Raw genomic sequence first — 144,179 nt, forward strand, 5'->3', positions numbered from 1 at the left:
AGGCAAGTCTTATAATTGGATCACAACATGAGGGCAGCAGTATGGTTGCCTTTTCCTGGCTGCTTACCAGCTAGGCAGCCTGATGCATGTGCTGATGCCTACCCCAGGGGCAGGACTTCAAACTTCTCCTTCATGAGCTTCTGGGGGCTCCTGCCTTGGCAGGGTATGACCCTGGGGTGACACAGAGAGCAGCACCAAGTTGTAACTCTAGGCAGGGGAGGGAATTGGTCACGGCTGCAGCGAGGCTGCACCAGGCAGCACAGGCTGGTAGGAGAGCAGAGAACCAGGATGTGAGGGCAGAGGCTGGCCCTGAAGAGCTCAGGAGTGGCCTGGGATGATGGGCTGTGGAACACAATCTGGACCTGGAGAACCCCTTACTGGAAATATCTGCCCTGGGGCTAGCTACAGGAATGGGCCTGGAGAAGGAATGCACTAGCCTTCAGGAGGAACAGAAAAAGAATCTGGAACAGCCTGGCACATATAGAAGGACCCCTCCACAACATCCCACCCTACACATCAAGAAAAGAAAAAAAACCATGAGGACAGCAACACCACATGCCCTGTTCATAACACTGAGACTTTTCCTATACTTTTCATGCATTTATTTTATTTGAATAGTTTAATCTAGGAAGGCTGGGAACCCTTGAGGGCTGGTGCCTTCCCCAGTTGATGGCTCAGTCCTGGTCTGGTCAGCCCCCAAAACACCCTCCAAGGTGACCATGCCGTGTCAGTCTCTTATTAGCTGGAGAGGTATAGAGGCTATTTGTCCTCCTCTGGCCCATAGCAGAGCTTTCACTGCCCTGGCTGGAAGTGAAGGGCTGAAGCACAGCCTCCCTTACTTCCTTCTGAGTCTCTTTGTACTCTGCAGGCATGGCAATCACAGCAAAGGGGGTCTTCTAATTGTCTGCAGCTAACTTAGACCCCTCTCTACTGGCTGTGGAGGAGGTGTTGGGGAGCTCACTGGCACTGGGTCTTGCAGCACTGCTGAAGGAGGCTGGGATGGGAATGAGACTCTCCTCAGGAGGCAGCAGAGCCAGGGACACATGCAGGTTACTCCCTTGCTCCTGATGGCACAGGTACCCTGCCAGCCCAGCAGATGATAGCTGCTGCACAAATATCACCATGGCAAAGATCTTCACCTTGTTATGGACACAGGAGGAGTGTTGGGTAGCTCTGGAAGCTGTTCATCCAGTTCAAGGCCTGGAGGTTGCCCACAGGATGCCTGGGTATCCTTTCCGAAGCCCACCATTAGGGTGCTTCTTTTCCTTTTCCTCTTCTCTCCAATATAATATTTGTCAGCTTAGAGGAAAACACCCCAACTATGGTCTTAGGCCGCGTACTGTGGCTTATGCCCCAAGGACAAGAACATTTTGCCTAGACTATCAAGCTTGCAAAGTTCTTCTGAATCCTTAAGAAAATTTATTTCTTTTCATTCCTTCAGGCCTGGAGGCACCTGCTCTCTCAGCTGTGAAGGCACCACATGGTATTTGTGCTATGTGGAGGAGTGGCACCTGATCATTTTCCTACTGAGCAGTGTTCAGCACAAGGTATGCAACAAACTCAACCTGCCCCAGGAAACAAACATAGGTCTTAGGCAGCCTACTTTTGGTTTTTGGTTTTGTTTCTTTTTTTGGGGTAGGGAGGAGGGGAGGACACATTAAAAAAAAGAAACTTAAGATCTAGACATCTTCCTCTTCAATAAGGCAGAGTGGTATGTGTATTGTAGGAGGTGATTCTATGATTCTACCTACAATAATTTAAAAGGTATCTGGAGGGAAATTAAAGTCTGTAGTCTTCTAGTTTCCTGAAAAATTTCACTGGCAGTGAAAAATCTAATATACAAATAGAATCTGTTCACTGAACAGCTACACTCTCCAGGTGCACACAGAATGATCCTCATACTCATCTCATAAGTATTTACATGACCTATAAAAATATTTCTAGATTCACTCTCAATTCCAGTAGCATCTTAGAATACTTTCTGCAAAATTTCTTAACCCATATAGTGCCTTGTAGCATAGTGGTTAGCAGTGGGAATTCTTGACAACTCTAATAAATATAAATAAAATTTACTTCTCATCAGAAGAGCATAAAGAGATTTATCCAGAATTTTTTTCTGAAGACATTTTGACACTCATGAATCTCACTTAAGGAATGCCCAAACTCATACATTATACTATAGTTTCACCAGTGGAGAGCCAGGCCAATTATAATATGGGAATTCTAAGAGGTAGGGGGGAGGGAGGGAAGGAAGAACAGAAATGAAATAATACTCCTTTAAGTTTTTAAAAAGCATGGCTACCTTGTACAGCTCCTAGCACACCTGTAGGAAGCTGACCAACTTCCTTGGCTTCAGAGCTGCAGAGTCCGTTTGTGGGCCCTGAAAATATAATACTGTGTTTTTCAGTGCTAGGGCGTTGTCTTAATTTGACAAGGAAGTGAGTTTTCTCAGGAAGTTGGGGTCAAACTAATCAGTGGTCAGATTTGAATATTAACACCTGGTGTGACCACTGAAGACATTGGACACGCCTCTGAGAACACAGGGGGGTAAAAGCAGAGAACGCCCAGGGGAACTCTCGCTTTTGTCCCAGTCAGGAAGAGTGCAGACCTGCCCTGCCCAGCCACAGGCTGGTGGGCGAGGGGAAGCCATGCGGCCTAGGAGAGGTAGGCCAGGGGGTGAAGGGACTGGAACCAGGCCGGATGGAAGGGTGGAGAGAAATTGAGATGTCTTTGTTCTCCCCCTCCCCAGAGTGGGAGAGAGAGAGAGAGAGACAGAGAGCCTGTTCCACCTGGAAATTTGGTATCATGTGCCGGCAGTACGGAGTTGGAGTACTGGGCAGTCAAGATTTCAGACTTTTAACCCCTTCTTGGATAATGAAAGCTTTGTGAAACATTAATCCTCCTTGATCTGAAAGAGAAGAGAGACAGCCTGGGACCTGAGATGTTAGAAGAAGAAATCTAGGTGGGAAGAGATGGTGGAGTGGCTTTTGGCTGGACTTTTCATGTATAGCCATAGACTGAACCAACTTGTCCTGCAACAGAGACTGCATTTTTAGGGGGATGCAATGGTTAGAGCCAAGAGAGTGGCCTATTTCAGTAAGTGATTGCATGTGCAGGAGTGGGTGAGAGTGACCTGCTGCCATGATGCCAAGAGAATGACAGCAATGAAGAGAGAAAAGTTGAGGAGGGTGTGGTGGTGCCCTCAGTCTTCAAGGAAGAAGGAGATCTCTGTTCTTGAGACCCTTGGCCCCAGGGGAGGAGAAAATGGGGGGGGACTGTTATCCCAAAATGAGAAACTATTGTTCTTTTGGTCCTTGGCAAAGCATCCTTAAAAGGAACCCTGTGAGCAGTCTCAGTCCATGCACAGTGGTGAGAGCACTGTACATGGAAGGAGGATGTCATGATGGCAGATTTTCTTCAGGCAGTGCTATGTGTGACATGGAAAAAAAAGAGGTCTCAACTGTGTTTCCTGTGGGGGTCTGTGGTGCAAGAGAGACTCCTCTCTCCCTTGATGGACTGAGAATTGATTATCTGAGGGGTGGTAACTTGATTGAGGGTCCAAGTTTTGCCTCACTGTGTTTTGTTGGAAATTGGGTGGGGGGAGGAGGAGTGTTTTGCAAGGTTTTTGTTCTGAATTTTGTGTATGTCTTTTATTATAGTTGTAGATTAATAAAGTTCTTTATTTTTAAGCTCGAGCCTGCTCTTCTCTGTTTCTGGTCGCATCTCACAGCATTCATTTGGGGAAGGTGTATTTTCATGCAGGCACTGGCATTGCACCAGTGCCAAACCATGACAGACGTCCATAAGTCTAGGTCCTCATAAACAAAAGTTTTTTTCCTGGAACTGCTGTCAGGAAACTAGGTAAAACAAATTCTATCAAAGCTGTTTATTACAAATCAAGCACTTATATGTAAAAAAAAATTATCTTTGTATTATTAGTTTTAAAGTGAATTAAAAGAGCTTTACAGACACAGCTGGGGATGGAAAGCCTATGGAAGCTTAAGTTTCAGACTATCCTGGTATCTTCAAAAGAGATCAGTATTGAATATATAGCTGTATCAGTATTGAATATATAGCTGTCAGACAACTTGCTTTGTATAACTGTAGCATTGCTGGACATGATCTGGCTGTTGTTTATTCCCTATATTTTTTTTTTTTTTAGTTGTTAGAGTTCAAAACAAACACAGATAAACTAAAAAAGTTTATTTACCTGTATTTTTCCTTTAATTCTTAGCAATCACACCAAAACAAAAGTAAAATCAACTAAACAAAAACATTGATTTTAATATCCACAAAGTGTCTGTTCACACCTCATAAATAGGGTGGAAAGAATAAGAACAGCCAGTCCTATAATTATTAAACACAGCAATCACACTGTTTAACTTATTAAAATATATATTCCAGATGTGCTCAAAATAAATTAAACACTAATTAAACGTAGTTAAAGTATGTCAACATGCCGTTCTAATCTAGCTTTCTCATAATACTTCACATACTGAGATACTGGGATGCATTTTCACTTTTGTACAGCCTGTCAATTCCATCTTAAGGCTTTTTTGTTTCTGCTGTGAATATCATCCACAGCTTCAGTTCAGTACCATCTGCTATACACCTTAGGACTCCCAAACAACAGTTTTTCCCTTCAAAACAGCAATCGTTTGGAGTAATAAAATCCCCTACTGTGTTGGTATAATTTGGGAGGCATCACACAATCACAAATTTTATTTAATGTTTCTCAATCAACTATTTTACCTACTTTTTTCCCTTCATTTTTATTAGCATTTTGATCATGCTAGATAGAATTGGTCTCTTTTTGCCTGCTGATTCAAAAGTGATAAAACGTGCCGGAGAGACAGCATGTTAAATTTTCTGTGCTGTGATACTGTCTTGCTCAGAGATTTATGAAGAATTGTCACCTTTCTGGAAACCCTTATCATCAGTTCTCCAGTTCTTAAAGACAAGAAAAGAGATAAGAGCAAATTCCAGTGCTGAGGTGGCAAGTGGTTTGAAGACAATTGAGTGAAGACAATTGAGTGAAGACAAAGGGATTTTTTTTTTTTAATATCCTTTGAAACAATTTTTCAAATGTTTCAAATACTCAGTCCTGATCTGTCTGACAGGAAATTATCTGTTTTAGAAATTTTCCTTAAGGCTGAAAAAAGCCTTTAACAACTCTGTAGAACCTTCTAAATTTAAAAAAAAAAAAAAAAAAAAAAAAAAAAAAAAAAAAAAAAAAAATAGCATAGTTGCATTTTCAAAATGCTTCCAAGAGCATATCATGGCTCTGCGCTGAGGTAGTACTACACCTTGTGGCTCCAGAGTCTCAGAAGCTGAGATGTATGTGTGGTACGGGTACATAAGTATTACCAAAACAAGTCAGTTTGCACCAGAAACATCTACCAGCACAGACCTTCATATGATAAGCAGGGTAAACCAGCCTGTAAAGTTAAACTAGACTGTGAAAGGACTAATTCCAGAATCCAAGCTAGCTTCACTAACTCTTGTTTTTTCTACAGTCTGCACTGAAACCCATCCACAGACAGACTAAGTGCTTGGGAGCTTTGCTTAGTTTTCATTAGTACCCAAAGCATATCATCGAGTTTTGTAACTGTGTGCATACTGAGTTTTTCCTGTTCCACAGTTCAGCATCACAGAGCACAAGTACTCACAAGACTAGACTAGATTGCTGCATAATTAGGAGTGTTGCCATCACAGGGCACTTCAAATATCCCTCGTACACATAACATTTAATTTTCTTTAGTTTGCTTATTGATGCAGGAAATTATTAAAGCAAAAATTAAATGAAAATTGACTCCAGCTTTGCTAAAATGTAAGTAGTTTCTCAACTGTTTAGTCAATTCCTGACTGAAAATACACTGTACTTTCTGTGTATTGCAAAAAGAGAAGGGCATAACAAGATTATGAATTAAGGCGTTGTTTGAGGAGATATGAATAGCTAAGCTGACCTCGTCTGCTTGAAAATAACCAGAACAGTGCTTATGGTCCAGGAAACTTATTTACAAAAAGCCAACAGTAATCAAGAGTGTTTGGATACAACACACATAAAATTAGATAGCACAATGTACATCAGGCTGAGGCTTTTTTTTTTTTTTCAGCTATCATAGAGAAATGCAGTTTGCCTGAAAAAGCCAATAAAAAAAAAATTCCAGGAACCACAGAACACTTACTAAAACCTACAATAAGGTCTAACAGCTAGTATGAGATGAGAAATAAAATTATTTCTGCTTGAAATGATTGCTCTAATCATGGTACATAAATAGCAAGGATATTCTTCTCTATTTATTTTTCTCTTTTTCTTTTTTTTTTTTTTTTTTTTGGTTGGTTGGCTGGTTAGTTGTTTGTTAGTTTCATTGATGCATTGGTTAGTTGCCTGATTTGTTGTTACACAACAAGTTTGCTGTAACACAGAATTAAGAATTTTGTACTTAATCATGAACTATACCATAGTTCACATACAGGTTCATAGGTCTGTGCAAGAATTCTACGCTTATAGGATCACAGAATGGTTTGGGTTGGAAAGAACCTTAAAGATCATTTGGTTCTAACTTCCCTGCTGTGAGCAGGGACACCTTTCACTAGACCAGGTTGCTCAAAGCCTCATCCAACCTCGCCTTCAACACTTCCAGGAATGAAGTATACACAACTTTGACAGCAGTGATGAAAAGTTAAGAAGTGTTTAGATACCATGACTTTTCAAAGCCAATTTCCCTTCAGCAGTGAGTTTTTTTACCAAGCTTCAGCACTTAGCAGTCCACCATTTAATTTGAAGATTTTTGAGAAAGCAAGTTACTACCAAGTGCTTTTGAAATTAGTTGCAGCATGGTCGTCTTGGGCAATTTCATAGTCATCTGTGGCTGTTAACATGACTTGTTCTTTATCTTTCACTTCTTATTCCAAGGCATTAGTATGTATCCTATGTGGCTTCAGTAGTTCATTCTTTTCATGTCATGAGTTAATTTTTTTTTTTCTGAGAATAAATACTTCTTGTTTAACCTTCTGATATTACTATTAAATGAACACATAGCAGGAGATAGCAGAGAAATAAGAAACTATATGTTAGAATCAACAGCAAAAAAAAAATCTCCTTGATAACTGCAGTCAAAAGCATTCAGAATACAAGCTGGGAAGGCAATTATACAGAAGACATTTTGGTCTTCTTTGTGCAAAAAATGAACTTTGTTAAGTCTCTGTGTTACACTGTTGTAACTTGAATTATTTCATAACCCAGTAAGATTTGTCTGGTTCCGCAGAAACCTTATAAAAATGCATCTTACTTTCAGCCACAGTGCCAGAAAGAAGCATGAGATACTTCAGCTCCATGACTTTGTAACTATATTTACACCATAATTTTTTTGTACATGTATTAGACACTAAGTAGACCGTAAACAGGGACTATACAATATGTCACTTTAAAGCAATAGACAAACTTATTACCTGTATATCTTCCCTGGAAGATATAATGTTCTCATACTTAGCATCTGAAGGCCACTGTTTAAAGCAAAGAACATATTAAAATCAATTTTTATTTACCCGACTTTGAAAATTAATTAATCTTTTAATCTCTATAAATTGAAACGCTATATTTTAGGTGATGGTTCTCTCTGACATCAGAATTCACAAGCACACTTGCAAATGCAAAACAAGTACAAAGAGAATCCTGCACACAATAAGGCAAATCATCATGCTGATAAAGCCCCAGTGTCATCATCACAGCAATGGAGAACATAGGAGCTGGTGACACATGATAAAGAAAATTACATAGAAGAATTTGAAGAACAGGTGGAATACAAACAATCAAACAAAAAAACACTAACTGAAACCAAAACAAAACAATCTAGCTGAACTTGTAATTATATTTAATGCTCAAAAACATAAATTTCCTTCTTCAATTTCTTTTTTACCAATTTAAAAATATGGAAATTTTTTCTAAAAAGAAGGCCACCTATGGAGTAACTAATTTATATTACGGATGAATTCTACTGAAAAAGTGATAATTAAAACAGGAAACATTTCTTTTGTGTCAGCTTCAGAATAAATGTAAACTGTTCTCTCATATGCCTTTGGTTAGCCTTTTGAAAATGGAAAAAGTAGGGAGAAAAAAATCTTACTAATTGCAAACAAGTCTCTCTGCTCAATTAAAATTTAAACTAAGTGGAATAATTGTACATATGGCATGCATAACAACAGCAATAACATCCTGTTCAATTCACTGCAATGGAAATCTTTTCCTGCTGTTAATGGTATATAATGTCACCAAATTTGAAAAACTGAATTAAATAAAAAGCGAAAATACGATTCCTTAAAAATCCTTACAGAATGAAAAAACAAGTACCTGACAGGACCTCAGGAAATATGTTTATGACTGTAAGATGGCCAAAGGTTTAGCAAAGGATGACATTCATTGCATAGACCTGTTTCCTGGTGCATGCAACAACGTTTCCCAACAGAGGGGATGGAAGATGTGATTGCAGCAACACCGTATTTTTAAGCTTCATAAACTCAAGACCCCAACACAGTAGGAAAGAACTATAAATTTTGAGTCACATAAGATTAATGTCGTGATCTCTATGATTAAAAGAGAAATTATTCAAAAAGAGCTGTTAGTGAGACCCTGACACCAAACTTTTTTGTGATCATTGCTGACTGGCTAGAAAAAATTCTGTAATTCTGCCACAGATTAATATAATATTTTTGATTATTTGGAGCATCGGTACCAGTATCAAAATTTTCAGTCTATTTTGCATACACAGACATTCCATTTCCCAACAAAAAGCCCTCAGCTCCTTGTCAATTAGAATGTTATGAAATGATACTGCAAAATTTATGACCATCATCATCAACAGACATCTTATTCCTCAGTATGGCTAGCTGACTTCTGTGTCATATGTCATTAGGCCTGAGCATTACAGTATTTTCTTTCTTGATGTCCATTCTCATTAATTTCTTTGAGCTGTACATAATACAGGTAGATAGAAACTGCTGATAATCTTTATCTTTTAAACAAGGTTTTTACTGATCTAAAAGTAACCCAATTGCATTTTTAATAGAAAAAAAAAAAACCAAGACACTGTTCCATCTAAAAGAAAAAATGGCAAAAATTATCATAAATTGTCTTTAGTCAGTGTTAGATGGGCAACAAAAAACTGCCAGTTTTACCATACTTTGATGGATTGGGGAAAGAATAAACCATTTACATGGCCTTTTTAAATCAGATTTTTCCAGTAGTTTTCACAATGTGAAACACATTTCTAATAACATCAAAATTGAAGATTTCAGCTTCTATAAAAAGATTTTATAATAATTCATAGATAGCTTGCATCCAGCCTTCAGTTGGTTGGTTTCATAGAATTGATTTTCTTATTGATAATTTAATTTTAATTCTATAGATAAAAATCTGTTGAAAATTATTTCCTTTTATTCTAATGACTTCTCTTTTTTTTAGTTTGGTTTCAGATTTTTGTTTGAGGCTTTTGATATACAAACCAGCTGCATTCTTCAAATGCACAACATGATCTTCTAGATCAGTGGACTGAACAAGAAAGAAAGGGAAGGAAGGGCTTATAGGGAAGGACACACTAATTCATCACCCAGTCAGTCTTCATTGATTAGTTTACTGTCAAGTCTTTATTTCTTCTACCTCTTCCAAAATAGTGATTTCTTCTTGAAGATAAGTTGCATTTAATTTTCTGAGGCAAAGAAAGACATAGTAGACATGGAAACAAAAAGTTATGTCCTTTAGGGGAATGATAGTCCAATGTCTACCTCAAGTTAACATGAAAACATCTGATAGACACATCATGGTTATTCAGAAATAGCAATCTAATAATTAGGCAAATCAAACCTTTCTCAGTCAGAGTGCAGGGATTTACATAACTGAGAAATAAACATACAATTACGGGTCAGTGGTGGCACAGCATCAAGGTACATGAGAGGAAATATCTCAATATCACTGTATTTATACCAAAAAACATGGAGTAATTGAGGGCAATAGATGTAGCATATTAAGCCTAAGTCTACAGAAATATGAAACCCATGAAAAATCTCATTCTATGTACCAAAATAAAGTACAAGTCCTCAGCTGCTAAAAACCTTCACTGATTGAAATGGAGCTACACCCATTTCAATAGCTAGAAACAGAGCACTGGTAGAATAAGTCAATGTGTCTTGCAATCAAGATAAAGACATGGAACCAAGATAAAAGTTCTTAGAGAATTACAGCCTTTCCCACCCCCACTTCCCCGCCATTTCCTCAGCAGAATAAATATTGTTTGGAACAGGATTACCCCTAGTGTAATGAAGACTTGATCAATTCCCTACCAATACTGAAGGTGCAAGTGGAGCAGCAGTCTCACAAGCTCTCTGTTTATGCTGCACACCAGCACCCACAGACTTAGTGGCAGATGCTTGGGCAAAACCTTTTTGCCTAAAGATGGGACTAAATTGTGTTTTCTGGTGTAATCTTCCTCCAGTTACAAGGGGTAACTGCCTGGCCTATTTAGTTTAATTTTAAATTTCACAAATGCATAAAGAGAATGTTTGAAGGTTTAAATAATGTTTTTACCTTTTTTAAATTTCATTAAGAGGAAATAGGGAAAAAATGCCTGTAATAGGAAAAATAAACCTGTCACATTTTTCCCAACATTATTTAAAAGACTAAAGACTTTGTTAGAGCCCTCACAACAGACTATGAGCTAGTTTTCAGGTAACTACTAAAAGATTATTTAAATTTCTATGCATCTCTTCAGACCCTGAAAGTTTGGACTTCTATTCCTGTTTGGGATTTTCAGATTTGTCTTTTCTTCAAGCAAGAACTTCACTATGGTTTTTCAGTTCAATTATCCTACTTCCTAAATTATTTAGCTTCCTGCCAAACATTGTTTATACCTCTCTCTTTTTTCTCATGCTGGAATCAATGCCATCAATCCCTTGAGTGTTAATCAAGAGAAGGGAATTAATGAAGTCGCATAATCTTGTCCCATGTCACAGACATTTCTTAAACCATATAGTAAAAAGAAAGAAAAGCATGCTAGACTCAAGAAACCAGATTAAAAAAACACACATATAGTCTGTATTTGTTTGCTGGAACAGGGAGCTGGAAGAACATGGAAAGATTTCCCTGAGTAAAAGATGGCTATTAAGCTTTGGTGGAACCTCATACATTATATCACAGAAGACGTAGGAATTCCCAGATTGAGAAAAATAGCTTTGTCCTTACCTTTAGCATTTGTTACGATTCTGTTGAAATTTCATCCATATACTTAGCCAAAAGAGCTCCGTCCTTTAATTCATCTATTTGCTTGATTGATTGTTTGTTTTTCAAAAGCTTAAATGAACCCACAGAATTATGTCTGTTTAGGTGGCTGAAATATATTTAAAGCCAATAATATTATCACATCAATAATGAATGCACATATTGGGTTTTTTGCTGTGTGAAATTTGTTTCCTACCTGTTGGGTTACAAGAAATTTTCTTCAAAATCTTTGTTTTCCTCTGTCCAGTTTTACATTGAATTTTTATTTCACAAGCAGTTAGAAAAACACAGCGCAAAAGCATCACAGAAACAACAGCTGTGTAAAAAATTCAACTAAAATGTGTGTGTTCTCATTGGTCAGTATGAAACATATACTTCATAATTATAAGCTACTGGTTATAATAAAAATATATCAAAATATTTCTGCTATATCAAAATATTTCTGTAAGGCAGACTCAAAAAATATAACAAATATAAAACAAAGGAATTACTCAAAGTGTAGGATTAAAACAGAGAATGTGTACCACGCAACATATTAATTAGGCTTTATATCAGTACTGATTTTGAAAGGAATGTATTTTCTCTTTTTAATTGGAAATAGATTTGTTTTTAAGTAAACAGAAGAATTTAAATACAAGAAAGATATTTTTATGCCTGTGATATTCAGTGACTTTTCATTGGCCTTATACTTGTGTTTTCTGCTTCATGTTTATCCTACTTAATCTTACTAAGTTGAATGTTCCTGCAGTAAATTTAGCAGAAGCTATTATTTATTGTAGCAGAAACTATAAATTAAATCTATTTCCACTCTTATCTGAAAGATCATATAAAATGTGGTCACTTGTTTTCCAAGATGGTTTGAAAACAAAATATAATCCAGAACTGAGTCAAAAAAATTCTTCTCCTTAGGTACATGCGGTGATCCTGGAAAACTGCAGTTCATATATCCATAAAATCAGGGATTTGTTAAGGTTAAGTTTGGAAAAGATCTCTGAGATCATTAAGTTCAACTGTTTAACTAACCTCTTTGTGGTCATCACTAAACCATGTCCCAAACTACCAGACCCACACACCTTTTGAACACTCCAAGGGACAGTGATTCCACCAGTACCCTGGACATTCTGTTCTATAGTTTGAACATCATTTCCGTGAAGAAATTTTTCCTGATATCAAACCTAAAATTCCTCTGGTGCAATTTGAAGCTGCTTCTTCTCATTGTGTCACTCTATTACTTGGGAGAAGAGGTGGACCCCCATCTGGCTACAATCTCCTTTTAGGTATCTGTAGAAAGCAGTAAGGTCTTCCTTGTCCCTTCTTTCCTCCAGGCTCAACAATCCCAGGTCCTTCAACTGCTCCTCATGTTGCCAGGTGAAGAATTGCTTGCCCCTAGTGGGCTAATACAATGATAATTTTGCAAAAATCATTAGTCCATGGAACTGCACAATCAAATGTTACGATAAACATTAAAAAAGGAGAGGAATAAGAATTTACACTTCATTGATCTCAGGACTCACAAAATAGTGAACTAGACCAGACATGTTAACTTCTCTCCTAATTTGTAAAAATAACACCAGTTCATCATGTGGTCAGACACAACTGTGAGGTGGCTGACCACCAGAGATCACCAACAACACCTTCAAGACAGAAGAAGCTATGTGCTGATGGAAAGGAATATATGTTAATGGCTTTGGGAAAATTATTGTCACATATATCTCGGAAAACCTATGAATAGGTATGTGAAATATAGTATGCAAACAGGAGCTTTTTCCATACTCAGCACATAAAACAGGTGGAGCTATCCTCTGTGTATCTGGTGTCACAATGAAGAATGTCCTGCTCCCAAAATATAAAAAAATTATAATCTTAGGGAGTTTGCTTTTTTGCTGGTTTTTTTTGCAACACTCATAGAATCTGTGTTCCCTATCCTTCCCCAGCTTTGATGACATTCTTCAAACTTCCTCCAGGACCTCAAAGTCTTTCTTGTAGTGAGGGGTCAAAAACTGAATACAAGTACACCACTGCCGAGTACAGAGAAAGGATCCCTTCCTAGTTGTGCTTGACACACTATTCCTAATATTCGCACTAACAATGGCAACATAGAAACATGACTTTACTTCCACGCTAATTAAAAGCTGTAAATATTTTTCTTATCTTGCTTTTCATATTGCTGTAGATTTTGCACACCTCCTTAATAAGTACATGGCATCAGTGACAGTACTAGGCTGCTGGACAAAAGGAAAGATAAAACCTCTACAGCTCTAAAAGTAGTAGCAATCAAGATCTTGACAATAACACATGGCAAAGACAGTGAAAGTACTGGAAATTAACACTAAAAGTCGATTTTAAATTTCACCTTGTAAGTTTTTTAATTAAAAGGGCAAGCTAATTTTTTACTTCCTGGTGGCTCTTCCTGGCTAAATCTTTTAGGAAAATATGTGTGGTTGAGGTTTACTGTGCTTAAACAAGCTTACATTATTCAAACAGGTGGTGTTATAAGGTGAATTAGAATCCATAGTTTAGCAACAAATTTCCATTTCCTATTTGGTGACAACTCCCAGCAAAATAATGATACTGATCTTAACAAAACACTTGATTATCTTGCTTCAAAACATATTTCTGTAACAAACTGATTAATTTCTGAGAAGTGAAAGCTTCACTGTATGTGCTTTTTATTTTTCTGTACAAAAGGAATAAAGAATTCCAGTATTCAACTGACTAATCAAATTCACTCTGAAATGTAAAGAGTTCATAAAATTAATGTTTCTGATATTTATATTTAAAATTGTACTCGATTTGACCAGGATGAAATTTAATTTCTACACAGCAGCCTTTTGGGTGCTATGGTCTGCGTTCATGACCAGAACACTGTTGGTAGCACACCTGTGTTTTGTTTATTGCTGAACAGTTCATGCTTGCACAGCATTAAGGCTTTCTCTCTTCTCCCTTCTCCCCCTGTGAACAGACTGAGAGTGGAGGGCACATAGCCAAAGAGCTGACCAGATCTGGCCAATGCATTATCTCCTACCACATGACATCTTGCTCAGCAGTGAAAGTTCAGGGAGACGAGGAAGGGAGGGATCTTTGTTGTTCTGGTATTTATCCTTCCAAACAACCATTATGCTTTTGCCCTGCTTCTCAAGGAGCAACATCTTCTGGGGAGTGGCAGACACTCCTCATTTTCCTTTCCATGCAGCTTTTACTTTTTTTATTAAAATGTTGTTGCCTCTATCTATGAGTCTTCCCACCTTCTTTCTTTTTTGTCCACATTCTGCAAATGTGAGTGAAGAGCTAGGTGGATGTTGCTGGGGCAACTTGCTACACTCACTCTATGATTTAACATGATTTTTTGCACTATCCATTCACTTTAATTTTTCCTCTCTACTGCTTATCTTCTCTGATTAACGTATTCACTGGAAAATCTTTACTTTTTTTACCTTTCTTCCCCCTTCCCCTTCATATTTCCCTGTGGAAAAGTATGTTTGAACATTTTAAAAATACAAGGATAATTCAATGAGACAAATGAAACAACTATGTGTGTCTCTGATGACACACAAAACTAAGATTCCTAAACAAAGATGTTTAATTTTCATAGAACCATAGAGCATGCTGAGTTGCTACAAATCCTAGCCCTGCACAGAACCCCACAAAAGTCACACCATGTGCTCAGGAGCATAGTCCAAATGCTTCTTGAAATCTGTCAGGCTTGGTGCTGGGACCACTTCCCTGGGGGGGCTTGTCCCAGTGCACAAACACCTTCTGGGTGACAAACCTTCTCCTGATATCCAACCTAAACCTCCTCTAACTCAGCTTCATGCAGTTTCCTTGAGTCTTGACACTGGTCAGTATATTCTGAGGGTGGGATAAGGCATATGTTTAAGGTTTGAGAAATATTTAAGAATATCCATATAGCTATCCCTTCAGAATCTTATAAACAAGCACAAGGACTTACCTTTGAATCTAATTCAAAATTTCCAAAAATATAATCTGATTTTAAGGTGGAATATTTCATGATGGCAACACAGTAAACATGAAGAATATTTTAAGAGACATTGCAGAAGTGTCCAATGTGCTTTTGCATAAAAAATTTCCTGATGCAAAAAGAGTTTCTTCAAAATGAAGCACATTCATTTTGCTTCATTGGAAATAAGCAAATGAAGTACTTGTGGAAAAATGAAATCATAATATGGAGACGCCCTAAAAGTTCTGTGCAGTAAGAAATTGGTTAAAATATGAACCATGTGACTTCCCCTTGAGCATTTCTAATATGATGACAAGAATCAAGATTTGTCAGCAAGCAACATGATGAAAAATCTCTGTGGGCATCCATAGAAAACCAGCGCATTTTTTGTACATGCTTGAGTATGTGACAAAACTCTAATATTTCTTCATACACCAGTGCTTGAAGCATGGATGTAGTTCAGCATGCTGCATGCCATTTTATTCACCAACATAAAATAAATAAAAAAAGACAAGGAAGAACAAAATATTTTTTTTTTAAAGGGGGTGGTGGCTGCTACTCAAAGTAAAAAGACAGAGTAGACATCCTAGAATCAATGCAAATACCATGGAGAGAAAACTCCAGATCTTACAGAGTATATGAGAATTGTTTAAGAATGAAAAATATTGCTGACGGTATTCATTAGAGTATTATGTATAAGGACAGGGAAAAAAATCTATTTTAGGGCAATCTTGGTACAGAACAAAACAAGTACTGACTAAACAAAAATAAAAAGGGAGAAGGAAGATTCTAATTGTCAGAATACAAGGCTTGACAGCAACTTTTGGGAGCTCTAATAACATGAACTTGGGAAAAGGAAAATGATGTTATGGTATTTCCCATTCCACTTGGCAAAGAAAACATGGATTCATACATTTTTAAAAAAGTTATATCTATCAGAAGGCAGGTTGATGGAGCAACTTTTACAATAAGACATATGAGTCTTCCCACAAGAACAACAAATGTAATTTAAAACATTTTACTTAGAGGTTAGCATAAGATAATTTTGTAATATAAAACTAAAAGACTGGACAATTTTAAAATAATTATGAGTAGCCAACTCAACACTCAGTTAAGACCAGCCAATCAAGTCAAGAAATGTAGTGAAGAATGCAGTGGTTGAATTACAAACTTCGTTGGCACATTCTCTTAATGACTTGTAAGCTTGGTATGACATCTTAGAGGACTTTTTGTTAAGTACAAAGTACAAAACTTTTGTTAGTTTTTTGTTAAGTACAAAGTACAAAAATCACTGGCATGTGGCATTAACACCTATGCTGGTATACAAAATAATGAAAATAAAAATACTTCTGTCATGGTTTGACATGGAAGTGAATTTTCCCAGGAAGTTGTGGTCAAACCAATCAGTGCTCGGGGTTGAATATTGACATTTGGACTGACCACTGAAGGCATGGACACACCTCTGAGACCACAGGGGGTTAAAAGCAAAAACTCGCAGGGGAACTGTCCCTTTGGTTCCAGTCAGTGTGGAGTGCAGACTCTCCCCTGCCCAGCCTCAGGTTGGGTGGGGCAGGGGCAGCCACGCGGCCCAGGCTGAGGTAGGCCAGGGGTGGAGGGACTGGAGCCAGGTGGGGCCCCTGTGCATGGAAGGGTGGAGAGAAACGAAGATGCCTTTGTTCCCCCCCTCCAGAGGGAAAGAGACAGAGAGTCTGACGGCACCTGGAATTTGCTGGCAGAGGAGAAGGAGAAGGGGGCGGGGGAGGTGCCCAGCGTGGGAGTTGAAGTTCTGGGCAGAGATTTCAGCCGTCCGGGGAGTCTGAACTTTTAACCCTTTCCTGGGAAATGAGGGCTTTGTAAAATATTACTCCTCCTCGATTTGTAGTGGAAGAGAGACAGTCTGGAACCTGAGATGTTAGAAGAAGAAATATTTAGGTAGGAGGAGATGATGAAGTAGCTTTTGGCTGGACTTTTCTTGTTAGCCATAGACTGAACCAAATTCTCCTGCAATAGAAACTGCATTTTTAGGGGGATGCAATGGTGAGCCAAGAGACCTGCTTCAGCAACTACCATCACAGGAATGGAGAGAACAGAGAAAAGCTGAGGAGGGTGTGGTGATGCCCCTCTGTCTTCAGGAAGAAGATGGTCTCTGTTCTCTCAGCCCCAGGGGAGGAAGGAAATGGGGGGGTCTGTGGTCCCAAAATGAGAAGCTGAACTGTGGTTTCTTTTGGTCAGTGGCAAAGCATCCTTAAAGGAGCCCTATAAGCAGTCTGTCCATGCATGGTGGTGAGAGCACTGTGACACAGAAAGGAGAGTGTCACACTGGCAGATTTTCCCCGGCCGGTTGCCATGTGTGACATGGAAACACAGGAGGTGGCAACTGTGTTTCCTGGGGGTCTATGGTACAAGAGAGACTTCTCTCTCCCTTGATGGACTGAGTATTGATTATCTGAATGGTGGGAACTTGATCAGGAATCCCGAGTGGTGTCTCGCTGTAGTTTGTTGGAAATTGTTGGAGGGGAGGAGGAATGTTTTGGAAGGTTTTCATCCAGGATTTAGTGTGTGTGTCTTTTATAGTAGTAGTAGTTTAATAAAGTTGGTTTTTTTTTCCTTTGTTATTAAGCTTGAGCCTGCTCTGCTCTGTTCCTGATCACATCTCACAGCACTTATTTGGAAAGGTGTATTTTCATGGGTGTACTGGCATTGCACCAGCATCAAACCTTGACAACTTCCAATATCCAGTTAAAGAAGAAAACAGCAAGTGCTGACTTCAGATAAATAGAGCACTTGTTCTGCTACTGTCTATCCAGCTATATCAATCTAAATTCTATGGCTGCTTTCTTTTGATATCTTCAGAGTTTTTCACCAGATATATTATTAATATCAAATTATAACTTCTTTTATGAGAAAGAACTACATTTTCAACATCAAAAATGGCAAGAAAATTGTAGTTTTCTAAAACAGCTAAAAATCCGCTGAAGATATCTGTAAACTTCGGGAGAAAAAAAGAAAGAAAATAGATATGGTCTAAAAAGTGTGGTTGAAACAAGAAAAATATTAACGTAAGTTTTTTAATTGTCAAGAAAAACAATAAAATAACCTTGTGAAATTTATACATCCATTACATAATTCAAGCTATACTTCCTATATGACATTAAAGCTGCGGTATTAGTCACATGGTACTACTCTCTCTTTTTCCTATCACATGATAATTTCTGCAGATCTCTCCATGTAGTTAGTGTGGGAGAGGATAGCCCACATTTCTGAAAACAAATCTCACCTCTCAAGCTGAATCAACAAGTTTCAGAAACCTCACAGAAAAAAAAGTTACTAAGAATGGTGCTTCAAGTATTCCAATGAAAGTTGGCTTCACTGAGACAGAGTGAGACACTATAGGAGTGAGAAAACACAGATGCCAATTTGTGGGACAGCACGTTTTGTAAGATAATTTGGCTAGAAATCAGTAACAGAGTACTTATATTATGAGTTACAGTCACTACAAGCCCAAGTAGTACATGATATCCACAGGATATTAACAGCTTTTGAATCTAAAGACATTGTCCCATAGAAATGGAGGAGACAGTTGTAGGAAATGTGCAAGCTGGAGACAAGGGAAACATCTGTGCAGCTCCAGAACTATTCAAAAAGCTGCATGCAATAGAATGATGATGATACTGTAAATTCAGATTTACTTCTTATTTTTGTCATTTTATGTAAGGATTCTGGAAGTAGGGGAAAGACCTACAGTGCACTTGATAGTCTTATCCACAGTGCTGGAAGTTTCATCTAGATACCTTAAACTTTTTTATTATGCCAAATAATCCCCTTCAATCAATTTCATTGCTACGGTGTACTCACTACTTTAGTCTTCTCCCTTCAATTCTACTCAAACACCTGATTAAAAAAGAAAAATAATGTGAACATAAAATTCATGCTATTTTCTTTAACCAAACTGATCAGGACAGACACTAAAATGCAGGGACGTGTCTAGCCTAAGGCTTGTTGCTGCAAGAGAAATTAATGTATATGAGTGCATGTAATGTCCTGAAAATTTCTACCCCAACATCAAAAGTCAAAGCAGATAATGGGAGAGCTTTTCCCTTGGAAAAATGCCACTGATTTCCAAAGTAATAATAAGATGGAATCAATCACTCCAATGCTGGGTAGCCTCCCTTCTAATAAGCCTTTCTACATCTAATGTATGGCAAGCCTTTCATATTAAAGTGTTAGATATTACAATAATCTTCAGAAGCACTAAAACTGGGGAGCAAAATCTTTATATTCTGAAGTATCCTTATGAAACGTGATTCCTAATAATTTGATCAAAGTCTCTCTAAAGTGATTGTGAAATGGTTCTAACAGAAATGTATAACACATCTATTTGTGCCTCAAGGCCATAATAACACCAATCCCGAGGATAAGGCAAACAGCAATACATATAGCATTTGTGCTGGACAAGCCAGTTTCAGCAGCTGCATGCCAATCCTAGGCATGCATCTTTTCTCCATCCAGGCAAGGAAAGAGCATTAAATGCCAATGAACCAAGGTGCTCTCCATAGCTATGGGTATTCTCAGTTCAGTCAGAGAGAAAGAGAGAGATTTCTGCCAGGCTGCACCTGGGAAACAGTTGGAAAGGAATGTAAATAATTCACTATCTCTCTTGTTGTTCACATTGTTTATAGATATGTTCTGCTACCGTGCGTCATTCAGAGCGTACCAATGGTGTGAGATGTTTTTACTTTAAGACCACTGAAATTAGTCTGCACGATGTTCTCTATAAATAGGGCGGTGTATTCAAAATAAATCAGTTCTCTTTCACCTTCTGAATTGGAGTAATTCTGTACCCGTCCTGCCTCAACGGCAACATACAGCTTGCCTGTTCATTTTGCAGAACCATAACAAGCAGGGTTAAATAGGAGTATTTAAGATTACTGGATGGGTGGGAGCTGTGCTTTGTGAATGTGAGAATTTGTGTGGGAACAGTTAGCCAGATTCCCCCAGGGTTTAGAAGATCAAGGTATAGAGTAAGAGTAGGGAGAAGGGGCTGGAGGCTGTTACCTGTCTCTCATATTTGAGAGCATCTGTCAGCTCCAGCTACTCGAGCCAATTCTTTGTTCATACCGCTTGTGGTGCCAAAAATATGTCACATTAAGAATCTCAACCAGACCAGAAAGCAAGTCTCCCCTGCTCTTAGCTGCCATTTCCTCAGCACTCTGCTGTCAGACAGAAGACATATGAGGAGGTAGCTTTCTTGTCACCACAAAAATCTTCCAGATACACCACTTGTCTTGCTATCTGCCCTTATAGAAAGCCTCTATGGTTCCCCATGTGCCTCACAAACTAGGAGCAGTTTGCATCTGGCTGAGTTGGAAATGGCCTTGCACTTACCTTCAGACTTCTCACTCCACGTCTATATGTGTGACATGGCTACAATAGTATATTTCCTACCCACATAACAAAAGACAGCAGAACAATACTAAGCCATGGCAGTTTCTAGCAACAGGTGTAATTCTTATGCTTTCTACCTACAAGTACAACCTCTCTAAAATGAAAATGAAAATTTCTTTCCCATAAACAAAGGACCAGAGAGATTCAGAAAAAATTACCTTCCTGCTTCCCACAGTGTAGTACTTCTTAATATATAGATTTTTTGAAAGAGAGATGGCTAATGTGTATCTTGAAGTGACACAGATGAGGAGCAGCTAAATCTTCTGGGCTAGAAATCTTTCTAAAACTTCAGAAAGCCAAGCTCATACAAGTTTGGAGGCATACTTTTTTTATAGACCACTGGTAAATGATAAATTAATAAAAGTCTTTCATGCTGAATTTAGAGCTATGTGGACTAGAGCAGACAACATATGGTCTGTTTTACATGAAAGAGACAATCTCTGTGACTGTGAAATGCTGCACTTTGTTTACCATCCCTCTCAAAACCAAAATAACTCCTACAGCCTCTACTCTCTCTGCATTACAGGATTTCTGCTAGCCGGTCAGTCCTTGCTTTTTGCCAACAGATGCTGAAATTTTACCTGCAGGAATAGACAGATAAAGCTAAATACCAGTTAGTTGTCTGTACAATGCTTTTTGCCAGTTATTGTTGTATCTGGACACAGGCTTCCAGAATGCCCCTTTTGGTCAGAATGAAGACAAAAAGTAGGTTCTTAAATACAAATGTGTTTTAAAGCTGCATAATAGATAAGTAATAAAGTATTAAGGGTGAAATGTAGATTGAGACATGATGAAAAGTTAAAACAAGGAAAAATCATACCTGATAAAGGTGTTTGATAAGAAGTAACCTTAACAGTAATAGTGAACACAATTTCAAATTATACAGTACTAACCTAGTCTTCCTTAATCTGTTGATTTTGTTCCATTATTTTTTGGTTTAGTTTCATTAAAACTACCTCTATTTGCAGTTTAGATAAGAAATGTGCTCATGCTTCAAAAGACCTACATAAGACATGAATCTGGAGAGAATCAATTTTTAAATAGCAATTTGACAAGATAGCCAGAGCAGTTATAGGGAGGAAGAAGTGCATAACCCACAAATGAGAGTACCTTTGAAATTAAAAAGCTTCTTGAGGTGTTCTAGTACAGTCTGAAAATCCTTCAGACGTGGAAGAACAGATCTGTTTATTTTATATATTGCAACATTAATGGAGAGTGAATAGAAGTCACAATACATTTTGAAATTAAAAGGTATTCCTGGCTGAAGATGTAAATTTCTGATACTTTCCAAAACTCCTCTCTCATGTACCATGCAACTATTCTCTCTCTAATATTTACAGCCACCTAAAATAAGAACTGACCAAAAAACAAATTAAAACTTTGAAGCTTCAGGTCTATGCAGCAATATAAATTAAAACCTTTCCAGAACTCTCAAGTCTACAATCATGGCTCTCAGACAATAGAAGACTACTCATTTAATTCAGAAACACCTAGAGAAATCTGTTTTGTAACATTTTAGGACTTTGTCTTTTCTAAAGCCTCAAGCCTTACTCCATTCACACAATTTATTCTGGTAATACCTTATATTGTCTCCTAGAAATTTAGTAAATTAAATAGGAGAAAAATGCCATGAAACTGGAAGGTCTTAAGAAAACCTGAGTCTTGCACTTTGGATTGCAGTAACACATTGAACCATATTTTAAAGTGCATATACATCAGTGTTTCCTTCCAATCATCTGACCTTGATGCTGTACAAATAATTAAAGCCTTAAATTTATTTTTTAAAAATGTTGAGAACACAATAATAGTCACCAGTTTTCCCTTTAAATAATCTATATGGCTTGTTTGAATTAAAAATTCCAATGGAAAACTTGCCCAGGAATGTTTATCTCTCTCCAAAATAAGTATTGGAATGATCAATGAATTCTCAGTCAGTGGTTAATATGCTTTAGGTTTTCTTTGTTTCTGATATTTTTTATGTCTATATGATTTCAAATAAAAGAAAGAAATATATTATAAAGAATTCACTGGGAGCTTTTGAGGAAGGAAATTGAAATCATCAGCCACATATGAAAAGTGTTGAAATTAGTAACTGCACAAAGCACAAGGAATGGACTGCAATTCCCAGAAGACTGCATGTAAAATGCAATACTTAAGTATCGCAAATATGGCTAACAGGTTTTTTCCAGAGTTCATTCCTATTCCAGTACTACAGAGGTGCCACTTACAACTGTTATTCTGATAGTTCACAGCAGCATTTCCCATGTGTATCTGCTACATTGATTTTAAATGGATCAGAAAATGTGAGGAGCCAACAACTGCATAACCTACAATGGATAACCTACAACTTCTTCACAAGCTGGTTGCTAATGAGGCAAGGCTGTAGTTTGGTGAACATTTATTTCAGTGGAAATGCTTTACTAAACCTCTTTGTGATAGTAGAAACAGTCAAACAGACAATTTACCAGAATTAAAACACCAAAAAAATTTAATCCACATGAGTTCCCTGAGGGGACTGAAAGCAGTATGAAGAACAAATTATGCTAACACAACACTAGAAAAAGATATTACTGTCAAAGTAATACTGACCAAGATACCTTACTGGTGACTTCAGAGATTTCATCTGAAACTCTTCTCACCTCCACTTGGTATTGTATATTTAAAACAGTTTTACTTATTGACCTGAGCTTCTCAGAGCTACTCATATTTCTCATTTGATTTTAAACACAGAAAAATCCACTTTTATTTTTTTCAACATCAAAAACAAAACACCTCTAACAAAACTGTAGCATCCAAGGACACCAATCCAATTGTTTACTTAGTGAAAAAGTATCTACGTTTAGTAAAGCCTTGTATACTAAAGACAAAAAAAGGAGTACCATAAAACAGAGGATATTTACTGTCTTTCCACAGTTCTGGGTTAATAGCAAATGAGATGTAGTCCCAAAATCCTACTAACAGGTTATCCAGGCCTTCTTTAAGGGCAATTCTTCCTGCACCTGGGGACGAACAACCCCAAATGTCAGACTAGGGGTACAGATAGACAAAGCAGTTCTGCAGAGAAGAACCTGGTGGGTTACAGGCTGTCCATAAGCCATCAGTGCTCTTGTGCCCAAGAAGGTCAATGGTATCCTGGGTTACATCAGGAAGAGTATGGCCAGCAGGTTGAGGGTGGTGATGGTGTCCCTCCACTTGGCCCTAGTGAGGCCACATCTGCAGTGCTGTTATTTTCCAGCTGGGCAGCTCCCAGCAGGCTGGGATGCCCTGTGTTATTCCTCCTCAAGTGCAGAGCTTTACACTTCTTCTCACTGAACTTCTTGAGCTTCCAGTCAGCCCATTTCTAGAGGTTTTTCGAGGATGAGAGCACAATCCCTGAATGGCAGCACAGCACATCAACTACTCCTGCCAATTTTATGTCATTTGCTGAAGGTACACTCTGTCCTATCATCATAATAATAATTAGTTACTAATTAATTACTAATTAAGATATTAAACAGGCTCAGATGCAATACTGTCATCGGGGATCACCAATTGACATTGGCCTCAAATTAGACTTTGAGCAACTGACCACCACACTCTGGGTCTGGCCACCATTCCACTAGACCAGGCATTTCAATGTGAAAGCTTATATAGCTGGCCAGGCATGAACTCTTCCTGATGAAGCCACACAAACAGCTTCCTATGATGTTCTTGTCAGTTTGCCTAGAAAAAGTTTCCAGGGACTAAAGTGACATTTGCCTTCTGCCACTATTCAGGCATTTCTCCCAGGCACCATGACCAATCATTTCAAGGCATTGTTATTGCAGGGAAGTCTTGACATCTTTCCTCAATTATTCTGAAGCAAAAGCTCTGAGAATTTTGGCTTAATAAAAATATATTCTTCAGCTAGTCCAAAGGGGAAAAGGAACCCTGGGATATATTATGAGCAGAAACTTTTCTATAGGAAGACTTTCTAACAAATACAAGGCATACTTATAGCATAAAAGCAGATATTTTATTTTTTATCCATATCAAGGTGTCATCAAAGATCACTTCAATGCAATTAAAATGTTATTGCTTTCTTTATATTTTCATTCCTGAACCATGAAGTACCATGATATGCCAACATGTTCTTTGACAGACAGCTTCCTTAGCTATAGAGAAAGTAAACTTGGCAATACAGACCTCTTTAAAATGTAAAAACAAAACCATACTTACTTTTTTTTGTTGTTGTTAGTAAAGGCTTAATCTCCTTTAGTTGCTTGGTTTTATCAAGTGTTGCCAGTAGTGATTCCTGAAGTGACCAATATGTGAACTGAACTCACTTTCTCTGAAGGCCATCAGAGCAAATGGATGACCTGGCATACTTCTCTGGGGCCAGGGCAGCACCACAAGCTTGGGATCAACTTATTTTCGAATATTTATCTTGACAGAAAGTTGTATAGATACCACAGCTGAAATATCATTACAGTTTTGAAATCAGCAAACATTGAATAAGAATGAAACACTGAAAAAGATTTTATCAATTTAGAGCTCTACAGTATAACAAATTGGCTTTTGCAAATGTATTTTTTTATGTCATTACATAATACACAGGCTCAAAGGCTGACTGCTACAAATTGTCTGAACCTATGTAACAAAGGAAAAAGAAAATGCAATGTTGTATATGTAAATTTGAACTCAAATATTGCTCTTGTATAGACTAAAACTGATTTTCAGTTCTCTGAGATGATAGTCTTCTTTATAGATCTATTCACCAGAATTTGACCAGCTAATTTAATTACTTTATAAATGCCACTGTTGATTATAGGAAAAGGCTGGAAGTATTAATGAGAAATAGAAACTCTGAACAAAAAGTTCACGCCGAAGCAATATGTTTAAGATACAATTGCATTTTAGATATAAAAAGCATCTTTACTAAGATTTTGCTGAACCTTGAGTAGTTATGTTGAAGCTGGCAAGAAAACAGAAAGTTCCAGGGAGTAGTAAGAGACAGTAATGATCCTTTCATATTAATGACAGTCAGCAGATAATGAAAACACCATGCAAATCATCTATTTACACTCAGAAATACCAGAGCTGTTAATGGACCTGTGAAGTGAAGAAGGGAGCAAGCAGTAGTAGAGAATGTAGTCACAGCTGGAATCAGCCAAAGTAGCAGATTCAGCTATTGAAAAGAGATGAAGAGACACTCCTCCTGAATTGCTCAGTGTATAATAGTTACTCTAGAAGTACAGAACCAGAGTTATGCTGAGTTACAGTTCTATTTATGAGGACCAGTTCAAATGAGGTTGCAAAATCAGGAGAAAAACCGTTATTTTCCCACCTCCTCCTATCCGTTATGAAGCAGGAGCTAATGTGTGCAGAAAGTGACACCAAGAAAGCATGAACATTGTTAGTAATTGCTGATTTCTCACTGAGAGTTGCTGAAGTACCAATTTGCCATCTGTACCTCTCTAGAGAGGTTTGCTGTCTACTGGGGGCTCACATTCCCAAAGTCACAAAGAGGCTGGTAGTAAAACCAGAGGACTACCATGCACTCCTACTCTTCCACACAGAGCCAAATTAGACTGCCACAAGGAGTTTGAAAAATATCAAAAGGGATTTCACATCCTTCAGAAAGATGTTGAAAGGATCAGAACCCTTGGGTATGAATGGGTAGTGTTCTCCTCTATACCCCTAGCTGGAGACTGGGGATCCAGAAAGAAGATGAACGGATCAAGAGAATGGTTGACTGCATGGCTGGTGCCATGCTCAGGGTTTTGTCTTCTATGGTCTAGGATGAACCCTTGAGAAACAGCTGACCGTCAGTGGGGCTCACCTGATAGGATAAGATGAGCATGTTCTGGGAAGCAAACTGTCTGGACTGTCTGGCAGAGCTTTAAACCATAATCAACAAGGGAAACTGATCTATTTCCAAGTGTCAGAGAGGAACAAGGAAACAACAACACTTCCAGGAAACAGCAAGGAAATACCTGTAAATCATCAGCAAGAAATTAGGGAAGGATTCTCCCAAAAGGTGAAGAGATCTCCAGCACAGAAGGGACTATATATATATGTAGGTCAGAAAATAAATTCCAAGAAGAGTGTTCATGCTTTCTTGGTGTTACTTTCTGCACACATTAGCTCCTGCTTCATAACGGATAGGAGGAGGTGGGAAAATAACGGTTTTTCTCCTGATTTTGCAACCTCATTTGAACTGGTCCTCATAAATAGAACTGTAACTCAGCATAACTCTGGTTCTGTACTTCTAGAGTAACTACTATACACTGAGCAATTCAGGAGGAGTGTCTCTTCATCTCTTTTCAATAGCTGAATCTGCTACTTTGGCTGATTCCAGCTGTGACTACATTCTCTACTACTGCTTGCTCCCTTCTTCACTTCACAGGTCCATTAACAGCTCTGGTATTTCTGAGTGTAAATAGATGATTTGCATGGTGTTTTCATTATCTGCTGACTAGTATCAACAGATATGGAGAAGGATGTAATACTGAAAAAGCTCTTTGCTTCAATCTTCTCCCACCACCAGACATCCCATGTCTCTTAAGTCCCCAAACATCTAGGTGGGATGGGGGAGTGAGTTCTCTCCCACTGTCAATGAAAAGCAGGCTTGAGATCACTTGATGAAGCTGAATAATCACAAGTTTACAGGACATGATGACATGCATCCAGGGTCCTAAGTGGTGATGTTGTTGCCAAGCACTTCTCCATCATATTTGAAGGGTCATAGTGATTAGGTGAAATCTCCAGGGCTTGGAAAAAAGGAAACATCACTCCTATTTTTAAAAATGGGAGAAAAGAAGACACAGAGAACTGCAGACTGGGGAGTCTCACTTCTGTACCTGGGAAGATCATGCAGCAGATCCTCCTAGAAAATGTTTTAAGGCACATAAAAGACAAGGAAGTGATCTGAGGCAGCCAGCACAGGGACTGCCAGTAGCAGAGAGGGGTTGGATGAGCTGGGCTGACCCTGCAAACTCCACGCCCCCTCCCTCAAGCCCAACTAAACAGCTTCTGGCCCCAGCTGAACCAAGGCCCCACAATAATGTGGGTAGTATGGAATTAAGCAGTCCCAGAAACTACATCCCTTTTTTACTATAACCACAGCACTAAGGGCAAGTTTTACCTGACCAAACCGGTGGCCTTTTGTGATGGAGTGACTGTAGTGGTTGACAAGCAAAGACTGACCATCGTCATCTATCTAGACTTCTGTATGGCCTCTGACACTGCTCCACACAATATCCTTATCTCCAAAATGAAGACCAATTGTCTTCGAATTGGACATAGATTTGCAGGGTGGACTGCTTGGTAGGTAAGGATTTGCTGGACAGACACATCCAGTGAATTGAAGTCAATGTCCAAGTGGAGCTAATGACTAACGACATTCCTCAGGGCTCTGTGCTGGGACCAGTGCTCTTCAATATCTGTCTCAATTACACAGACAGTGAGATCAAGTTCTCCCTCAGCAAGTTTGCAGACGAAACAAAGCTGAGTGGAATTCTTGATACACATGAAGAATGAGATACCATCCAGGAGGACTTGGACTATCTTGAGAAGTGTGCCCGTGAAAACCTCATGAGATTCAACAGGGCTAAGTGCAAGGTGATGCACCTGGGTCAGGGCAATCCGAGATGTGAACACAGATGGAGAAGCACGGATGGATTGCTCTCTCGTTGAGAGCAATCCTGATGAGGACTTGGGAATCGTTGTGAATTAAATCCTGGACATGACTAAATAGTGAGAACTCACACCCTAGAAAAAACAGCTGTGTCCTGATCTGCATCAAAACCAGCATGTCCAACAGGTTGGAGGAGATTATTTTCTCCTTCTGCCCTGTCCTTGTGAGACCCCACATAGAGTGCTGCATCCAGCTCTGGGATCTTCAGCACAACAAAGATGTAGACCTGTTGGGAGGGCCATAAACACAAGCAGAGGGTTGTCTTCTGTGGAGACAGACTGAGACAGCTGGGCTTGTGCAGCCTGGAGAACAAACGCCTTAGGTGACATCTTATGGCAGACTTGCACTACCTTAACAGGACTTAAAAAAAAAGAGGGAAAGCTATTTTTTATGCAATCTGATAGCTTTAGGTTAAATTGGGGAGCCATTTTAAAATTTATATTAGAATTAAATTAAACATTAGAAGAAATTCTTTGCTCAGAGTGTGATGAGTCACTGGAACAGAGAAATTGTGGATGCCCAGCTCCAAAAGTGTCCAGTGCCAGGTTGGATAGAGCTTTAAGCAACCAGGCCAAGTGGAAGTTGTTCCTACCCATGACAGGGAGAGGTGAAACTAGGTGATCTACAAGGTCTTTTCCAACACAAACCATTCTATGAAATCTTCCACAAACCAGGACCTAGAGCCTACCTCATCAAGAAAAGGCCATTCCATTTTTCATTTTGCATGGTGCTTCCTTTGCAGAAAGTAAACACAGTAAATCAGTTCTGATGTTTCATAAATGTTCAAGAGGGAAAAAAAAAAAAAGAATATATTGTACAGTGTTAACTGTAAACTAAGCCAGTATCTGATGGGAGACTATATTATTCCTAGACATTCATTAATTAAATATGAGGTTATTTGCTATTCTTGTAAGTTTGTCTTCCTGGCTATCCTTAGAAACAAGGCCACAATACAGAATAAGGAAAAGGAGCAAAATTAAATATGATTTTCTGATTTACTTTTGCACATTGAGCCCATGAGTATTCTACAAGACACATTTCAATTCCTCTGAAAGCAGATTCCTGCTTTGAAATAGCAGTTACCTGTAAAGTAGAACAAAGTGTTGAGTTTTAGGAGGTGTTTGGCAGCTGTAGAAAATGCAGTGTGGAAAAAAAGCACATTATTTTCCTTAAGGTATCTAAGTACCTGATATCAGAAGCTTGTAAATAACATAAATTGCCATGGTACACAAAATTCCTGTCATTCATAAAATTATTCACTTTCAAAAATTGAAGAAGTATTAAACATACCAATAACAGAATTTTCTTTGGTAGTGTTGTTTCCTAATAAAAGATAATAGTTTAAATTATAATTGCTGGTAAAACAGGTAAAAAAGCAATACAATTAGATCTAATTCAAAATTAGATACCTTTTGAGATGCATATTTTTTTACTACAGTGGAGGACTCTAATAAAGTTATATTTAACATCATATGATAAACATGTAAAGGACATAGAAGTATGACTCAAATGGAATTATGCTGAAATTAGGTATTTCAGTAACAGCTGGCAGCTGGCATTATTACTGCATGTCTTAGGTGTAATGGAGACTGTCACACACCATCTTCCCCTTAAAACAGGTATTTTTTAAATTCTGTTAAAAACAGTGACCAAAAAAAAAAAAAATCCTATTCTATGGATAACATTTGAGGAAGTGATGTTCTACAAGAGCTAGGAATAAAAGGTCTCACCCTGTGGAGGACTTGGGGATACTAATGAATGTAGAATAGACCGTGAGCTAGTTATGTGTTCTTGCAGCCCAGAAAACCAGCCCTATGTTGCAACAAAAGGAGCAAGGCCAGCCAGTCAAGGGAGGTGAGTCTCTGCTCTCCTGTGACTGCACCTGAAGTACTGCATCATTTTCAGCACAAGAAAGATATAGCCCATTTAGAGTAGATCCAGAGGAGGGCTACAAAAGTCATTGAAACACCTCTTCTTTGAGGAAAGAGCTGGAGTACCTCTCCTTTGAGGAAAGGCTGAGAGAGTCGAGGTTGTTCAGCTTGGAGAAAAGGAGTCTTATTGCAGCTATTCAATATGAATAGGCTTATGAGAACATTGGAGAAAGACATTTTTAACGGGATTTCGAGTGACAGGACAAAGGATAGGTTTCAGTAAGAAACTGAAATAGGGTAGATTTAGTTTTAGATTGGATCTAAGGAAGAAATTATTTTTGACAAGCTTGGTGACTCACTGGGTGTTGTGGGTGCCCCATCAGGGGAAATATTCATGGTCAGCTTGGACGGGGCTTTGAAAACCTGATCTAATGAAAGATGTCCCTGTCTATGAGGGAGTGATTGGGATAGATGATCTTTGAATGGCCCTTCCAATTGAAATCGATCTGTGATTCCATGAAAATTGGATTGAAAGGTGTCTGAAGTTAAATTGGAGAACACTATTTGGACCCATGACTTGATTGTTACAGATTTTTTTTAGGAACATGTTAACCTGAACTTAAAAATTGCTGGTGATTGAGAATTCATGTTTTATAAGTAATCCCATTGTTACTTTTAAGGAAAAACAGACCTTTTGTTTCTCATTCAGATACGTGAATTCAAGTTTTAGTCTTCTGCCTTATGTTTGCCTGCTGTATTAAAAAATCCTGCTTCTAGACAGGAATGATCTTGCATTTATAAACATTGACAAGCAAATGGACTTATGAACAATGCTGTTCAATGAACTTAAAAATGCATGGATTTTATTTATGCTAATTTTTTGTTTCTGTCTCCAAATTATTTGTAGCGCTTTTATCTGTGAACACAGAAAATTTTTGAGTAAGATTAGCAGCAATGCTAAGGACTAATACGACGTGTCTGTTCATGTACTTTCTGTTTGTGTATCCAATACTGCTAATAGTAGAATTTGCACTGGGACTTTCATTTTGTTAACTGAGTTTGCATCTCTAGTTTTTTATTTACAACTCCATTCTACAATTACAGCCTTTGTGATTTACTTTCCATAATTTTCAGTGGATCATATTAGACTATGACAGAATTCTATAAATAGAATTTCAAATAGAAATGGAATTGAAATATAATTTCTATATCAGAACAGATTTCTCTCAGATGTTTATTACATCAATATCAATACTTAATCAAATAAATTTATAATTTCAATAAAATAAAGTTTGGTAGGATAGTTTCACATAGCCTAATTTCTCTAAGCCCACTTTGACACTATTTTATCCTATTTCAACTTCTTCATATTAATAAAAAATTTTTCTTTTATTATTCTGCTTCAGACCAATGTCAATTTTTCTTATTTTTTTAAATTTCCCCCTGGATCAGAACTTGCTTAAAATCAGCATTAACACCTGGAGACGAATTTGTGTGAGCTTCACTTTGATAGTAATATAACTCCAGAAAACTGTAAGTGGAATAAATAACACATCTACTCTTGGAAATGTTTTTTACTTTTAAAATATTGAATGCTAGAATGTTGAAAAGAAAACATCTAAAGTTCTTTTTCTATACAGAAGCCTGAGGAGCTTATCCTTTGTTGCTTTGTGTTTTAAATATGGCTACTTAAGTGACATTCTACTGAACAATACTGAAAATAGCTCATCCATAACAAAAAAACAAAGATGTAAATATTATCTCACCTAACTGCAGTCATAAGTTTAGGACCATTTAAATTCCATAATTTGAGTCTAATTTCAGTCTCAATTCTCAAAGTCTCAAGTTTTTTAGATTAAAAAGATTGCTTTATTAAACAAAAAGTACATATAAATCTAGGTTTCTGAAACTCTATATATACTTAAATAATTGTATATAAACAAATTATTAAATAGCAAGCAAAATAATGTTTCACCAGCAGACTCATTCTTACACTACTTGGAAAATTCCAACAAATATCCACAAAATCCTGTGATCTGAAACCATTAACATAAGACCTGTATCATCATTTTGCTGATAGTATTAGCTGACACCACTTAGTGCCTTAAAACCTTACTTAGTATACTGCTATACTATAAGACTGCTTAGCACAGAAATTTCAATCACACAATCACTTGAATTTGCAAACAGATTAGAGCTTAAAATATGCTTGAATAAAAGGAGAAGTGCTACAGTTTCTAGATGGAAAGTTGTTGAAACTTATCTAAACTGAAAATTCCAAGAACAATTTTCTCACAGAACAGAATGTAAATGCAAACTATGGATGTGTTCTCATTTGGATATTGTAAATACCTAAATGTGTGTTTGGTCTTAAGAAAACAACAGATCACATTGATTTTCTAAATCAGTCTATCCCCTTTTATAAAATCAAATCTCTTCCTAAGATCACGTTTTGCATTTTGCTGCTTCAGCTACAACATACAATGTCTTCATTCTTCAGCTATGCCTGTGTATACTTAATTACAGTGGATGTTTACTTTCAGCAGGTCTACATGCAAATTAGTGGCTGTTGCTGTGAACTTAAAAATAAACATGTTGACTTAAAATGTGAAACAGCATCTTATGAAAGTTCTGCCGCTCCTTGTTTTATCTGTAGTTGCTTGAAAAGACTACAGAAACAAATAAATAATTCAATATGATTTTGATGTCATTCTGGCCGTCAATATTTTCATGTCTTTACTATTCAGGTGGATTAAAAGAGAGTTATATAGATATTCAGTAGAGTTCTAGAGATTTTTAATCTTCAGAGCTGGAGACTGAGCATTACTTTTGTAGTGTAGGAAGGAGTAGACTCTGTAAAAAGAGAAAAAATAAATAAATCTCAGACTTTAGCTGTAATCCAGCACAAATAAATGAAGCCCTTAGCTAGAAACACCTGGTTTTGGTCTTGTTTCAAAGGTACTCTGCAAATTATCTCTGTTTCTCAGATCTTCTGCCGGTTCATATTTTATGGAAGATACTCCTTCTACAGTCTGTTTTTCAAAAGCAGGTATTGGCATTATCTATAGCACAAAAATTCAGAAGCAGAAAATACAAAAGTGATTCATGATCCAAACTCTTCATAAAAAGCAGGGAAGTAAGTCCTGTCTAGGAAGGAAGAAAACTGTATCCCTGAGCTGCTTTGCCCCAGAAGAGCATAAACTTGGCCTATTCTCAATAGGGTCAAATGCAGGTTTCAGGCAGCCTGTCAGATGTCCACGTTTCCTAAGACTGTAGATACAACTCCATCACTACATATTTTACATCTGTCTCTGAAGCCAATTATGACCTCAGTTTTTTCCTCCACTGCTTTCTTCTCTCAGTTTTAACCACTGCTGTTACCGTTATCAGAATCCAGCACTTTTATAGCAGACTTCAGTTTAGAAATAGACAGAATAAATATTCATATGCACAACTTACAGATGTTAAGGAACAGAAGTTTAGCATAAGAACAGAAAAAGTATTATGAAGTCACACCCTTCCTTTATATTTCTCTTTTAACAGGTTCTGTAGGACCACTATATAGACCCTTAAATTAAATGCAAGGAATGAAAATCTACTGTAAGATTCATTCCACAAAAGGCATTTCTACACACAAACTATTAAAGGAATTAAAATGAACCTATGGCGTATTCTGTGTCACATGAAACTTTCCCCTTTTTTCCTAAGAAATCTTATTAAAGGACACTCAAGTGAGCGAGGATTTCTCAATGATGATAAATATAAAACAGAACAGCAACATGAAGAAATATATAAAGTTTCAGGTGCTATGTAATAAAGATGAAAGCAGGTATTTTACTATAATTGTATAGTGGTTAAATAGTTAGTACCTTGAAGCAGATAATATTGTCAAAGAATATTCTACCAATACAACGAGGCTTTCATATATATACTGTCCTTGTTGAGGAGGAGAAGCACTTCTTCAGGAATTCAAAATCACTAATACTTATCCCAAGAGAAGTAAGTAAATCTAGAGAATGAGAATGTTCTTTGTGTACACCATCAATCAATTGAGGTTAAGGCATATACCAACACAATTAATTTTGTATACCTTTGTTCAATATCAAGGGTATTAATTCAAGTCCAAACTTTTAACAAAGCAGATTTGGCATTTTACTATTAGTCTTATTTAATACAATAAAAGACAACTAGAGTTTAAGGGTCTATTGGTTGTCCTCTTAAAAATGAATGGTCACAATATATATCTGCATTTATGTTCAAGATAGCAGAAAGCTTACTGCAAATTTACACATACCCCTTTCCCTTAGGTCTTCAATGTATGCTTTCATAAACTCTTTCTCAACTTGCTCACGTTCGCGTTCATTTTCTATAATTTCTTCAGTGTCTTCACATACAATCGTTTCTACCGGACTGTCCTTGAGACTTACAAATCTAGGCAGAGATTAACACAAAAACATATGTAAAGGCAGCTGAACAACACTGGCCATAATGAATGACAGTTTAGAAATTACTACCAGAGCTAGAAGCAGAAATGTAAAGAACATTAGCTCAGTTTTGCACTATGCCATAGTTAGGATACATCTATTATAGAAATACAGATTTCAAAAGGACCTTTCTCTATAATCCACCTTCCATATAAAAAATGATCAGGTTTATCTTCTTTTCATCTATCTACATAAATCATTCTTCATAATAACAGGTATAGTTATTTATTACAGAGCTTCTGACTGACTACACTGTAATTTCCCCATCTGTTAATGAGCAATATGAACTTCATCCTAACAGTATTGCCTAGCAATCTAGAATTTTACCACAATCATTTAGCTGCAATATGTGCTTCCATTTTTTGGTTATTGCATTACTTGTCTTTTACAATACATGAGAGGACATGCATTATTTTGTAATTGAAAATATTGTAAAGGTAAACTTTGCAGGTGAAAAACTAAGTGGTTACATAAACAACTTATATCACATGCAAATAAGTGCATAGCATTCTGAAAATCTCCGATTTTTGCTCCAAGAAGGAAAAAAATTTAAGTGCTGTTACTTTTAAAAGAACAAATGTTCCAACAAATTATGGCTTTCTAAAATTTTGATGAATCGCTGTAAGTTTGTGATCAGCTTGTGACTTGTTGGCCCAGGTACCCACCAAACACCTCTCTCTGCCCCTCTCTTCAACTAGGCAGGAGAGAATAGCAAATGGAAAAATGGTAAATAAACTTAATGAGAAAAGTAAAACCTATGCATAGAAGAAAAGCAAAGCAAAGAAAAAAAAAAATTACTCTCTAAATCACTCTCTCTTTTCAAAAGGTAATGTCTAGCCACTTCCTGGGAAGCAGAGACTCAATATATGTAGCTGGTTTCTTTGGAAGACAAAAACTTCAATAACCCATGATGCACCACCCCTCTCATTTCTTTTAGCTTTACATGCGGAGCATGACAATATATGGTATGAAACATCCTTTTGGCCAATTGGAGTCAACTGTTCTGGCTGGTGTCCCCAACTGTCCGTGCTGTGTCCCCTCCCAGCCTCCAGCTCACCCTCAGCCTAAGATGCTTTCTTAGGGGACAGCCTAAGATGGAGAGACAGCCTTGATGCTGTGCCACCACTGTTAAACAACTGCTAAAAGCACTGATGTGTTATTAATACCTTTCTAGCTGCCAGTGCAAGGAATAGCTCTAAGAGAGGAGGGTAATTCCATCCACAGCTTATTCCACTCTGAAGCAGACCCAGTATAGAGTCTGAAATGCTTCCATAATCAAAAACATGAACATTGCCTGCAGAAATGCAATATCTCTGTAACTGCAGACTACAATTTAGGTCTTTTAGTCTTATCCTGCATGCAGCAGTAAGGTGGTATTTTACAGCAAACTACCAAACCAATGTGACCTTACCTAACATTTTCCTAGCCATGTCTCCCTCCCCCAGCAAGATGCTTTTGTCATCACTGAGCTTATCAGCAGCTAGATTGCAGGCTACTGGTCCCACCCTGAAGCATGGTTTTGCAACTCCAGAATTAGAGATGCTATGGCCCAGTCTACCCAGGAATAGCAGTTTAGACATAGAGATGCACAATGTGGGTAACTGTAGATGAAAATCATAAAGCTGCAGATCCTCTGTAATTTCCAATCTTTTTAATGCCTCCTTTACCACTCTGATATAAATTGGGTCAGAATTTGTAGAAATATGCTGGTGAAAGCGTTTCTTCTGGGTGTATCTTACCTTATCTTCTTAAGAATATTTCCCTTTCTCTCTCACTTTTACTTACTTTAAACCTGTGGTTGACTCACAGATGGCTGTGGGTATCTCAACCAGGTCATCACCACTGACAACTAGCAAACTGAGCTTTGGCATATTGACAAGAGCTCGTGGAAGATAAGTCAACTTGTTTTTCTGTAGAAGAAGTGTCTGCAATTCATCTAACCTGTAAAGATGTCAAAGATAGAGATGACGTAAAATATTTATTTGAAATAGGAACATCTAGCCAAGATAGTAATACTGACTTGATCTTGTGTATAATAGGAGCAATTGCATGCAACATCTTTGTCTTAAAAAGTCACTCAAACACTACTTTCACAAAATTTCATCAACTTTAATGGAAATCTTCAGTACTGGGTCAGCATTATAGTATTAATAGCATACCACTGACAAGTAATCAGAAGCATGCTCAAGACAAAAGGTTACCAAATTTACTGTGTTTTCATACAGAAAATGTGGACAGAACATGATATAAAGCTTCACCATCTGCATCCTGCAACTAATGAAAGATACAGGCCACCAGACTACCCATATGCTGGTTTCTATGAATCAGGTATGTCTGTGGTAGGCAGTACATCTCCAGCTATTGTTTTTCATTAATAATTAATACTGCGGGGAGCAAGAGAAAGACCAGCTCCTCGTCGAAAGGTTCTTGCAAGTTGTCCCAATGAAATCAATTTAATGACAGTGTTTTGTGGAGGAACTTTTGTTTTATTTCCCCTGGCTTTCCCTAATGCAATAGAAATTTGTGTCTGTGCCTTTATTCCTTGTATTAGGTAGAAGACAAAGAGCATAGCAAATTGATGAAACAAATTTGTTTTATTTGACTGGAAGGGTCCCTTCCTAAAACACTGTTGGCAGGCTATGCTTGTCAGGCCCATGCGGTTTGTTTGAATTCAGGTAAAAATATTAAGTAAGGCTTCAGTTTACTGTCAACTCATCTTTATTAATCACAGACTATTGTAATGGTATTACAGACAATGATAATTCACAGAGGTTCTTTGACACCACAGGCATTGAAATAATGAGTCTGAGTGAGAGTATTAGTTTACTGATGTGGGGGTTATCCTGACATTTTTTAGTCTTCTAAATGCACATGAGCCCAAAGTCAAACAAAGAAAACCTTATTTTTTGTTGTCTGATTATTATATTATAGCATCAAATCTGGCAACTCAGTACAAAATGGAGAAGATAAAATGTAGAAAGGGAATAATTTGAAGCTAAGGGAATATAGATTACAGGGGGAAAAGGTTCTATAAGTTGAGAAGGTATCCTTCCCTAAAGGAAAAACATCCTCTTAGGAACTCTTTGAAGTTAGTTAAATCTCTGGTCAGATTCTCTGGGAAAAGATGGCAAGCTTATGTTGTTTGTTGTGAATTACTAGCACAAGTTGAGACCAGTGCTGCTGTCAGAATAATCTGTGGTTACACCATGTCCCAGAAAAGTCTTTTTGCCCAGCAAAAAAGGCCTTGCAAAAGTTAGGAGTGAATGAGTTTTCTGTGAAGTTTATTCTGCCTCAGGGATTTCTATTCCCAGATAAATAAATAATCTTGAATGTTTTTTTAATAAACTTTACTTAATATGTTTGGGTTTTTTCACTTAAGGGTAGGTAAAGTTTCATAAACCAAGTTGCCACAGCACTCTAGAGTAAATAGTTAAGCTCACGGATAAGAAAAGTGCTTTCTTAGGCTAGCAAGTCCCATTAAAGGGATCAGAATGATTTTTTAAAAACTAGTTCAAAGTGGTTATCTAAACTGGGAGAGTGAGTATATGTGCACACATTCGTATTTACTTCAGAGTAGAAGGGGAGGATTGTCAATGGGGTTTTTGAATTTTACCAATATTTTTCTTCTTTACTAACAAAGTTTATCAGGCTCTTTGAGTAACTCAAATATGCTTTAGTTCACTTTCTCCTCCCCATCTACCCTCCAGAGAGTTACTGCTGCCAATTCCATATGGTGAGTTCCCTGTGCTGGAACTGGAGCAGAGTATATCCAGTGAACTTCTCAAAAAAAACAATATCTAGATAAAATTACAAATTATTATGAAAGCAGCAAAAAATACGTTTTGTTAACTGACTGCCATCAATGAGCTAGTAAAATTAGATTTTGTTCTCAGACCCAGTCCATCAATAACAGAAATATTAGCATGCAAAAATACCTGATACATTTCCAAATATGACTTTCCATCAACAGTATCCCTTGGAAGCTTTTTACTTTCTAAATTTACTTAAGAGTTCCTATATCTGTCATTGAATTAAAACATAAACTACCTGTCTATATCTTCTGGGAGATCTTTCAGGCTGTTGCTGCTAATATCCAACCACTGCAAATTAGACATTCGGAGTACACAAATTGGAATAGAATGGAACTTGTTTGCTGACACATCCACAAATGTGAGTTGTTTCAGGTTACTTAGCTAGAACGAAATGGTGCTTTATTTTAGTTACTTTTTGCAAATACAAGAAGACATTTCATTCATCAACCATTTTTATTTCTCTTAAAGCACTTAGAAAGATAAAAATTCTTTTTTTTTTACTCAACCATTTTCCAGCCTTGTCTCTTAGTCATCATTTTATAAAGAAAGCAATTCAGAAATCCCTACCCCCCAAATTGTTCATCACCTTTCTTACAGCATCAGGGGACTGGATGAAATTTTTATTCTTTAAAACCCTACAGGTTTAGATGACAAATCTGGAACCAGAAAATTAGTAGGTTCTGAGGTAACAAAAGATAATTTTTATAACTAATAGGTTACCATTCTCAAAATCAGAGATTTGATAACCCTATCAAAATTACAAAGATTTCCTTCACTATAACTCTACTGTGCACTGAGAGTGTATTACTAGCACATTATTAGAAAATGAAACTATCAATTTTAGCCAACGGATAATTAGGTCAAATATTTTTCAAAGATCTTTAAAAACACATCTTCCATACTGTGAACTAAATATACAATAAAGTACACTAGATATTTTTATTGAAATAATTTTCAAATGAATTCTATTTTTACTTAATAAACACTAAATACAATTAAGATTAAGTACAAATGTAAAATATACCTGTTAAAGAAATTAATGTGTTGAATAGAGTTCTCTGTGTAGTGAGTCAATTATACACTCTACCAATGTTCATAAAACCATGCAGCCAGCTAAAGCGAATGTCAAAAGAGTATAAATGTTAACCAAAAAAGTATTATAGAATAGAAATTGTATTTCTGAAGTTCTAATCATCAGTCACCATCACAATTCAACTCTACAGATCATGATACAGAAAAAAAGTAGCAAAAAAATTTTCTTGGCCTTTACCTGAAGGTACCTTAGAATATAGAAATAAAACCTCAAACCAAACACATTTACCACTTCCAAGGCAAGCAGAACACATGCAAAAGATAAAATATGAAAAAAATTATAAACTAATAAAATACATTATGAATCCTTGACAATTATTTTTTAATTATTAAGAATTAAGACCTGCAGGGTTTTTTTACATTTTCTATCCCAGCTCCTTTTTATTGCAATACTGCCAGACTTTCATCTTAATTTGACCTTTGCTATTTAAAGTCCTCATGTTCAGAGCATGGTGCTGTGACAGAGCTAGTTTCTTTAGGGACATTTTGATGGTGGATTTTTTGTTGTTGTTGTTGTTTTTTTTTTGTGTGTGTGGTTTTTTTTGTTTTTGTTTTTTGGTTTTGTCCTGCTTTTTGATTTTGGGTTTGTTGTTTTGGATTTTTTGGGGGGTTTTTTGTTTGTTTGTTTGTTTTTGTGGGTTTTTGTGGGGGTTTTTTGTTGTTTGTTTGTTTGTTTTGTAGTGTTGGGGTTTTTGTTGTTGTTGGGGTTTTTTTTGAGGGATGTAGGTTTCTTGTTTGGTTTGGGGTTTTGTGGGTTTTATTTGCTTGCTGTTTCTTTTTTCTAGTTATAGCCTCATAAGCTGCAGAATCTTATCATCTTGAGAAATATTTTCAGGGAGGTTTATTGAAGCTATCCTATTACAAATTACTACACAATGAAGTTTATCTTTCAAAAACATAATAGAGGTTCAGAGTTCCTGTAGTCAAAGGTATAATTTCAAAATCTCCCCCCCACTGTCTTAAAACAGTCATGGGTGAGTCATCACCATGGATATGTCTCACCACAGATTCAAAGTAGGCAAACACATTTTATTGTGACACTTTTAACTTTCCAACAATTTGTCATTTTGGAGACTGACTAAAAGCAATGAATACTCCATCATATTCTGTAAATTTTCCAGATACTGAATCTATTTTCCAGAAAAACAGAAAGCACAGCAACTCTTCTAGAATGTAGGAAAAGGACAGTATGGAAAATAACTGGTACCATCTTTATACTGCAATAACTTTGTGATTTCAAATTATTATCACAATTTCAAATCCCAAGCAAATATTTAAAGTTTCTCTAAATTCAGAATAATTTACTAAAATTGCTGATACATGTATTTCAACAAACTCTGCTCCCAAAAATTTTGCAGGTACAGAATTAAAATCATATCCCACAAGTTTAAATGCCACCCAAAATATTCTCGAACCATCCCCAAAGAAGAAAAGCGACAACCTCTAAATACAGAGTAGCAGATACATGTTAAAATATACTTTCTTTACTGTTCACTCAAGTTCCTAAACACTTTACTTTTACATACAGTCACCTGTCACACTGAAACAACTTGGTAACATTAAGATTAGATGGTAAATTTATATTTCTTCAACTAGTCTTCCTGAAAGTGCTTTATGGAATTAAATATTACAAGCTATCTTAATATAGCAGTATTACTTTTTTTAAGAAATATAGCTGTTTCTTCCATTTTTCAAATAGTATGGTATATTGATTGGTTTAATACTTTAATACTTGGTTAGATTAAAATATACATTTTCAGGAACTTGTATTCCCATAAAAATGTACAAACAAAACAAAAGACCATCTACTCTATCAACACAAATTTTGGTTCAGCATGCCACAGAACATTTCAAGCCAGGTTATATTGTGTAACCTGCAGGCCCTCAGTACTTGTACAATATTTAACAAAGCTGTCCATTTTCTAGAGTGTGTTGAAACCTAATGGAGTTTTTAATTTAATATCTTCATTATATGCTACCAACAAATGCCTTTGATAGATGATGCATTGGAAATTATGGTAGCTGTATATTATATTTTCTGAAGAAAACTTTGTATTTTATTTCTTTTTAAAGGACTGATGGATTTTTGCACCTTTTGCAACATGTTATCTTCAAACAAGAATGGGTCTCATATAATTTTTAAGTTATCATTCATTTTTGCTTGACATTGATTTTTACTATTTTCCTTTATGATGCAACTTTGAATCAATCACTATATAGCTTTATGCAAGTTCCATTTAAAAAAAATAGCCATATTTAATAGTCTAGATACCTGGGCAGACTTATTGCATTACTTATGTTTAATCATTCTTGTCATTTTTCTTTGACAAACTGCACCATTTATCTTCATAATTTTGTTCATAGACTTACTCCAGATAACATTGTAGAGGTCCACTGCTTCTTTTTTCTCTGGCAGTTAAACCTCCAGTTGAAAGAAGAACATGTCCTGGACTGAACTATTATTTGATTAATGGGTGTGGTTTTATTTTTCTTCTGCTTTTTTGCTGTGAAAGGGATTTGCATATAAAGGTTGCATGTTTATTTACCATGAATTGCCTACTACTTAGCATCAACACATTAAAAGGTGCAATGTTGTGTTAAAATACCATATTTTTCAGTGACATGTAAATAACAGAAACTGCAACCCATCAAAGTCAATACATGATAAGACATGCAAAGGATTAACCTAAATAGAAATGTCTATCCGTGCATTACAAATGCTCTTTTGCCTAGAAATTTCAGAAGTGATGTCAGAGAAAATTTGTACCACTCCAGTAGTATAAACTATCACATATATTGTTTCCCATAGATTGACACATTATTAACCTGCTGAACACAGTGGGATATGTATGAAAAAGAAACACCCTAGGAGCAGACTGCATAGTTGTCCACTTAGATATTGTGACTTCAAACCAAGTGCCTATCTTTTCTTTCATTGAACTGTAAGTGTAACCTCTTCTATAATTTCACTGACATTCATGGATAAAAGCAACAATTACAGAAACCTAGTACAAGAATCTTTAGAGGCAGAATATACCTTTCATGAAGATATAGTTGTATATTTATAGCCCAGTTCACCATAAGACTGCTAAATTGGACTCTTGATGGGGCAAAGGCGTTCAACAGTCAATCCAATGGCTTAGAAACAGAGTACTAATTTCATGTGTTTTGTGACAAAACCCTCTGAAGCCTAAAAACAGATGAAATCAAACATTTCATTTGGTAGTATCTTGTGCAGTGCCTTAAAGAGCACAGTTATCTGTCTCAAACACTGCTAAGGCCACTGTTAAGGAGAAGGACTTTGCCACGAGATGAGATAAGCACAGAACAGAGTGATAGGACGGCACTAACTCCAGGCCTTGTGGAGGTGAGATTGGGCTAGTACATCCTGGACAACCCAGAAAAAAATTCACACTGCAGTAAACTCTGTAAAGAAGCAGCTGATCAAGTGCTTATCACCAAAGCTCACCCCAAGCTATGGTATGGATAGCATCCATAATCACCGAAGCTCCTCTGAAAAGACCTCTATTGATACCTGGAATTTGGAAAGTAAATTAAGCCACCACATCAGGAGCTTGAGATAAAATAAAGGTCGTGCTATTGTCTGAGTGTTATCTCATGGGAGAGGTTAATAAAGCTTCGGGAGAAGAATCTATCACTGATACTGAGCACAAAGAATGCAGAATTTATGGGCCTCAAGGAAAGCCAACTCAGTAACTGTGCTGAAATCATCTCCATCTGGATAAAAGGTAATTCCTGCAGGGGAAGATCATGAGCACCGACTCACAACCTACCAACCCAAGAAACCCACCAACTCAAAAGGAGATAAAAACTAAGGACATGGTCTTACTATGATTGGAAGTTAGGTTATCACATGACCAATAGAATAAGAGAACAGTGTAGCCAATGATCATTAATTCCTTTGTTTTCTAAAATGTATAAATAGTGAAGAGTTTTGAAAGACATCAAGAACACCACCACCAAGAAGCCCAGGGTGATTAAGGGCCAGGGGGACACTGCTGGATTCAAGAGTGGCAAATATCTTCTACTTTATATCTCTCTTTCCCCTCTGCCTTTTCTACTTCTTTCTTTCTACCTCATACTTATTGTTAAATAAAATCTGTGTTGTTGACTTCAGCATATGCTGTTGTTTGCACCTTAATTAGGGCAGAGGCATTTCTCACTGATTGGATCATGACATCTTGGTAAGCTATACCCAAGAAATATAAGTGAAAGACAGTCTTCACTGTGATGGCATCATTCTGATTTTGAGTGCTAAAATCCTAAACCTTTTCTAGAGCTAATCCACCCATAGACATTGTTGTCCTTATGCCAAACCATTTACTTGGAAGCTTAACATTGTCCCCTTTCACTGTTCATCATTTCATCATCCAAACAGCTAAAGTTTAGTGTCTAATGGGGTAAATACAGCTATGATAATGTTAGTTAGAATCTTAGCTAATCTTCTTAGAATTAGAAGTTCATAGAAAGAGACTTCACTTGTTATTAAAGTAGGTTTTTTGTATGCACAAATCTTTCATTAGATCTACAGAAAAATGAGGAAATTAGTTTTATGCAATATTCAGAAAATACATGCAATACATGCAACACATAAGATGTCCACAAAAGTATCAGGTATTGATCAATCACAGGTGATTGAAGAATCACATAGTAATAAGGGCAGGACTATCATCACACAGTTAAAAATCTCTATTAATGTGAATTATGTTTTTAAGTATAGGAGCTGTTCCAAGCCAACATAAGAGTCACATGTATGAAATTAAGTTCCCAATTAAGGATTTCCTGAGTTAAAGCCAAAACAAATCTTCTGTCTCAAAAAATAAAATTATGTTGATTACTTATGTTAAATTTTCATAGCTTTGATGCTGCAGCTACACAGTCTGCATATATTATTTGCCATCATAAACTTTGCCATCATAAAATCATCTCATATTCAAATTTCCAGAACTTGTAAATTAAGGACACACTTTAGAAAGGAAAACTAGGCTCGACCAAAGGTCAATTAAAGATTTTTCATTAACTTAAATAGCTCCAGTAGCTCAATTTGGGAGTGTACTCTTCATGTTTCAATTAAAGTCATTAGAGGAGGAAGAACAGTAATGCCAGTAGTATATGGACATTAAATGACCTATCCATTTGGATAGGTCATTTGGAGACAAAGTGTCTTTGAACATACCAAAAGACTCTTTAAAGATATATTCTGTTCCTTCACCAAGAGATTATCAATATTGCTTACTCTTACAACAGAATAGAGAGAAAGCCAAAAACATTTTTTCATTTCTGCTTCAAGGTGCATAGCAATTGAAGAAATACTATTCAGATGGTGCCATCTTAATTATGATTCAAGCATGTACAACGATTCTGGTTTGCCATGACAACACAATGCACCCTGGGAAGTTACCCTTCTGGTTCAAAAAATCGAGTATGCTCAATTTAGCTCATTCTGAAACCCAGAATAAATCACTATTTTCCAAAATGAGATATGGGAAAAACATCCAAAAGATATGGAAATTTTATTCTGTAGCAACTTTAAAATATATTATAAACAAAGTTGACAGCTCAAATAAAGAATTATAGTACATTAGCTATAAATAATTATATAAATACAGAATATAAATATTCTATGGATAAATAATTATATAAATAAAGAATTATAATACGTTTTGTTTTACATTGATAAAATAGAAAACATTCACTTCAAAAGAAAAGATTCTCAAGGATGTTTGAAGAGGTAATATAAGCATAAGAGAACTGAGTAATGATGCAATATTGAAAGACGGAAAATAAATAATTAGGAAAATTGTGAGAGAAAATCATAGAGATAAAACTAATAATGTGGTTCTGTAGTTCTAATTTTGTTACAATCACCCCATTTTGATGATTGATGATGAAATCGTTTCACCTTATATATACTGGGGCTGAGCAACTACAACAATCTGTGTTCTACACGAGATTGAGCAGAGATAGCCTAACAAGCTTGGAAAAAAGATTTTCACAAAATGTCAGCCAGAAATCAGCTTGCTAATAAATTAAGTGGAAGACATAATGTTATGGCAAAAAAGATACTTCTACCTCAGCAGCAGAGGTCAAAAGATTTGCAATTTGTGAGCCACATTTATGATACCAAGAATAAGCATCTCTGTGGTTTTTTTGCTTTGCAAACAGAAATGGTGGAAATTCTTTTGTCATGGCACAGAGTAACTTCACCAAAATCACAAGATTCCTGCCATTCACAAGTGCTGAGAACTACAGCAGCTGTGAACAACTGTCTACCAACAGGAGAACCCTGCAACTTGGATCTGGATTTGTCTTCTTGAAGCAGGTGTGAAATTCACAATGAAGATAAGACTACTTTGCACGCTGTGACGTATCTTATCTGGAATTAGACCATGTGTAGTACAGCATATTGTTGTAAAATATCCATTATAAAAATCATTTTTCTTTTCACTCCACAGATTACATGTGTAAGACACTGATAGTATACAAACCTACAATTGAGGACACTGTCAACAATTCAACACAACAGGTCACTGCTTTGTGGCTTGACAGGATTACAGCAAATTTTCTCTTCCTCCTCTTCCTTCCTTTCTTATAGTGCTGCTAGACACACATGGGTTTTTTATTTACTTTCCTTCAGGTAGTGACAAAACTAACAGGAAAATTTTGACTATCTCTCTTCCCAAAGGATTCAGTTCTCCCTATTTTATAACTGTTATTCTTAGGAAGTTTATGTTGTGCTTTGACATAAACATGCAAAAACAAATTGAAAATAAAGCTAATATTAGTACAATAATCAGATATGCAAGAGGTCTTTTTCTGACTTGGACAAGAAAGCTAAGGAATGGCAAATATGTAGTGTGTACAGTGAGCAGGTTTTTGTACAAATAGATATGTGGCTACTTTCTAAGAACTTGTTGGTGCAATTAAGAGCACGAGGCTGTGAATTCTTACAGTTTTTAGTGCTGCATTGCTACTTTGCACCACTCCATCCAGTTTGTGACCGAGTAACCTTAGGGCATGCATTGAATTATGTTGTTCTTATTAGGTGTCTGATAAATATAAAAAATAATACTTATTCATATACATACTTTAGAAAGCTTGCAATGAAGCTGGACTTTCAAAATGCACTTTAGAGATAGAATTCGCCTAATGTGAAATTTACAGATGTGACACAAGTTCTGGAGAGCAGTCCTCTAGTAATACTACTCTGCCATGTAGTCTTTGGTAGGAATGATAACATAGCAAGCCTACAAACATCATCTGCTTTTTACTGGAAAGTCTGGAAATTATCTTTTTCTTGGGTTTTTTGGTTGGTTGGTTGATTGGTTGATTGGTTTTTTCCTATTATACGCTAATGAAGCATTTGCTGAAATGGTTTATAAACACAAACAGCTGCCTGCAAAGAATATATCTGGCCAGGTCTTCAGTGTAGCCAAGAGGATCTTGTATTTCTGGGAAGCTGCTAAGTCTAAATTATATCAAGACCTCTTCCATTAGCTCAGAGTACCTCAGGAAGATATAGGCATGAATGCAGCTGAAGGCTTGTTCCATAAGCCCCTTGGATTGCTAAATATTGTCCTGTGTCTCTTAAACAAGAAAAAAATGGCTAACAAAATCAGTCATCTGGCCTGTCCCAGCATAGCTGTTCAGAAGACAAATTGTGTAGAATCAGGTTTCATGGTACTGAAACAGTATAACCTCAGATACATTTTACACTTTTATTTCTGCGCCCTATATCATCATAAGTAGCTTACACACAGAAATTTAATACTCAATTCCCTCTAGATTGTGTCCAAGCTACTTATCTTTGTTTAGCTACATATTGCTGCTAGAGGCATATACAGCCCCAGTAATTTTTTAATAATAAAACAAAAAACTTTGACATATTTGTGTATATCATGTGCAATATCAGATAATATTTTCTGTGACCATGACATTTTACAAATACCTATATAATGCTTTGAGCATATAAAAGCATGAATATAACAAAAGAAAGTATGACTGCTGAGCAAACACATAGGAGTAACATTTATTATTAACAGCATGCATCTGAAACTGTCAAGATTTTCACAACTGAAAATAAAATCTAATACCAAGAAGCAAAAGCTAATGCAAGAACATTTATTAAACTGACTGAAACTTGGGAAAAGATGGAAAAAATAAAAAAGTAACTTCATTAAAGACTTGCACTCACTATGCATTAGTGATCAAAAGAGCAAATAAATTGTTGGATATATATGTAATGTGATATACAATAATTAATCCCAAATTACTTCCCACTAAGTAAAACAACACTACACACAAAACACCATAATTCCCAATTTTTCACTAGGTAAATTATAGTAATATATGGGATTTGGAGATGAACAATAAATAATAACAGAATGAAAATACTTTGTTATTTTCTTTAAATTTTCAGTTTGCAGTAGTTCTGAAAGACCTAAATCAAGATTAGGAAAAACTGTAAAGGTTAGAATAACTGAGTGAGAAATTGGTAATTCATGATATATTTTTCCTTGACAATGTTCCTCACAAGAGCAACATAACCAAAAAGCATTGCACCTCTCAATGAAATGAAATCTCTACACAATTGCATTCTAGAATTTGCAACAACATGTTTTGAAATTATTTTGCAGAATTCTGATGAAAATGACATTTAGATAAATAATGAAAACCTCTATTTCTATATCACAGTCCAAAGAAGCACAGTTCAAATTGTTTCAAGCTCAGAATATAGCAGTTCTTGTAAGATAATACTGCTTATTGAGATTTCAAATGTCATAACATCTAAAAGTTTAATTTTTAGTGAAGCAAATCTGCAATTTAGGGTTTATTATTCTACTGATATCATCATTACCAGAGCACAAAAAACTGGAAATAAATCTCAGTGATGCAAAGCTCTAAAAAACACACAGAATAATTGTCTATTGTACTATTTCAATACCATAATAGTGACTACAAACAAATGGGAAAAAAAGTGAAAAGAAACACAGTGGCAGGAAGTCACTTACCAAGGTGAAAAAGTACATCACAGAAAGTGTAACACAGGTTTCCTGATTTCTAGTCTTAAGATGCTGAGGACCACTCCAAGTATGTAGTATAACAAGTATATCAAGACCTTAATTATGGCAATGAAATTAATTGAGATTTAAAATTACCTATATTTTTAAAACCTTCTCATTTCTTTCCTTTTTTGAAAAATGTAGTTCAACATTCTTCAGTTCTGAAGCATCAGATTAGGTCCTCTAATCTCAATAACTTTTGTTGCCTCTAACCACTATTTAAAAGAGCATTTTATAACTGAGAATGAAAAATATTTCAGCTATATTAAAGACAGTTTGAAGTAGCCTGGCCTCTCCTTAAACCAACTCTCTTCACTGAAAGGAGTGTATTCAAAGACAAACCACAAGAGCAGAAAAGAAAATAAAATCATGAAATAGTGATGCCCACATGTGATCCAGACACTTGTAGCCCCTCTGCTACCACTGTCACACCCTTCAGTCATAACTTTCAACTGACCACATCTGTAGTGCAAGATGAAATGAAATAAAAGCCTCAAGACTACATGGCAGCTAGCAGATGACATGACTGAAGCTAGGAGTCAGTGGCAGCTAGCCCTCAGCAGCCGTCTGTGGTGCATACACTCCCCAGTCATATAGCCATATAATCATGTATCGTGTAACCAGGCACAGTCTGGAGAAGTTCTGTCACATTTTCTACACACAGGCAAGTACTGGCCACATATACCCAACATCCACACTGCACGTGTAAACTGGCACGTGGAATATCAAATTTTGAGTCACAGAATCTGGCAAACCAAGGCTATCAGTATCACTTTGGACTAGTCCAGACAGAAACAGTTTGATGTGGCTACAGGAATGTAGATGATGGGGAATCCAATAGAACACATGTCAAAATTAGATTTAAAAAAAAAAAATAAAAAGGTTGATTTTGCAAAGTAAAAGATAAGAGAATTCTGGAAATCTTATTCTTACAACACTGTGTTTTAACCTTTCCATGACCTCTATAACATTTGCTTTTATTATATATAAAATTACACATCTCCTTCTAAATCCCATCAGTAGTAAACAACTATATGACAAGACAAAATAGTGAATTAGATGGATAATCTAAACAGCAAGTGGAGAAACGTCTCCATTTCTTGTATTTGTTCTGAGCTTTATAGTAATTCATTTCTTAACCTCAATTCATCCTACTTTGTACTACAGTTTAGAAGTCCAGGCTCGTGAGTTGGCATCTCTTCAATAAGTAAAGCAGGAACCACTGGGACATATCTTTCTTTGAATTCCCTCACAAATTCAACATCTCCTCCACTTCATATTGGGTATAATTCTATGCTCTTTTGTCCAGGACTAGTAAGGCAGAGGTCTTACCTGAGCTCTATATGAGATAAAAAATCCTGGCATGATGTCTAATTTCAACTGATCAGGCTATCTCTGTCTTCATATCTTTCACATTGATCAATGATGACTAAAAATGACAACCTTACCAGGTGTTTTTTACAATTGTGAAGAGTTGATCAATCATGTAACTACCTGTAATTAGTTAACAACTGATATATACCCAGTAATAAATTAAACACATTAATTTCAATTATACTCTCAAACTTTATTTTTCTTGAGGAATAAGTAATACCTCTCATTGCCTGCAATTTATGGAAAAATAAATAGCATGCTTTTCTCTCCCTTCAGCTATGACTCTGTTTTGATTCTCATCAATACATGTATGTTGGCATGAGAAACATTTTTCTGCAAGACAAAACATGCAAGTCTGGTAGTGCTATGTATTTGTTCTGCTCTCTGCTTCTATTCAGTAGCTATATAAAATCTGCCTCAGATTATCTCACAGATGAATGGAGGATATATTATTAGAATTTTGAAAGCCTATTTTGCTTTTAAAGAGATTTGGAACTGTTTTGAGAGAAAGCAGAGCTGGAACAGTACCAAATACTCTTTCCTACCACTGAGTTCCTTTACAGTTATATTCATGCTTTTTGTAATAATATTAAAACATGGCTATGTTTTAATGCTCACATTATGCCCCTTTGGTCATTGTTAAGTCTTCCCTTATGCTGTAAAACTACTTGTCTGTCATTCTCTATTACAAAAACGTTTTAGACTGTGAAGGTGATATTACTTTTACTGAACTAATGTAAAAGGTAAAGGAAAGGTCACTGGCACCACAGCATGGAGGTAAGTATGGGTCAGCTCTCCAGTGAAGTGGACTGTTATTATTAGCTGCTGACTTATTCTGATAGTGAAGTGGTTTTAAAATGATGCTATATAAATTAGAAGGCTTTGGAAGCACAGTGTCAAGAGGATCAACTGACATATTTTCTCATGCTTAACTTCATAATCCCATTTCCTAACATAGATCCATGTCCTTCTTTAGCCTCTCAACTATTAAAACATTTATGAGCACTCCTTGCAGCAGTAAGGCCTCTGAGAATCTCTTCTGACACCTAACACCTTTGCACCTGCTTTTTTGGGTTTCACACCCCTCCTGTTAATGTTTGATATTGCATCTTATACCAGTTCCATAACACAGCTGTTGTTTTGCATGGATTGACACTGTGACCGACTGCATTGGAAAACAAGCTTTAAGCAAATTCAAAGAGAATATAAGCCCTGAGCAAAGAAGAGCAAGATAAAATTCTGTCCAATGGAGATGCAACCAAGCCAAGCAATTGGAAAACTCCTTCTGATACTGAAAAATGTATGTGCAGAAATGATGGCCCAATTACACTCAACTGGACTCTTCCAAGTGATTTGAAATGAAAAAATTACCAGATGTTGCCTTCCCAGTACCAAGTTAATCCCTTTATTACAGCACTCCTCTCTGTTTTGTGGTCCTGAAAAACCTCACAAATTTTTAGCAAATCTTGTATATGACTCTTCTGCAACTTACAACCATTTTTAACAAATATGATACATGGCTCCTTTGCAACCTCTGAAAAATCTTACAGACGTAAAGATTCAATAGATTCTTTACAGTCCCATTTAATAAGACAGGAAGGACCTGTGGGTAAGTTCTTCCAGTGCCTTACTGCATGGTGAAACTGCAGGGAAGTTAATGTCCTGTACATTTGACTGCATTTTTTATTTATAATTGTTACATGCATTAAAAAATAATAGCAATGAAACAAGACAGGTTTGGAAGCATACAGATTTGAAGAATAATGTGCTGGCAAAACAACATAATATTTTACATTTCTATAGAGATGGCTGGTGTCCCAACCTACCAGGTAATGGCTTTGAGATGTCTCAGTCACTGATTACAAAGACAAGAAGTTATATGAAAATGCCCAGTGAGGACTTATTTGAAGTCTACACACACATGCATAGAGCTTATGCCTCTGTTTTCCTGCTAAATGCATGGCTTTGATGAAGAGGACTGGACAGACTAAGAAAAAGAAGACAAAAGAGACTGAAAAATTTCCAGTTGTTGAACCACAGTTTTAAAATATCAATTGGAATTGTATTAATGTATAAAAAGTTATTTATGTCTGTTCTGAATAGTGTTGTGTTTGAAAACCGTAGGTGACTAATGTTAGTGCCTAATAAATCCCTGATCACATCAGAGGGTTTTTTAGGGCCAGACCTGTTAGCATTATTAAACTATTTAAGAGACAACTATTTATAATTATATTTTTCAGATAAGCAAAGATAAGAAATAGCACCCATTATAACTCCTGTGACCATAGAAAGCCTTTCCAGAGGGAATGCATTCCTGGACCTGTAGGTCATCAATGCAAGTAAACTAATTGGTGACATAAAGATTAGAAGCAGCCTGGGCTGCAGTTATCATACGTTAATGGAATTCACAGTCCTGAGGGATATGAGTCAGTTGAAGAGCAAAGTCAGGACCCTGAGTGCGGCTTTTGTTCCTCGCTCTGGTCTCGGGCAGCTGAGAAGCCCGGCTAGGCGCTGCCTTTTGGTGAGACCAAAGCTGCCGCGTGCACGGGCGCTCTATGACTGAGCACTCCGGCATGAGTACACGGCTTTGGTAGCTTCATGCTGAGAGGAAGCAAAGGGACGAGAGAGGCACACTTTGCTTGCGAGCCTGAGAACGTTTGTTTCCCGCGTGGCTGCAGCAATGGCTGGAGCAGCCGTTCCCAGGCGGCGCGAGGGCAAAATGGCGAATGGACAATGAAAGCATTGGGTTAAATAGGGGGCAGGTGGACAGGGGTGGAAATCCCCCTCGCCCAATAGGAACAGACAACAGGGGAGTGACATGGAACATAACAACCTATGGGAACATAACAGAGGTGGGTACAGTGTTCTGGGACAAATAGGATTGCAAAGGTGGGGTGAATGATACAGAACTTTCAAGAAGAACCCAGGAGTGGCTACAAGTTGCACATATAAGAGCTCCTATGGTAGACAAATTGGAGCAAACCATTATGAGGGGAAATCGGGGTACAGATTTCTACTAATCTAACAGATTTCTACTACAGACCTAACTAACATTTATTAAAATCCCTAACTGAACCAACCTGGCATACAACACCTGAGCTTTAGGAAAGCAAATTTCCAGCTCTTCAAGGGCTTAGTCAATAGCAATCCCTTGAGAAACTTATGTCAGGGACAAGGGTGAAAAGCAGAGCTGATAGGTATTTAAGGACACCTTCCATAGTGCACATGACTTTTCTATGCCCAGGTGTAAATGATCAGGCAAGGATGACAAGGCACTAGAATGGCTTATCAGGGAACTGCTGGTAAAACTAAAGGGAAAGAAGGAAATACATAGCGGAAGCATGTCAGGTAACCTGAGAAGACTATGGGAACACAGTCCATTTGTATAGGAATGGGGTGAGGAAGGCCAAGGTGAAGCTATAAGTGGATCTCTGCATCCCTGTGGACCTCCATGGGCTGCAAAGGCACAGCTGCCTCCCCATGGGCTGCACCATGGGCTGCAACAGAACCTCAGCTCTGACACTTGGCACACCTCCTCCGCTGTCTTCTGCACTGAACTTGGTGTCTGCAGAGTTGTTCCTCTCACATGTTCTTACCCCACTCTTTTCTGTTTGCTACTACATCTGCACAATAACTTTTATTTTATTATTAAATATAACAGAAGCATTGCCACCATTTCTGACTGACCCAGCCTTGGCACTGGCTCTCCCAGACTTGGAGGAAGCTTCTAGCAGCTTCTGATAGAAGCCACCCCTGTAGCACCCACATTACCAAAACCTGGCCATGCAAACCCAATACAATATTCTGAGGCACACAGAAGACTGGGAGGCAATTCAGGACAGCCAGCAGATCTTCACCAGGGAAATGTTCTGCCCGCTCAGCCTAGTGGCCTTCTACAGTGGAATGACACCATCAACAGATAAGGAAAGGGACATCTGTATGGATTTCTGTAAAGCCTTTAACATGATTCCCCACAACATACTTCTCACTGAGATGGAGACACAGGGATTTGATGACTGGAGAGGTCAGTGAATAAGGAACTGGCTGGCTGGTGTCATCCCCAGCGTACTGGTAAATGTCTCAATATCTGGATGGAAGTTGGGAGAAGTGGTGCGCCTCAGGGGTCTGCATTGGAACAGTGTTATTAAATTTCTTCATCAATAATATAAGCAGTGGGATCAAATGGACCCTCAACAAATGTGCAGATGACACCTAGCTGAGTGGTACAGTTGACCTGTTTGAGTGATGTGATGATGTGATGTGATGTGATGTGATGTGATGTGATGTGATGATGTGATGTGATGCGATGTCACCCAGAAAGATGCAATGTCATCCAGAGGGACCTGTACTAGCTCAGGAACTAGGTCCACATGAACATAATGAGATTTAATAAGATCAAGTACAAGGAGCTACACCTGGGTTAGGACAATCCCAGTATTAGCACAAGCTGGGGGATGAACAGATGGAGAGCAGCCCTGCCCAAAAGGATTTGGGGTGCTGATGGGTGAGAGGCTGGACATGACCCAGCCATGGGCACTCCCAGCCCAGAAAGCCAAATGTGTCCTGAGCTGCATCCAAAGCAGGGTGGGCAGCAGGGGAGGGAGGGGATTCTGCCCCTCAGCTCTGTTCTGGTGAGAGCACACCTGGAACCCTGCATCCAGCTCTGGGCTCCCAGCACAGGAAGGACATGGACCTGTTGGAGTAGGTCCAGAAGAGAACAAGAGAAATTATCAGAGTAATGGAAAACCTTCTCTGTGAAGACAGGCTGAGACAGCTGGTATTGTTTAACCTGAAAAAGAGAAGGTTTCAGGGGAGACCTCACTGTGATCTTTCAGTTCTTAAAGTGGGCTTCCAATAAAGATTGAGACACTTTTTAGTAGGAGCTATTATGACAGGACAAGGGGTAATGATTTTAAACTAAAAGAGTTTACAAACAGACAATATAAGGAAGGCATTTTTAACAATGAGGATGGTGAAACACTGGTACAAGCTCCCCAGAGAGATGATAGATATCCTATTCCTGGAAACATTCTAAGTCAGATTGGATGGAGCTTTGAGAAACATGTTCTAATTAAAGTTCCTGCCCATGGCAGGGGGGTTGCACTAGATGATCTTTACGGATCCTTTACAATCCAAACTATTCTACGGTTCTATGGTTTTGAAAGGTCTTCATGTCTGTGCTTGCTTATATTAGGACTTAGCTGAAACTGTGCATCAGAAATACAAGATTTAATTTGATCTTTTGAAAACACAGTGTGTTAAAGCAACTATGAAGCATAACATTTTAATTTCTCTGAATTTCAAAGATCAGTATATACAGGATTGACATGAAAATGTGGGTATTCATAGATGCATATTCTGCTTGACAAATTATTCATATACTTTAACAGTCTCTAATTCCTTCATTTTGCACTACCTAGATGATATAGAAAAAAATCTGATCACTTACTGGGACTCCTCAGATGTAGCATTGAACATTGTTCAAGGCATAATAACTTTGAAAAAAAACTTTTTAATTTGTTTTCTGTATCAGAACATCTAGTGCAAACATTTCTGTCTTGCTCCTGGTACTGTGGAATGTCTTGGTCTTGCCTGTCCTGTGACTGACATCATGTGCCATACCAAATGGTACAGATGGAGGTAATTAGAACTTCTTCATATTCTCTCTCTTCTCATTGAAGTTCCTTTGGGTCACATAGATACTGTTGGCTGCAGCAACATTATTGCCAGAAAAAAAAAGGAATCCACAACAAAGCTGTCTCTTTAAAATATCATGCACAGGAAACTAATTGCATAATTCAGTAAATAACTGTAGAAAGCAATACTTTCTTAGAGGAAAAAACACCTGAAAATAAGGTCAGAGCAGATTTTCTACAAATTTGAACCAGAAAATACATTATTTATAATACAGGTTTGTTTTTTCCTGGAAGAAGAATTTTATTGCATAACCTGTATAGAAATAGTGAGAGGAAAGCTATCCAACAGTTAAAATACAAATGCCAGCATCATACTAATTCTTAAATTCACATGCAAAATATACAAGAAATTTGGAAATAAATCTATCCATCTCCTTCTCCCTGTAACTACTAATATATAGCATCCAGTATAATGACACTGGTGGGAGAGGGACTGGATAAGGTACAGGGCATGCCTCTCCTGAGCACCTTAGCTGGAAGAACAAAGTCCTCTCCACCTAAGGATCTTACAAGATACGTGTTGTATCAGGGACAATTGTGCCCTAGGCCTCATAGTGTACCTACCCCTGCTAAACTTGGCTACTGAGGTCTGTAAGTATCTGTTACAAGCTGACGACATAAACATAATGTCATGTAGGTTGACTTTTCTTATGTACACTTATATTTTATTTCAATTTATATTTTCACTCATGTCTGGAGGAAGACAAAATTCATTTGCAAGTGCAGCTAATATAGATTTGAACTCCACTGCAGATCCATAAAATTTCTCTGCCAAGTTTTACTTTCCATTGATACTAATCAAATATTTATTTTAACTAATATCTAAAATGATAGACATAACATCTAAATATTTAATTAGATGATATCTAATAAATATCTAAATCTAAAAATGTTAGATATCCAGCAATAGAACAAATTTTTAAAAATTAAAAGCAAAACATTGAAATAGATTGCTCTTCCTTGGACATAATATGGAATGATATGAAGTCCTAATCCTTGAGAAAATAAAAGATGAGAGCACATATCCTCAATTTTTTTTCACATAGCATCAGATTACCTCATTTTAAGATTTAGTGAGATGACTTACAGAGTGCTGAAAGTGGCCTTTACAAACAGAGAAAGAGATTTTTGCTAGAAATGAACAGGCAAGTGAGCAATGTGCTTTCCTTCTGATGCTATGGCACAAGACACGTCCGTCAAGGAACAGTTCCAAAGCACAGCCAAATAGAAATAGTGAAAAAGTCCAGGCACTTGGACATACATGTTCCTAATAGGCTGATACAGCTACTCCATGAGGTGCATTTGGGCTAGAATAATGTTATGGTTTTGGATGGGGTGTCTCTCTGGCCATTACTCTATGTAAAAAAACAACCCAAGGCAAAATTAAGCTTCAATAATTTCTACTGGGCTGCAGTTCACCTTTATTACTTCTGAATAAGTTTTACAGTGAAGAATACTGATGTCATTCTCACACACTCCTTTAATCTTCCCAGAAAAAACTTTTAAGGACTTGAAAGTCAAATAAAAATTTAACTTCCTAAGAGAGGATAAACAGGAAATTTTTTTATCAACATTCTGGTTTTTTTTTTATTAGTTACCAGGTTTTCTCTTTCTCCCTAATGTTGTAAAGAGAAGCCATTCTCCTACCAAAACAGAGCTTGCACATATTTGTTGTACTATAATCTCCAGTTCCCAGTACTGACTCCACATGAGAGACACAGCCAACCCTTATGAGCATTTCACTGGATTAATTGATTTTAGCAACAATTCTATTGGACAATAAATTATATAATCTAACTTGCGGTCGTTAATGTTTGTATTGCTTGTCTGTGGCAACATGCTGGCAGTGTGGAGAGTTCAGGGGAAGATGCTCTGCAGAAAGACACCAGAGGCTGCCCCAAATGTATACCAGCAATTCCAGATGGCTCCAATGGAAAGCTCCTCAGCAAAGCTCCTCAGCAGTGTGTGGTGCCACTCTAAAAACTGATTTAAGAAAGAGGAAAAATTCCACCCAAGAAAGGGGGAGAATAAAAAGAGTGAGAAAGAACAGAGGGAATATCAATTCAAAGCAGGAGGAAGTGGAGGTGCTGCATGGTGGAGTGGTCTCCACACTACAGCTCATGGAAGACTCATGCCGCTGCAGATGGATATTCCTGAAAAAAGCTCAGCCCATGGGGAGACGCTACACCAGGGGAGAATAAAAGTGTGAGGATGAAGGAGAAGCAGCTATAAACCACTGTGTACTGGCTGTAACTTCCCTTGCCACCTTGCACTGCTTAGGGATGGAAGAGGAATCTGAAATGAAGTTGACCTTGGGAGAGAGGGGATGAAAAGATTTTGTTTTATTGTCTTTGTTTCTTACTACTGAAATATATATTGACAAATATTAAATTAATCTTCCCAAAGTACAGTCTGTTTTGCCTACAAAAATAAATGAGAAAGAATCTCCCTGTCTTTTATCTTTAACCATGAGATTTCTCAAAATATTTCCTCCCAATGTCACGCTGAAGAAGGGGATGAAGTGATCAGACAGGTAGGCATTTGGCTGTTCAAAGCTAGCCTACCACTATTTTTCTGTTTTCCCTTTTTAGACTGTTTAGACTAATTCAATGTTTTAATTCATTAAACAGTTACCTGCTAATCACTATAACTATTTGTCTGAGAGTCAACATTAGACACCTATTATGTTATCAAGGATTCTGATGCATTTGTTCTGAATAACATAAGCTGTAGTGAGTATGCTAAAGGCCAAACACTTAGCAGCATTTCACATCATTCAACAAAAGTGTCCCTTTAATTGTATGTTCAGCTTCCAAAGTTGCCCTTGAAATGTTGATTCTGAGAAACTGAGTTTATGATCTAAATTAGAAGAGCTTGTGTAGCCTACCTCCCAAATCACTACAAATATAAATTGAGTTTCAGCCTCCAGAGAAACACAATAAATAAAGCCAGTATTTTTCTTCTTGACCTTTTGTACCATACTAACATGATGTTGCTTGTAGCTTTTACTATTCTATAAAGTTATTTGCACAACTCCGTTTTTTTTTTTCTGTAAATTTTAAGTGAACAATTAGGCCATAACCTACACTCAGTTTTGTGGCTTCCAATTCCATTGAATAGGAGACTTTATGAAGGAAACAATATTTTAGAACTCTCCAAAAGAAACACGAGTCTCTCAGGCTCAGCCCTGGAAGAATTCATTACATGCACAAGTAGGTTTCCATGCAAAGGCTACCCATAATGCATAAACATGGGTAAATCCTTGCGCTAGAAGACCTCTGCAAGCAGTTGGGAAAATACTCAGTGGTTTTAAAACAACGACTGGGGGTAAATTTACCGTCCACAGGTTTGAATATACTCACTATTCTGAGATCATTTTGTTTAATTCATTTTTCTAATCAGGACATATGATTTCCTGATTCCATTATGAATCCTTTTTACTAGTCAAATTCTATCTGCTTCGTTCCCTGGCTTTGGTATCCAAAGGAGAAGAGGCAGGAGAAAGGAGACCTGCACTGCTTATTCTGTTGCTAGCCTTTCTTTTTCAAGTCCATTTATAGTGGGAAGATTCACTCTGTGTTTCCGTTTCCTTCACATTTTTTTTTAGCAATTCTTTTTAGATAAACTACTTTACTATGAAAAGTCAGTGGAGAAAATTAATTACTATTACTTTCCTCAGAAGAGAACATAAGCAGGACTAAATCAGATCTCACATAAGTTTAATCCACTCCAACATTGCCTGTGAATCACCAGCAACAGATGTTTAGAGAAAAAGTAGGAATCAGTAAAGAAGAGCCTGACACTTTTCCCTAAAGATCCCTCTACTCACCCCCCAGAAATCAGGATATTAAGAACCTGAGAAATACAGATGACAGCTAAAATTGTGGTTAGGTACCAGCCAACGATTTTATTTCCCCCTGATAATAAGTCTCAGAGCAGCTGTGGCAGAGAGCAGTTATGCAGCCAACAGAAAAAAAAATAATGTTGGTGCATGCCTGGGAGTTCTTTTCTCAGTCTATTATACATTCATGTCATTCCTCACGCATAATATCCTTTTCAGAGAGATATTTGTGCTCGTAGCAAAATGTAATGCTGTTTATAGAACTTTCCATACAGTTTTTAAATGAAAACAGACACTGGGAACAAAGTGGGTATGTGAATATGACTACCAAGATGCACTTCATTTTTACAGAAAACAGCTATTTGCAGCCGTCTGCTTATTACCACAGCCAAATCCCCTTTAGGATCCTGTCGTCCTTCATATATCAGAATATATGCAAGTAAAATTTAGTCACTGGAAAACCAAAACAAAGTACTTTGGCCTTATTTAAGTGCTTCTAAAGCATTTTCAATGATATTACTAGCAAAACATTATTGTTAAAAACTACAAGGAACATGATTTAATCTGTTAGGAAAAGATTTGAACACTGTGATAAAATACCTTTTAAGCCAAATAAAAAAGATGGTAATGAACATAGATTGTTATCTTACTTCAAATGGGAGCTCTGTTATTTCCATATTTCCAGACAAATCCAGTTTTTCTAGATTCTCACAATCACCCAGTTCTGGAGGAACTGACTTCAAATTATTGAAACTCACATTGAGCACTTTGAGGTTTTTTAAGCAGCCTGTGAGGGTAAGATAATTCAAATCAGTGTACTTAAAAAAAAAAAAAAAAAAAAAAACACAATAACAAGGTATACTCAGTTAAGCAAAGAAAAATCTTATTGTGATGATGAGTAAGATTAATAAATATTTTCTGCAGTGATCACTAATATTTTGAGGCACAATAGTGCACTTAATCAGCAATGTTTTTAGAGAGAGTTTGAAAGGAGACAGCAAAGACTTTCAAAGATCTTGTTTCTTCTAACAGTGAGATACCTCTTGACCTCAGCTGAAACTAGAGAAGTTGGCTTTTGGTTTGGCCACTGTAGAAAATTTGCCTGCCAACTGAAATGCGTCTTAGCAACTTTTATACAACCTCTTCATTGAGAATAATCACTCGTACTAAACTTTCAAGAATTCTGTCTTTAGTATTCCGCACTGCACACTTTTGATTATATAATGGATGTGTTCATGTGTTTCATTATTTTCTTTATTGTGATTTATCATATCCACTGGCTTAATTTAAAGGCTATTATAATATATTATGCTACATTTAGTGACAAAGTTTTTTGTTTCTTCAAATTATAACATTACATAATTGTCAGCAAAAGGAGGCTTAGAAACATAATTAAAATGCAATATCCTGAAAAAAAAAGCAAGTTATTCTGTGATATAATCAAACTGGAAGAATTTTGAATGTATCAAACCGCTAACATGTTAGCAAAGGAATCATTAAATACATAACAAAATGAGAACATTTTATGGAAAGCCACTTGTTGTATTACACAAATGATCACGGAATTGCAGAATCACAAATGGTTTCATTTGGAAGGAACCTTCAAAAATCAAGTACAAAATCCTTAACTGAATACTTCCTATGGTGAGTCATGCACAATTTCTCCAGGCATACTGTTCCAATGTCACATCACCTTTATCATAAAAAATTTATAAGGTCCAATCTGCACCTACTCTCTTTCCATTTAAAGCCATTGTCCCTTGTCCTGTCAGTACAGGCACTGGTAAAAAGTCACTCCCTACTTTTCTCATAAATGCAATCTAAATGTTGAAAGGCAGAACCTTCTCTCCTCCAGTCTAAACACTCCCAGCTGTCTCATCTTTCCTTCATAGAAGTGTTCCAGACCTCTGGCAATCTTCACAGCCCTTCACTGAAGCCATTCCAACAGGCTCATGTCTTTCTTATACTGGAAGCCCCAGGACTGGATTAAGTATTCCAGGTGGAGTCTCACAGTAACCGGCTCCCTTAAACACACCGGTCACACTTTTTTTGCTCAAGATACTGTTGGCTTTATGGGCTGCAAAAGCACATTGCCAGCTCATATCCAATTTTAATTCACCAGTATTCTCAAGTCCTTCTCTGTGGGGCTGTTCTCTATCCATTACCCCCAGTTTGCACTGATTGTCTCAGCACATGTGCAGGATCTTGTACTTTCCCTTGTTGACTTCCATGAAGTTCACATGAACCCACCTCTCAAGTTTGTCAAGGTGGTCCTGGATGGCATCCCTTCCTGTAAGGATATCAACTGTATATACTCAGCTTGTTATCATCTACAATATTCAGCTCTACTCATTTATTTTCCTGTTGTATTCCCTTCTATCCAGTGACAGAATACAGCATTCAGAAGGAAATGCAGAAGAAGCACAAATGCAATTCAGCAGTTGGAAACTGGGAGAGAACAGTATCATTGTCAACAAATTCTCAAAGCAGACTAGATATTTCTAAAGTAAGACAAGACACACAGCAACCAAAAACTTACATTAATCAGAGTCCTAGGTCTGGTCAGGACAGGGCTAATTTTTCCAGTAGTTGATAAAGGACATGGCCAGGACCCAGATGTTATTCTATACCACCTCACATCATTGTCAGGAGTGGGAGAAAGAGACTTTCTTCCAGAAAGAAGGGGTTCTGGTTTGGCCAAGTAACCATGGCAGAGGGAGCCATCTGATTTATTATTTTTCTATTGTCAGGGCTTTTTTCTATGTGAATAGCGTCTTTTCTTGTAACTTCTGTTATTAGCATTGTGGTTGTTACTGTACATTTTATTAACTTATTGCTCTTTCAGGTAAATTTTTCTTCTCTCTGTGTGTAATCTTTTCTTTTTGTTCCTCCCATTCTCCTCTCCAGAGTGCTACAGGGAGAGAAGAAGGGGAAAGCCAGGGAGCAAGATGGAGTGGTGCGTGGTTTGAAAAGTCTTGGAGGGCCACTGAATTGGGGGGTACCATTCCTAAATCATAAAAATCAGCCTTCTATTTATAACCAATTTTTTTTAAGAAACTGGTGTTTCATTAGATTTGGTTGACACTGCAGAGCACAAAGTGTCCTCAAGTCAGTGTTACAGTAGTGTTCTTATCCTTAAGACATTAACATTTAGTTAAACTTCTTCCAAAGCAAATGTTGCCTTAGAGTTGCTCACCTTTTGCACCTGTGGAAATCCTCACCAGAAGCTATTTATTGCTTCCACAGAAAAGGAGAGAGAAGATGCATAGAGAGTAGAAAGTCCTACATTTTTTTTTCCCCTGAAAAATTGTTGTTGCCAGAGCCAGAGACATGCAGTTTGATGGCCAACACTAGCAGTCACCAGATCACACAGCATTTTATATAAACCCCATCGTTTTCCTTGGACACAACATTGTTTTTAAATGATGACTGGACTGCCCAAATCATCTAACATGTGGTAGGCAAGGCATATATTGTGATAACTCTGTTACATTAATCTCTACAGGTTACAACAAAGAAAAACATAGGGTCTTCCAACCAGCTTCCTTCCAGTTCTAGCTCTGCCAGAAACTGAGACGTATTTCAAAATTCAGCTTTCGTTTTAGGATGGTGACCTTGTTTTCCTTTACTGTAAGCTGCTGGTTTAGTTAAAATAGAAGAAAATATTTCTGTAAGACTACAACAGGCTTACAGACAAATTGTTTGGCCAGTACACTGTCTGACAAGGGTTGTTGGGGTAATAAAACAAATTTAATTGTGTCAACATGTGAACTACGTTTTAAGCACCTAAAAATAATAGAAGTTTAGTCTACTGATCAGAAAACCTCACCAGGTTTAGCATCATCATGTAGATGAAGATATCACATGCTAAGTCTCAAAACCGTGAATTTACCACTTCATTGCAGCAAAATAATGACTGAAACAGAAATGCCTTAAAACTAGAGACTCAGAAAATCACAATTTACTTCCTTAACCAACTAATCCCTTGTTAAAGGAGAGCCAATCCCATTGGAATGAAAGAATAACCATTTATTCAATCGCCCTAGAATGTTTTGCCTGTTCTTTCAACACTGGAATGTTGTACTGGTTCTATCTGGAATGGGGTTCTTGCTTCTCATAGCAACTCATATGGTGTTATGTTTTGGATTTATGACCAAACAACGCTAATAACTGAGCAATACTAACACAGCAAAAAATTTTGTTTCTCACTCTGCTGCCCCAGTGAGTCAGCTAGGAGTAGGCAAGAGGCCAAGAGGTGACAGGGCTGACACATTGGATCCAAACTGACCAAAGGAATATGCTATAGCATATAACGTCACATTCAGCAGTAAAAGCTGGAGACAGGAGCAGAATGGGAGTGAGTTTTAAGGACTCTATTGCTTAGAGACTGAATGTGGATCAATTTGTGGTGAGTGAGTGCTTTTGCATAGGTGTGTTTGCTTCTTCTTTTTAAACTGTCTTTATCCTGATGCATGAGTTTTCTCACTTTTGCCTTTCTCTTTCTCTCCCCATCCTGCTGTGGGAAACTGGACTGAGGGGCACTGACCAAGCTGTATGGGGCTTAGCTGCCTGCAAGTGTTAAACCACAACAGATGTTGCTAATTTTTCAGTCACTGAAATTTCCACCTCTCAGTTCCATTAGTAATTGAAGAACTAACTACTAATGGACTACTAAGCAAGGCATCTGGTGTTACAAACATGCTAGTCACTGTCTCATCTAACTCTGTTCAGATGGTTAACTGATGTATTAGAGATGTGGAGCAGAACTATTTATGAAAAAGAAATCACAAAAATATAGCAGCCTTTCTGGGTAGTGTGATGGACTCAAGCACAGCTTCTCTGCCTGGCTTTCACAGCACCTAACATGTATGCCAATGTTCCCAGTATGGTTTGCAGGTATGAGAAAAAAGATAAGTAAAAAATGCATCACATTTTTTCTTGTGATATATAGTCTCTCTAACATGACAGAATGGTACTACAGATTCTACAGTCAATTTAGAGTAATCACTGTAACTAAGATTATGAAAATTACTGGGAAAAGGCATGCGTCATGCAATTGAATTTTATTTCCATAACAAATGCAGGACAACATAGATGAATGGGATGAAGCTTGCCAAGATCTGCCTGCAGGGAACAGTCTCTTGGAATTCTATAGGGGCTATTTTTCACCTCTGGGCTCTTCAGTGGATTAAATTATGCCACCTGACAAGTGAGTAGTAGTCAAGCAATAACATGCCCTCTAGGGCGATAAGACATATGTAAGACTAACCAGGATCTCCTGGATAAAATCCTTGCATGACCACTTAACATAATCTTTTTTTTTTTTTTCAATTCATTTTTTCATTTCTCACATTCTATTTGAAAAGTAGCTTATTTTTTACATCTGCTGCTGTTATGGTATTATAAGAAGTTACTGAGTTTCATAATTTTCTTTATTTGGAAAAATCTTCAGATTGCTAGCCTAAATTTATTTGTAGAAGTTTTATAAACATTCATTCTTTTGTCTGGTTCATCTTTAAATAGATTCTTTTTTCCTTCCCTGATGTTTACTTCTGATGTTTTCATAGGTAACAGACATCTCAGAATACTTCTGATGTTTTCATAGGTAACAGACATCTCAGAATTAATTTTACTAGCCTGAATAAGCCATTTTTTCTAGTCTCTGCTGACAAAATAAAAATTCTCCTCCTTAAATGGTGCTAATAGACTTATTTTGCATCTGTTCTCATCTAAAATTACTGGATAGTCCTCCTGTGACTGTTCAATTTGGAATTTAATTTCTTTTGTTTTTTGCATTTAATGATCTCTGACATGCTGCATGAAAACTGAATACATGATCTTGAGCTCTGCAACTGTGAACTTAATCTCTGTATTTTTTAGAAGCCTATCTGCTCATCAGCCTTACCATATTTCCACCTGTTTTGCAGTGACAGCACACAGACAAACTATGTCAGGAAATTTCAGTAACCCTATTCCTGAAAATTACTAAGTGATAAAGTCAAGACTGATCCTTGAGAAAATCCACAAATTACCTTCTTCATGACCAATACCTTCTCTTTCCAAACAAACACATTTTTGTCTCTGGTTTAACAATTCTTTTGCTCATTTTATAATTGTGGCATCAAAGTCCATTCTGTTAGAATCAAACATTCATTTTCCATAGTTCTCTGTATCAAACACATCATGGAATACCAGGTAAACAAGATCTACTGCTTGAAGCTCAATCATATTTTCAAAAGATAGAAACCAAATTAGTTGGGAGCAATTTGCTTTTCTTTTATAAATTTTTTATTTCAACCTGGTTTCCATTCAGCATCACATCTCTAATGACTCCTTCCTCTAAATAGCAGTTTAAAATTTTTCTAACAATGTAGATAAGGATAGAGTTGGGCTATATGAGCTGTTGAAATGGTAATATAGATTACAGAGTGAAATCTGCTAGGTTGATTCTGTCAGAGAGAGAGGACAAATGTGTGACTATAAAAAACATCCATGAAAACTAAAGATTCTCAAATCCTGTGTCTTGACCGAAGGAGCACAAAATTGTGGAGGGATGAATCCCAAAATATTCTTCAAATGCCACAGACACTGTAATTTGGAGGAGAGGGAATAAGAAGAGTGATAAGGCAGTATGGACTTTCACAACCCTGAAACCTGCATCTAGGGGCTTATTTATGTCTTCTTCGTGCAGAAGTTCTCCACCATCTTTGTTATGGTGCCCAGTAAAATCAGGCCTAATGAGCATGTAATACAGCCATTGACTTTAGGCAGGGAAGGGAGGTGGTGACATCCCTTCCATGACTGCACAAATACAAAATAGGATTTGACTCCCACACATGTGACATGTACATTCATATAATATTCAAGCACAACTTCTGAATTAAAAGTAGTAATAGTAAAATCATTGCTGTACAATACCGCTTTTAACTACGCTTAATATTGCTGAATTTTCCTTCTATAAAATATGTAAATTCTGGAATTAAACAGCTAACATCTCTGTGTTTTCCATGGAAAGGCAGTAAAAGCCAAAATTAAATCCATGGCCTCCCTGAAAGTTTTCCAAGATTTCTTTTTTAGATGGGAGGTCCAGTATCATAGTTGTTGCATTTATTCAAAGCTAAAATTTTTAATGCATTTTTAAAAACCCAAATTGGTAACTAAATACTGTAATTTCTTATAAATAATCCAGCATTCTAATAATGCTAGTACAAATTCACCTTTAACACAAGCCTATATTAGTGGTTCTAACAAGGTGTCAGAGACAAAATACAGATGAGGTTACAGAATGCCTTCATTATCTAAGGATCCTATTCAATGTAAATGTAGATCCACTTGTAAAACACTGGAAAACTTTTTACGTTAATCTGCAAGCATAGAATCATTAAATTATGGAATGGTTTGGGTTGGAAGGGACCTTATAGATCATCTAGTTCCAGCCTCTCTGCCATGGGCAAGGCCACCTTTCACTAGACCAGGGTTCTCAAAGCCCCATCTAGTCTGGTCTTGAACACTTCCAGGGATGGGTCATCCACAGTTTATCTGGGCAACCTCTTTAACTGCCTGATCACCCTCAGAGGAAAGAATATCTAATATCTAAACTAAACCTACCCTCTTTAAATTTGTGGCCATTACACTTTGTTTTGTTACTACATGCCCTTGTAAACAGCTATCCAGCTATTTTTATAGGTCTCTTTCAGGTACTGAAAGGTCACCCCAGAGCCTTCTTTCCTACAGGCTGAACAAGCTCATTTCTTGACCCTGTCTCTCAGCCTGTCATCATAGGAGAGGCCATGCATCCCTCTAATAACCCTTGTGTCTCTCCTATGATATCACTCCCACAGGTCCATGTCTTTCCTGTGCTAGATGCAGGGTTCCAGGTGGGCTCTCACCAGAACAGAGCTGAGGGGCAGAATCCCCTCCCTCCCCTGCTGCCCACACTGCTTTGGATGCAGCTCAGGACACATTTGGCTTTCTGGGCTGGAAGCGCCCATGGCTGGGTCATTCCAGCCTCTCACCCACCAAGCCCTTCTCAGCAGGGCTGCTCTCCATCTGTTCATCCCTCAGCCTGTGCTGATACCAGAGTGTGCCTCAACCCAAGTAGAGCACCTGGTACTTGATGTTGTTAAACCTCATGGGATTCACATGATCCCTTTCACCCTTTCTACTTTCTTCTAAAATGGGCACAACTTTTCCCATCTTTCAGTCACCTGGGACTTTACCTGACTGCCATGACTTTTCCAGTGTCACAGAGTGGTTTCGTGGCTACATCAGGCAATTCCCTCAAGCTTCTGGGATGCATCTCATCAGTTCACATAGATATGTCTATATCCAGGTTCCTCAGGAGGTCATGAGCCTGATCTTTGCTTAGAGTGCAAGTGACTTAACTCCCCCAGTCCCTGCCTTCAGTGCCATCCACTCAGGAAGCATGAGAAGAGAGGCTGCCATTGAAAACTGAATTAAAAATGCCCTCATAAAAACAGTCAACTTGCAATACCGGTGTTTAATACTGTCTCTTCAAAGGGAGGATATAAACAAAATTTTCCTCCATTTCGTACAAGACTAATCTGTTGGAAAAATAACACTGAATACTGAATAAATTACCAAGGTAATAGATGAATTTGCAGTTCCTCGGAATAGGCATTTATGATTCCATTTCTTGGAAACTCATAAAATAGATTTGGAATCTTATTAATAGAAAAAGCTATTTTAGGTATCGAGAAGTCACTTAAAAATCTATTGCTAATAGTTTTCCTTTCTGAGTTCTAGAAAATTGGATTAATTATATGCACAAAGGAAGTTTTATACTGTGCAGTAGAAATGAGACAAAAATTCCCTGTGATTTCTTAATAAAGTATGTCTCAAAAGTAATTATTTTAATCCTAAATATTTGGAAAATCAAAAATGGGAGAGGACATAGTACAAATATTTTATTAACAGCTCTTTGAGAAGTATAATGGATTATCTGTGGAACAAAAAAAATCCAAATATAACCTTACAGTTCCATACCAGCACAAAGGCTTTGGGAACATATGAAACTTCCATCCACTACTTCCTATGTGAATATGAGAATATATTGAATATATTGTTGGATAGGTTCAGTTATAACAATTACTAATGTACTAACTCTACTTTGCATACAGCAATTGCACTGCAGCCGCAGAGTCAAAGCCAAAGCTGTAATCTCACTCAGAACACAAAGAAAATCCCCTGTCTATATCCCATTCATTATTTCTTCTCTGTTGTTCCTAGACAAACCATTTGAAGACAGACAACTCCATTCTGCAGTGGTTTTTTTTTTGGTTTTTTTTTACCATTCTGATTAAAATATTTGCTATTACACAAAAACTATAAAATCAAAAGTATTCTCAGCTGTCTTCTGTTATAAATATGTTCTTGTTCATGTACATATGTGACTATAAAAGTGCGATATGAAATATCTGATAATGGATTCAACTCTTTCTTCTCTCTGATTCAGAGTGGAGCATTATCTTCTAAATCTAGTAAAACAGGAATATGAACTTCAATATTCCAGAAGTCCAGAAACTTCTACTGCAGCAATAATTCTTTTCATTGAAAATAATCTTATCACCTGATGTTCTCTCATACCTTTACCTCTTGTGAGAACCAAAAATTGTCAAAATATGTCTCACTACGTTATCCTCTGCCGGATGATTTGTTGATCTAAAGTTGACTTCAATTCTGTCTGAAGATTAAAGACTCACCAAGATGTATGTCACTGCCAACATCAACTATCTGTCATTGCTCTCAAGTACATTTCAACTGTGATATTTACCTAGTTATTGCTATTTTGTAAGCAGAAGACAAAATGATGAATACTTTAGCACTTAACGTTTCCAGACACCTTACCTTCTGATTTAGCACTCAGTCCTCACTCTTTGCTTAGATAGAGCTCCCAATTCACACCCACATTGATAATTTTCCTTGTGAAAATTTAGTAGATAAGTTGACTTATATATAAATATACTTAAAATATGAACTATTTAATTTAGAAGCAGTATCCAAAAACTTCAAAATATCCAAGACTTTCCATAATATTGTCTTATGAAAACAATTAACATTTTCAATACACATTAATATCCATCTCTATATGCATGTATAATACATGAAATAAAAGCACAGCTATTTGCAAGCATATCCCCTTACATGTAAACAAAGAGAGGATTACAAAAATTAATTCAAAGCTCCTCTGTAATTTATGCCATAACAAAAAGGGCATTTCCACTGCCTTACTAACAGGTGGCCTATCAAGACACAACATTCAGTAACACTGAAAAACATCAGGAAGTTTTGGCAAAAAAAAGTGCTGAACAGTTCAGGTACAGAATCTTGGAGTGGATTTTTGTATTATTTCATTTTAGACTACATCAGTGATTATGCATCATTTTGTGGATAGGCTAGAATTAATACTGCGATGTAGAATTATATATAAGTTACATATATATATATAAAATATGTATATGTGTGTGTATAAGTAGTATCTATGGCTTAGCAAATTTGTTAATTTGCTTATGCGGTGTCTAATGTCCAAATCTATGTTTCCACAGAGGAATGCTTAAATTTGATGAATCTTGAAAAATAAAATTTCTGAAAAGTTCCCAGGTAAGAGGAGGATGGTGAGTGCTTTAACACCACGTCTGAGGGAAACCCTACAATAAAGCATTTTCTAACATTCTCTGGCCCTTCCAGGCAAACATTTGCATTAAAAAAACAGCAACAAAAACATTGGAAGAAATAAATCACAGGTATAAACTAGCAAGATAAATATATCAGAGGGAAAGTGAATAAATGGGAATTACATAAAAGCTACTGATGAGCAGAAATCCCATCATTTTAATGCAATTGAAATAACAGTGGTTGCTACTAGAAACAATGAGACTTTCTTCTTTATTTCCCAAAAAGGTTTGACACAGGCTCTACATTACCTTCTACTAGAACAATCTACTTGTCCCCTGTTTATCAGTAGTGTTCCTCAGGGCTCAGTGTTGGGGCCAGCCCTCTTTAGAGTCTTTATTACAGAATCACAGAATCACTGTGTTGGAAGAGACCTTCAAGATCATTGAGTCCAACCCAGATCATCAAGTCCAACCCAAAGATCATTGAGTTCAACCCAAAGGCACTATTGTTGATCTGGATGTGGAGATCAAGTGTCCCTTAAGTCACTTTGTAAAAACTAAGTTGTGCAGGAAGATTGATCTACTAGAGGGTAGGAAAGATATTCAGAGTCATCTGGACCAGCTAGATCAATGGGCTGAGGACAATTATATGAGGTTCAATAACACAAAGAGCCAGGTCCTGTCCTTGGGTCACAACAGCTCCATACAGCACTACACGCTTGGGAAAAAGGAGCAGGAAAGCTGTCTGGCAGAAAAGGACCTGGGGATACTGGTTGAAAGCCAGTCAAACATGGTCCAACAGTGTGCTCAGGTGGCCAAGAAGGCCAAAGACATCCTGGCCTGTATCAAAAATATTGTGACCAGCAGGACCAGGGAAGTTATTGTCCTGATGTGCTCAGCATTGGTGAGACCACACCTCAAATCCTGTGTTCACTTCTGGGCCTCTGTCCTGGTTTTGTCCAGGACAGAGCTAAACTTTGCAGCAGCCAGAAGGGGGTATTGCTAATACCCAGAGGTTATTCTATACCACCTCACAGAGTTTTTCAGGGGTAGGAGAAGGGGGAACCTCTTCTGGTCAAGTAAGTGAGGGTGGGTGTCACTGCTTTGCTCTGTAACTGACATTCTAGCTGTTTCCAGTAAATTGTTCTTATCTCAACCCATGGTCTTTACATTTTGTACCTCAAATATTCCTCTCCACACAGCTGAAAGGGGAGAAGAGAGTGAGATGGAATGAGTGAGTGCCATGTTGTGTGGAGTGTGCCACGTGGTTTGGAGTGCTTCAGTGTGAATATTGAATTGGGGAATACCCAATTTCTAATCCACAACAGCCCCAGACACTGTGGTGATGCAGTGTCAAGAGAAGGGTAACAGAGCTGGGGAACACAAATTTTATGAGGAGCAACTGAGGGAGCTGGTATTGTTGATCCTGGAGAAAAGGAAGGCAACCTTATCACTCTCTACAACTGCTTGAAAAGGAGGGTATAGCAAGACGAGGGTCAGTCTCTTCTCCCACATGAAAAGTAGGAGAAGTGAAAGGATGAGAGGAAATTACCTCAAGCTGCACAAGAGGAGGTCTAGATTGGATACTAGAGAAAAAATTCTTCACTGAAAGGTTGGCCAGGCATTGGAACAGGCCACCCAAATAACAGGCAAAATTACCATCCTCGAAAATGCTAAAAAAAAATGTGTGCATGTGCTACTTAGGGACATGGTTTAGAGATGAACACAGTGGTTCACAGTGGTTTATGGTTGGCCTCAATGATCTTAGAGGCCATTTCCAATCTTAACAATTCTGTGACTGAGATCTGTGTTTGTGGCCTTATTGTGGAAACAGATTTTAATAGCACTAGTGATGTTTTTTTTCCTTAAGGATCATTTTCATTAACAGTGCATAACATTATGAGAATAAAGAAAACCTTTTCCTGCCTCTACCTGCCTCAATTGTTAAGCAACAACCCCTTAAAACCCTCTGTTAATGGTTTAGGGTAGCCTCTGGCAGGAAATTAGCAGCCTCTCCCCTTTCTTCCATGCTATTTCCACTTTCTTCCAAACTACATCTTTTAAGGTGTTTGTCCATTAAACTCACTGACCTATCTGAGTTCTGCAGTCAAAGGGCTGATAAAACAGTGTTCATTTTATGTCCATTATTTCCTGCTTGTGTCTTGTTTATGATCTGTTAGTGCGTTTAGATGCCAGACTGAAACTATAAAATAGATCTCGATGTCCATGTAAAATTTTCTTTCTAAAATATAGTGCTAGTAAATAAACCAAAAGCATGAGTGTTACTTGACTAATACAGTAGTAAAAGAGTAGAAGCTTCTAACTCAGATTTCTGTGTTTCAGGATGCTCTCCCTCTTCCTGTTTTTCTTAGTTAAAATTTTGATATCAAGGGAAGTGGAAGTTTTAGTCTTTAAGCTGTTATCTCTTAGTGTACATAAGGAATGGCACTCATGGGAAAAGCTTAGAGCTACTGTATTTAAAATCAAAGGCTGAGGTATTAGTATACCTGGGTGTATGAGCAAGACACTGGCAAGCCCACAATGGGTCCAGTTTCTTCAGCTCTCAAACATGCTGCCTGTTACAGCTATATTTTTTCCTTGTAAGAGCAGTAAATCCCTCTCAATACCAATAAAATCTGTCAAACAAGCTTTTCTATTGTAAGACCTAAAACCATAGGAGAGGTAGAGTGTTAAAATTATAGTTATGTAGCTTAAAATGGCAAGTGCCAAAGTATTTAAGCATTGAGAATTTGTTTCTTTAAAACTTATAACATCAGGTTGAGTAGATTTAGATTAGATATCACAAAGAAATTCTTCACTCTAAAGGTGTTGAGGCACTGGAACAGGCTGCCCAGAAAAGTGGTGGAAGCACCATCCCTGGAAACATTCAAGGCTGGGTTAAAGAGGCTCTGACCAACCTGGTCTAATGAGAGGTGTCCCTGCCCACAGCAGAGGGGTTGGAACTAGAAGACCTTTAAGGTCCCTTCCAATTCAAATTTCTCTATTAATCCGTTACTCTATGATATATCTCTTTAATAAATTAAGATCATTACTGAGTATCTTAAAAAAAAATTTAAATGCATATTTTTTGCAGAGTTGTATTTTTTGTTCCTTTTCCCCTGCAATCTTATGTTTCAATTCATCTTGTTTGAGGCTTAAAATTCTGTAATATTTCTATTTTTCTTAATCTGTAAGGAATATGAAACACCACCTGTTCCCAGAAACAACTCTCCATCTACTTGAATACAAGCAATAACTGCCTTATAATCAGATAACAAAAGTGTGCTAACTTTTTCCCATACTATATCCATGGTTCTCAATACAATTTGGCAAGTATAATTAAAGCCAGAGAGATATAAAAATGTAGTGGGGACTGTTCAGTGTAAACAAGGAAAACAATTATCAGTAAATTAACAAGAATATCCATGGATGCTCATTTCCCTGCAATAGAGTTAAATCGTATGAGTATAAATATCTGAATATCTTGGACCAACTCACCAATCTCTGCTGGAAGATGGTTGATTTGATTTTTTGACAATTCCAGTACTCTCAGATCTTGAAACAGTGCAAGGTAGGCTGGAATGGTTTGTATTAATGTATTGTACACATGCCATTCTTTCAGATAGATCTGTTCTTTCAGAGAATCAGGGAGTTCCTGTAAATGAAATAAGAACAGGTAAATAGAAAGCATGAACTTGGAATTTTGTTATTCTGTTTCCAAACAGGAAGAAAAATGTACTTTGCCTTAATTATCTTGATGTAGAATAGTAGTTTGATAAAGCCTTACAGAAGCTGTTTGCTTTTGAGGAGCACTGCAGCTGTCTTCATCACATATTCATTTTTTTAGCACCTAATGAAATTATTAGCTCTAAAACAGAAACCTATCTGAAAAACTCAATCTGTTTGGTGTCTCACACATTTCCTTCTTCCAGATGGAAGATTTCTTTAAAACACATTTCAGTGCTTTAATTCACACATCAAGATGTAGTAAAACGCAGCACAGAACAGAAGAGTGCGTAGAGAATATCTAAATAGGGTTTACTAAAAAAAAAGAGGTGTCATTTTGTTCTGAATGCCTGCCAATGTTTCAAAACTTGTTTTCCAAGAGGGAACAGAAACCATTTCAGATACTATACACATATATCAGCTGGTTTAAATTCCTAAGATGTTGCAGCGATGTTCAAAAAATTTTAGAAGATTTCCTTATAAATAATAAAATTTATTTTAAAATTATAAAACAAAATTGAATTTTAAATCAGACCACATTTGCAAGTAATTTTTGATTTAGTCATGCAGAATCCTTTGCTTTCAAAATTCAAAATAACTTTGAAATTTCCTGTAATTTCTGAGTTATTTTCAGGTTATTCTATTTTAAAAAATCTTCAGTAAATGATGAAACTTAAATTTATAAAGCTTTCCATATTTACAAAATTTCTTTAATTAATTGGTATTCACTTCAGATGTACATGTCTTTGTTTGAATTATGTCACCAAATCCTTTGAACTTGAAACAGACAAAAATCAATTCCAAAAGTTGAAGGTCAGATCATTTAAACTCCACTTTCTTAAGCATCGCATAATTAACCAGTCTGTCCTAGGTTTTATAACACTGTACACTGGTAACGTGGAATAAAGAATCTGGAAGAGGTTCTTCCACTAACATTGCTCTGTAAGAAGAGATGTGAGAATTTCAGCCTTTGACTATTTTATAATTTTCAGATTTGTTTTCTGTGCATGAAAAATATGACACAGTAAGAATTACTGGTCTTTATAAAAAGAATATTGCCCTCTTCTTTTTTTTTCCCTAGATTTCATACATCCCCCAAGACATTTGTAGGAATGATGCATTTGAATTTTTTTTATTAATGCTGAACTTCTGGATTAGCAATAGTGCTACTTAACTCTTAGTTAAATTAAAACATCTAATTGTAATTGTAGACATACTGGACTTGATCAGAAGCCATTTTTTTGTTGTTATTGCTACTCACTTCAGTTAATTTCAAATTTACACATGCAGACATAAAATCTATGTTTTATTTTTCTGCCTTGCGACCTTCCCTTTCATATTTGATACAGATAATTTCATTTCTTACTTCACTTTCCGATTAGGTGTGTGTGTGTATTGCATTGTGATCCATCTATATTTGTCAGTTTATGACAATTAAAAAATAAAATTCCTCAAACGCCTCAGGGCTGGTAGCAAGAAATCTCTCCAACTTTGTGGAATTAGTTACTATTCCTCATCTTCAGTGCTGCACATTCTTTTCAGCAAAATAAAATAACAGAGGACAACAGCAAATGCAATTAGTATTCTCTTTCCTATCTTTAAAGAATGGAAAATCAGCACAGAGGGGATAGTATTTAGCTGGAGTGTTATAGATATCTCTGTAGGGAAGAATCATGATTCAGAGAGAGAGATGAATAATCAAATTGGAGGGGAAAAGATGTCTATATTAACACCCACTATTTTCCACTCTATTTCTCCACAGTGCAGGTCAGTCTCTGCTTTTCTATTGACCTAATGGTTTTTTGCACTTTATTGCCACAACATACCATCTCCAGCTCATTGGTGGCAAATACAACCCTTTCTCCTCTGAAGCCAACAGCTATGCTCTTCTCCCACACTGAGGGGAAAAGAAAAAAATTCTCCTTGATACATTGAAAACAATGCAGCACACAAGGCTCTCTACCATATCAAACTCATTCACCATTTTAGAAAGAATAAGCCAAAATACAATAAATATTTGTTTATTATTAATGTATAATTTTTTTTTTAATCTTTATGTCTGCGTTGACTTGTTTAGAGCACCAAGATATTCCTGCGCAGCAACAAAAATACATTTAGACACGACTACAAAAGAATGGAAGTAGATTCCATTTTTCTACCAACTGCCAGCTTGCTTTCCTTTCTTGTGAGTATTTCTTTATATCATATAATGCAAGAATGCAAATAGTTTGCTACTATGTGCTTTTTCAATATTTTTCATTTTAAAATGCATTTATGTTTGTGTCTCTGAAACATAAATTGATGTGATATTTTGCTTCATTACAAACTAGATGGGAAACTTCCACAAGCTTTATGTTTGCTTTACTCCCTGATTCTCTTGTGTTCTTTTGTAATCTTCTGCTGCCATGCTAAAGCTGGCAGCCTGCTGATAAATTGCTGCTTGAAGACTGACACTTGGAGGATAGTCAGTCTTTTGCCTTTTACAGCAAAACAATGCCTCAAACTTGTTTGATTTTTGGGAGAGAAAAAAGTTTTAAAAGGAAATAAATAACAAACATACAACCATTGCTGATTATAATATCTCTAATTAGGAAAGAATTCACCTGCTAGACCTGAGCCTGAACTAAAACTGTGATCAAAGCTTAAAGAAGTTTAAGTTTGGTTTATTTTCCAGCTCTATACTTTTATCTGTAATGAGCCAAAATAAAATTTTGGATCCAAATCTCCCACTTGCCTAAAAAAATTTGAACCTAGTTCCAGGCACTCCCTGCTGCAGGTCCCCAGCACAACACTGGCACTGTCCCCGTGTGTCCCCTGTTGTCCCAAAACAAGTGTGTGTTTTCTTTGTCCCAGTGTGTAAAAGGCCAATCCACACAAGCATTCTTTTATTAATTTACAGTTTTGCACAGAAAGGGTTGCTGGGTGGCAAGCCCTAAACCTAAACAGGGCAATTCAACATGTAGTTCATCCTTCTGACATCTGGACATCACTCCCCAACCACTGGCTGCCCAGGGTGATGGCACCCCAAGCAGCTGACAGACAGGGCTGAGCTCAGCAGGGCCACAAGCACTGGGGCTATGTGGGAGGGGATGGTTTAGGTCAGCTGGAACCTCTGTGTGGAGAGTGCAAGGTCTGCCTTATGCCATGCATTGCTGCTTCCAGCTGGGTCCCCCCAGTCCCACACAGCTCTGCACATCCCACTGAGCTGTTATAAGGACGCTGGGGTATGGCCCATTGCCACAACAGCACATTCCAGGGCCCTTTGTGATGCAGAGGTCTCATGATGCCTAGAGACCACTGTTACACAGGGCCACACTCTGGCCCTGAGGTTACTTAAAGAGCACCAAGACCTGGAGTGCCCAATTGCAGGAGAACACTTCCCTCAGGAGGTAGCATCTTTCCTGGATGCCTCAGTGGCAGAGGCTACCAAAGAGGCAGAGGGTGAAGGACTGGGGGATGGGACCACCAACTCCTTTTCCTCCTCGACTTCCTCTTCCTCCTCTTCATCTTTCTCCTCCTGCCCATAGGTGGAGCAGATGCAGCCATATGTGGAGCCTTCCCATTCTGAGGAGGCTGTAATCTGAAATTACTGGTACAGCCATAGGCAGCACTGCAGGCAGAGGATCACTGTACGCCTCTCACCACTGAAGCTCAAGAAATGTCCAAGGCAGCAGCTTCTGATGGCATCAAGCAGGTGACAGCAGCAATGGCAGAGAGCCAGGGAGCTGCTGCACACAGCCCCTGCTGCCCACCCCCAGCTCCTCACCAAGCCCTCTGGAAGCCCACACCCTCGGTGGGCAATGGTCAGGGGCAGCAGCAGGGGCAGGTCTGGAAGTACCAGAGACCAAAAAGGTCTTGGTAGAGGAGAGGGAATGCTTGAAACTCTATGACTTCCAACACCTGTTTCAAGTGGAACACAATGAAAACCAAAGTTGGAGTGCTAGAAAAGAGAAGCTTCCCCCATCCCTCACACATCAGGCATGGTCAGAGTACTGGGGTTTTAAAAATGGAGTATCCCACCTCAGTAGCCAGCTCTAAGCAGTAGAGAAATGGGCCCAATTTGGATCCTGTTTTATGAGCCCCCCTGGATGGCTGAAATGATGGGTATGAGGATGACAGCACCATCCAGAGCAGCAGACAGAGAGAGACAGGAATCTGCAATTCACAGGCCCTGCTGGTCAAGCAAAGGCCTTAGCTAAGAGGGCGAAATACTTGGAAGATAACAGAGACCATGAGCTGTCCCAAGAAGCGGACAGAACAGACAAAAATTGGAATACTGAGGAAGAGAGTCTTTCCATGCTCCTTCCACATGAGGCAAAGGAAGAGCACTGGGACAGTCAACTACACACACCCACAAGGCACCAAATTGGATCTGCCAAGGTGGGTCCATTACAGGCCTTCTTATGACCTGGATCTGCTGTCTGGCTTGGACAAAGACATGGATTGAGAAGAAGAATGTTTTTCAACCTTGAAAGCGATGACATGTGGGATATGAGGGAAAGAATCCCTTCCAAAGAAAACACTTTCTGGGAGGAAGAGTTGGTGGCATGAAAGAGGAAGTCAATTGAGCATATCCTACACACGTCTGCACCTACAGCTATCCCCACGCAACAGGCCTCTCTTTTCAGAAGGACACTTGGTGCTCTGTGCAAGTTGTTCCTGCATCACAGGACAGCCAGAGCTATAGCATCCTCCTCCCAGCTTCAGGTGGATCTCTGGAGATGGCAGCTGGCCCTAAGCCTGTGCAGAATCCCTGCAAAATCCCAGAAGGTAAGGGGCTAATGTGTATGTCTCAAACAGCAATACACAGATGGATAGCTGAGGATCCAGCCAAGTATTTTGGCAATAAAAGACAAGAATTGTTGATAATAACCAAGGATTTTTGGTAATAACATGCCATGGGAAAGAACAGGATGTGGCTGGAGAAGGCAGCCATGCAGTAGGCTGTGCTGGCCCAGGTAGTGCAGTGCTTTTCCTGGACAAACATGCTTGTTGTACCTTCCAGAGATAAGCACAATGCAGTAGCACCTAAGCACACGAACAAGGCCAAGATGCAGCATTTGACCGTAGTGGGATATTAAGGCCACCCAAAACCCCCAAAGGCTTCCAAGAAATGTATTTCCAGAAACATCTGAAAGAATGCACTGTTCATGATGACAAATTTGCACAGCAAGTGAGACACCTGCCTTCAGGCAGGAAAACCTCTCTATAAAAAGTGCCTCCAGTCAAGTTCAGGGGGAATTTCCCATGTGATATTAGAGTTGTGGAAAAAGGAGATAATTGTTTCCTCCTTGTTTCCTCCTAGTTATTCTCCTTGAACCTATTCTGTTTGGCCAGTAAAAAAGCCAAACAGAAAATGGGGATTGACCATGGATTATGGAAAATTAAATGCTAATACTGCACCTTTAACAGCAGTAGTGCCTAATATTGCTGAGTTAATTGCCATAATACAGGAAGCTCATCCAAGTTTAGCTACCACCAATGTGAAAGATATGTACTTTATGGTTTCATTTCAGGAGAGCCATTGGAATTGTTTTGCTTTCACATGAAAGGAGATGCAATACACTTTCACCAAATACTGCAGGGAGACTAGGACTCCTCCATGCTAGCACATTTTGCCCTAGCCCAAAAATTATCTACAGTTCTAGTAGATAAGGGGATAATAATATACCGACAATGTATTGATTAGGGGTCCAGACACACATAAAGTGGGAAATATTCAAAATTGTATTATTGGGCACCTTGAAGATGTAGGGTTAAAGATCCCAAAGGATAAAATTCAGTGCCCTGCTTCAGAGAAAAAAAATCTTGGGAAGGGCAGTTCTATTTGTGTCCCTGTTGAGATGTTAACGTAAGTGTAGCAAGTAACTGTGCCACAAATAAAAAAGGAGCAAGGCTACCTAAGAAGCTCTGCCCATAGCCTGTCATCTCTGCACTTCTATCCCAATATGGTACCCTTTGACAAAGCACTGAGGGATGTTACCACTCCCAAGCACATACTCCACAGGCCTAATCTGGGACTTTTTCACCCTGTGGTTTGACTTTGGGCCCAGTTCCTGGAAATCAAGATGCACTGAATGAACTCATATCAAACAGGCAGTATTTGAGCAATCCCTCACAACCACTGCCTGTTAAAGACTATTTTGCATCCATATATGTTTAGTGTCCCTAAATATATTTGATGGACTATAATGACACCTGGATTTGCAAGATGAGGAACTGTCTTGTACCATTTGGATTAGCTTTGAAATTTAAGATACACCTTATATAGTTATCAGACCACATCAAGGACAATAGAAAACATAACATGGCAAATGTATACATCGAGCAATTGGACAAAGTGCACCTCTGGAGAACTGAAATTGCAAGTCCAACAAGTATCAAAAAAGGCTTTACAAGTCTGATTGCTTAAAGAACAATATGTATGTGGAATGTTAAATTTACCCAACACAGAATGTTGTATTCATTATGCCTCCACTTCCATTAAGGAAGTGTGAGCTAAGATGAAAGAAATAACTGGCTAAACTGCAGAATTGTTTCAATCCATGAAGCCAAACGACTGGTTTAATGGCTGGAGCCCCATGTAGACATCATGGTTGATGTCTACACTCTGATCATTAGAACTCCTTAGGGTGGGGCTCATGGTTACTGCAGTTCGGAATGATGTTGTTAACTGGATTCATTTTCTAAAGCATTGGAATGGTAATTGTTTCATACATGATTTATTGCATTGTCTCTTCAGCTTCATCCTTATTTTCTCCCTCTGTATGATATGTTCACATCAGCACCATGGATGAAGACATGATCAAAGACTACGACTATTGATCAAAATTTAAGTAAGGCAAGGCTTAATAACATTTGCAGCATATATTTTAAACAAGCACTCACTGGTAACTATCTTCTGCTTGAACTATCTCCTCTATCTCTTTATGTCTTTCTGCCTCCTCCCCCCCCTCAGCCTTTTTTCCCCATACTTTTAATAAAGTTGGCACACAAAGTAAAATTGGTGTTCTTCTACCAGTATTTGGTCTAATTTGCACCTTCATTTGGGCAGAGAAATTTAATATCAAATTGCAACAGTAATTTACTGATAAAACTCTGTGAGCTTTTTTGGACCCTCTGACTTTTGTCATTCCTTTCAACCATGAGCATTTACAAATCTGTGGTGGGACATCACAGTCCCAAGGGAGGAGCATGAGGGCTTTTTGTGGACATGTCAATCAAACAGGATGATTTGCCAACCTTGCTCACTTGTGCCTGTTGCTTCATGAGAGAAAGAGGAGGGAAAGCCTATGCCGACAGGCAGAGCAGGAGAGCCCCCATGCTCCTCTTCTATGGGCCAAGCTGAGACCCTGCCCTTACTCTCTCCCATGCCTCTTGCACTCCAGCTCCTGACTGGCTGGAGCCCAGAAGCAAAGAGGGATTGCATCCCGGCAATGCCACCAGGCTATACATTCTCCAGGCATTTTGGGTCACTGGTTAGTTGGTGGACCTGGCAGTGTTAGGTTAATGGCTGGAATCAATAAACTTAGATGTCTTTTCAAACCTTACTGATTCTATGATTCAATGAAATATAGTATGTAGTGGGACCACCTTTAATACTTTTAATAATAAATGTGGTCATGACTGAGTCAGGAATGTCATTTTTTTTTTTTCCCCAGGGGGAAATCTCCAGGGAAATCTCTGGAACTTACATACATGCAAGAGAAATTTTTCCCTGTCCATTCAATGCAGAAATGCTTTTTGACCCTTTGTAGGAAATAAATACATCAGTGTGAGAAAAAGTTGGGAATAACAAATGGAAATTTTCTGTCCTCAGTGAAAATACATATTATATTAGACAATAAAATTGTGAGAATAAATACAAAAATAGTAATTTGCTGCCTTGTTTTGTGAGGAAATTAAATGCAAGAAAATAATTATTTATGAGTAATTAATTTTATCACCACTTACTTACTTGCACATCTGACATTAACGTGTTTTAAAGTAGGTATGCATCCAAATCCTCTACTTAGGAAAAGCAGCATAGCCAAGAGCAGTCCTATTCTGTATTTGAGAAGCATCATCAGCTTCCCTCTGCCAATATTGATAACATAACATTTAAAAATTTGTTTATCCTGAATGTTTTGTGAAAAATATATAAAATTCACTGATTCACTAGAGAATAAACATTCATTAATTAGCAGCAGAAAGTAAACACTCAGAGGGGAAAAAGTGTTAAAGTGATTTAATTTAAAAATTCATATGAATATTCATGGCATTATTCTGCCTCAGTTTCTAGTTCTAATGGTGTTGTTTCTCTGAAGAACTAATTTAATTGAGTAGACACATGTTTATGTGTACAGAGGTTCTCAAGTGTTGCCACAATTGTGCTTTTTTTCCCTAGACATTCAATTCAAACACAAAATTCAAAGGTCCATAATACATATATATATATGTGTGTGTATATATATATATGTGTATATATATGCATATATTTCACAGTGTGTTTGCCTGTAAAACTCCCAAAAAATATTTTTTTTTTTTTTTATTTTTCTGAAACATACCTTGGAATCCTGAAATTACTTGTGGCACAACACACCATTCTCATGCTTTCAAAGTCCCAAGTGTTTTGCAAACACAGGAAGATTTAAGAGACTCACTGCTGGGGCAATATAACTGGATTCTGCCCTTTTTTATTAAAAGAGAAAAAGAAAAGAAAACCCATCCAATTTCATTCACAATATCAGATTGCGATTCTGTGATGATGAGACCAGACCATTTTTTACAGTATGTTCTTTTCTTTCTTAACTACAAACACTGATTCATTACTGTCCCCAGCTGGCAGAAATGCACATCCATGGAAGGCAGTCACTTGAGTCACAGAACCACAAAATCACAGAATTAATTAGCTTGGGAAAGACCTTTGAGCCCATTGAGTCCAGGCTATGACCTAACACCACCTTGTCAAACCATGGTACCAAGTGCCACATCCACTCTTTTCTTAAACACCTTCAGAGGCAGTGATTTCACAAATTCCCTGGGCAACCCATTCCAATGCCCAATCACTCTTTCTGTGAAGAACGTTTCCCAGTGTCCACCCTAAAATATTTGTCCGGTATGTAAAAGGGAGACAAGGACCCCTGAACCTTAAGGTTGTTATCAAACAGCCCCAGCCAGATGGAGCTTTGACAGATAAAGGTAAGACTATGTCATAAATGTAGTTATCAACCACTGCCCATAGGCTGAAGCTAACTACATGGACAGGCATGGTTAAACCACAACCCAAGTTACAAAATGTCTTTCAGATTCAGAGGGACTTGAATAAGGATCTGCATAAAGAGAAAACTATTTTTTTCAGAATTCATATACTGTTAAATTAAGTTCAAGTCTCTTTAGCTACTACTTTGTGCCTACTTGTCTAACCTAGTATTTTTTGTGTGAGCATTTTACTTTCATGTGAGCTACACAGAACACTGTAGTGTGCCATTCACTGTTGCAACCTAACATTTTCTCCTTTTGTTTTTCTGGAATCAAAATAGTTTTCATTTCTGTACTTATCCCTTTCAAGGAAAGCCCAGTGCTAGCTGTATCATGTTTAAGACTCTTATTCCTGCTTCTAAGAAAACCTGATTTGTATTTGATTCTTCTTATTTCCAGATCTCACTGTCACTCTAGTTTTGTTAAAAGCGCAAGCTGCACTGCTCCCTTATCTACTTTAACACTGTGACATAATTCCTTGGCTATAAATCCATAAATCACTCACTCTATTAATTTTCTTCACAGAAATATGTGCCTTTAAGGAGGCCCGTAGTTGTGAACACTAAAAGGAGAAATATACCAGAAAGTGTTAAAGCTAATTATTACAAAATTATTACCCTTTTTCCCTTACTATTTTGTTGCTGTCAAAGAGCTTTATCTTTTCTCAGACGTGTTAAAATAAATACTTTACAAGGAACAGTGGCTCTCCACCTAATGAAAATACATTATCATATCAATGATATTTGACAGGTGGGGAAAAAAGTGGCATGAAGTCTCAAAGGAAGGAATTCCTAATAGTAATTCAAAAGATGGCATCTGCTCTGATTTTCACCTTTACTAAGATTCTCAGAAGAGGGTCTGACATTATTTTCAAAAAGGCACGATCCAGATTATTTTCAAAATATTTACCCAAGTTATCCCAAACTCTTGTGACTGGGTGAATATTGTTAGGTATCCACAAGTACTCTGGCTATGTAGGGTATGCTCAGAGATAAGGAGAGACCATGTTCTCCCGGTGCCTTATAGCCTCATGGCGCTTCTGCTGAAGCATGACCAAAGGCAATGACTACATCCCTCAACTGCTAGGTTAATAGTTTGTCTGAATGAACTTAAGGGTCTTCTCCAGCCTAAGCAATTCTGTGATTCCATCATACAGTGTTTTACAAATCCCTTTTTTAAGCTCCTACTCAACAATGCAGAATCAGTAAGCCAGATGCCATATGAATATGGAGCACAAAGCAGCTTTCTAACCAGGCTACATTTTTACCATCTAGACACCCTGAGCACTCTGACATTGACACCTATGAAAAGGATGTGTTAAAGCCACATCCCTTTGCTGGGGATTACTCCTCTGTGTGACTTAGCTTCCCAGCATCCATAAAAAGAAATGGTATAGCTCAGAAGCAAGCCTTGTTCTCAAAATTAAACCTCTAAGTCACACCAACAACCTGCTCAGATTTAGCTATCAACTGTCTAGAGGATATATTACTGCTTCATAGATGAGAGAAAAGGGGAAACATAATAGAAATACTTATCAGCTAAAAGGAAGATAGAAGATTCAGCAGCTCGTCCCCAAATGGATACTTTACAGGACTGTGCTATTTGCTGCTGCCAATGGTAAGTGGCCAGTCAACAGCAAATCCAGCTTGTTATGTGCCCATAAATCTGCACAAGTAATCCCAACTCTGACTTCTCCGAGTCCCTGAGTGCTTAATCACCAAAACTTTCAACTCATAGGTGTATTTGTGTGCAAAACACATAAAAAAAAAAAACCTAAACCACAACTGACACCACAGCTCCCAGCTACATAACATACACACTTCTCTGAGAAAACGGTCATATGTCCACAGATTTTGTTCATGTGCAGATTGCCAGACTGTGCAGCATTGTTTTTATAGTCTGAAAATTCATTTTGCTTAAATGTGAATACCTTCTTTTTGTGAGAAAGTAACAGGAGAAAAGACTATAGCATCTGATTCTGTCTTTGGTTCAGAAGCAACAGTTCAGATTTTAAAGAGCAAAATAAGTGGTATGATTTATATAAGGGACAAAAACTTTAAATTTTTTTTGCAGTAAGTGGATATACACTTCTTTTGGAATTTTGTCAAGTGAGTTTTCACAATTTTAAAATAATTGTCAGCTGTTAGAAAGTGATGTTTCAATTTTAAAGGAATACTGATCTAAATAAATCAGCTGTGATTGTATTTTTGTCTGCAGACATCTGAACTACACCAGTTTGTTGTTGAAACAGGAAACCCCCTTTAGCTAGACTAGAGCTGGACAATGAGACTTGATGGCTGTTTGATATGAACACATTGAGCATCTGATAAGAAGATATCAAAACCCATGGTGGTTAGGAATGTACTGCTCAAGGTGGCATAATATAACAGTACATAACAGTACTCCAATTTCTCTTAAATTGGATTTTTCAGAACATCAAATTAAAATTAAATATTCTGGAAAACAGAACAAAACAGGTGTGTTTGATTTTGCCTCCTAATGTAAAGCTTAGCTTATGGTGACAAAGCAAAATTTTAATGGTTTGGCAAAAGGAAATAAGCAACAGAAAAGTTTAATTATGCAACTTTCTACACCCTGATGCATTAAGGATATTTGCAGGTGCTACTATATCAGTATCTAAGGAGCTGTAATCTCTGTGTCTTTTTTTTTTTTTTTTCCCTAAAGTACCTCTAAGGTTTACAATACCCAAAAGAATGTAGTATTTGACTACACATCTTAAATATCACTTTCAAAATCCCAAGTTCTTGAAAGAAGAGATATGATAGCTCCCCAAAAACCAGTCCTACCAGATGAATGATTGGTATCAGTTGAAGAGTCTCCTTAGTAGAGTTGAATGGGAACCAGAGTTTTCTATAGACCAGAAATTTCAAATATTGTATGTCTATTCAGAAGAAAATTAAAGCAAGAAAGAAAAATGAAAACTGAAAAAGAAAACACCATCAGATTCAAGATCAAATATAGGATAAAGTTACACTTCAGGTCAATCAAAACATAATTCTAGTTTTTTTTATCAATGTTTTGACATATTTTTTGAATGACAATGCTACATGAAATTCAAAATTTTAATTTCACATTATCATTAATAAAGTAATGTTTCTCCAAATACATTTCCATCAAAGCTTTTACAACTCCAGAAATCTTCAGACTATCTCTAACCCACCACTTGCTCAATTTCAAGCCAACACTAATTCACATCTTACCTGCAAGCTGCTATTTCAAAACAAACACATCTGCAAGTCAAATGTGCTTTTTTTCAGTAAGACCCTTGTGGATTGATGCTAATATTAGTTTTAAACTGAGCAGAGCTTGAGAAAGTCTTATCACACCATTACAGCAATAATACAGATCTCTGATTAGTAGAAGACAGCAATAAGCCAAAAAACATTTGCTTCTCTCTTCATGCTCTGGGGAATATTAAAGAAAAAGACATTGTTGCAATATTATTGCCCATACCAAAACTTTTGAGAGGGATGAATTACATGTATCAACAGGGAATTTAAAATACTCATACCTGAAAACTAAACCACTAGTTCAGGCTGAGGTAGAAAATACTTTAGTCACTTCTAACACTGTGCAAAAGCATCAATTTCATATGCACTTGCCATAAAAAGAGTGAGATTAAAAGATACGGTCCAAGACACCCAAACTCTTCAACAGAAACATATTTTCCATTAGATTTACCGTCCACTGCTCTCCAGAAAGCTGAAAAATAAACTTGTCTTGTTCTTTATTTACTCCATCTGATAAGGCATGACTCTTCTTGAGCTGAGGATTCTTCCCATGGGTGACCAGGTTCTTCTCACTGATGTCTACAAAGCCATTCTTGAGGTATTTTGATTGAGGAATACCTTTCTTACGGCACTCTAGTATCAAATTCCATTCCTGTTTTATCCTGAAATAGTGCCAAAAATGCTTATGTGAAAAAAATATGGCAAGTAAGTTCTAAAGCTTATTCTGTGTTTGCAGAAGTACTTAATAAAATATAATTATTCATCTAAGCTATTGGCTATTTTTTAATATGCATATTAAGAAAATGTGCATTTCCTGGAGTTACACTAAGATTTTCTAGACATACGTATAGGTTTCAAGTGATCAGAATTTCATTCACTGACTATAAAACACTGAGACCTAAAGAATAACCAAAATGTGGAGACTGTGGAACAAACTGTTACAAAAGTGGGAAAGTGGAACAAACTGTTACAAAAAAGAGCAAAAATTATACCCTTTATTTTGATAGGATAGGAAATATGTTCTTACAGAACAAATTACATGCATAAACAAAATCAAGTACCTGGTGATATAGGAAAATGTTTTCTTTGGGAAGAAAAAAAAGGTAAAAAGTACCTTTTCTCCCTGCACTTTCTTGATCAAGTATAATGAACTATTTTAATTTTTACACCAATATCTTCTTAGAAGGCAAAGGTCAAAGTTACCACATGCAAAGTGATTTCAGATTCAGTTTCAGTGTAACTTCTACATCACCTCCAAGGCAAGCTTTTTCTCATAACTTCAAGTGCAAATTCAATTTGATATAATTAGCATTGTCAAGCATCCTCTTGCTTTTATTTAGGAGAGATATGTCAGTTTAGTCAATTAAAGAGCTGCTTGATTAACAGAAGCAAGCCTTTCATACACCAAAACAAGACTCTGCAGGGCCCCTTGTATCATCAATCTGACCTCACACTTTGAATTCTATATCCTGTGATACATAAGGATCGTTTATGTCATCTCCATCCTCTGACAGAAACTTTAAGCTAAAGGATTGAAGAAAACTGAGAGCTTAAGAAGGACACAAAGTTCAGGATGAAGTTACCCTAGAGAAACTAAATATGTTATGTCCTAGAAAGAGAAACACATGCAAGTTTATAAAGTTCAAATAGGAAGTAACAAAATCTTTACACATATTACCACTTAATCATGGGGTTCTTTTCTACAATGCTAGGATGTAAAAAAAAGTCACATGAAACAGAATCATGAAGTAATAGAATTATATTGTCTGAGTTTACTTGATATGACAAAGACAAGAAAATAGGTTAAAGCAGATACAGTTCCTTAGCCCACACTGTGATATGTCATCAAGTTGTGACTAGTATTTCTAAATTTTCTGTTACAGAGGGAGAAATATCCAAACATCTGATTTCACCAAGCAGCTACTAAGGGTATCCCCACCAGGTGCAGTCTAGAAGTGCTCAGATGACAGAGTTTTCCATATCAGTAGACATGATAGTTCAAAAACCTTTCAAATGCTTTGACACATGAGCCAATTCAATTTTTAGTGTTGATTTTAACTATTCAATCTGTCATTTGTATGCCAGAAACTCCCAACAGAACTGATTGTGGATATTGTAATAGCAAGATATTGCCAGGAAAAGCTATAAAACAATATTTCCATATACCATAAGGAAAAATAAATAGCCTCAAAACACCTACTCATATTTTGTTCCAAAACTTGTGTACCAGTGAGTATAGGTACATATATAATATGTATAATATATGTAGATATAAAAGCCCTGTACAGCTAGAAAGTGAAGTGGCATGGGGAAGGTGTTAACTGAATTTCAAGGAAGAGAAAATTATCTGAACTATTAAGAGGCAGGAGCCATAAGGACCATAGGATAAAACAAGTAGAATTCTTTTTTTCTAAAATATTCCAAATTTTACTTAGCACTGCTGTTCTGCTCTTTCTCACATTCTCCAGTCCTCCACATAGAGTTTTTCTGTCCATCTCTGAGGCTTAATTCTGCATTACTACCCTCTCATTTCCATAGAATTCCTTCATTTTCTATCAAAGCAATAAATATTTCACTCACTGCACACTTCAGTGCACTGAAAAAGATTGCACAAAGTGCAATACAAAATGGGGGGTTTTTGTGTTCATTGCTCTTCTTTCAAGCCCCAAAAATTACTGACTCATTCCTGACAGTATAAATTCTAAGAATGTTAGAAACTTAAACAACAGAAATAAGACGCCAAAAAGTCTAACTCAATAAAAAGTAAGCTGCATTACTACACACCAGCACTGGCTGTGTCAGGTAGACCCCATGAACACTAGAGTAGAAGAGGGCTCAGGTCTAAAATTTTACTTTCCCACAACAAAGAATATAAAAAATTGTAAGAAGGGAGTTACATTAAAGCTGAAAAAACAAACTGCTCTCTGCCAGTCTTCTGATAACATGTATAAAACACAAAACTCAGGAGGTCATTGCTAGCCAAATAAAATAAAATGCATACAACATAAATGGTTGTTAATCAAATCAGTCAGTGAAATATTTACCTCAGAAGAAAGACAGGGGTTAAAAATTAAGCCTACTAGGTAATTCAGCATGTATATTGCACACTGATATGGAAATCCTGTGTCAGATTTTCTCTTTAGTTGTATATTAAGTTATGATAACATGCTCTGTTAGTCTTTTAAAGAATGCAGGTATTGTGTACAAGCACATTTAGAACAGATGGAAGGTGAATTAATAATGGAGCAACAAAAGTACATAATTTTGTACAGTACATCTCAGAATGAAAACATTGTATTTTCCATGGGCAAAGGGTCTAATAATTTACAACACCTGGCTGTACCCTCAAGTTAAACACTACCCAAATTAATCACTATGAGCCTTACTGGCCTGGAGTTGCAAATTATATCAAACCAGTGTGTATGTATCAGGAAGAAAAGATGACAAAGCTGTAAATTTGCAGGCTCAGTTGAAACCAAACCAAAGGGATCCATTTGGCTACATGGTTGTCATTCTGCTCTGTCATTGTCAAAAAATTGAGATGATAGTACCTTTTAAGGGATCATTATGAAAATAAAGACCTTTTTATGTCTTCATTTCATGACAATCCTCAAATTATACAGAATTTCCACCATATTTGTCATATCGGGAGGCTATTACATTAATCTTTAGGAAAGATATCTAAAAGAAAAGGCCTCTAAACCTGTGAGGCAAAAAGAAAAAAATATTCACACAAATAAAATAATCTTTTAAATATTATATACTTTTAAGAAATTATATTTCTGGTCTTGACATTTTAAAGACTCCTGATATTCCAGAAGCATATTTCCACAAATGACAAATAAGATACAAAACCACAGCTCTCCTGAAGTTTATGTCTTTTTAATACTATTTAACAATAAAATATTTTCATCTTTCTCTAGGCCTTGTTAAAGTCAGATTAAAAACCAACAATTATTTTCAATAGTAAAAAAAATGAAGATAGCAAAGTCAAGCCTAATTTAGGTGGGATTATGGATACAAAAATATTTTTCTTGGCCCAGATGAGATGCAAGGTTCCAACTCAGCTAACTGTTATAGTATTTCCTCTTCAATCATACAAATAGTTCCTAGAATTTTAAAAAACGCTGGTTGCATGCTGCTTATGTTTGCCAAAAAAAAAAAAAAAAAAAAAAGAAAAAGGAAAATTAAGTTTCATACCTATATATCTGTAACACAAAAGCACACCTGGCACTAAGGCAGATGTATGTGGTATAGAGGAATTTTAGTCTGGCAAGTTATTTTCCAATATATTGCTTTTTTACTGTAAGCTTTCAGGACAATATGTTACAGTTATGAAACAAGATAAACAGGGAAGTAGAGGATTCAAGTATTTTCTTTTTGGTTAGTGCTATATTCCCCTTCAGGTAATCATTTCCCAAATGCTACTTCACTATTGGAGTATACCTTCAGAAAGATTCACGGCATATATTTTTCATTATTATTACATATATTTCTTTTCAAGGACATGGTAGTTCCCTTCTTGAAATTTTATTTTCTGCAACAAAATAATGAATCTAATCAATCTGATGCAAAGAGTTACTCTACAATAAACTCAGTAATTGGACCTTTCAAAGGAGCAACCAGCTTGGAAAAGAAATACGCATTGGTAGAGATTTCAGAGCCATCAAAGCAAATGAGGAGTAACTGGGTTTGTTTCAATTGTTCTTCCTTCAGCAGGTACCCTCTGCTCAATGTCTGATTAGAAGCTCTTGGAGGAAAGCTGTGATTCCTAGGTAAGGAAAGGAAGTTTCGTTAGATGGCACTATTTCCTCTAAACCAGGACACAAGAACTGACTGGGACACTACATGGTAGCACCAGTTTAGAACTCTTGAGCAATGTTTAAATCAGAGCCACTAGCCACTCAGGATCATTAAATAATCCTATGGAATTTTTAGAAGAGCATCTCAATAGAACTGGAGCTCAGCCCAGAATATTATTCCTGATAGATGAGTAACATTTGCTTCAAATTCAATTGGATTGATTCAATTTCAGTATCCCTGCCAGGCTGTTCCATGCAATTTAAAGGATTGTGGCTGAACATCAGCTTTTATCTTACAATGCACTTCTATGCATTACTTTAGATGCATGAGCTGTATGCACGAGTGCCTACAAACAAATGCAAATAACTTAGTATTTTTATTAGTGCTGCAGATCGAAACCAAAATTGTTGACTGTAATTTGTGTTTGCAGCCAAGGGACTGCCAGCTCCAGGTTTAGACTAGCCTGGAAAAAGTTCTGCACTGGGTATTGAGTGGGAGAATAAAGATAAACATAACAAATAAAATCTTAGTTAAGGTACAAATAGAGTTATAGCACTGAAGTTTGGCAGAGAGATAGAGACAAATATTTTTTATTAACAAACACATAAACTCTCAGGGAAAAAAAAAGTCAGTCTGCCTGCAAATTGTAGTTTTCTTGTTGCTTTTTACTTTTAATATTCAGGTAGTATATAATTCAAAAAATAATACATGCACTTTGAATTATCCAGACTTTGAGAAGAAATTTTTGGAGAAGAGACAGTGGAAGAGGTAGCTGAACAAACTTTTTGCTGCATGTGTGTTGGTGGGCAGAGAAGGTTGTGCCATTTCACAGCAAAGATTTAGATAGCTAATCTGGGCAAACAGCTCTGGCATTTCCTCACTTGAATGCTTAATTTGTTAGCTTTCAGATTTATCTTAGCTACTTTTCACACAAATGACAAACATGTTGCACTCCCTCAAAAAATAAAAAAAAAAAACGTAACTGTATACATTCACTCTTTTTCCCATTTAAAAAAAAAAAAAAAAAAAAAAAAAAAAAAGAGAGAGAGAAAAAAGAAAACAAGTAAAAAAGAAATCTCAGGAAAATCATCATACCAGATCAAGGTCATCTGACAGCTTTCAGGATTTTGGGGAACAATTAAAGATGGTTTTGATAAAAGATCACCACTACAAGAATCTAAAAGATTAAATATAAAACAGTGCAATTAACACACACTTCTTTCCACAATATGCACTTTCATAAACATATAGGAAATCTCAGCACACTTTTTTTAACAGTTTGTGGTTCATATCGTATGGGAGATTTCAAATTGGCTTGTCTGACAGGATCAAGAAGATGGCATAAAATGAAAATAAGCTTTCCCAACACTGTTCCATTTCTTTTTCTTTTATATTCTGTGGTTGGTTTACGTGTGTTCTTTAAACTGCCACACTTTCAGAGTCTCACAAAACCAAAGAGGAAACAGAGGGCTGAATTAAATCCTTGAAGAAAATTTGTCTCATACCAGTACCTCAGAAGGCCAGTATTCTCAGTAGTTTGTTGTCCAGAATCAACTTTCATCTGGTCAGTTGCTTAAACATCTAACTTGTAAACAAATCTTTACAAGACCTCACCATTTATGCTCAGCTGAAGCTTTTCATTCATTTGTGGGATTTTCCTCTGAAGAAAATCTTCAGTCAAAAACTATCTTACAAGTTACAGTTTAATGAGGCTGCATGAACTAAATTACCTTGCCCCAAGGCAAACAGAGTTCCCTAAAGGTTGACTGGGAGTTTGTCCTCGAATAATACATACTACATTTCACAGCATATTATCAGGTCATTTTACATAGTAACAGAGTATATAAAGGAACTGCACAGCCTCAAAGGCATTAGCAAATTATAACCTCTTTGAGGATAACTGGGGTTTGTTAAAAAACAACAAACAAACAAAAAAAAACCAAACAAAAAAACAAACATAAAAAAATAAAAAAAAATAAAAAAATAAAAAAAAAAAAAAAACCAAAGTCCAGATTCCAAACTCTGTTGCATGAGTGTATTTGCAGAGAAACTCTTTTAATTTCAATCCTATTTAAGAATTCACTCTGACTTCTGGCAAAAGTGATTATCTAGAGTCTTAAATGCTAGAATGTAGTCTTCATATCAGGAAAGTTCCTTCTCTAAATGTCTTTTGGGAATTATCATTTTGAATTAAAATACTTTCTTACTGTGGCAGAGCATGAACTTGCATTGGTTTCAATGGACCTACCTGACAGTAGTAAAATTTTTATCCCTGAGTATGATACCTGAATTTAGTCAATGCAGACCTCCATAAAATAATATAGTATATTTATACATGAAAACATTATTTCTATTATTTAATTATAAATACAATTTTATCTATATTTTCAAGCTAAAAATCAGCAAAGTCTTCTCATATTTTTGGTCCGACATTAGAGACCACTGAAAAGCACTTAAGAAATAACTTGTGAGCTGACATTTAGGACCTAAATGCCAATGATCATTCCACACCAAATAAAACAAAGAGGATTTTCGTTTAACTGAATTTGTCATAGTATTACTAATATTCTTGTTGCTTTGACTATTATTCTATCAGCTTTGACCATTCTATAAGGCCTGCACCACGAGAATGAATACGAACTTTGCCATTTGTTTCAGTGGGTGTAATACTGATCATTCATACTCAGGAGACAAAGTCTAATGTATTTCCTCCTTTTTTTCCAGGAGCTCTACAAGTGGAACTAACTGGAAAGCAATCTGAGTGCACAAAGACACACAACTAAACAAAGTACAATACGTAAATTGCAATTTAAAGGAAGAAAAATTCCTTTGCGCATGCAGCAAGTGCACCTAGGAACTTTTATTTCTGTGCATTATATCTCAAATTTCCTATCTTTGAGTGGTATGGGAAATTAGGAGAATAAATTTGGAAAAAGTGCATTAGTGGAAAAAGTGCAGGAGAAGTGGTGAAGCTCCACTCTTTCAGATAGAAGAATGTCTACAGTAATTAACCACAGGCAGAAAAAACAGTGAGAATGCATTCATGGAAAAGACAAGTCATTGTAAGAACTTATTCTTAACATATGCTACTGATAAAAGGCATGGGAGCTCAAATTAGCTACCTCAGAGGACATAAGGCTACCTTCTTTCCCTCTTACAGAGAGAATTTACCATGCATCATCTGCTTTCATACTAGTGAACTCAAAAGTTATATTCTGCACCACAGAAAACCAAAACCAAAAAAAAAAAAAAGTGGCAGGGGGATGCTGACATGTTGACATTAGGACAGAAATAAGGTTTGATAAGTTTGATCCCAAGACCTTTCACTAGTGTTTTCTACCGTAAGGGAAACAGCAAACATCCATCTCTCAGCTGTCATGGTTTGACCACAGATGGCAACCAAGTTCCACACAGATATTTACCCCTCAACCCTCCAGCGGGATGGGCGTAAGAATCAGGAAAAAATAGTAACACTTCTACATTAAGAATAGTTTAATAATAGAAACAAAGTAAAATATAATAAAAATATTAGTATTAATTGCAATAATAATAATTAAAAGAGAGAAAGAAAACCAAGATAAATAAATTATGTCATATACAACTCCTCACAATGTGGTGACCCATGTTGATTCCTGAGAAACAATCACTCACTTCTGGCCAATTCCACCAATTTACATAGTTAGAATAAAGATCTGTGGTATGGTATATCACATTCAGGTCAGCTGTCCTGGCTGTGCTCCCTGCCAGCTCTTTGTTCAGCCCCTCACTAGCAGAGAATGAGACATTGGAAAGTCCTTGGCTTAGCATAAGCACTACTTAGCAACAATCCAAACAACAGTGTGTTATCAACATTATTCTCATACTAAACCCAAAACACAGCACTGTACCAGTTACTAAGAAGAAAACTAACTCTATTCTAGTTGAAATCAGGACACAGCTCCCACCAAAACGAAGGCTTATCCCTGCTAGAGAATTCAATCTGAAGGATAAACTTTTTTTTTTCTTCTTCTGTTTTTGTTAGGATTACAGTTTTTATTGTAAGCTTTGGTGGAGACAGGAAAACCAAGACTGGTGCTATGGCTGTCTTAAAGAGAAAGGTCCCACAGAAAGGATGGTCAGACTCTGTATTACCCTGGTCTCCTCTTAGACCAGCTGCTCTGTTGCCAGTGCAGCTGCACTGGCAGTGAGAATCTACTAGTGAGGGTATCCTGAGAGCACTGAAACACCACACAAAGGTTCAATGCAATTATGTTCTTAAACAAGGGCACTATTTAACCCTATGCATTTTATTTTTAAAACAGAATGTGATTTCTATTTTTTTCTCTTCTCAGAGGGAGAAAATTGATAAGTCCTATGTTTCCAAACTTCCCAATGCAGTTTAATATTTAACGGTCTCTTATGGGAAGCAAAACATTGCTTAAAGAAAAAATAAATTCAATATAATAAAAACAATGCAATTATCATTTTGTGTAAGAACTATAATCAAGGTCTTCTTTAATACCACAAGAAAAAATAACCTAATAATTCTTATTCTCTTTGGTTTTACCTATTCAGAAGCAATTGAATATATCCACTTATTTAACGCCTTTTCTTTCTCCTGTCAACACAACAAAAATACTTAAAGTATTTCTTACTACTGAAACTTGTGAGCATATGTCCACTAATTCTATAATTAATAATCCCTACTTTTATTCAGTATATTAAAAATAGAAAGCTACAAACATATGTTATTTTTCTCTTCAATTTATGTCTATGGTAAAAAATAAAATATATCATTAATATATCACAATCTACATAGAAAGAGCAGAAATTAATGAAGTATTTTTTGTGCTGCATTTGTCTTACTATCATGTGAGGAAAGGAAGTAAAATGCCATTGAAATCAAACCCAAACACCAAAATCTTAATAATCAACAATTATTTTTTAGTAAATTCATCATATTTGTTATATATATTTCTATTTATTATATTTAGTATTTGGCAATGTTAGTGGATAATACAAACAGATTTGGTTAAAATTAATAAAAAGTTGTCTTACTTCTCCAATGCACTTTGTTCTAATCTTTCTTTCTCCTTCCTCTGACGTTCTTTGCTCTTCTTAACTCGAGTTTCCCACAGTCCTCTTATGACAGAAAAGTCAAATATTATCACCTGATGCCCCATATTGTTGACATTAAGCTTTTCCTGCAAAAAACAAGCCAATTCTTCAGAAAAGGAATAATGAGAAAAATAAAGCTCCAAACTATCAAGTTTCATTAAAATTGTCAGGGAAAAGAGCTGAAGTCATAAGAAATATTAACATAGTACATTTTCCATCTTACCCAATTTATCTAGGGTTTTGTGCTGGCAGTAATCAATGTGGCATGCAATTCACTTCTACATAAAATCCATGGCAACAGCTACACATTGAATTTTTTGTATTCCTTACATTTTTTCCTTTTCAAGATAAAGACAGAGTTGCAAAAAAAGATTGGTTTGATTAAGTAACACTGATGAAAATAGCTTTAAAGGATTTGCATTTTTAATAATTTCTGTGACTAATATTAAAATGAATGCCCATAAAGAATTTATACATTTTAAATCATGCAAAAACACTTCATCTGGAGTTGTTGTGGATTGATCTTTATGACCTCAAGCTATCCTGTTTCAATGGAATTTGTGAAAATCCTGTGTTCCCGTAAGTGTCTGCTTATCTGTGAAAGGCATCAAAAGACCAACCCATAACACACAAAAAAATTTACCTAAGGCAGAGAAACGTGACGTGGTGAACACGTCATGGTCCCCACTTACTAACATGTCCTTATTCTGGCCAGTCAACAGGGTTGACTCTGCAGCAGCCAGGAGGGCCGTGGCCAGCACCCTGAGGTTCTTCACCTCAGCACATGGTGAGGTAGTCACACCTGCCTTTTTCACTTTACTGGAGTGCACAATCAGATAACGCCAGGTCATGAGCAATCACACGTGAATCATTCACCTGTCCTATACAGTGTTATTAGTATTGTTGTTACTGCTTAATTTTTTTTATTTCACTGCTGTTTCCACTAAATCATTCTTATCTCAACCCATGATCTTTACCTTTTTGTGCCTCCTTTCTTCTCTTGATCCTGCTACAGGGGAAGGCAGGCACAGTGAGAGAGCAGCACATTGTCTGATGTGTTTTGAGTAGGAACACTAAATTGGGGAATACCGTTCCTAAACCACAACATGTGTAGAAACACATCCCAACAGTCAAAGGCTTGGTATCAGTGTATCAGGTGTCATGCAGTTAAGAACTGAGGTCAGCCAGAAAGCAAAGCTCAAACCTCTTCTGATATATATACCTCTTCTGATACAAAATGCTGGAAAACTGGTAACAATGGACAAAGAAAGCTTAGTTACTCATTCTTTAATGGCTACCTCTTTTCTCACCCTGTTGCATCCCGGGTTGCATTCAGATTAGGGGTTTTGTAATGTTAGTTAGTTAGTCAGATCTGTGTACCCCCTTGTTCCCCCCGCGATGGTTCACTCCAGGTCACTTACCATTGGAGCTTCCCCATGTCAGTCTTGTAACTACCCCCTGTTCATTCATGAAACTTCCGTGTCAGTTACCCCATCCCCGTGTCCCCTTTTGTCCCAGAACCCTGTATCCACCCCTGTCGCGATCCCATTGGTCGCTGTGGTCCACGTCACCCCCCCGTTGCCTGTCCCCATTGGGCGGGAGGGCTTCCACCAGCGTCTGCTTGCCCCCTATAAAACCCCACACACACTCGGTCCTGTCGCCATCTTGTCCACATGGCACTAGGGAGCGGTTGCTGCTCTCCATCGCAGCACCACGCGACAATAAAAGCTCTCCAGCCACGCAGGACAGGGTGCGTCTCCTTCGCCTCCTCGTCTCCTCCTAGCGCGGTTACAGAGCATGGCCAGCCCCCGCCAGTGCACTGAACACAAGAGCGCCCGGGCCACGTGGCACCCCGGTCTGGCTGAGAAGCAGCGCCTTTAGCCAGGTTCCCAAGCTGCCCTGGACCAGGGAAAAGAATGCAAAGCCTCACCACCCTTCTTTGCTGGGTGGACTGCAGGATGTCAACTGGAAGAGAAAACTTCCACAAGAACAGTTTCATGACCATCTAAGGAACCTGAACATACATAAGTTTCTGGGGCCTGATAAGATGCATAGCAGAGTTCTGAGGGAATTAATTGGCTGATGTAGTTGACAAGCCAATCTCCCTGATATCCAGACGGTCATGGAAGTCAAGGGAAGTCACTGGTGACTGGAAAAAGAGAAACACTGCACCCATCTTTAAAAGGTTAGAAAGGAGGACCTTGGGCATTACCAAACTGTCAGCCTCACCTTTGTGCCTGGGAAGGTCTTGGAACAGATCATCCTACTAGCTATGCTAAGGCACAAAGAGAACAGGAAGATTATTTGGGACAGCCAGCTGGGCTTCACTAAGGGCAACTCTTGCCTGACCAACCCAGTGGCCTTCTGTGATGGAGGGACTACAGCAGTGGACAAGGGAAAGGCTACAGATGTCATTTATTTGGACTTCTGTAAAGCCTTTGATACAGTCCCCCACAATGTCTTTCTCTCTAATTTGGTGAGACATGGATTCGGCAGGTGAACTGTTGGATGGATAAGGAATTGGCCTGACAGTCACATGAGGGTAGTGGTCAGTAGTTCAGAGTACTGATGGACATCAGTGACAAGTGGTGTCCCACAGGAGTCTGTATTGGCACCAGTACTAGTCAATATCTTCCTTTATGACACACAAAAGGATTAAGTGCACCCTCAGCAAATTTGTAGAGCACACCAAGCTGAGTGGTGTTGTTGATACACCTGAAAGATGGCATGTCTTCCAGATGGACAAACTTGAGAAGTGGGCCTACGGGAATTTCCCACTTATTTTTCCACTTTCCCACTTGGCACAAGTGCAACTTGCTGCACTAAGTGCAAGTGCAAGGAGACCAAGGGCGAGGTGCTGTACCTGGGTCAGGACAACCCCTTAAAACAGGCTGGGGGATGAAGAGATGGAGAGCGACCCTGCCAAGAAGGACTTGGGATGCTGGTGGGTGAAAGGCTGGACATGACCTAGCCATGGGTACTCACAGCCCAGAAAGCCAAAAGTGTCCTGGAGCTCACCAAAAGGAATGGTCAGCAGTTGAGGGAGGGGATTCTTCCCTTCTACTCCTCTCTCATGAGGACCCAACCTGGAGTGCTGCATCCTCCTCTTTGTTCCTCAACACAGAAAAGACATGGACCTGTTGGAGCTAGTCTAGAGAAGGACCACCAGGATTATTAAAGGGATGGAAAACCTCTCCTTTGAGAAAAGACTGGGAGAATTTGAATTGTTCAGCCTGGAGGAGAGAAGGCTTTGGGGTAATTGCCACTGTCCAGTACCTGAAGGAAGCCTACAAGAAAGATGGAGAGAGCATGTAATGAGGAGGAATGGATTCAAACTGAAAGAGATGGTTTAGATTAGATATTCTGAAGTTACTCTTTACTATGAGGGTGGTGAGGCATTGGAACATGCTACCCAGAGAAGTTGTGGATTACCTATCCATGCTCAACACCAGGCTGGATGGGGATCTGAGCAACCCAGTCTAGTGAAAGGTATCCCTGTCCTGGAATGGGTTGGATCTCTCCAACCCAAGCCATTTTGTGACTCTCTGTGTGAAACATAGCATGACTTACAAGATGGTGTTCCTTACAATGGTTCAGTACTAGCATTCCTATGCTGGTACTGAACCACTGTAAGGAACAACATGTAAATCACACTAATCACCTACTAAATCTCTAATGCAAGTATAAAACAAATCTTGATAAAAGAGGTGGAACTATACTTTCTTGCTCAGAGTCACTAGTGGGGATACAATCATCACAGTATACTGACTCTCATAAAATGTAGCTAGATTACCAACAGAAGAAAGTCAGTTATTTAAACTTTGTGTGAGGTTTTATTAGAGAACATATTTATTATACCATTTATAAGCTCAGGGAAAGAGAAATAAACAGTAGAAAAAACCCTTCTTGACCATCCACTTATCAGTAAAAGAGCAATCCTCCTCTTCCTTTCCTGTGTGTTTTCAAGCTCATGTCTATAATTTTTTTCCTCAGATGCTACTGTGATCATTTTTTCCAAGCATTGTGTCCTTCAGCTGGGGCTATTTATTATCTGTCTTTCTGTTATAATATTGAGGGCAAAGGGGAAACTATTCTCCCTTCTGTATTTATTCCCTTGTAACTTTGCCACTGTCCCTTTTCTCTTTCACCCGCTTTCACCTACACATCCCGCTGTAGTACGTAGCATATAAAAGAATAATTTATTCTGTGCCAGGAAAACACCCTCATGTCCTCTGGAAAACGCACAACATGGACTAAAAAGAATTATGCATAGGTACATCCAGAGCAAAGGTATCTACCTGCTTACCTTATTAGTCATTTCAGTAAGAAAGGCCTCTTCAAATTCCAGCAAGTATTGCCTAGAAACTGGTCAGAGACCAGTATCATTCTATTTACATGGCCTTCTGTATCTTAGGATGTTTATATAAAATGTTATCTTTGTTGTTTATAAAGCTGGCCCTATTGCTTGTTTATCTTTGCTAGCACTAAAAATGAGGCAAAAATAGTTCCTAACCAATCTGGAACTAACAGCTGACAGCAGCTGAGTCAAAACCCCATTAAAACAGTGTAATTAAAATAGTGACCTTATTCTCTGTGGAAAGGTTTGTCCTTTTAAAACATATTCACTACTAATTTACAGGAACTGTTTACCTCATAAAATAAAATGTTCACCTCTGCTTACAGGAGAAAGAAACCCATTGACAAGAACTTCACCCCTCACAGTAACTGCAGACCAGCAGTCACTCTGCAGGGTCTAATTCATTTTAATAGACCAATTCATAGAAGTGTGTTTTAGTAGGAAGGCTGTTGCAGAAGCTGAATTGTTGTGAGACAATGAAGTTGCAGCTGGACACTTGACCTCTGTTGGAACTAGATGGCCTTAATCAACAGAGAGTCTGAATAGACTGTGAAAGCACTCCTTTTACTTGACTCGTTTCTCACCTTCCTCTCTCACAGGTTAAGTCATCTGTTCTTTATTGAGACACTGATTTATTAAACACTAGGTTGGAAAAGTTCATTTTATCCACATATTGCCTTTATCCACATATAGCTTTCACCCACATGTTGCACTAAGCGGCAAGGCATTGTGGGGTTTTCTTCTATGGTAAAACCAAGCAGAGGATACACTTGGGTGGGAGGTGAGAGCTGTCCATCATAACACCTCAGAATTAATCTCTTCAGAAAAAGCAAAGCCACAAATCCTTATCAGATTACAGGGTGACTAAGGCTTTAGAAATATGTGTCAGGACAAATGTGAAATACTTTTTGACATCTACAGCTCTGAAAAGGTCACCTAGCAATCTTCACAGGGCTGTTGCTTTATCCTATATCCTTGTCTAAAAAATGGGCATGAAGTATCAAGCATGATGACAGAATATGTATTTGCCAAAATTCACCATCATTTTCCTAATGATGAGAAACAAAAGCAAAACTGGCTAAAGCTATGCTTAACTAAGTATAAGTTATTCAGGGTACCTACATATGCATGACAAGAATTTATCACAGAGGAAGCAACTACTAATAATGATTTTGATTTCTAGAAATACATATTCAAATTCACGCACAGTAGTTTCTTTCCTCCAAACGTCAGATTAGGCTTGTAGAGGAAAACTCAAAACAATCTTCTATTATTCACAGGTGGTAAGCTACATTTGGATAAAGAAAAATCTCAATCATACATTTCTTTCTAAATTCTTAGCTTCAACTAGGAACACAGCTATGTTTCCTCCCATACTTAGGCTATTCACAGGGAATCACTATCATAATTTTGTCCATTTTCAGAAACCACAGTGAAGTTAGAATGGATCTCTAGAGGTCACCTCATCCGACTGCTCTGCTCAAAGCAGTGATACAGTTCTGTACATCCTGCAGCACTCCTCCTCCTCCAATTTCACCATCATTTTGTAATTCAGCATTGCTTCTTTCTCAGCCCATATTTACACGTGATCATTAAGGACAGGCTTTTGTCATACTTCACCCACCCATATGGCAGTAAGTGAAAAACAAAAAACTATTTCTTACCCAAGAAATAGGAAACCTTGCTTTCATTAAGGACAAGTCCTGACCACAAAAGCAGTACTGACCGGCATTCTCAAGACCCTAATTCATAACTACACTGAGTTTGCCACTTAAAGTCATCTTGACTTGAATAACATCTATGTCTAAATTATGCTGTAGATCATCAGCACACCATTCTTAGATGATACATGGTTATAACATTTATCAGTCTTTTGAGTTATTAGTAAGATACGTCACAAAACAAACATTCGGTAACATATGATAATTAATGTACAGCACTCTCCAGGGGAAAAGGGATTCAGGAACACAAAAAGAAGGCAACGTCATTTACAAGAGAATCATATATGTATGTGTGTATCTATGGAAGCAAAAAATCTTATCCCAAGCCATTTACACCTCCCAAGAAGTTATCTGCAAGACTTTACTCAATATCCTTAAAAGGCAACATACAGGGAAGTCAAGCTGATCTTGTCTTCTTTGTAATGATTAGCTCAGAGACAAAGCTGGCCATTCAGGGTACCTTTTTTTTTTGTTGGCTTTTTTTTTTTTTTTTCAGCTATTCTAAGATTTTCCCTTCAGAAGCAGCTACACATTACATTTAACAAAATATTTTTAGGTAATATAATAAATAAATAAATAATCTCAAAATTTTAAAAATAGCTATTTTTTTTTAATAAGCATTGCATTTCTTGGCAAGATGATATGAGAGCTTGTAACCAGAGAAACTTGTATTAGTTGTAGAGGAAAGAAATTGGTTTTTTGCTTCAGTCCTTTCTGCTCTTTATGCTTTTTTTAGGAGGAGGGGGAATAAAAAAGTCCCTTTGAGTACCATGGCCTTTGCATCTCTTCCTCAACTAGCAGGCTATGTCAGCCTTGTCCCTGTTTTCATCAATAAGGAAATCACAGGAATCTGTGTAACTAGAATTTTCCTTCTACATTATAAACCACAGATTCTTTCTCTCCACAGGAATGTACAGTAGCCTGAAAAATATTCTCAGTTTCATCTTTGCAGGATCCTGTGCCTTCACTAGAGCACATTACCAGGCCCCTCTCCTACTAAGGAACTCTGACTCTTCCGATTGCAGACCTCATCTCAACACTGAGACCCATCCTCTTACCAAGTGAATTTAATAGTTTGCCACTTCTCTGGACCAGCTAAGGTGAGAAGAAGCACTTGCTCTGTAAGAGCACTCTTTTGCTGCCAACATTTGGGTTTGGGTGCCCTATTGCTATAAGCTATCCCTACACATATAGAGCAGAAAAACTGCTTTTACAGACGCTTGTGTGCAATTTCTGTTCTTAGAAAAAAAACACCTTTCCTTAATCTTGCAGAAATTTTATTCATTTAAATGTATCTATAAATAGGCCTATTAAAATCAAACACAGTCTTCATGTGTATAATGATATTGAGCATTTGGATGCTCTTAAGCATTTGGAGGATTAACTGGCAAAACCTCATAATATTAGGGATGATTCTCATCATATGTTTTTATTTAAATGATATAATATTAATGCCAAATATTATTGCTAGTAAAAGCATCTGCCTAAGTATCTGTGTGGATTATTTTTATTTTGGCATTTATATTATAATTTATTTTATTTTATTGTATAAATTCACCTAAAAGAAGGGAGACTGGTCTCTAGCATCTATTTCAGACTTTCTCTTTTAAATAGTAGGACTCAAAAGCTCTAAAACAGAATCTCTTCAGCAAGGTGTTGAAAATATATAGCATGGAAAAGAAGATAACTACCTTGTAATATCTATAATCTTTATTATTTTTTGTTTTTTGTTATTCATGTTGTTACAAATATACACATACTTCAGATGTCATCTCTTCAGTAAAACTGGAGAGGTTTAATATGCTGTGCCTTAAATGCTCTTGCTCCCTTCAGCTACTGATATCTCCAACCTTTGTTTACAGGTCTGCCACAGATGCTACCACAGCAATCTTTGATAGCAGCCAGTGATCTCGTGACCACTCGTGTTTGTTTCCATTTGACCTCTGAACCCTGAGGAGGCATTTGATGGCTGGGTTTTTTCCTTTTTCTTTTTTCTTTTTTTCCCCCTTGGCTTAATATAAAGGGGGAAAATTATGACTTTCAATGCCTCTGGAAGTGTCACCAACCTGAGTATGGAGGACCACTGGAGGCAACTAAGTTTCAAAATTAGGATGCCTTTTGGTAGCTCTTGGTGTTTAATGCTGAAGGAGTTTCATCTTAGTCACCTGCACTGGCACCACAAGGTACCATGGACCTTGTGCCATGGACCTATCTTCAAAAAAGAGTTTAAGGATACATGAGCTAAAAGCAACACTGAATTCTGGATGGAAGGCCTTCCACAGATAAAAAGTGCTTCTCAAATCAGCAACTTCATTAAAAGAACAGTTTTCAGTCTTTCTGCACTTATCTCAGCATCTGAGATAGATCAATCACTGAGAAGCATACTATTAAAAAAAAATTATAAAGACAAGGCAAGGTCTTCTTTGAAAAGAAAGGTAGTGGAACACAAGAGAAGTATTCTTAGATATGACTCTGGGGTCTACCAAGATTAACTGTACCAAACTCTTCTAGAGTTCCTCCCTGTTTACCAGCATTATCTGTCTTCTCTGCAGCAAGTAGAATACAGCCAGTGATAAGTCAAAATTGCATTGGCTTTATTATAGTAGAGTTTAAAGTTCTCTGAACATAGCAGGGATCCGTGTTAATGCTGGCCAACTTGTGTGTGCACAGTATTCTGTAAAATAAGACCTGTGTCTTGAGTCTGAAAGAGTCCAGAATAGTTTTGACACTACAGATACAGCCAGTATTAGTCTCTGCTAACAACTCACATAACACCTGGTTGCCCTAAGAAACAGCGCTGTGTATACTTTCCTGTGCTGTTTTACATTAGTTATTCAATTATTAACATTTTGGTTTATTCAATTTGCTTAACAATCTGGTTCACTTGGGTCCTTTTTCTTTCAGATAATCACTGTGGGAGATCTGCTGCACTCTAATGAGTATTACTGGCAGGATTACATGGAGGAAAATGTGAGTGAAATATTTCCTACCAATCCTGCAAATAATTTCTTAGGAAATAAGCTCACTCACACTGTGCTTCAGAATCATCAAGTCATTTATCTCTCAAGTCTTTAAATAATTCAGAGGAAACCTGACATTTGGATAGCAACTGAACACATTTTTTATGTTATCAGGAAGAAATTAAATTAGAGAAACATGCTGTGATTGAAAGAGCAATAGAGATTGTGGCAATGTTCATGATATACAGCTATACTTTGCTAACTGAGCACAGCTTGTAAGTGGGGTAGTGCTTCTCTGTGACACTTGAGGAGTGGGAGAGGACTGCAAAGTGGGAAGTTGCTCTTCCCTACCTTGTTTTGCTTCAAGTAACAGTCTCTTATTGTTCTACATCAGCAGGGAATTATCCTTGCTGGTAATTTGGTTGGTTTATCTGTCACTAGTCTCGCCAAAAGTGCAGATTTGACAGTGAGAGTTTGAGGTCTGGGATCCAAGATAGATTGTGTTTCAGAACACATATGCATACATGCATGTGATTGCTGGGTCCTGGGGAATATGTGGGCAGGGCAATGCAATGGATCACAGTGGGAGTCTCCCTGAAGGCCTGGGTCCCCAGAGATCCAATAAACGTAGCTACAGCACAGAATAAATACAAGAGGAAAAAGACAATCTGCTCCAGGGCTGGAGAAGGCAGTCTTGACACCTGGACATGTGCCCAGATGTTTTGGGAGTTTGAAATGTTCCTTCCTGCTCTCTCAAGAGTACAGTCTCAGCCAGCTGGCTCCTAGATAAACAAACACAGACAGACAGTGACACTTTCAAGCTATTAATTAGTCCAACTTTCAGTGTAGTTAATTTCAGAAATTAGTGTCTTTCTGTCTATCAGAGCTTAATCATGAACGCTTTGATGAATTAAGGTCTTTTTTTAGTTTTCCTCTTTAGCAATTTCATAGAAGAGACATTTATGAATAGAATCTGACGTTAGCCTCTTTCATACACAAATAAATAACTTTTGCATTGTTTACATACCACAGCTAGGAGAAAATATATCTTTTTATTTGCCTACTCATTATAGTTCAGGTAAAAATAGCTATGAACACTATAAAATTAAAAACAGATATGCAAGGGCTGAACTTGGTTTCCACACATTTTTATGTGCATATTTCTCTTTGTCCAGTGCTGCAGCACAATGTTTTACTGACAGTTTTCATTAATCAGTTCCTATTCTAGATGTAAATTAACTAGTCTCACAAACAAGAGTCCTCTTTATCACTGCAGACTTCACATCTTGATTTTTAGACAATTTTTCACAGGGTTATTCATTAATTAGGTCTTTAATTATGGATTAATTAACAGCTGAATTACAATATTCCTTATACTTTCTCAACTCTTGTAACACTAATATGTTTGCCATCAAGCATGATAGATGTTACATAGGCAAGGGGATTTATTACAGATGTATTCCCCTAGCACTTCAGTGAGCTGACTAATTATTCTTCCACTGACAATGAAGCTAATGAAACACTGGACTGATGTCTCTGACAAAAATCCATTCTTTTTTTTTTTTTTTTTTTTTTTTTACTGGGTATTTCTGAGGAGAGGTCTAATTCTCTTAAGACTGAGAGAAGGATTATGTATTTGAAGTGGGCATGTATTTTGAGGTTGTTTCTTATCAAAGGAAAAACAGCTCAAAAGTGTATTACGTATTGGTAAAGGTGTTGAATCTATGAATGTAGCTGTAGCTGGTGTAAACAATTGTCTCATGTAGCATACAACAGAGTCCTGAGAAACCAAAAGCATCTAATCAGTTTTAAGAACTGATTAGAGGGATCCCCCTTAACTTCTCATACATAGACCCACGGCAAATAAATTTGCATTCTTTGTCACTGAGCAAAACACTGAGGCTTTCATATACAAACACTCTCAGATTTCTAAAGCATGTTTCATGTCCATTGTGTTTTAACACAATGTTCCATTGACTTCTTATTTGTCTTAATGTTTCTGAACAATTCCCAAGAATTGAGGCTACTATTACTTACCTTTCATGTACCCTTAGAGGGTACAGACTCTGAAGTTATCTCTGTGAATGACCACATCATAAATGTTATTTTAAACTCTCTGTTCCAACTGACACTAATTAAAAACCCACAAAACTTATAATTTTCTTTTTCTCCCTGAGGGGAATTTTACATGTATTGATCTAAGAATTCAATCCTGTCACCTACCTCTACTGCAGAGGGAGAACAAAAACATATGTCTGACCTACAGCAGTCCTATTTCCAGTGTTAGATATAAGATCTTTAGTCTGTGATGAGTAAAACAGTCATAGCCAACTGCAAAGATGTTAATTTCTGTGATTTAAGATGGTAGATCACATAGATAAGCAAGAGATAATGCTGATTTCAACTACTCCAGCAGTCAAGTTATTTTAGCGCTAATGGCCCAAGCCCCACCATACAGTCATGAGGTGGCATCTGTATTTTATCACCACAGCTGTGTCTTTAGTCTTTCCCACAAAACTTTCCTGCATCTGTGGATAGGAGACACAGGTGACATTGACAGCTGGACACCTTCCTTTGGAATAATTCTCCACTTTTACCTTCTGTCTGAGGAGAGCAAAGTGAATGAAACTCTTTGGTATGATTTACCTCTTTGGTTAATAAGCATTATCATCTATCCCTGATCCTTGAAACTGTGCTCAATTAACTGCTGTTCAGAGGAAGAGAGCTGGTCAGCACCTTTTAACCTACACAAAGTAATACATCAATAATAGCACATAAATGCTTGTGGTAGCAAGAACAACAATAATGACAATATTTGACTTTAAATGGTAGGCTGTGTTCTCAAAAGATGTAGCAGGCTGTATTTCCATGCCAGTTAGATTAACTGTAAGTAGCCTTCAGAAACTGAAGTTCTATAACTCTTTTTAAATTCCACTCTAAATTTTGACAGGCAGCAAAGATAAATGACTGACCTCTTAAACCATTTTTTTTATTGAAAATCATTCTCACACTAACATATGTCCTTGAGATGAAATAGCAATGGTTTATTATAACTGAGTCACAGAGTGGAACTTGAAAGGTTTCCTAAATTATAAAGTTTAGATTTGTCACAAGTGTAAATCTATTTACAGGAACTATGCATGAGGTGAATCTCACTCTCTTTAAAAATATCCACCAAACATACTGCCTTGGACTAAATGCTCTCTGCTAAACTATTTTTCCCATATGCATTAGTTTTTAAAGATCCACAGCACAACAGGAGCAACCTGATAGCTACTTCCCACTTTTCCTGCCATTTTCCACCTTGACCCCACACATCTGAAGAAACACAATAATCAGCAAAACTGTCACTTACCTACTACTAAAGAACACAAGTGTCCAGAGCTCCTGGGTGTGCTCTGCAGTTATTCAATGTGGGACAGTGAAGTTGTTTATAGCATAGCACAGATCATGGCCAGCCAGATCTGTTTGAACCTTGCAGCGTGACTAGCCTTCCAGATATACTAATATGCTATATTTGTAAAGCGATAACATGATCTGTGGTCTTACAGCGGAGACACCGGCAGGATAAAGTGTCTGTACTGCATGAGTCAACACAGGATGGAAACAACAGTGCTAGGACAGCATCTCCTTTGCTTCAAGGAAAGTGTGACAGAGCTAATATTACTCATGCTTATGTGCATTTGTTGGAAAAGGGGAAGGAGAATATATAAAAAATGCATATATAGTCTGAATTCCCCTAGTACAGGCTACCTTTTCCTTTCCATGTCCATTCAATTCTGAAATAAATATACATATGTATACACAGACTATCACTAATCAGTTTGCATGACTGCAAATTTACAGCAAATTCTGCTTTTTCTTGCTGATGGTGGCTCACCGTTTTTGGGACAGTGCTTGCCACTTGTGTTCCTGCTTATTGTTAGTGGACCAGAAGGACAGGTCTGTGGGAAGCCAGAGACCATCTTGCTGTAGAATCAGCATCGCCAGGGCAGGGGCTGATAAACTCAAGGGGCTCAAGTGAGCCATAGGCAAAAGGGCTGGGTCCTGGGGATGCAAGAGGGAAGATGGGCATGGACACAGAAGGCCATCAGGACCCTTATAGCCCTCCTGACAATTAAGCATGAATGGTTGACATTTTCAGATTGTACCTTTAATGAAATAAGCCCATTCATAAGCCCTCCCCAGGGAAGGAGGGAAGAAGATTATTTTCAAAAATAACAGTTTTCATCAGAAATATTTTCAAAAATTGCTTTTAATTTATTTTCTTTTAAAATTCAGCTTTCCAATTAAAATCGTTTCATATTTTTAATTTTTTTAAAACAAATATTTTTCAACAATTTCTGCTTATTTTTCATCCCTGCCAGTAACAATAACTTTTAATTGCTGCAGCTAGGCTTGGCTTAAAGTTCAGATACTAGTTTTACATTGCTGTGCTTTCAGTGACATTGCTGAAATCACATCATATTGGAATAGGAAAGTCATAATCTGTGAGTTTAAATGTTTGGTTTTGTCTTCAAGTCTAAAGAAGGCAGTATCAGGATTCACTTTGAACCTTTTTGATGCAATGTGTTTCAAGGTATTGTGATATGCCTGAAGGATCCTGCATCACATATCCTTACTCTTCAGTCATCTTAGTCTTCACAAACATCAGTAATAAATAGTGATCACGACATCCAATTTTTCTAATACATTTTTATTTTCTGATGAAACTACACACAAATTTGCATGGGTTTTTTTGCCATGTAGCTATATGGATTTCCTGAGGTAGTGAGCATTACCAGACTTCAGCCAGAACAGCTGATGAAGAAGTCAGTGAGGGAGACAATACTTTGGAGCAGGGAAAGTACATCCCTTCAGTATTCAAAATCATGGTGTGTAATTCTCCTTCTGTGCACACTGCCTAGGAAAACATGTTGCTGTATCTTTGTTCCGAATATGACAACATGAAATAATAATTAATTAGTAATTATATTAAGAAAATACTGACCTCCACCTCACTTTTTCAGGATCCATCCCTTGCTGTACAGGTGTTGATTTTGGCAAAAGAAGGTAAGAGGTCTTGTGTTCTTTAAGTGTTTAAATACTGAAATGTGCTTCAGTAACAGAAACATGTGCTTGCAGTCCTTGGCCTTAGCCAAGGATTGATAGATCAGCTAACCTTCTAACTACAATCATAGCTTACCCATGACAAGGAGAGCCTTGGGATATTTGCTGGAAAGGGAATGAGAAAAAAGATCAGCTGATGAAGTATGCATCACCAACAAAAAAAAAAAAAAAAAAAAAAAAAAAAAAAAAAAAAAAAAAAAAAAAAAGAGGCTATCCTATTAAAGAAAATGCACTAAGGATGCAACTGAGGAATGGCAGGAAAGATTTAGAGGGGTATTAAAAAGTGACTGAATAGGAAGAGAGAGGTGGGGGGGAGAGGGACAAAATTTACAATACTGTTTAGTTGTGGATATCAGTGTACTTGACAAAAAAATACAAAGGAAAACTGTAAGTCAGTACATAAATGCTGGCATAGTATGAAAATACCACAAGCAAGTGAGTAGTAGACAGCACACTGCTCAGGCCAGTGAACAGACAGAAGGCTTGCTTACTAACAACAAAACCCATTGGCAGGCTTGAATCTATTTTAAGGCATGCTAGAGTGACAGAAGAAGCTAGTTTGTTCAAAGGTGTTTGCCTACTGGATCCTGCATCCCAGTTCATCACCAGCAGTATTCATCTGTCAGAGCCAAGCTGACTTTGGCTCAAACATAGCCTTGCATGCCTGCCACAGCATTCCCACAGGAATTGCTCCTCATCCAGGTGATCCAGTAGATTGACCAGCATCTATGTACTCATATGACTTCAGTCTACTGAATCATTCTCCTGGATAAGGACCATTGCCTGGGAAGTGGTACAAAAACAGTCATTTCATAAAGAGGCCTGGTCCATTTTGGCTGCTGGAGTTCATCAGTCTCATAAAGTGGAGCTATTGTGAAATACAGAAGGAGCCAGCGCTGGACTCCCTGACAACCAAGTCTTGGAAACAGCTTGCAAATCTGACCAAGCTATTGTAGTTTGAAGCCAGCTGCTCCAAAGGCAGCAGCTGTATTGCTTCCAGTGATAAATTCACTCTGAAATCAAAACAGCCCTGGTTATGAAACAGTATACTATCCTAGGATAGCAGATCTTCTACCCATGAAACTGACAAATCCACCACTCTAATAATCCAAATGACATAAATGAGAATTGACTATAAACAGACACATCAAGAGATATTATGTTTCTCCACTTGTGCATTAGCTGTAGCAAAACTTCCCTACTTAATCTCTTCTTTATAGAAAACCCACAAAATAAAGGCAACAAAGATACTAGCAACATAATCTGCTGTGTAAATAATTTCTATATAAGCACATCTATGCTTGTTTTTCTGGTCTGTCTTCCTTGTTCATTCTAAGGATAACAATATGTAATTAAATTAAGGTCAGTAGAAAACCCTAAATTAAGGTCAGTGTCTGGGTAACACAGACTGCAGCCAAGTCCTAGTATGAGGTAGAAGTGGGAACAGCATTTCCTGTAGACAAGGACCTTCATACCAGCACTTCAGACCTAAAAGACTGACAACAGAGTGGTTCTAGCATAGCTGTAATCAAAACATTTAATAGAAGGAAACACTTGACAAGTAACAGCTTTTTAGGGGCATATTTCCCATAAATATGCAACAAAGTAAAATCCATGCAAAGACTTACTCAAAGTCAGGCTGAAGAAAGAATATAACTTGCTACAGTAATTTATTATGTACTGAACAAAACTGTTCAGCAAAAATAAAACATTTTGCTTGTTGCTTTGTTTTCGTATTATCCATACGGCTTTCAGTCTTGAGCTGTCAGAGCTGCTGAGTAAATGTAATAACACTGCAGAATCTGTAAGTCACATTAGAAATCATTTCAGCACGTCAGATTCTTATATCTGTGACCTTTCAATATTAAGGGGTCAGTCCTTTCTGATGCAATCTCAGTATGCACCAAAGAAAGATCCATTTTATAACTCCTGACAAAGCTACAGCCCAAAGATGACTGTTCTGAAATGTGCCTGGAGCATTAGTATGATGAGTTGAGTCTCAGGCCATGTTCATAATTCTGGGCTCTGAGTCATACTATTTTGCTGTTCTACCTGTTCCGTGAAACCTTTTGTGCGGATTTAACTCTCCTATCACACAGATGCTTCAGCAGGCTTGGCTTGTGGTTCCTGTTGTATTTTTTTTTTGTTGAGATTGCACAGCTCTTCTGAAAATAAACCCTTCCTCTGCTGCTCTTTAGAGACTTCATTGGAGACTGTTGACTTAATACAGAAGTCCTCAAAATTGCAGCTCCCAAGCAATCTAGGAATCAGCAACTCTCAAAGAACCACAAGACATCTGTATATCTGTCCCCAAATTTTCATAAATGCCTCAAAAATAATTTCATTTCATTAAGACTGTTTGTCCAAAGGTAAGTCAACCTCCAGTAAATGTGCAATAACATTCAAATCATGACAGGAAGCATGTCTAAAAACTCACAAAGGATTGTAGAGGCACTGTGAGAAAGAAATGTAGCACTTAAAACCTAGTTGTACAAAGCATCACAGACTGAGTAGACAACAAGGCTGTCTACTCAGGTTAACAAGGTTATAAAGATTCCCAAGCTAAAAACATGTCAGAACTTACATTAGAATTAACATATGATAATCAGCCCTCTGTGTGAATGATGTACACATCTGTAAGTGGAAGCACAATTTTACTCAACCACAGATTCCTTTTAGAGCAACTTACACATGTACCTGATTTGAACTGAATCGCCTCATTTAAGAAACATTTTCTGAACTAAATAATGGGCATGTCATCTATTGATCTCTCTCATTACATTTAATTGTGCAACAAATTAAAGATACAAGAGCCTACCAGGAGCCCACTGGTGTGAATGAACAGAAATTAGATGTGTGTTATGTTTGATTGACCAGTAATTGTTGAGAACAGGAGGCTTTTTTGATAGGAGCCCAGCTTAGGAGACAGCCTCATTAGATGTGTCATTAAAGGGAGCCAACCATAGTGATCCCTCCACCCTGACCAAGTCAGTGAAGTAGCACAAGCTCTTTTTGGGTGTGCATGCCTTCATCAAGGTGCAACAGGGCAATATCAAGAGACAACACTCATAGCTTTCTAGGGACAATTAAACCTGGAAGAATAAGGGGAAATATAGGAAAACTCAGTTCCACCTTTGCTTGCCATGAGCTCAGGAGAAAACAGACCACTAGGCTACCAAATTAAGCACCTTGACTAGGCAGCTCTAGTGGGTTAATCCTGGCTGGATTCTGGGCACACACCAAAGCTTCTCTATCACTCCCCTTTGCAAATGGACAGGGGAGAGAAAATATAATAAAACTTCCTGGGTGGAGATGAGGACAGAGAGAGATCACTCACCAATACCATCATGGGCAAAACAGGCATTAACTGGAATATTAACTGAATTTATTAGAAAAAAATTCAGAGGAGGATAATGAGAAGTAGAATAAATCTTAAAAACGCCTTTCTCCTACCCCTCCTCCTTTCCAGCTCTACCTCCTCCACTCTGGCAGCACAAGGAAATGAGAAACAGGGATTACAGCCAGCTCAACACAGTTATTTCTCTTACTGCTCAGGGAGAGTAGTCCTTCCCCTGTTCCAGTGTGGGGACCCTACCACAGGAGTTCTCCACAAACTTTTCCAATTTGAGTCCATCCCATGGGCAACAGTTGTCCACAAACTGCTCCAACATAGGTCACTTTTCCATGGGTGAAGTCCTTCAAGGAGAGGCTATTGGTGTGTGTGTCTCCCATGGATTTACAAGTCCTACCAGGAAACCTGTTCCAGTCTGGGCTGCTCTTTCCATAAGTCTGCAGCTCCCTGCCAGGAGCCTGCTCCAGCACAGACTTCCCATGGTGTCACAACCTCCTCTCAGGCATCTATCTACTCCAGCATGGGGCTCCTCCATCAGGTACAGGCGGATATCTGAATCCCTGTGGATCGCTGAATCCTTGTAGATCTCTGTGGGCTGCAGAGGTGCAGCTGCTTCACTGTTTTTTGCACCAGGAGCTGCAGGGGAATCTCAGCTCCAGTGCCTGCAGCACCTCCTTCCCCTCTTTCTGCAGTGACCTTGATATCTTCAGAGTTGCTCCTCTCACATGTTCTCACTCTGCTCTTCTCTGGCCACAATTACATCAGTGCAATAACCTTTTTTTCTCTTAATCTGGTATGCCAGAGGTGTTACCACCATTTCTAATTGTCCCAGCCTTGGCCAATGGCACATCCATCTTTGACACATCCATCTGGCAGGGATTAGCTCTGCCAGACACAGAGCAAGCTTTTAGCAACTTGCACAGAAGCCACCCTTGTAGCACCCCCACTACCAAAACCTGGCCCACAAACTCAATACAGCAGCCTATTTGTGTCCGAGAGGATGAAGCGACTCTCCACCTTGTGAAAACCACACAACACCATGGATTGACACAGGTTTATGGCTCTTGCCCTGTTGCTTTCTGCAGTGGTACAGTAAAGAAAACAAAAAAAGGTTCCTATTCTGAGCTGGCTAGGAAGCAGCACACAAACTGTTGTCACCCTCCTCCTGCAGACTTGCTGCTTTACTAAACCACAGCAGAAGACAGTGTTTTTAAGTAAGAAACAAAAGGTGCCATCTATTGTTCAAATTACAGGGACACCCACTTCCTTGCACTTGTAGCATTGAACCCTGAGGTTCTTCTGCCTTCAACTCTACTGCTGCTATGGAGAGATGAACACAAGTATCTGCTTTTTCCTTTATTCCTGCATTCCACATGGAGCCTCAGAGATAGATCTGCTTCAGCAGTCTATTTTATGGAGCGGAGGTATGTGCAAGAATATAGACTGCTGCATCCCAGCAGTCCCACTGTAGAGCCATTCATATACAGTATGCAGTTCAAAGGGCTCCCCATGTCTATTACTAGGCTATAGACAGAATTTTTCCTGGATGTAAGCATACTAGCTACAGATAGAAAAGACAGAGACGAGAAGCTGTCTCTGTCTACTAATCCAATTGTTTTTGTTTTTAATCCATTACCTGCTGCTAATAAACTAAATGGTTCACCAATAAACAACATAATATTAATTTTTTCTTTTTTTCTTTTTTTCTCTTTTTTTCTTTTTTTCCTTTTTTTTTAAATTTTTTGCAGCCCACATGCCTTGTAGGCATTCCTTAACCATCTCATGCTTGGAAATAATTGTCACAAGCCAACACAAAAAAAAAAAAAAGAAAATAAGACTGACCTTTTCAGAGCCTCTGATGTAAGGGAAATGAGCTTGAATTGGATTAAATGTAGGAAAATAAGCACCAAAGAATTAAAAAAAAAAGCAAAAAACAAAAGATCAGTGAGAACTCATGAGGATGCCATGAGTCATGCCAGCAAGTGAGGAAAAACTGTGACATCAGAAAACAAATTTGGCCTGCAGTGCCAGGTGCCTACTCGTGTCTTTATAGGGAAGAAGGTGTAATCTGACCTCATACCACCATTCTGGCACATCAGACAAGGCTGGGATAAAGGCTTAAAGAGACTTTGGGATTCTGACTCATGACCAAGGATTGCCTGTCACAATAATAAATGCCCTTACATTGCTCACTACCTGCTCCCCACAAGCTGTGTTGAGGTATAAGCAGACTATAAAAGGTTTCTGAAGCACATTTCCCAACAGTATTTTGGGGTGGCAGCAGAAATGCCAGGTAATTTTAATGTTTTGCTGACTCAGGAGACACTTCTTGAAGGGCACATGAGCCAGAAGAAAGAGTTAATTACAATAGAAGTGCAACCCAAGTGACTTAAAGAAAAAATTTGCCTTGAGAGTTTTAAAATTTGTTTCTCGCTCATGTGCTGCCAGCCACCTCTTCTGCCTCTTTCTGCACAATATTTTTGAGCTTTTTCAAAATGTTTATCATAACTTTATAATGGAAAACAGAGTTATGAGGCAAAGAAGTTTTAGTCCATACCTACAAACTTCAAGCAGAGGAAGCGCAAATATGAACACGATCTCCTTCAAAAGAAGCAACTTTCAGATAAACACAGAAAAAAAATCATTAAGTGACTTTTCAACTCTCTGCCATGCTACTGATTATACACTAAATTTAGATTGCACTGGAATGACCTAATAAGTATTAAAAGAGTTCAAGCGAATTTCTTATGCTTGGAGCCCATATGAGTAAGATAGTTTCCGGTTTCAAAGTGACGCATAGGAAGCTAGTTCAAACTAGAGCAATAAAGCTCAATCTAGGGCAGTAACAAATAGTTTGGGGTCACTGCAGTCCTTGCACCATCAGAGTTAAGCTAACTTTGTAGTGCTTCTCTCTAATTTATTTCATTCTCTATACTATGAAAAGAGCTGAGAGAAATTACACTGAATGAAAGTTCAGCCTCAAAACAGAACATTACAACACTGCAGTTGTAAAGACTGAAGGAAGAGCCCTGAAAGGAAGAGAAATAACTTAATTGTGCCAGTCTAATGGGTTGTTAATGGTTTTCATTTATATAGAATACAAGGTTTTTACTTAATAGGAGAGAAATACAAAGAACAAGATTAAGAATGGAGTATTGAAGGTGGATAAGGAGAAGTTTTAATTTCATGAACATTCTTAGGACACATAAATATTGATAATGTAATTCACCCAGAAACAGACAGGCATCTCCTCTACTCATGACTCATGGGGCTAGTTATCAGAATTAAATATTTAGCTGGAAGACAGTACAGGCTCTTTGCAAAAGAACCTCTATACTTCAAGGACATCAAGTTTGCTGACCTCACAGCTTACAAATCTTCACATAGCCAAAAGCCACAAAATATATATCCTCATGCTATGGAAAGCCTGAGGGTCTGGGAAGCTCTATGAATAGTTCATAGGGTGGATGTGGCACCCTGTTCGAGAAGTCTCACCAGTCACCTACAGAAAAACCAAGTCTGGGTTTGGCAGGTGCTTTGGTTCAGGGATGATTACTGACACTGATTCTAGCAGCCCAGACAGATTTGTCAATCATTCCTGTGATGACACTGACCCACCATCAGGTCTTGTGTGCCATAGTCTTCAAGTGGAAGACACACTCAAAGACCTTGCCAGCCTTTGCAGATGAAAGGCGTCACACCAATTCACTACTAGCAGCACAATAACGATAGCATTATCCATTACTAGTATAGCTTTACACAGTTGAGCTTTGTATTGTTAACAATAGCAAATATTAAAGGTGTTACAATCATTAAATATATATTAGCTTTCAGTCTGTCAAGCAAATATTACAAGAGGGAGCAGTGGCAATTACAGAAGGTAATTACAAATGGAGACAAAGCAGTTTATCACAGCAGAAGATGAATTGTAAGAAAGGATGAAGGACCCTTGTTCTGTCTGGGCAATTCATACAGATTAAACAATAACTTTAAAGTAATTAATCTAGTAGAATGTAATGATTTTTTTTAACAGTTTAAATGGTGTTTAATTTGTTTAAATGAACTATCCCATTAAGACACAAATTCATCATTTTGATTTGGAAGGGAAGTTTTAATAAACCCAACCTTTAGCACAGCTTTAATAATTGTATTATAGATTTATAGATTAATGTCTGAGGTGGAACAAATCCTAGTAGAGTGAACTCATCAGTAGGACTGATAATGATTTCTCAGAATGCTTAAACTCAGAGACACAGAAAATAATTTTAATTAAAATATTTGGTTATGTTTTCAACTATTTCCGACAACAGATAAATGTACATTTATAGTAGGACACAGGTTTCTAACACAGATTCAAAAAGTCATATGAAGTCCTTAGGTACTACAATGGGTATAACAAAATATCCTAAAAAGAAGAGGTATTACTGAAACAGCATTTTCTAGATAGTCTAGATAATGTGGTGAAAATATCTTCTAGGAAGGCCCTTTTAACTTCAGGATCTTTTGAGCTAAGTTTCCTAGTACTGCAGGCACCAGTCAGATGGAGTTTTTCACCAGCTGATCAAACTCCTCCAGTCTAATGAAAAAGAGGCTCCTGCATCTCATTTGTTTGGAGAAGAGTAGCCCTCTCCTTGTGCTCTACCTATAATTACTCACAGCCAGTTTGTGCAGGTTGTGCAAATGCAACCACAGCCTTGACCTGCAAAAGCACAGGAACTAAATAAAGGATACCTCAGTCAGATTTCTTGCTTCTGCAATAATTACGAAACATGCAGGATGCCAGGACCAAAGGAACTAAGTGAAACACACACTGTGAAAAGCAGAACAATTAAAACCTGGGTTCCCCAGTACTGGAGAAGAAAAAAAGTATTTAATCAGCACTTCGTTATGCATCCACAAGAAATGGGTGCCAAAAAAAAATGGGAGATGATAAGTTGTTTTCTTACTGTCCCAGGTAGTTTGTGCCTTAAATAGTTTTTCATTCAATCTAGTAAGGCTAACTGGAAGACTGTATTTCAGAGATTTGAAATCTGCATTATAAGCAAGTAACGGAGGAGAACCAAAATGAGAGGTTTTGTTTGTTTGTTTGTTTGGTTTTTTGTTTTGGTTTTTTTTTTGTTGTTTGTTTGTTTTTTGGGGTTTTTTTTCTTTTTTTTTTTTTTTTTTTTAAAGACAAAAAGATACTTTGTGACTGATTCAAATTTGCTTTTAATCTCTTGGAGAAATACATGAGGCCCCCGGCAGGAGGCAGAAGAAGCTGGGAAAAAATCTGCCAGAAAAAAAAACACTACTAAACTTCCTTCAGTCATTTTAGCTTTCTCTCTGCCCTGGGCATATCCATCTGCCCTTCTTTTCTTTTGGCACTGGTACCTGCATTGTTCTAGACACAGAAAGTTTGGGGAGCTAAAGCATAAGAGGAAAAACACCCCATCTCTTTTGGCACCGTTAATTTCTGTCAGCTGAAATCCACACCTGGCAGACCTCAGCAGGTGGGGAGATGTGCAGCAGAAGGGAGGAGTCCTGCACTGCCACACTTCTAGGTAAGCAGGAGTGTGGCAAAGCCAAATTAGCTCCGCACTTGGGAAACTGAAGTCTTACTCTCAGACAACCAAGCACAAGCTTTTTGGACTGATGACCAGAGAGCTAATGACTGTGCTGTTACTGAGCAGATTCTAGGAGACTTAAGGGTCTTCAGAAAAGCTCCAAGGATCTCAAAGATCTTTCTGTCTTCTATGAAGCAATTGTACATATGTATTTAAAATCCTATATTTTTAATAGTGAATGTTGACTATAAATATTGATAGGGCCAGCTAAAGTGTGGATGACATTATGTTGAATAAGCTCCAGTAGAGTGAGAAGCGCCTACTGTGCTGTGCTTGTCATCTGCCATGATTGTCAGCTAAAAGTCAGTCAATGAACATGTAAGACTTTTGCATTGCTTTAAATGATTTCTCACCAGTGTATACAAGGAATCTCTTAGGAACTACCATTTGCTGTCTGGTCCACACAGACAGCTGGTGTCAGATTTTAGGAGTCAAATCCAAAATCTCCCAATGTCTTCAATAATCTGTTCTGGAAGTGAACAATAGCAGTTTCTATGTTCAGACAATAGCAGTTTCTGTCTTCAGACTCTGCTTCTGAGTGGCATATAAAGGTGTATACAGGCCTTAATTCTCTATGATGTCATGTAGTCCAAGCCTGAGTGTAGTGTTTAAGGCATGATTCCATTAGACAGAGTGAACTGAGCTCAATTTCATCAAAAGGGAGAAAGTTTTTTGTTCCTTCTTGCCTTACATGTTCAGATCCAAAGCAAGAGATGAGAAGAGGCAAACTTCAACCTGGGGACTCCTTGGTAGAAAAGCACACCTGGCTGTATGAAAATTCCTTGAAAGCCCAAGTTCCTTCTCTGCTCCTGGGTGAATACTTCCATCCTTTACCTTGTACCAACTCTGCCAGTAAGCAGTTTCTCTCTGTGGCTTATAATTAACTCAGAAGAAAGAGTTCCAGAAAAATAGATTAGCAGCTTTCTGAGAATGCAATTAGTTTGCAACAGGATTTCTGAATCTAACACATATCAACACAAGTGGGCTGCTCACATGGGAGTAGAAAGAGAAATAAAGCAGAGAGGCGGAGGGAAATTTCATACTATAGGGTAGAATCATAGACTATCTTGAGTTGGAAGGAACCAACGAGGGTCATCAAAGTCAAACTCCTGGCCCTGTAGAGGACAACTCCAAGAATCACAGCATGTGATTTACCCCATCAGTAAAAGCAATTTTTTATGTTCAGTTCACCAGGATATGAAACCATTTTAAAATAAGCGGAGGGGAAAAGGGGAGGGAGAGGGAGAATGGGGAGAGGAGGGTGGGCCATCAGGGGTGTGAAGTGGGAAAGAATGTCATAGTAACATTTGGTTTAAGTCATAAATGCTTGAGACATTCTTGGAAGACAGGACATTCAGTTTCTCCTCTGGAGTCAGGTTGCTTCAGTATCTAACTCAGGATCATTTAACACTCCATGTCCACATCATCCCCGAGGATTTACAGCTACACAAGGGGAAAACTCACAATACATTTACTGATACAGGCTTTTTCGCTTTGATTTATACCTTAGCAGTTACAAATACAAACATGGGTAAAAGAAGAAATAGATTTGCAGGATCTGTAAGTTGCTGCTCATATTTGATACATTCATGGCCCCCTTCTTCCTGAAGAACACAGAAAACATGTAGAGAACAACACAGTTTAATAAATTCCAGTTTAAACAACTGGGAACTTAACGTATGTACCTGAAGCAACCTCAGCACATACCCCTCCTATGTTTTCTAACCAGCCTGATGCAAAAATATCTTGACAGATACAATCCATAATAAAAACATGCTGTTGGTATGCTGGCCAGTCCTTGTACCAGCATATTCACAAGGAGGTCTTAAAACTGTGTACTCTCATCACATTGCAGATGAGAGGTGGTGGTGTATCTGACCCAGTTTTTTGATTCAACATTTTGTCTTTACATATTTAGTTAATTCTGTTCCCAAGGATGATTTCAGTGGGATTGGTGAACAGGATAAACTGACAGCAACAGAAGTCATGGTTCCCACTCCTTCTTTTCCAAATCCCTTTCCCACTTCCCCTGTCTTTGATGGAGAAACACCCAATCTGATATCAAATGAGCCAATTCAAGTCACAGACCAAAGAAAAAGCAATCACTTTGTTTTGTTATTCAATGTGTTTTCTTTCTGAAGGAATGAGAAGGTGATCAGCCAATGACAAGGAACAGCTCACTGGATGGGAGCAGCTGATGTATTCCATATTAAATGGCATGACCTCCCCTCCCTAATCCAAAAAACCGTGCGTCACATCAATAGTGATGAATACCAACAGAATTAAAAAACCTCTGCCTCACTCAGACACCAGGAACCTTCTGTATTTTCAGCATGACGGGAATAATGTCATAACCAACTCACTGGCTTCACTGTTGAAGCATAGCCCTCTCCCAGTTCTGGCTCAACAGTGAAATGATGCAAACTGCTTGTAAAATTGTATGAGCATGTCCGATCAAAAAATTTCACTGCTGCTTGAAATCACAGCTCACCCTGGGAAAAGGAGTGCATTCAAATGTAAATCTGCCTGAAGGATTATAACTTCCAGCCCCATATAAACCGGTTCATATATATTGTGTGTGTGTGTGTGTGTGTGTGTGTGTGTGTGTGTGTGTGTGTATCAAAGAAAATTAATCCCGTTTTAATCAAACTTGGAAAGGCTCCGCACTGCTGGAAAACTCAGGACATTTGTGTGGGGAAGCTGATAACAGCTATCACTGGCTCCTCATTGACTCTTCATTGGCAGCTTCACACTTCTTGCTGTTCTGCAAGCATCAATTTAAAATGGCCTGCAACAGTGCCAGCTCAATTTAACGCCAAGAAGCTGAAGCTAGTAAAAAAGAAAGTATTGAAAAAACTATGCAAGTGTTGCAAGAGAGTCCATGACTTTAAGATAGTACAACTTGGAACACATGTTGCTCCTCCGTTTCAGCAGATTTCTCTTTTTGCTTTATATGTATATACATATTTTTATATACATATCTGTGTATGTGTGCTTATATGCATAGATGTCCAAGGAATGTTGGTATCCCAGAGTTAAATTTTAGTTATCACCTATTTATATGTGGCCTTTAAAGTTCCATTTCCCCAAGTTGCCTAGCAAATCATTACACATTTTTCTCACAGCTTTGCACATGAAGAAAAGAAGATGCTTTGGTTCCAAGGACTGCAGTACAGCCATTCTGTTGTGCACTCAGTAAACTGCACAAGTCCTGTGAGATCCACCCCAAGCAGCTGCAGATGATGGTGTACTCAAAGCACAAACAGTGGTTACCCAAGGGGCCACCACTAATTTCAACAGTAGTAGAATTGACTGCTTATTAGACCCCATTTGAAGTTTTCTTTAATGTAATGGAGGTATGGCTTCTAGTCCTTTATTCTCTATTGCCTTGACCTTATGTTTTGACCTTGTATTGCAAAATGTGTGCATAAATCCATATTGTCAAACTATTTCTCTCAAAGGGCTGAGCCCTTTGACATGGCAATTTATGTGTAATTTACAATGCCCACAAAGCTTCGATTACTTGTGTTAGGCTTAAAGAGCCTTGGCCAGCTGCCTGACATTCACCTGGTGATTTGTTCAAATTTAAACTTTACAGGTGCAAATTTCCTTGAGGCAGGCACCATCTGCATACAAGGCAAGGTTAGCATACAAGGCATTCTGTTTTGTATTGACTTGGCAGATCCTTAAGCCTACCTAGAGATCCTGTGATTTCAGGAAGCTTTGACAGTTCTAAAGGCTTCATTCCTCACAGCTTTTAGTTCCATGCCCAAGTAATGGCCAGCGCTCCAGTTTAGAAAGGAAGGAAATGGATTGAAGTTGTCTGCTACTGCATGACTCAACACTGTTTGACATCCTAGACTTAATATAATTAGGATTCTTTTGAATATGAGAAAGCATTGAACTCATTGTCGCAGTTTTCAGTTTTTAATTAGGTATTTCCTTGAATGTGTTACAGATATGGTTTTTTCATTCACAGAAATCTTTCTGTGCTACCTGCTGGCTTTCCAAAATATTCCTGGGGCAATTATGTCTGTGTAAGTGTAAATAAATCTTCATCCCACGAATATCAGTGAAAATGCATCTGCTTCTGACACCTGCTGCAAAATGTGTACAGTACTGGGGCAGTATGTGCCAAAAGCACTGGCAGCCTCTCTCTGCTGTGACATATGTTCACTCGGGTGAGATGTAGTGGAAATATCGATACTGGGAGTGGGAGGTAGACAGGTGATAATTGCCTTTCAATTGCTTATTGACTAACTTCCTAGGCAGGAAAGCAGAGGTAGCAGCATTTAAACCTTACAGGACACAACTTGGAAAGCTGCTTCAAGTTCGCACAGCGAGTTGTTCTTGAAAATAGACGTTGGTAAGCAACGGCTGGAGGGACTTGACAATGCGCTGTTATTTCTTCCTTGCCTTTGAAAGTATACTGAAGGATGATGAGGAAAGAGCCTCCCTACTAGGCTAGAAAGGTCAAGATCCTCTTTACAGCTCTTTTAGAGCTCTTGACTTATTTTTTATGCAACTGAAGGGGAAAGATTTCTCTGCTTTTCTAGTGGATTAAATTTTGTTTACATGAATTTCTGCTAAATTTTTTATCATATATACAACTTTCAAGGAATTCCTCCACCTTTCTCACCTACGCTGCAACTTAGACTTGTCCTTCTTGCCTCTGCTGAACCCCTTTTTTATAATGGATTCACTTGTGCTCTGCTCTCTTTTTTTTTTTTTTTTTTTCTTGTAGTATATTTTTCAGTTTTTAAAATTAAAAGCACAGCAGAAAGCATCCACAGAAATGGACAGTTTCATCAGGACACAGATTTTGGGTTCTCCCTAAAGTATTAATGTAACAAATATATTTTCAAAGGTACCTATCCTAGCTACCTCTCCTTGGCCTCACAGACAGTAAGTTCCTGTGCCACCCTATAATTAAAAATTATGCACTGGAGCAACTTTCTGCCATAAGAATGCTGGCAACTTGGCTGAATAATCCATACTAATTGCCTTGTTGACTTTTGCCTCTCCTTTGTCTTTTACTAACTGTGAACAAATTTCCTTACTCTTCAACTAGTTATTAAAAAATTGAACTCTCCATCTCTATCTAATTTCTAAATACTCTAAATACGAAATATCTTCATAATACTCTGCCTGTTTCTAGTCCTTAATTTAGATTATTTGTCTTATTTTAAGATAATTACAACAAAATATCTCAGCTGGGATTCTTGTGGGAAAGTATTTTTGCAGATAGTAAGCTTTCTCACTTTAGAAAACTTAAAACAAAGAACTACCAGATATGGTAAATGTGTAACCTTGCTGTGTATCCACCAACCTCTGCTTCAAGTTATTAAAAGTTTTGCATGCTGGAAGCCAGCTAGAGATTGCTGTTTTCAAAGAACGTATTTTCCAACCAATTGAAGAAAATATTTTTTTAAAAAAGGAAAAGTCATTTGGGAAAAATATACATGCTGTGCCTGAAAAAGATAATTTTTGTACTAGAAGAGACTTGGTCTTGATAGACAAAAGCCACTAATGGGTGAGGGAAACAGCCTTTTACGATCATATTTTCAAACTTTGGTGATACCCAAAATTTCTCCATTTAAAATAATTCTTTTAAGGTGCAATCTTACTTGAAAAAGACTCTCAAGTTTTCTCTGTATCCTTGTCAAAATGTTGCTGGCAATAAATTAATTCATCTCCCTGACCACAGCACAGAGGTGAATTTTTACTAAACATGGTGTTATGGAACTATTTCCTCCTGTCATCGTGACTTCAATCTCCATTAAGCAATAACATGAGGAAAATACAATACTGAAGGACAGCCCCGTTTCTCAGTTTCTGCTGAAAGAATATCAAGCAATTACAGAGCTACAAAAACGGGAAGAGAAGACATCAAGATGTTATCTTATTGTCCTGCCCTGTGGTCCAGGACAGGATAAAAAATATCCAAAAGAAATCTAATCCTTGTACAATAGACATCTCCAATATTTCTCTATTTTAAAATATTCTTCCTTTATTTTTTGCAGTACAGTTGAAGGAAATTCACTATTTATAATTTTCAGGTGATCAAACACAAAAACACATATATGTCTGAAGGCGGGATTTAGGAGAGGAGCACTGTTTTTACCAGAACTTTACAAGCAAGTTGTTAAAGTTGTTAAACTTTGTTGCAAAAATGAAGAACTTGTACCTTAGGGAGTTGGTTTGGTTTGTGTTTTGTGGGAGGTTTAATGTCTTAACATTTCTGTGGCTGGTACTGTGACTAATGGACCTAGTCACAGTGAAAACATATAAACATTATGAAAAACATAATGGAAATTTTCAAAAGAAGTCTTTATTCTATTAGTTTACCTATAGGCTCGTTTTAAAATAAACGTATTGTTTTCTCTGTGCTTAGTAGAGACTGTGATGCTGTTATCCATGGTAAAAAGGAATTCGTTCCTTTCCATACAAGTGTGTTTTTAGGACTCTGCATAACATAGCATGTATTTCAAGACGACTGTGGTAAGTAAATTAGTTTTAGGGGCTGAGACAGCAGAAATATAGTGTGCATTTTCTCACTTAACAGGATCCTAAGCTGCTAGGTTGCAGAAGGCTGCTGGCCTCAACATTACAACTAGGACATCAAACATGCCAAAAAAAGCATCTTGGAGAAACCTCATACAACAGAACAACTGTCTAATTAATTGAGGGGGGAAAACACTAAGTCAAAGGTCTGTGTTGCTAAAACAACAAAATGGGGAAAATCTAGGTTTATAAAAGATTATTTTAGAAAGTTACGTAGAAACCCAAAAATATTTTTTTTTTACTAGGTAAGGAACAAGCTCCTGCTCTAGCTTTTCTAGCTTCCACTATCTTCTCTCTTCTGAATGTAACTGTTAACAGCTATTCACAGCTGCTTTGAAATTTCCTGTGCTCCTGAGTGCCCGCCAGAAATGCATTCCAATGGCTCAAAAAGGTTTTTGAATAAAAGGGGAAAATGTGCATGTTCACTGCAGAAAGAATTCCTCCTTTTGATTTCAGCTTCTCAAGTAAAGTAAGGATAAAGAGGAGATTCTCAAAATACTTTCCCAGTGTCTTACCAACAGAAAACATCTGTGGTTATTTTACACTACTTGTACTCTGCTTTCAGGAATGGAAGCAGAACAGAAATTTCCCACTTTTCTTTGGACTTGAAAGTATGATTTCAGGGTTGGTTTTTCTTCATTTAATAGAAAATTTTAGTAGTACCTAACTAGCAATATTGGCTTCTTCTGGGTGTTTTAACAGTCCTGACAAATTAAATGAGAAATTTCTTCTAAAGCCGTGTTTTTCTGTACCTGCAGGGATCTTCCTTTACCACCGTGGAAGGTGTAACAGAAAAATCAAGCTGATTGTCAGTATACCTCAACTCACTATCCGGGGATCTTCACACTCTTTTGTGAGGGGGAAAAAAAGGGTAGGGGGATGGGGAGATTGACAAATAGAGATTTTTACACAGGATGCCATTTTCTACTGTGTGTAGAGAGCATAATTGTTCCCTTAAATATCTACAGTTTTTTCATGGACATCTGACAAACCTGTTACTATCTCTCTAATTCCCCAAATTTTCTTCCTTGAAAGGAATGGAATTTCCTAAGCAGCGTTTTTTCCTCGCAAGAATTGAAAGATATTCTCTTTAGGAAAGAATCTAGATTTATAATATATTTATTTCAGTGACTGATACAAAAGTTAAAATGGCAAACTAAATAATGTAGTATCCACTTACATAGTTCAAACGACTACTTGTTAAACCTTTCTTTTCCTAGGCACCTAGATTACTTATGACTCTTCACCAGATAACTGAGGTGACTATTTTTCACACCTTGAAAATTTTGTTTCTCCTGCCTCATCAAGAAGTTTAATTTGAATGCCATGCTTACTTTAGACGTTTATGTGTATACATATCTCCTTCTATGGTCAGAAACAGTTTTTGCCATGCATGTGCCAGTTCGGTGAACATTTACAAATCTAATTGTGTAACCTGCTCTTTTAGCTATCTCAAAGCCTTTGTTTCAATAATGGCAAAATAAACAAAGCTCATAATAGGTCTCCCTTAATTAATTTACCTCTTATTAGAAGAAGAAGGAAAAAAAAAAAAAAAAAAAAAAAAAGGTGGCTTGGTGGCTTTTTGGAGTGTTATGTTTCCCCTGTTACTCCTTGAAATTTTTCCAGTTTTCAGACTTCACATTTGTCCAAAGTTGAAACCTACTTTGTGTTTTTAGGATATCCTTGTGCTTTAAGAACATCTTCTCTGTAAAAATTTTTTACAGCATAACACTTGCTGGACTTTTTGCTGAGTGGCAGATTTTTAAACAAGTTTGATTTCGATCTCAGTATGGCCATTCCCTGATTTGTATAGCCCAAGTGAATCAAGAATTTTCCATGTGTGTACACATGCAATCTTCTCTAAGAGTGGCTATAATGGGCAATAGCTTGTGCTCACAACTGCTAATAGGCTGTGGTTTTCCATGAAAAACAAATTGCCTCCTGCTGCAGGGCTGTAGAATGTTTAGCCTTTGTTTTAAGCAAAGCAGTGGCAAAATAGAGCTACAACCTATTGTGGAAAGCCTCTGATCCCCAGCTTCCAGTAGGGTCCCTGCTGGCCTGAAGGGATTCCCTGAAAATTAGCAACTACAAGTTTTACAAACCTGATTTACAATAACATCTCATTTGCTAACAAACAACATCAAGATCTCACAAAGGTGGGTCCAATACAAAGAGAGGGATAAACAGATCCTACTGTTGTAAAGATGACAACTTTTATTGGGCAATACAGATAAATTAGGAATTAATTAAAATTCACTACTGTTTTAAAGGTGTAAAACCTGGATCCCAAAGACAGCATAGCTCTGAAACAAAGCCTCCTCTTGGAAAAATTAGCGCTTGATTGTCTGAAGTCTGGAGTAGTTGCTCTGCTCTAGGGCCATGGCCATCAAACTGGGAGTTTGATGAAAATTTAATTGCTGAAGCAAGTTTGCACTTAATGTCCTTAGTGCAAGTTTGGAAAGTACAGATTTGTAATCCAGAAAAACTACTTTTATTGCAAACAGAGGGCTCTCAAGAGCTGCAGTTAGTCTGTGAGGAGACACCACTGGGGAGAAATGCATAACATCTTGTAACAATTCTGTGTTACTTGGCATTAGCCTCTTTCAGAATTATAGCTAGTACATGACTGTCTTTAAAGGATTACCTATATCAACTGGACACACTCACTTGCAGGACAATTTGACCCTTATTTCTGGTACTTAAAAGTACCAAAATTTTAACCTGCGTTTGAGTTTCTCGACTTCCCTCCCTCCTGGTTTCCTTTCTCGTTTCTAATCTCATTACTACCTTAGATACTATCTAAATAGGTTAATAGACTGCTGCTGTGGAGCACTGAAAATCCATCTAGGCAATCAGTGGTCTGTTTAAAGCAGTCAAGGGAAGCTTTAAAGTAAAGATGCGGCCTGAATCAAAATGTTAGGTCTAAGCACCTTTACCCAGTGACAAACTGAATATAGGGTCATGGTTTGTGGCTGTTTGCTGAGCTGTTCAATTGTCTTGCCTCACATGCAACCACTAATGGGAGATTCTAATTTTCTTTTCAAGTGTTTTGAACAGAAAAAAAACCCCAAATATTCAAATAGAGGTATATTAAACGGAAATAATCACTGCTGATTAAATAGTATCTGTCCTAATCTTTTCAGTAGATGAACAGAAAGGTCCAATAATCTATGCCTCACGTGGATAACTAGGTCCCGATTCTCCTTGGTGATTTCGCATTGGTCTCCTATCAGTTTAGGAGAAAAAGAAAAACATGTTCATGCCTTTGGGTGATTCTACAATTATGTTAAAGAATGCAGTAGGCCAAAAATCTGAAAACAAAAGGAGCTTTGCTGCCCCTGTCTTCCGAGATAGACTTTTTTTTGTTGGACAGCCCTGAAAAAGGAGTGGACAGAGTGACACCAAGGCATTCAGTTATTACTGTAAGTTTAGATTTGGCTTCTAGATGTCCAACAGTAGCGGATGGAAAACAGCAACACTGTTGTCCAAACAGCTTACACTGCTGAATATTGAGGTATATGAGAGCCTTGTCTTAAATGACCTGATAATTAACAGCATCCCTGATATAAACAAAAGCGAAGAAGCTTCCTCTGAAAAAGTAAGCCTTTCTTTGGAGATTTCCTCCAGGACATGTAGCTTTACCAGGAGATTCTGACTATAAAGTACTTCAGAAGTATCTTCATTACATTGCGATAAACTAGAGGAAAACCTGGAGGAGCACAAACACTTCATACCAAATCTACCCCTTTGTGTGGGTACAAACAAAACAGTACAAAAGAGGTTTAAAGCCAAAGTTTCTGGCCAAACCCGAACAATTCTCTTTGTGCTTCTCCAAAAAGTATCACAGAGACACATAACATAAGCAAACACCTAGAACTAGCAAGAAAAACAGCACCACCACCATTGTGAGCATGAATAACTGACTGCAAAGACCTTCAACACTAATACAAAGCTCATTTTAGAGGGATTTTGGTAGCACAGATTTCACTGAAGAAACTCTTTCATACATTTCTCATTCTGACCTGTGAGTTTTGCTGCCTGACAAAATTACTTTCATAGGTATCTATCAGCTTTTTCACTGCAACTCTAGCCATAATATGGATTTTCTATTGCTTTATCTTCCTCTGAGGTAGCTGAAAATACAAGTATGGATTCTGCTGATTCTCAAGAGGAAAAAAGTATTTTGCTGGTGTGATTACAGCTATGGTAGATCTTTCATCATTTCTGCAGAAAATCTCTGTATCAGTGGAAGGGAGGGAGGGAGGAAGTTGCGGAAGGAGGGAGGGAGGAAGGGAGGAAGGGAGGAAGGGAGGAAGGGAGGGAGGGAGGGAGGGAGGGAGGGAGGGAGGGAGGGAGGGAGGAAGGAAGGAAGGAAGGAAGGAAGGAAGGAAGGAAGGAAGGAAGGAAGGAAGGAAGGAAGGAAGGAAGGAAGGAAGGAAGGAAGGAAGGAAGGAAGGAAGGAAGGAAGGAAGGAAGGAAGGAAGGAAGGAAGGAAGGAAGGAAGGAAGGAAGGAAGGAAGGAAGGAAGGAAGGAAGGAAGGAAGGAAGGAAGGAAGGAAGGAAGGAAGGAAGGAAGGAAGGAAGGAAGGAAGGAAGGAAGGAAGGAAGGAAGGAAGGAAGGAAGGAAGGAAGGAAGGAAGGAAGGAAGGAAGGAAGGAAGGAAGGAAGGAAGGAAGGAAGGAAGGAAGGAAGGAAGGAAGGAAGGAAGGAAGGAAGGAAGGAAGGAAGGAAGGAAGGAAGGAAGGAAGGAAGGAAGGAAGGAAGGGAGGGAGGGAGGGAGGGAGGGAGGGAGGGAGGGAGGGAGGGAGGGAGGGAGGGAGGGAGAGTTTGATTGTCCTCACTTAAATTATTTGAGTGAATTTTTTTTTTTAGTTTTAGCAAAACTCAGGAGTGGCATTTTAATACTGACTCTATGTCTATCTTGTTGCTTATAAATGCTTTTTTCAATCCCATTTCAAGATGGATCTATATTCTCTTGACAAAGCCAGTGGTAATATGTATTCCTCAAGGAGGGATCAGGAGGAATTCTGATCCTCTTTAATGTCTTGTGAGTATATGCTCTAGTTTGCCGGGGAAATTCCTGCTGTGCACAGCAGGAGCTGGTGCCAGGCTGCAAGCTCACAGGATATTTTGTGACAAAGTCTGGTTTTTTTCCCATATGTTTAAAATTAACCCATTCTCTGCAAAATCTTGGCAACTGACTTGATAATTTTGAATTTTTCACTGTAACTGAATAATATGCTGATGTAATAATATGTTATCTTTCTTTCCACTGGGCAGTTACTTTTTATTTTTGTGGGGGTTTTTGTCTGTTTTTGTTTTGTTTTGTTTTGTTTTGTTTTGCTTTGTTTTGTTTGTTAGGTTTTTTTGGTTTGGTTTGGTTTTTTTTTGGGGGGGGGGTTGGGTCTTGGGGATTTTGTTGATGAATGGCACTTTTCCAAAATCAACCTACAGATAATACATCCATCTCATGAATTGATTGTCTCTTTGAAAAGATGAGTGATCATCTTGAGCTGCTGATGCTGGTGTAAAGACTTAACATAAATTGTTTGCTTGACCTTTTTAGAACTGAAAATCTTTTTTTTTTTTTTTTTTTTTTAGGTCATAACAATGTATTTATTTTCTAAGTGGGAAGAAAACTTCCCCTCCCATTCATCCTTTGTTTCAGAATGAGAAAAAATTATCTATGATGAGATTTTGCAAGTTATATTACTTTTTATGGATTGGTTCAGGCTTCCAAAACAGGAATCCTTCTTATGAAAATCACTAGAATTTATCCTCTTGTTTTGAGAGGGCTGCCATATTACCTACATAGTTAAAATTTATGTGTTACCTAATCAAGTAGACTAAATCTGTACCAATAACTTAAAGTAGATTAAGTTACTGCAGTAAAAAATTGTTTAAAAAATTCCCAAACAGTTCCATGGTTTGAATATCTTAACTGCACTATAAGTGCAAGAGCACATAAGTATTTATATAAAGTGATCACAGCCTTCACTGAAATGATTGTAACAAAATACTTTATAGTTTTGGTCAGTTAAATTATCTTGCTGAGATATCTCATATATGTCTTTTCTGTAGCAAGGTTTTCTCAAGGACTGCAGCCCTCTACTGGGTAGCTATCTATATAAAGGAGTTATGATTCACCAGGTATTATCCCGTGCAGTGGCAACCCCAGTGTGAAGATGCTACACCCCTCTCATTGAGCCTGATACAAACCCGGTACAAGCATTGTTTTTTCCCTAAGGTCATTCATGCAGTTTAAGCCTGGGGGAAGGGGAAGGTAGATGCACCTATTGTCTGCCTCAACAGCAAAACTTGTACAGAATTAAAGAGCAATACATTTTATGTTGTTTTACTAGGCCCAGAGAGCATGTCAAAATTCAATTCAGAGAGAATATTACAGATTTACAGTAATACCTTATCTGTTCTTAGACTTTCTAAAAAAGGTCATGTAAAGCCAAATTAAAGTCTTATTGCAGAATTTTATTTCATTCTGCCCACTAATGGAATTTAAAAGTTTGAATAGGAATAGATTCAATAGATTGAAGGCCAAAGTCTCTTCTTTAAAAAATTTAAAATCCACTCTTAAATACCTGCTTCTCCTGGTACTATTATGTCAGTATGTTTCAGCCAGTATCTTCAGGGAGTGGAAAAAAAAAATCATTCTATATTTCCATCTGTTTAGATCATTAGGACAAAAATATTTTTGTACCAGCTAGGTCTCATCAGGTGCATGGGTAACCAAAGAGTCATTCCACATATTTCCCTCTGCTCGAAGCCAAGTCAGTTCTTCAGAAGTTAGTCAAGTGAGCTGAGACCAGAAGAGACTTTAGTTAAAAAGTGCTAGCCTCTCTAGTGCTAGTTAAAAAGTGCTAGCTGAAGACAGACTCCTCTCTACAAAGATTTATCTACAATGAAATTATAGATAAATCCATCCTGGGTATTAGAGAGTGATTGTGAAAAATTGAACACGTATAAAGAAGAGCTATAATTCAAAATGTAGGCTACCTGTTCCTGACCTTCTTGTCATTATTCATAGGCAAACATTGCCTCGATCAGTGTCAGAATTGGGTTGTCCCTCTCTTTATATTGGTGTACATAGCTAACAAAAATGTGTGATATTCTTTAGGGAATCAAGCCATCATACCTCCTCAGCTGATTGCATTTAAATAATTTTATGATTCTGATATCCATCTTTATATAAACAGCTGCTCATCAAGAAATGGAAAATCAGTTGCAGAGCAACTCACTTTTCTCTCTCTCACTCCCAAGCTGAGGGCTGTAAGCACCATGTTAGATGTTATCAGTAGGGGCATATTTTACTGCAGCTGCTGAAGCTGTGCCAGGACACAAGCTCACTGGAGGAGCAAGAAACTACAGAGTTATACTTTTGATTTACTCTGGTGCACACATTTTCAAAGCAGAGGTCTGGGCTGCCCGTATCCATTTACAGATTTCTTTCTGATTTACATGGAGACAATTGTGATAAAAATACATATATTTGTCAGCACACAAGGACTACAGACTAATCCTTTCTAGTTCTGTATAGCTCATAGAGCTTTTTGATATATAGACATATAGCTTCAAAGGATTGGTTAGAAGTATAATCCACTCTGCTATGAGTTTAGTTAGGTGTTAAGGGGATTCTCACCTGATCTAGGAGACATGAGTTTAAAATGCCTTGGGCTGGAATACATGTCTCCAGCCACCTACTGTCCAAAATTCTGGTATAACTCTTATCAATAAAATTTCATGAAAGAGGAGCACAGAAGTCCCACAGATTGTATATGTTGAAGCCAACAGCTCATGAGACACTAGCAGAGTCAAGCTAGGAAAGCATTCTGAACACTCAAGCTGTATCACTTAAAAGAGCAAATTAAGATGATGAGTATGAGAAGTCCCTCATCACCCTCTACTGTTTAAAACAGCCAGTTATTTGTCCTTTGTCTCACAGTTGTTCAATGTCTCATCCTCTTCCTACAGAAATAAAAAGTACACAATCATGGCCTAACACTGGCCAGAAAGAAAATTTGAAAACAGACATTTTGCTTTTCTGCGGCTTTAAATAGTGTTACTACCTCTGCTGCTTCTTCCAGCCCTGGCATATCCCAAACCCGGTGGTTGTTTTTCATTGTTATCTCAGAATTTTATTTACACAAGCATTTAACAGAAATCCATTCAAGTCTTTTATGCACCAAGGAAATCTTAAACATGTCACTAGCCCGGGCAGCAGCCTCGGCTCTGACAGGGTCTACCTTGGTAGCCCCAACAGGTGAGCTGCCGAGGGGATATTGGCTACAAGAGACATTCAAGCAAAACCTTTGCCTGTGAAGGGATAAATTGATATTACAGTCATTGGGCTTTATGTTGAGTACTTATTAATGACCTTAGCTGGAGAAGTAGCATTGACAGGATTCCATGAGGTATGGAAAACCTGGATATGCACACCCTCAAAACCATTTTCTTTTATCTGTGTGTGATATAGGGAATTTCTATTCCTCCCTATACTTTCCACTCCCCACACAGATTGATCAGCATGTCCCACACATTTTATGCTCACTGTGGTTACATTTTGGGCAGTAATTTCCCACACCAAGATGTCAGAGTCCTGAAAGCCATGAAATAATATTCACATGGTAGCACTTTCACAGTAATTGAACAGATACTTGTTCTGATTATATAGTGAATATTAAGTCCACTGCCCTCTGATAAAAAAAAAAAAAAAAGAAGAAGAAGAAAGACGTTTTCAATTCCATAAGGTAATATTTTCATGTGACCCTGCCTGTGCCCCACAAAATACACTAGGATATCCAAGACAATGTCCATTTTATAGCTATTTCATTTGAACTCACTTAGGAAAAGAAGAGACTTATAATCAACTCTGAAGTTTTGTGTTGCCACTTTCAGGGAAACCATTGCTTAGAATAAAATGCTTTATAAGTCATTGCCTGTATTGAGCTGCGTGGGTGGAGAACCAGACACCCTGCTTGAATTCATGCTTTTAAACTGAGTATGAAGATTATTGCTATAAAAGACAACTTCTATGGATAAAGTTTGGCAGGACAGGTCAGGCTCAAAATATCCCTGGGCACATCCAAGTAACTAATAGTCTGTGAAAGTAAAGTTGCGTGACTGTACTCAAACCTAACCTTTTCTAATTTCTAAGATATTTAAATTTTCTACTTGCCCCTCTCCTCGTTATATTTGTCATGTTTTGGTTTGTCCAAACAACAATTTCAAAAGGAAAAAACTATAAAACCAAAAATGCTAACCTCAACATAGCCCTTTTTCTCCTCCCACTCTTTTCCAAATATCTAAATGCAAAAGTGAGCTGAATATGGATTTATAAACTTTCTTTTTATTGTCCATAATGACAAAACTAAGACAACACATGTGCAAGAACACCAGACTGCAAAACTTACAAATCTTTCATGATGAGATCAAAGAATGGTGGTTGCAAAATAAAAAAAATAATTAACAAGAGTTAATTTTAAAATTCCATCCTTGAAAAGTAATGCGACATTAACAGAGATTACACTCTAGTCCAGAGGTCCTGCAGAGAGGCAACCAGATTATGTTTCATTTCATTGCTTGTGGGCTTTACTTTTAACCTTTTCTTTTCCTAAACTTCCAACCAAACATAATCCCTTTTTTCCTCTGAAGGCTTCTGTAGGTTTTCATTATTATCTTATCTTCTATTTTGTCACATGGTCTCAGAAAAACCACATTTCTGAACCACAGAAGTTCAGAGCCTTTTTTGGGTTTTTACAATCTGTTTCACAAGCCTGGTACAGACTTGACCTTTACTGGCTACAGACTCACATTGGAGTGGCCTGTGACTGAATACCCACAGCTTTCCCCAAAAACACTGCCTAATACAACTACAAGGCCAGATGCAGAGGACAGAGTCTTGGCCATCTTCATGCACACCAAGTACATGATAGAACTGCACATCCTTTGACTGCTGTGTTGCACTGCGGTTTTGCTTCCCTCCCCCTTCCCACATCTACACGTGGGATTCAGAAGAAAGTGCTGGCAGTAGCAACAAAAGCTCAGAGCAACAAAAAAAGACTCCTTCTGAAGAATTGTCCCTGGATTTGTTTCATTAATTTGTAATTGCAACACACTGCTTGTATCAAAGCCATTCTCTCCCACCATGAAAACAAACAGGTTGACTTGTCAGTTATTAAAGAGATAATACCTTTTGCCTGCATGAGGTAATTCTACTAGAATAAAATGAGTGAAAATAATCCTGCTCAAAACCAACAGTTTAGTTGCAGTTAGTTTTTGTGGGAAGAGCTGGCTTTGACTATCTCAGAAAAAAAGCTGTTCATTTCTACCAAAAAAATGTTTGTATAACTGCATACATGGGCAGAGAAATTTTTTTTCTCATGTTGACCATGCAAGAGAAGCAATCTGCCAAGTTGCTTGACAAAGGTAATCTACCCTTTACCCATTTAATTAAGCACAAAATATATTTAAACAGACAGGATCCAAGGAGTGTGGTGTGTATGCCCTGGATGTCAGACATGCTCTAACATCTGAAATGAAGAAGCTCAGAAATGGCCCAGATGCAGCCAAGAATTTATATAATGTGTAAACCCACAGTCAGAGTGAGGGTATCCTATCTTCTTTCCACCCCTGATTTCTGCAGCCATTAAGTGAAAGAGTTAATTCTGCAGTATTGTTCGAAAAACAAACCCAAACACACTATGGAAATGATTGCAGTCAGTACAGTGTCCTTTACTGGCTTTTTTTTTCTATATTATGATTTCAAAATGGACATAGAACTTTTTTTTTTCTTTGCTTTATGATATCCCCAGTGCACACTTTTTAGGCCATGACAGATTTTTTTTAGACACCAGTGTGAATCTGAGGGTAGAGTTAGAACATACTTGCAATTAAGATAGGGTATGATTACACTGAGGACTGAAGCTTACACTGAAGAGAATGGAGAGGTTTGGACTTCCACTGAAGAAACATTCTTTCCTTCTCCATTCAGAAAAAATTTTAAAAAGTTAATTGATGCCACCTGGTAACTGTTCTTTTTTACCCGTTTCTTTGCCAGTATTTACACAGTAACAAGCAGACACAGGTCAATAACAGGATCAATAAAAATAATTAAAGCTGAGGATATTAAAATTACCATAATTATATTCCAGACAGAGCTGGGCAGAAAATTGATTCCCTGTCCTGCAAATGCTGAGATGTAAAACATATTCCTGTCTTGCATCAGGACAAAGCCAAGGATTTACTTTCATTTTTTTTACTATTATTATTAAAAACTGGAAAAAATAATCTGGAAAAAAAAAAAAAAAGACAGAGGAAGACAGAAAGAGATGAACAGAGAAAAATTTTGAAATAGCTGATAGTCTTTTGGATAGGTCACTAATACTAGATTTTAGGAAAGTCTGAGTCCATTCCTTAGGCTAAATCAGAAAAAGTAGGAATTGAAATATAGGTCTCACAAATTCCAGCTGAGAGCTTCAACAGTCAAGTTATTTTCCTTTTTTTGAAGGTGAGTCCTTCTTCCTGAACAATAGTCTGTCAAAACAATACATTTTCACAGCACCTCATTTAGAAAACGGACCCTCTCCAATTTGTCACATTTCCAAAAAACCATAGTTACAGACTGCATGCTTATTGTCAGACTCTGGAATGGTTGCCTGAAGATACCTCTATGCAAGCCCAGAAATTCTACCTGTCATAAACACAGAGCATTTTATTTTTTATCTTTCCCTCCAAAGATGAATCTTCTTTTTGCTAAATGGACACTTGGAATGGACATAATATCTGACAGAATGAAAACTTTACACAGAATAAACTATATTGTTTAAAAAAACAAAACCAACCCTTTATTTGAATTTTTGGCAACAGACTGTTTTCAAATTCGTTGTGATTTTTCTGTCTTTTATTTCTACTAGAGATTCATTTTCTCTTTCAGGAGCAATAACAACTATCAATATTCCCATTTCCTCTCCTCCTTCCTCCAATCTCCACAGCATACTTCACCTTCCTCTCAGGCTTCTTAAGTGTTTGGGAAGCTGTGTTGTAAACCAGATGGGACAAAATGATCAGACTGGAAAATAAACTTTTGCTAAATCTTTTGTCAATCTACCTCCCTCTTTTTGGTGAAAAAATTCACAGACAAGTCACTCTCTAAGAGACGTAAAGCTGAGTAGAAACCAGGAAATCCTTGTTCACAGTTTCACTGATCTCTGAAGTCTTATTTTGCTCAGGCTGATCACACACAGACAACTTAAAACTTACATCCAATCATTCCTTTTCCATAGTAACATCACACCAGCAAACTTAGCTTCTCAGAATGCATTGAAGCATAGTGGAATCCTTGCAAAAGCAAGCCTGCAGCATTAATGCCACACCTACTGGCATTGCCTTGTGTGGTCTGAGCATCAAGCATCACTCACCTAAAACAGACAAATTAACTATATCTAGTATATGTAGTAGTACAGTATACAGACTACAGTTTTTTCACCTTGGAATATGTATTATTTGCCCTGTTCTTTCTAAGCAGCACTAATGTAATCCTGTAGTCCCCGTGATTTGTCCTTTTTTTTTTTCTTTTTAAGTGCAATTTCTTCATTAGACAACATTTTTTGTCTAATATTGCCATTCAGTATTAGGAGTTGCTAGACTGAGATGTCCTGAGATGGCAATTTATGCCCAGGAAGTCTTGTCACAGCTGGAGGAGAAGCGAGATACTCAAAGTCTGTAAAGGGGAACCCTGTAAAACGAAATCTCCCAAATAACTTTTTGAGCGTGCTTGGCATTCTGTCTTGTTAGTGTAAATATATATAAAAGTCTCTTGTTAGCAGGACTGTGACAAAGGGGACATAAGGGAACAGAAGTGGCATGGCTCATTGAAAGAGCTGTTTCATATAAAATAGGATGTTGTTCTGGTTCTTTGATCTGCAGAAGGTTATAGATGCTTCCCCAAAGCTCCTAATGCTGCTAAACTCCCAGTCACTAATGAAAAGCTGGACTGACTTTGTACAGAGTAACTCTGTACACTTCTGAGACCTTCTGCTGATCCCTGCTTGGCTGTGCTCCTCTGCACAGCCTGAAGGACAGCAAGCACAGACACTCACCAACATCTGCACTCTCATGCACAAGCCTGTGAGGGTGTTAAAATGTTAACACTGGGGCAAGCGTGAGAGAGAGAGAGAACAGAGAGAATTCAGTCCAAGAGATAGAAAACCAATCAGACTGAAGGTCAAGAAGTGGGATCAGCAGGTAGATAATAGTTTTGAAAAGTAGCTATTTATTTCCCCTGTTCTCCCTAGTTAACTTAAAACCATGACGCTAGCTGTTGCTCTGAGAACCTAGTGATCTATAAGCTTTAAGAGACTTTCTTACTTTTCAACAGTTGGCTGCATCTATTCCAACAGGGTCCTAGATAACAAGAAGGCCCTGGCTGACAGCAGCCAAACTAAGTGATAGTGCCCAGCAGAAACATAAATTGCAAACTATATTGACTGGTGAGAGGTTGTCCTCGGGACATCCTGATGAATCTTCAGGCACTGTGACAAATACCGACCAATCTGCCAACACAGACAGTGTAGAAGGGGTTAAAACAAGCAGAACAACTCACTTTGATCCTTATTGTGAGCAGGAAGACACACATTAGCCTCCAATCCCAACGCAGCCCTGAAAAACTCCAGCCAGTGCCTAAATAGTTAACATAGCAATATGGCTTCACCTCAGCAGACACCTATGTACTCAGCTGTGGTAATTTTAGGAAAAACACAAGCCTAACCAGAGAAAGCGCTCTCAGAATAAAATGACAGTGAGGACAAGACACATAAAATTATTGTGATATAATCACTTGAGGTCAGGCATGCATATTGGCATTGGATCAGATCATTATGTGGGTGCTAAAATGACCCAGAAAGCAGTGCTAGACTAAATATTCGTTAATGTAGCTCTGCATCTAACTTGCTAATTCTTTTGCCAGATGTTTTGCAGTAGTTTATAGAAGGCAGCCAGTTTTGACAACAGCACATAAGACACATACATGCAAGTATGGATTTATCATTGTGGGGTTGGTGGGCAGGGGTGCTTCAGTGAGATTAGCTCTAGCTAATACAACACACTTCCATATATCAGAGGGTGTATCATGATGATATGATTCCTTCACCTACATCAGGGATTGTGTTTCTCTCCCACAAATATTTGTGGCTTTATTCTTGTAAGCAGAATCTGTTCCATTGAATAGATTAAATCTATTACAAATACACACATAAACAGAGAAAAGACCAAGGAAGAGATTTTATATCACTAGATAAACATCAGCACAATTTACTAAAAAAAGAAAGCATTTTTGTCTTGTCAATTTGTATGTGTAGAAATGAAGGGCAGTTTTCAAGATGATGAACTGCCACAGCTTCCTGGAAATCTTCCTGCGTCCCTGTAAGCACAGGAAGATTTAACAGAGAAAATTATAGATTTTCACTTAAAAAGGAAATTTATAACTGTTCCCAGAGCAACCAGTGGAAATTAATTAGGCCAGGCCAAGCTCCACCATAAATGTCAAACACACACTCAACTTAAACTGTAGTCATCCCAAATTTGCAAATATTTTCTTGCTGCCATTGCCTGAGATAAAGTTTATTGCTCACTAGAATTCCCCAGCTATTTCTTTTTCATTTTTAGACACACAAAACTACATAATCAAAATGCACACACACTGAGTTCTCATTTCAGGACTCTATGTCTCTTGGAGATTCAGGACACTGTGGTAATCTATTAAACTGGCTCAATATATATATATATGTTTTTAACCCTAGAAGTGGTTAAGGTAAACACTACTGAAAAATCACCATATTTCCAGTAGTTCTGTTTTCTTCTTCAGATATTCAGATGTGCCATATTCAAACAAGCTGAGCACATGGATGAAGATTTCCGTTAAATACTGTCATGTCAATTCAAATTTTTTGTTATGTTGTCATCTATGCTTAATCTGTAAAAGGACCAAACTGAAATTAAGTAATTGGAAACTTTAATCTTTACTCTGTGGTAAGTGATGACCATATTGATCTGACAGCACAGCTGAGGAGACAGGGCTTAGGAGAGAAGAAGTAAGTCAGAGAGCTCATAAAAATCAGCTTTTCTGACAGAAAAAAATTTGCACTAATATACATGTGTATATCACAGCATGAAACTGAAGCCGGCATCCTGTCTTGTGTCCTTCACAATCCTCATTATCAAAAACAATTGTGTTCCAGAAAAAAACTTCTCTTAATTTACCATTCCTGGGTTAAAGAAATACCTCCTCAGAGTGTTTAATGTTATAGAAATCACATCATTAACATAACTGCTCACAATATACCAGCGTTAGGTGACTCAAGACTTTTTCCACCCTATAATTTTCAGGGAATCATATTAACAATGTTCATGCCAAAACCACTGATTTCTGTGGTCGAGTGACTGCCTACCATGCCAGTGTTACATTCCTAACGTGAAGAGTACCTAGAAAGTTGGGTTTTCACAATACACCTATCCATTCTCAACCAAGAAATGCCATTAGGCAGTGTCATAATTATTTGTGTTACTCCTAGCTGTTTCCTCTCACCATATAACTTGAAAAACAAGAGTAAATTTTACTATTCACATTTAGTAGCAGATTGTGGGACCACACCATTCACTTTTCTTTAAATCTGTAATTACTCTTCCCAAACCAAAAGGGAAAAGTGGTGCCAGAAGGCCAATCCTCAAGTCAACAGTATGTTGACATGTGCTCTGTACTTAAGAGCATGACTCTATCCAAGCAGATCCCACCTTTGCATTTGCTTTCTCCCACATTGATCCTGCTGCCAGCATAGAGCCCTCCAGCATGCTGGAGTCCAGCATTGCTGAAAGAGAGAGAGCTCATTTCCTTCTGTAGCTTCATGTGTAATCTAATTCCTTAAAATAACCCTTGTATTCAGGATTTCACTCAGGGGGTTTATAGCTTGTTTTTAACCATCGGATTTTTTTGTTCTCAGATGTAGTTCACCTACTGCGGCTAGCACCCAGCGCCTAGAAACTTTTGAAACTGCACTTTGAGACAGCAACCTGTTATGAATGCCTGGATGAAGATATTAAAATTTGGTTTTGCAGCTTTTTCCAAGCATATTACATATGTACTGCATCTGCTGCATACAAATGGTTCTTAGAGATGTTGACCTCTACAGCTCCAGTTCAATTCCTGCAGTTCCCCAGCTAGCATGGAGCAGAAATGAAGCCACTGTAGTGGCAGAAGTTCAGCTTCAACACAAGCTTCTCACTTTGAGCACAAGCCATCAGCACACGGTGTCACACGGAGCACATTTTGGATTGTTGGGCCAAGTCCAAGCTGGAACTCTGGGCTGGAACAAAGGACAGGATCCCTCAAGTGTAGCAATAGTCTGGAGACAAAAGGTAGGGCTGTCCTGATGACAGCACTACAGACTATGATATAGTGGCTTGTTTCTATTTAAATTGACACTAATATGTAGGTGCTATTATAATTGATTAAAATAACTGCTGAATCTCTCATTTTTTGCCTGCTAGCCCTGGTGCCTAAAAGGCTAAGTGCAAGAAGGATGAAGCAAGGCACTGCGGAATTTTTAGGATAATCTGATAGCTCATAACACCTGAAAAGGTGTCCTGCCCACCTCCTTCTATCTGTCAGCCACAAATTCCTTCACTCCCCCTTTCCCCATTGGACCTCTTGCTGAGATGCTTCAATTAATAAGACAGAAAACTAGCTCCAGAAAAAAAAAAAAAAAAAGACGACATATAGATTGGTTTATTCCAGGTAAACAAATTGATTCATCTCCATAAGAGGTTAAATGCCACTGTTGCCAATGCAAATCTCTGTGTATGTTTGACTTGGGAATTAGCTGTCTAACATTGTTTCAGCTTTCATGTGTAGTTTCATCTTATGCCAGTATATTCAGCTAGCTTAAAGATCAAATGCAAGATCTGTGCAGGGATTTCCATTCATGGCTGCCTGGGATATGCATTTCCATCCCTGAATTAGGCTGTGGGATTATCACTTCCTCAGGGATTCCTTCAAGGCTGCTATGAAATTCATAGGTTGTATCTTGCCACATAAACCCAGAAAGCTTTCTGGTGTCATATCCTACTGCAGCATTGTTAACAGCAGGCTAAACCACACCAAAATACTTCCAGATTAAAACAGTGGGGAAAACAACTGGCAGATATTCAACCTTCAAATTGTTTTTGTCTTTACTGCTAGGGTGAATCACTTCACTGAGTAAAAAATTCACTCTAGTTTCAGCTGACAGCACCAAACAAGACTGCAGAGCCAGGTCAAATATGCCATTAAACTCAAGGAATTGTATTTTGTCTATGGTCAAGATAGATCTTTCAAGTAATTTTGCGAGCAAAATATAATTTAAGTGCATGATTGTGCTAATACTGTATCCCCACATGGCCCCATAACAAGACACCACAAGACTTGTAAATTTTATGCAGGCAGAAAGAGCTCGTTCTTAAACTGAAATGTTGAGAAAACTTCCTGAATGGTTAGCAAGACAGAGAAACATAACAGACAGTATATGGAAGAGAAGTGTTCTCAGCCAGAAATTAGAGCACAATTCTATTAATTCAATTTTTTTTTTTCCAAAAAAATGTTCTGTCTCTCTGCAGAGCCTGTGGTGGTTAAAAGCACCATCTTCTCAAACTTCAAATTAAATAATTGTGCAAAATTTCTTTTTCCTCAGTACTTAGTTTTTTTCAATAAAATACCGAAAACTTTTACTTGAAATAGAAGAAGAAGTAAAAAAGTCTCAGTCTTCCAGTATCTTGGTGTTGATGTTGATTTACTTGCCAAAGAACCTTTCCCTCAGAGGAGGAGAACTGGGATCTTCTTAATCACTTCCCATGTGTACTGGCAAATTCTCTTTTTTACTTTTATTTTTTTTCTCCACACAAAAGACGTGAACTACATTCATTTTCATTACAAAATTTTATAAAATCATATTGTATTTTGTTAATGACTAATCATTAGACTCAAAGGAAGGAAAAGCTACATAATGCTCCGAGACTTGATTTATTCCATAAATTTGTGTTGGACTGTGACAGTGCATGACATCTTTGTATGACATCTGCATAAGGTTCCCTTTCCAAGGGAGAGCTGTAGATGTTTCCTTTCATTTGGTAATATTG

At 37.7% G+C, this 144,179-nt stretch overlaps 1 protein-coding gene and 1 long non-coding RNA gene across 2 annotated transcripts; one reads left to right on the forward strand and one right to left on the reverse strand.

Moving 5' to 3' along the window:
- Positions 1 to 32,983: 32,983 nt before the first annotated feature.
- Positions 32,984 to 96,401, reverse strand: LRRC2 (leucine rich repeat containing 2). Its single transcript, XM_054003227.1, has 8 exons — positions 96,277 to 96,401; positions 86,888 to 87,098; positions 73,718 to 73,874; positions 60,236 to 60,372; positions 38,735 to 38,880; positions 36,473 to 36,628; positions 34,498 to 34,634; positions 32,984 to 33,056 (listed from the first exon to the last, which is right to left on the reverse strand). Exons 1-8 carry the CDS (start codon positions 96,399 to 96,401, stop codon positions 33,007 to 33,009), a joined length of 1,119 nt encoding a protein of 372 aa, XP_053859202.1. The 3' UTR covers positions 32,984 to 33,006.
- On the forward strand, positions 77,284 to 79,359 carry LOC128821861 (uncharacterized). Its single transcript, XR_008441256.1, has 2 exons — positions 77,284 to 77,386; positions 77,473 to 79,359. It is a non-coding gene; the product is annotated as an uncharacterized LOC128821861 (long non-coding RNA).
- Positions 96,402 to 144,179: the final 47,778 nt, after the last annotated feature.

The sequence above is a fragment of the Vidua macroura genome, chromosome Z (assembly GCF_024509145.1).
Source record: "Vidua macroura isolate BioBank_ID:100142 chromosome Z, ASM2450914v1, whole genome shotgun sequence".
Classification (NCBI taxonomy): Eukaryota; Metazoa; Chordata; class Aves; order Passeriformes; family Viduidae; genus Vidua; species Vidua macroura.

Bases quoted from the DNA above. Each gene is read 5' to 3' on its own strand.
- LRRC2 (XM_054003227.1), bottom strand. From the start codon at position 96,401: ATGGGGCATCAGGTGATAATATTTGACTTTTCTGTCATAAGAGGACTG. The intron at 60,373-73,717 runs GTGAGTTGGTCC...TTACCCTCACAG, and splicing joins CCATCTTCCAGCAGAGATTG to GCTGCTTAAAAAACCTCAAA. The intron at 36,629-38,734 runs GTAGTTTATGTT...ACATCTTTACAG, and splicing joins CTCCCAGAAGATATAGACAG to GTTAGATGAATTGCAGACAC.